Source organism: Musa acuminata, chromosome BXJ3-1 (genome assembly GCF_036884655.1).
Source record: "Musa acuminata AAA Group cultivar baxijiao chromosome BXJ3-1, Cavendish_Baxijiao_AAA, whole genome shotgun sequence".
NCBI classification, from domain to species: domain Eukaryota; kingdom Viridiplantae; phylum Streptophyta; class Magnoliopsida; order Zingiberales; family Musaceae; genus Musa; species Musa acuminata.
In genome coordinates, this window is record NC_088349.1 from 21,969,091 (window position 1) to 22,113,269 (window position 144,179).

General features: G+C 39.3%; 9 protein-coding genes and 1 long non-coding RNA gene across 20 annotated transcripts; 7 read left to right on the forward strand and 3 right to left on the reverse strand.

Annotated features, from left to right (window-relative positions):
- Positions 1-16,267: 16,267 nt before the first annotated feature.
- Positions 16,268-17,736, reverse strand: LOC103999770 (serine carboxypeptidase-like 50). The gene has a single exon (XM_009421616.3). The coding sequence runs from the start codon at positions 17,730-17,732 to the stop codon at positions 16,344-16,346; it is 1,389 nt and encodes a 462-aa protein (XP_009419891.2). The 5' UTR covers positions 17,733-17,736; the 3' UTR covers positions 16,268-16,343.
- A 12,236-nt stretch (positions 17,737-29,972) lies between these two features.
- Positions 29,973-38,450, forward strand: LOC135628483 (aspartic proteinase oryzasin-1-like). The gene is made up of 14 exons (XM_065135160.1): positions 29,973-30,101; positions 30,224-30,619; positions 30,700-30,760; positions 32,502-32,596; positions 32,695-32,807; positions 34,947-35,115; positions 35,233-35,272; positions 35,347-35,411; positions 36,969-37,082; positions 37,193-37,257; positions 37,378-37,534; positions 37,622-37,741; positions 37,996-38,084; positions 38,211-38,450. Exons 2-14 carry the CDS (start codon positions 30,245-30,247, stop codon positions 38,293-38,295), a joined length of 1,548 nt encoding a protein of 515 aa, XP_064991232.1. The 5' UTR covers positions 29,973-30,101; positions 30,224-30,244; the 3' UTR covers positions 38,296-38,450.
- Positions 38,451-49,863: 11,413 nt separating this feature from the next.
- Positions 49,864-60,514, reverse strand: LOC135628549 (DNA-3-methyladenine glycosylase 1-like). Its single transcript, XM_065135286.1, has 2 exons — positions 59,394-60,514; positions 49,864-49,988 (listed from the first exon to the last, which is right to left on the reverse strand). Exon 1 carries the CDS (start codon positions 60,373-60,375, stop codon positions 59,413-59,415), a length of 963 nt encoding a protein of 320 aa, XP_064991358.1. The 5' UTR covers positions 60,376-60,514; the 3' UTR covers positions 49,864-49,988; positions 59,394-59,412.
- A 5,167-nt stretch (positions 60,515-65,681) lies between these two features.
- Positions 65,682-73,593, reverse strand: LOC135628183 (uncharacterized). 8 transcript variants are annotated; one of them, XR_010492794.1, is made up of 8 exons: positions 73,172-73,593; positions 70,842-72,001; positions 68,494-70,283; positions 67,976-68,204; positions 67,274-67,542; positions 67,013-67,104; positions 66,699-66,897; positions 65,682-66,109 (listed from the first exon to the last, which is right to left on the reverse strand). It is a non-coding gene; the product is annotated as an uncharacterized LOC135628183 (long non-coding RNA). The 8 variants fall into 8 exon arrangements; XR_010492796.1 differs by having other exon boundaries at positions 70,842-70,959; positions 73,172-73,591; XR_010492795.1 differs by lacking the exon at positions 70,842-72,001 and having other exon boundaries at positions 68,494-69,020; positions 69,114-70,283; positions 73,172-73,590.
- On the forward strand, positions 67,602-71,307 carry LOC103999736 (polygalacturonase At1g48100-like). Of its 2 annotated transcripts, XM_009421574.3 has the most exons (7): positions 67,603-68,086; positions 68,516-68,647; positions 69,195-69,359; positions 69,632-69,676; positions 69,777-69,984; positions 70,429-70,619; positions 70,859-71,307. In XM_009421574.3, the coding sequence occupies exons 1-7, from the start codon at positions 67,781-67,783 to the stop codon at positions 71,249-71,251; spliced, it is 1,440 nt and encodes a 479-aa protein (XP_009419849.3). In that variant the 5' UTR covers positions 67,603-67,780; the 3' UTR covers positions 71,252-71,307. The 2 variants fall into 2 exon arrangements, with proteins under 2 accessions (XP_064990794.1, XP_009419849.3); XM_065134722.1 differs by lacking the exon at positions 69,195-69,359 and having other exon boundaries at positions 67,602-68,086.
- Positions 73,594-76,008: 2,415 nt separating the features above from the next.
- Positions 76,009-77,311, forward strand: LOC135628738 (MYB-like transcription factor EOBII). Its single transcript, XM_065135591.1, has 3 exons — positions 76,009-76,200; positions 76,298-76,427; positions 76,884-77,311. The coding sequence occupies exons 1-3, from the start codon at positions 76,065-76,067 to the stop codon at positions 77,206-77,208; spliced, it is 591 nt and encodes a 196-aa protein (XP_064991663.1). The 5' UTR covers positions 76,009-76,064; the 3' UTR covers positions 77,209-77,311.
- A 22,815-nt stretch (positions 77,312-100,126) lies between these two features.
- On the forward strand, positions 100,127-102,559 carry LOC103999713 (histone H2A variant 1). Of its 2 annotated transcripts, none has more exons than XM_009421542.3 (3): positions 100,127-100,194; positions 100,423-100,534; positions 102,025-102,558. In XM_009421542.3, the coding sequence occupies exons 2-3, from the start codon at positions 100,427-100,429 to the stop codon at positions 102,319-102,321; spliced, it is 405 nt and encodes a 134-aa protein (XP_009419817.1). In that variant the 5' UTR covers positions 100,127-100,194; positions 100,423-100,426; the 3' UTR covers positions 102,322-102,558. The 2 variants fall into 2 exon arrangements, with proteins under 2 accessions (XP_009419817.1, XP_009419825.1); XM_009421550.3 differs by having other exon boundaries at positions 100,165-100,305; positions 102,025-102,559.
- A 578-nt stretch (positions 102,560-103,137) lies between these two features.
- On the forward strand, positions 103,138-106,598 carry LOC103999696 (uncharacterized). 2 transcript variants are annotated; one of them, XR_010493110.1, is made up of 4 exons: positions 103,138-103,609; positions 103,694-104,638; positions 104,731-106,103; positions 106,258-106,596. XR_010493110.1 is itself a non-coding variant. In XM_009421518.3 (3 exons), the coding sequence occupies exons 1-3, from the start codon at positions 103,478-103,480 to the stop codon at positions 105,520-105,522; spliced, it is 1,869 nt and encodes a 622-aa protein (XP_009419793.2). In that variant the 5' UTR covers positions 103,138-103,477; the 3' UTR covers positions 105,523-106,598. The 2 variants fall into 2 exon arrangements, 1 of the variants encoding a protein (XP_009419793.2); XM_009421518.3 differs by having other exon boundaries at positions 104,731-106,598.
- On the forward strand, positions 106,291-111,356 carry LOC135629224 (uncharacterized). Its single transcript, XM_065136420.1, has 3 exons — positions 106,291-106,481; positions 107,572-107,623; positions 111,150-111,356. Exons 1-3 carry the CDS (start codon positions 106,291-106,293, stop codon positions 111,354-111,356), a joined length of 450 nt encoding a protein of 149 aa, XP_064992492.1.
- Positions 111,357-121,650: 10,294 nt separating this feature from the next.
- On the forward strand, positions 121,651-123,484 carry LOC135628479 (calmodulin-like protein 11). Its single transcript, XM_065135155.1, has 4 exons — positions 121,651-121,987; positions 122,639-122,796; positions 122,928-123,008; positions 123,132-123,484. Exons 1-4 carry the CDS (start codon positions 121,915-121,917, stop codon positions 123,264-123,266), a joined length of 447 nt encoding a protein of 148 aa, XP_064991227.1. The 5' UTR covers positions 121,651-121,914; the 3' UTR covers positions 123,267-123,484.
- The last annotated feature ends 20,695 nt before the right edge of the window (positions 123,485-144,179 follow it).

Here is a 144,179-nt window from a genome sequence, read left to right on the forward strand (position 1 = left end):
TTCACCGGCACAATTCATACGCCGCAAGGAAGAGATTCTTCATAAACAAGCTTGACAACAAAAGTTATCCTAGAAATGAGTGAAAGCAGTGATCGAAAGACATCGAATAACTTTGTTTGGCTTCGTATTGTGATAAGCCAATCAAATTTTGATGTCAAGAGTGAATCCTTTTGATTATAGTTAACCTTTTCACTACATCATGGAAAAGAAATGGCTATTTCAACTACGAAAAGATTAGTTATTTCTTGGTTTCATTCATCTTGAGTTGCTTGCATATCGATCTTAGTTTTATAGAATAGACTTTTCAAGAAATCGTAAGCATAAAAATTATAATTTTATTATTATATAAAAAGTTTAATATCAAAAGCTAAGATCAAATAATCATAAATCAAATATTATGATTGTATACCTTTTAATGTCGTTCAGAATAACTTTCTTTTGTTTTGCAAACGTATCGTCATCCAATTCGAATGAAGCAACAATTTTTATCTATGAGGAATAACCATAACTATAGGCGATGGAATATGAACTGAAAATAGATAAAAGAATATTTGTAATCTTGTAACTTAACATATAAAGTCCCTAAAATATTTTGTTTACTTATATGCTCTGAATGTCTAAAATAAATAATCATAATGGTTCATCTCATCATTGTTTTTCTCGGGTTTTAGTAAAATTGGAATGAAAATCAGGTGATCTATTAGCTAAAATGGCTTTGCTATCAAAAATACACATAATCTTATCCTAGTTGGACTTTCTTTATATTGACCAATAGTCATAATTAGAATCTAATAAAATCTATAATATATTTTACCTAATTAAATAGAATTACATAATCTAACATTCTCTAATTTGGTCTATTAATTGATAAAAATATAAAAATAATTTAAAATTAAAATAAATAAAATAAAATTTTATTTAAAAATAATCTTACCTAATTAGATTTTAAAATTTTTGAAAAGTACCACTAATTTTATAAAATAGATTAATAAGTCTAATAAATATAATAATATTATATTAAGTCTAACTATCAATATGAGTCATCTCAATTATATATCATTAATATAATACTTTTTTCTATTTATCATAACACTTTTAGTATTTTCCACAATAACCATTGTAATTTATCTTGTCAAGATAATCATATTATCATATTCAATTATAATATATACATGTATAGATGTTAACATGATAGTAAAAAATAAATAATTTTAATTATGTAAGTAAAATATTAATTATAATATCCACTCAAATATACATCATCATATTTTTTATGGGTTGTTCATGAGTCCAATCATAATCACATATTCTTTTAAGTACTTTAGGTTGTAAGGCCTTAGTAAACATATCCGTAATCAATATAACAGAACTTAAGTTATCAATTGATATTTATTATTTCTGGACTCTTTATCAAATTATCAAGTACCTTATACTATAATATCTAGAACTGCTAAAATATTTATCATAGAGAAGAAAATTACTGTAATATATTATAAAGTATCTTCAACAACTTAGCAATTGAGTTTGATCACACTAAGTTCTGAGATAAAATTTCATAATCATAAAACTTGATTAGTAACCTCAAAGCATATCATAAAATTAACTTTTATTTTTAATAATATAAATTATATTATATTATTTTTTAAAAATTATTACTTCAACTAATATAAATATAAATAATAAAGTGGGAAGTAAATTTATAAAATTAGCATATGAAAATTTTATCATCTTAAGCTGATCTCATTTCTTATATATGAGTATATAATCCTTTATCCATTATAGATTCCTTACTACTTTATTTATTTTATTTATAGCCTTTCAATATTCCATTTATGGGTAACTCTAATATCTATCCAACTTTCTTTTCAATATTCCTTTCAACTTTCATTTATACTAGACATCCATAAGAAATATATTTTTTATCTTTTTTCAAGTCCTTCTGAGAACATTAGGTTTGACTAAAATTTTCATATATATAGTAATGGGTGTATCATAAGCTGAATAAAGTTGTATACTAAATCTCTTTAAAACGTAATCAATATATCCTTTCTGAGATAATCTTAATATTCTTTGAGATATATCCCTAAATATCTTAATGTCAATATCATACGCTATCTTATTCTGATCAATCATCTTAAAATTTTTAGTGAGTGACATGTTAGTCTCATTCAATAAACTAAGATCATTATTAGTAAATAAAGATATCATCCACAAACTAATATAATAAACTTGTTCTAACTTATCTTCATATATAAATATTGAATAATAATTTTTTTTTAAATATGAAGAAAGTAATAGTATTATAAAACTTTATATGTCATTGTCTATAAGCTAGTTTAAAATTATAAATAGATTTTCTAAGCTTGCAAGTTAAACTTTCCTTTTCCTCTTTTATAAATCTTTTAAGTTATTCCATATAAAATTTCTCATCTAAATCCCTATTGATAAATGTTATTTTCATATTCATTTGATATAGCTCAAGATCATAATGGGCTATTAATGTCATGATAATCCTCAATGAGTCATTTTAGAAATTAGAGAAAATATCTCATTATAATTGATACTTTTTTTTGAGAAAAAAAATATTTGACCACAAGTCTAGTTTTATATCGTTCAATACTAACCTTCAAATAATATTTTATCTTAAAAATCCACTTGCAATTGACTCTTTTATAGTTATTGGGTAATTCAATTAGTTTTCAAACATAATTCTGGTCTATCAATTTCCAAAGTTTCTTTTATTGAATCATACCATCTTTCAAAATCATTGTTTTCGATGAGTTATAAAATTGATAAGAGATTCCTTTTGATTCTTATGGCATAATCTAATTCTTGTAGATATATTAAATAATTATAAAAAATGATAGATCTCCTTTTCGTTTGAAATATTTTCAAAACTCACAATTGTGATTGTTATATAAGATCATCAATAGTGATATCAACATCATATGGGATCTTATTAATATTATTTTATTATTTATCTTCATCAAATTATATAGTAATTTGAGAAGCAACAATCTCTTAAATAAAAAATGATAAAGATGTATTAATCAGTATCTCTTCTAAATTAAATTTCATGATTATCACTCCCACTAATTCATTATTCTATAGGAATCTAATAAGAAGAGTATAATTATGATCCTCATCCATAAAAGTTATTATTCCTATCAAATCTGATAATTTTAATATTTTATCTAATTATTTCTTAATTTTATTTCTATACTTTTAAGAGTGTCAATAGTTTGAGACAGTACATAAATTAGATATATATAGTCATACTTCGATATATCATCTATAAAGATGATATGATTTTTTTTCTTTATATAAAAGGAAACATGGAATGATTAACATATATAAATATTATTAATCTCAATAATTCATAAAACTATATTTTATGTTAAATACTTGATTATAGAGTCATTATTGTTGGGAAATCTTGGGGGCGACATCATATGCGCAACGGAAGAATAAGAAAACAAAATCCCCGATTCCCAAAGAGATGTTCATCGTCATGCGAAGATTGGTGCGCAAAATCCGCGAAACTCAAAACTACGTATAGAGTAGATTGTGTTACCTAGAGAGATCGTATATCCCTATTTCCTTGCAGATCCTTAGGAGAGGGTGAAGGAGGTCAAGCGTCCTCCTCTCTAGCGGTGATCCACACAGCAGGGTTGCAACGACGCTCCTCAAAACTCCAGGCCTGCTCTGAGGTGGAGAGGGAGAGGAGAATAGGAAAGGCAAGCAAAGGCTCTAGCCTATGAGGCTCTGAATCCCTCCTATTTATAGAGGTCCCCTGTCAAATCCTAATGGGTCCTCCCCTAGTGGGTATTGGATCTGCATCCAATAAGACAAGGGCTCCGTCGGATATCTCATATCCGAACCTCTACTCATCGCAATGCCTACCATATGTGTGTGACCCTCTAGGCCCAATATCGAGCTGGCCGTGAGTCATACCTGTTAGAACTCCTTCTAACTCAGTGAATTATTATCTCTGTAATAATTTACTCGACTCATCGACTACGGACGTACTAGGCCACTACGTCGTAGTCCCCAGACGATACAGGGGAATCCAATCCATTGGACCTGTCTGTCCTCAGTTACCGTGTACCTATAGTCCCTCATCCATCTAATATCCTAGAGACCGTATATCGAGCATGGTGCTGTCAGACCCATACGGTTTCTACTCGAGTCTCGCTCTAATCGGATTCTCTCGGAGAACTCTTTCTCTCTCAACCCGAATGACCCTGGCTAGGGATTTGTTTGAGCAAGAACACATTGGATATTCCTCTCATGACGCCGAGAGTGGATGATCCTTTATCGACACTCAATAGCCCTCGTAAGGTCGACTACCACTCCCAATGACCAGCTGTACTAGATCTGGGACAGCCAAACCTATAAGTCTGGTATCAAAAAGTGGAGCACTCATACAGGAGATCCTTGGTGTCTCAAGTCTAAGGACCAAATACACCACTAGGACTACGGAATCGCTGTCTGACAATAAGGCATCATCAACCATCCAGCATTCCATAAGCGGATTAATCAGTGAACTCATTCTCCAATGAGCACCTGTACTGTATCCCTAGTGTCCCTACACGAGCAGCTATGAGACCAGTTGCATCCATCATATGGATGGGTATATAGCACACCAGTCTGTCCGGTTATCACGATGTCCCTTTCGAGTAACCTACGATCGGGATTATTTAGGATATGTGTTTAAAGGTGAATCGATCTCATTATCGTGATCTCATCACGATCCGATTCTCATTGCACAAATCTAAGGACATCACAATATATGTATGCATTTATGCAATAGTTATAAAGTGATATACGCCAAAATATAATAAGCAAAAAGATTCTGTATCAAGTCACACGTGCCATCACTCACGTGATTGGCTTGCTGGGCACCTATGACTAGCAATCTCTCACTTGACCTAAAGCCAATCACCTATGTGTCTGATTCCCATCAGACCCTTGTGACGCTCAAAGATAATCTGAGACAACGGCTTTGTCAGTGGATATGCAATGTTATCTTCGGATGGAACTCTTTCCATTTGCTACATCTCCTCGGGTTACGATCTCTCTGATAAGCTGGAACCTCCTCAGAACACTTCTGATGAGACCCGGGTTCCCTTATTTGAGCAATCGCCCCATAGTTGTCGCAATATAAGGAAGTCGACTTCTCGCTATCCGGAACGACTCCCAAATCTGTAATGAACTTCTTCAACCAGACTCCCTCCTTTGCTGCATCTGATGTAGCAATATACTCCGCCTTTGTGGTCGAGTCAGCAGTAGTATCTTGCTTGGAACTCTTCCAGCACACTGCTCCTCCATTCAAGGTGTACACATATCCTGAATTCGACTTGCTATCATCGACATCAGACTGAAAACTTGAGTCTGTGTAGCCTTCAACCTTAAGGCTACTACCTCCATATACTAGTAAAAGATCCTTAGTCCTTCTCAAGTACTTAAGGATACACTTTACTGCTTTCCAGTGCTCCAAGCCTGGATCCGCCTGATACCTGCACGTGACACTCAGAGCATGCGCTATATCAGGCCTAGTACATAGCATGACATACATGATAGACCCTATTGCTGAGGCATAAGGTATCATATCCATGTTCGCCCTTTCTTAGAATTTTCCATGCCAAACCTTTTGACAATGGTTTCTATGTACCTGGACTGGGACAAGGCAAGCATCCTCTTGGATCTATCTCTATAGATTCGAATCCCCAAGATATAGGATGCTTCCCCTAAGTCCTTCATGGAGAAGTGTCTAGATAACCAAGCCTTTACTGTGGATAGCATTCCTACATCGTTCCCAATGATGAGGATGTCATCCACATATAACACCAAAAAAGGTAATAGCACTCCTACTTACCTTCCTGTACACACAAGACTCATCTTCGTTCTTAACGAAGTCATAAGATCTGATTGCCTCATCAAATCTTATGTTCCAACTTCGGAAAGCTTGCTTTAGTCCATAAATGGATCTAAGCAACCTACACACCTTATCTGGGCAGTTCTTGGACACGAATCCCTCGGGTTGCATCATATACACCTCCTCCTCGAGGTTCCCATTGAGGAATGCGGTTTTCACATCCATCTGCCAGATCTCATAATCATAGTGTGCTGCAATAGCCAATAGAATTCTGATGGATTTTAGCATTGCTACGGGTGAGAAGGTTTCGTCGTAGTCAATACCTTGCCTTTGACGATACCCCTTGGCCACTAGCCTTGCTTTATAGGTCTCTACCTTTCCATCTACTTCGATCTTTTTCTTAAAGATCCACTTGCAACCGATGGGTATAATACCTTCGGGCGCATCAACTAGGTTCCAAACCTTATTGGAGTACATAGAATCCATCTCAGAATTCATGGCTTCTTGCCACTTCCCGGAGTCTATACTCATAATAGCCTCCTCGTAGGTCTAAGGATCAATATCCTCAACATCCTCTCCTCTAATATGTCCCACATATCTCTCAGGAGGATGGGATACTCTATCAGACTTGCGTAAAGTTGAAACTTGTGTATTAGGTACCTGAACAGACTCGGGCTATAGAGTGGTGCTTGAGCTTGGTTCTCCAACCTCGCTCAACTCTATCATTCTCCCACTATCTCCGCCAAGAATGTGTTCCTTCTCAAGGAACACTGCTCTCTTAGCTACAAAGACCTTTTGGTTCTCGAGATGATAGAAATAATACCCACAAGTTTCCTTGGGGTATCCCACAAATTTGCATCGCTCTGTCCTTTATCCTAACTTATCGGGGTTATGTCTTTTAACATGGGCAGGGCAGCCCCAAATCTTAACAACCTTAAGATCAGGCTTCTTCCCTTTCCATATCTCATATGGTGTAGACACTACTGACTTAGTTGGAACTTTGTTCAGAAGGTAAGCTGTGGTTTCTAGGGCATATCCCTAGAATAAGATGGGTAGGTCAGCGAAACTCATCATGGACCGTATCATATCTAATAACGTACGATTTCTCCTTTCAGAGACACCATTGAGCTGAGGTGTATAAGGAGGTATCCATTGGGATAATATCCCATGGTCCTTGAGGAACTGAGTAAACTCTGTACTTAAGTACTCACCTCCTCGATCTGATCGAAGAGTTTTGATACTCTTTCCAGTCTGGTTCTCCACCTCATTCTTATACTCTCTGAATTTCTCAAAGGCCTCGGACTTGTACTTCATTAAGTACACATATCCATACCTTGAGAAATCATTAGTAAATGTAATGAAGTAGGAGTAACCTCCAATGGCATGAGTTGACATGGGTCCACATACATCACTATGTATGAGTTCCAACAACTCAGTGGCTCTCTCTCCAATTCCACTAAATGGAGAGTTGGTCAGTTTTCCACAAATGCAATGCTCACAAATTGCATATGACACATAGTCGAATGGATCTAGATATCCATCATTTAGTAACTTTTGAATCCTTCTTTCATGGATGTGACTTAGCCTACAATGCCACAGGTATGCACTGTTCAACTCATCTCATTTCCTTTTGGACACATTTATATTCATGATATGTGGAGTAGTGTCTAACATAAATAAACCATTATGCAATGTTCCTTTCGTGATGATCTTATCATCTAATAATATCGAACAACCATTGTTCTCAAAAACAAATTTATATTCATTAAATGTTAAACATGAAATGGAGATAATGTTTTTGATAATAGAAGGAACAAAATAACATGCATCTAATGCAATAAAAGCTCCACTAGGCAGATGTAGGGCGACCTCGCCAACAGCTACTACAGCAACTTTTGCTCCATTACCCATCTTGAGGTCCATCTCGCCTCTCTCTAGTCTCCTAGGTCTTGCTAGAACCTGCAACGAATTGCATATATGATAAGCACTACCGGTATCCAATACCCATGTGTTATTATAAGAGTTTGACAAATGGAGACTGATCATGAATGTACCTGAAGCTTCATCAAGCTTTTATTTCGCCCTTTCTGCTAGGTACTCTTTGCTGTTTCTCTTCTAGTGCCCATTTTTACCACAGTGGAAGCACTAGCCTTTGTCCTTTGTTGGGTCTTTCTTAGCAATATTTGCTTTACCTGGTTTGCTCTTGCCCTTTCCCTTCTTAAGGGACCTTTCTGTTTTCCTTTTCTTTATGGTCTCATCAGTGTAGAGAACTGACTTCTCTTTCTTAATAGTACTCTTTGCCTCCCTCAACATATTGAGGAGCTCTAGGAGAGTCACCTCAAGCTTATTCATATTAAAATCCATTATGAACTGTGAAAAGGAATCTGGTAGGGACTGAAACATAATGTCCACACATAAGTTATCCTCTAGGACCATTCCTAGACCTGTGAGTTTCTCTATCCACTCAATCATCTTTAGGACATGGTTCTGAACCGGTGTCCCCTCAGTCATCCTAGCACGGAAAAGGCTCTTGGATATCTCATATCGTTAAGTCCTTCCATGTTCCTCCAACAATTTGTGGACATGTAGGAGAATGGATTTGGCATCCATCTTTTCATATTGTCTCTATAACTTAGGAGTCATAGAGCCCAACATATAACACTGAGCAAGAGTGGAGTCATCAATGTACTTCACGTAGCGAGCGATCTCATCCTCGTTTGCCCCTTTTTCGGGTGTAGGCATCACTGTATCAAGGACGTATACGATTTTCTCTGTTGTGAGAACAATTCTCAAGTTACGGAGCCAATCCGTATAATTTGGACTAGTAAGGCGGTTGACATCAAGTATGCCACGTAAGGGATTTAAAAGCGACATTTTCTAAAAATAAAGATGCAGTAGAAATGAATAACATGCAGATTTTGCAAGAAATAAACTATCAAGATATGGACTTCTATCTTAATATGCTCCCACTATTTTACTAACGAGTCACGCAACACCCTCAGCACGTGAAACGGAAGTCTCCGGCAGACTTCTAGTGGGGATCAGGATCCAATCAGCGTCTTAGTATAACCTCGAGGGATTCGACCAATCACACTAAGCCTAAAAGGTAGGCAACTCTTGCCGATCACAACTCCTTGTGATTCCCGTCCTGTTCGGCCTCCGAATCACCATGGCCTCGAGGGACTCGACCAACCATGATGCTCGGTTAAGTCAACACCTTCGTTACAAGATGAGTCTGATTTGATGATATACCCTCGAGGGACTCGACCAAGCATACCATGCCCTCAGGTCACCGGTGACATCTCTATGTCGTAAGCAAGATAGCGAATCGCGATATAGGTGAGTCTCGAGGGACTCGACCAACTCAACCTACACCGGGAATCGGTTCCTACTTATAACGATGGAAGGCCACGTGGGTCAATCTAATTGCCTCACGTTTACCGACTTAATATTATCGAGAGATGTTTCTATGATTTGGTCTCCTAATATGACATGTCACACATATACATATTTAATATATATCTACATCGCATGCAAATATATATACATATCTAGTATGTGTATAAGCAATCACACCAGATGATCATGGACCACAACCTCATATGATTAGGCCCGAGCCAGTAGGCCTAATCACTCACATCAAGATCTATGTGTGCAACGGTGCATCTCCATGCCCTGTGATCGTCCATCTCGTCCTCGTCGGTTCCGTCGACATTTTGATGCATCTTGATGCATCGCGATCGTCCGTCTCGTGGGTCCCGCTATCACATCCACGCTCCCGCTGTGCCTCCTCATGTGATTACAACTTAATCATAAGCACGCAGGCCCGATAATAAACGAGAAATATAATTGAGGCTCGCATACCTCAATAATAATAATCACAAGTACACACATCACACGATCCATGATCATCCGTCCACATATCATACATCACATGTATAAATAATCATCATCATGTAGGACTACTAGATAATAATAAAAATAATAATCAACTAAACCTTTTAATTAATTAATATTTTCTGAAATCAAGGACATGTAGGGAATTTCTCAATTCATAAGGGTATTTTCGTAATTTAGATAAAAAAAAAAGACAGAAACTGGAATTTCTCAAATTCACAGGGGTAAAACTATCTTTTTTTAAAAACCTAATGCCATACTCCTCTTTGCTGCTGCCGCTGCCGTCGCCACCCTGTTGGCGGCGGCCTGTGCGGCGGGGGGCGAGGCGGTGCCTTCGCCTGCGGGCGGCACGCCCGCTGGCGACGCTGCCGCTGCAGGTGGGCGCCCCCGCGGGCGGTTCTGCACGCGGGGCAACGCCCGTAGGCGGTGTTGTCCCGCCGGGCGGCCGCCCCTGGGGGGGGGGGGTTTCGCCCGCGGGAGCAGCGGCGGCAGGCCACCGGCCGGATGCAAGCCTGCTGCAAGCAGGCCGCCGGCCGGTTGCTGCAGACGCAGCCCTTGTGCTGTCCGCCTTCGGCTGCGCTGCACGCACATAGATCGAGGGTAGTAACTGTTACTGCCCATCCTTGTTTTTGCGTCAACGATTTTGACGTCAAAATTCTTCCTAAACACAACACACGCAGTTCAAAACCAATCATTCGCACGAACAACCTGACTCTGATACCACTGTTGGGAAATCTTGGGGGCGACATCATATGCGTAGCGAAAGAACAAGAAAACAAAATCCCCAATTCCCAAAGAAATGTTCATTGTCGTGCGAAGATTGGTGCGCAAAATCCATGAAACTCAAAACTGCGTATAGAGTAGATTGTGTTATCTAGGGAGATCGTATATCCCTATTTCCTTGCAGACCCATAGGAGAGGGTGAAGGAGGTCAAGCGTCCTCCTCTCTAGCGGTGATCCACACAGCAGGGTTGCGACGACGCTCCTCAAAACTCCAGGCCTGCTCTGAGGTGGAGAGGAGAATAGGAAAGGCAAGCAAAGGCTCTGAATCCCTCCTATTTATAGAGGTCCCCTGTCAAACCCTAATGGGTCCTCCCCTAGTGGGTATTGGATCTGCATCCAATAAGACAAGGGCTCCGTCGGATATCTCATATCCGAACCTCTACTCGTCGCAATGCCTACCATATGTGTGTGACCCTCTAGGCCCAATATCGAGCTGGCCGTGAGTCATACCAGTTAGAACTCATTCTAACTCAGTGAATTATTATCTATGTAATAATTTACTCGACTCATCGATTACGGACGTACTAGGCCACTACGCCGTAGTCCCCAGACGATACAGGGGAATCCAATCCATTGAACCTGTCTATCCTCAGTTACCATGTACCTATAGTCCCTCATCCATCTAATATCCCAGAGATCGTATATCGAGCATGGTGCTGTCAGACCCATACGGTTTCTACTCGAGTCTCGCTCTAATCGGATTCTCTCGGAGAACTCTTTCTCTCTCAACCCGAATGACCCTGGCTAGGGATTTGTCTGAGCAAGAACACATGGGATATTCCTCTCATGACGTCGAGAGTGGATGATCCTCTATCGACACTCGATAGCCCTCGTAAGGTCGACTACCACTCCCAATGACCAGCTGTACTAGATCTGGGACAGCCAAACCTATAAGTCTGGTATCAAAGAGTGAAGCACTCATATAGGACATCCTTGGTGTCTCAAGTCTAAGGACCAAATACACCACTAGGACTACGGAATCGCTGTCTGACAATAAGGCATCATCAACCATCCAGCATTCCGTAAGCGGATCAATCAGTGAACTCATTCTCCAATGAGCACCTGTATTGTATCCCTAGTGTCCCTACACGAGCAGCTATGAGACCAGCTGCATCCATCATATGGACGGATATACAGCACACTAGTCTGTCCGGTTATCACGATGTCCCTTTCGAGTAACCTATGACCGGGATTATTTAGGATATGTGTTTAAAGGTGAATCGATCTCATTATCGTGATCTCATTACGATCCGATTCTCATTGCACAAATCCAAGGACATCACGATATATGTATGCATTTATGCAATAGTTATAAAGTGATATACGCCAAAATATAATAAGCAAAAAGATTCTTTATCAAGTCACACGTGTCATCACTCACGTGATTGGTTTGTTGGGCACCTATGACTAGCAATTATAAACTCAAGATTCTTATTAATTTTATATAAGTTCTTATACAAATTTCATAATCAACTTTTATTAAATCATAAATATATTAAGTTTGTCATCACAAAAAAAAAGATAATATCCTATTAATTTTAGATAAAAAATAAATGTTTAGAATTATAAGAATATAGTATGCATTATCAAGATCTATGAGATGAATTATTTTTAAACGTAGGACAAAACTATCACTTAAAATGATTCCTCGTGATGATGATCTTTCATGGTCCTTTATTTTTTTTGAGTTAAAACAAAATCCTATCTATCATTAATAACATCAGTTGAGGCACAAAATATAATTCACCTCATTTTAAAAGAGATTTTTATAATATTTAATTTGAAACATATAAAGTTTAGCTTGTACCTTTGCCTTTAACTTTTCTTGTTACATAAACATACAAAGCAAATATTATAATAATTATTCACCTGACTTTTCTTGTTACAGAAATAACATTCGTTTTTCTTTTATGAGTTTGTATGTTATTTATAAACTCAACTAATTTTTTTATGAATTACGCTTTATTTTTTATTATTATCTACTCCTTGAGTCATAATCAAAATCTCATGAGATCTTTTCTAGTTTAATCTTAATTTTTTCATAAATAATTTAGCTTATTTAAAATTTATTTATTCTTTATTTGTGTTGTAATGAATTTTAAATATAGAAGAAAGAAAACTAAGAATGAATTGAATGATAATATATTTAATTTTTTTGACAAAATAAGTCGTAGAATTTATCAAATTATGTAACATTGAGCTTTAGTTAACTCTTTTGTTAAGGTGTTAGCAAATGACTTGTTAATAAATTTTAATGAGCAAATTGATTTCTAAAATAAAATCTAAATATTATTACTAATTATAGCCTAAATAAATATTTTACAATTATTTATGTCATAAAATTTTTAGTAGTCAAGGTTATGCTTGTTCAACAAGTTTGAATAACATTTAAAAGACTTAATATAAATGGTATATATTCAAGTCATTTATAATAATAAAAATTATCATTATAATAATAAAAAAATATATATAATATTAAACCTTTCAGTTTTGTAATAAATATTGAATTATTGATATCATGTTTATTTCATCTTTGAGTGAAATATTAATATATTTAGTATTCACACAAGATTTTACATCTATGAAGGACTTATATCATGTGGAATAGAATTTATTACCTTTGAGTATACAACCCAAAACTATAATAATATCCAAAATAATATCATCCTACTTTATCACATAACTATTCAAAGTAGATATTATTTTGAGATTATCTAAATATCTTAATTATGTATATTATGAATTTTATTTTTTTAATATTATTTAAGACTAATTCTATAATATAATTTATAAATCTATTAGTCCAAACTACTTTTACGGCTAAAAGACTAATACAATAATATTAAATATTATGTAAACAATAAAATATTTATTATAATTCAGAAGCCAATTTGATGATTATAAAGTAGATAAGACTCAATAATATAAATTATAAATAATATTTACAAAGTTTCCTTTAATGTAATTCATATAGAAGCCATTCAATAATAATTATAATAATTATTAAATATTAATCAAATTAAAAAATCATATGATGACTATAACAATGATAAAATATAATTATACCTTCATGTGAAAAATAAATATTTGTTTATAATTTTTTAATATACATGTGAATAACCACATAAATATTTAAAAATAATAATTAAAATTTAAGTACCATAAGCAAATAAAAAAAATTTATAAATATATTATATGAGAAAATTATAAAAACAATAATTTATATATTTTTTAAATTTTCGTAAAAGACCTTAAATTGGTCCAATCAATCAATTTAATTGGATAAACCCATAATTGGGTAATCCAAATTGGATTCATCACACAAATCCAAAATTAAACAATCTAAATTGGGTTCAATCGATTTTGGGCTAACCACCAATCCAGTTAGACTATTCAGAATTGATTAAAATTATCAACATTTAATTTATCTAAAATGAAAATTAGGTTAAAATCTAGTTGTGATCAAAATCCAATCAAATTACAAGGTCATTAAAACCAAAGTCAAAATCATAATTTGATTAAAATTAAGGTTAGGCCAAAGTCATGATTAGGCAAAATTTTGATTTCTAAACAAATTAAGTCAAAATCTTAAAGGTGTAGCTCAAACTTAGACTTTGACCAATTAGGTTAAATTTAGATTCAATCAAAAGTAGGACTCCAAATGGCAGGCAAAATCTATATTTGATCACATTGACTGACATTAAAATTCAACCAAAATAGAATTTTGTTAAAATCAATTTATGGTAAGATTTGTTTAAAAGTGTGTCACCTATCATTGCAACTCGTTTTACCCTAATCGAAAGTAAATCCTTTGAGATACGCAACTCTTGCGTAATATATTTATATTATAATCTAATATACTATTACTACGGAGCAAGTCTATCTTGATATTTCATAAACTTGCTGGTATAATTCATGTTATATATATATATATATATATATATATATATATATATATATATATATATATATATATATATATATATATATATAAGTCTGACATAATACAACAGAGGTCAATGGCTGAAGAAATGATTAAACAAATTGTTTCATTTAGCTGGGGAAGATAATTGACGGAGAAGTACGCATGGGTGGTGGATTCTTGCAGCTTACAAGAACTCCTTGGAAGTCACAAGCAAAGTGGGAATGACAACACCTGCAACACATACATCAAGCACAACTTTAAAGTTCTTTGACATGGATCATCATGCAAGGTTGTCTGACCACTTAATGTACTACCAATTCATACACATACTCTTGCAAAGTTTGAAGCAATACAGAAGGAAAATAAAATGATGGACCAAATTGAATGAAGGAGGGGGGAAAAATGATCAAATTAACCACGGCAAAAGATGTCCTATGTGCTATCTTTTGAACTCAAAAATATGGAAACACCTTTGCCTTGTCCAAGACTTGCATTTTAAGTCAAATATTAGCAGATAAAACTTCCAAGATAAGTTGAGCACATCAAGAAGAGTTCGTCTTGTCTTTTTCTGCCAAATATTAAAAGCTTCATTAAAATCATGACTCTCTCTCTCTCTCTCTCTCTCTCTCTCTCTTTCTCTCTCTCTCTTTTTCTGTATACACACATCTTTGTTATAGTGTATGTGAGGTTCTTTTGTTGAATGATGCACAGTAGGAAAACAACTGTGTTCAATCGCAATTGAACAACTATTCAAGTCTGGCCTTCTTGAAGAAACCATGTCCATATTTGTAGATCACTGCAGGTTGAAACAGACAGTAGAGAAGCGACGACTTACGACTTCTCAAAACACAAGCACACTTCTCATCTCTTCCACCTGTGATTTATGTATGACACGAAGAAGTTTTTGTGGGATCATCATGCAAAAGTAGCATGGCTGTAAGCATCACATGAATCTTAAATGACACAACAGGTTTGAAATAGTCTCCCGGTATGGCTTCAGCAAGTGTGAGCACGACGACTCCTGCGCTCGAGAAGACCAACGGTGCCACTGGGACGCGAATTTGGTCCGTCTGATCATGATCGAACGGGTGCGGACGTCGTCTCCGTAGTCAATTGTCGGTGGCCGTCAACGGACGCGTGTCGGGAGAACCGAACGAGAGAAGCTTAAGGAGCTGCACCATTTTGACCGTCGGCTGTGCTCGCCCACGTGACCAGGCGGGTGTGGTCGCTGACTCATCTACAGTCTCACAGGTTGACTGTTGACGACTTTCATCCGTCTCAGTGTTATGGAACTCCAAATGGTCGAAGGCCAAAGTCCAAAGATATGATTTGATCGTTGACCATTTTCATCCTTCTCCTTCAGGCCACGCTCTTTTCAAAAGTGCCCGGTGAAGAAGAGGGTGGAGAGATCATGTTAGGATCCGACAATCGTGATCACAAACTACGAAGGGAAGCACACTCATCAAAGCCCCACAAGCACTGCTGAAGCGCCACTGGCAGCGCCCTCAACCAGCTTCCACCACCTCCACCTACTGATGAGATTTCTTCGGGAGTTCCTAGGGAAATTGATCCAAGATTGATATTGTTTGTTCCTCAACTATATAGAAATCTTTTTATTTCATTGAAGAAAATCTTTCATTCCGTTGAAGGAAATTATTCTATTAAAAGAAATTCTTCCAGACATGTTAATATATTTAATTTTTTTATTTTTTAATAATTATTTTTATCTTCTATTATTTTATCAATGATAATTATTTTACTATATAGCGGTTGAAATGATACAGTAGCAACAACAATTAATGAAGCCCTTGGAAGACTGTGGCAGAGAGAGCCAAAACACCATAAATGATCGCTGATGCTTCAAGCACCGGCACCCCCAAACAAGCCCTTCTCCATGACCCAGTCCTCGATCATCGCCTGGGCTGACTTCCCTTGGTCCGCAGGCACAAGATGGCCGGCACCGTAGACGACGACATGGCTCAAGCTCCCCCAGCGCTGGACGTACCCGACGAGCTCGCCGTCCAGTTTCCACACCTCCCTCTTAGCCTTCATGAAGCTTCCCAGCCCTTCCCATTTCATCTCCTTGATCCAGGCCTCCGTTGACACCACGCCATCCCTGAGGTCGTACACCCCCTGGTACAGCAGCACCCTGCTCCGCCTCACCAGCTCCTCCACCATGAACTTAGTGCTCTTCATCACGTCAGCGTGAAGGGCCTCTCCGACCACCTCGCTGCACTCCTCCCACACCACCTCCTTGGCCACGCCCAGCGCCGCCTTCACCTCCTCCTTGTTCAGGAACACGTCCAACATGCCCGAGTCGTACGGCCTCTTCTTGGTCAGGTCGTACAGCGTCGCGAGGCCCGTGGCGTTCTCCAGCCACTCCAAGGCCTTGCCCCTCGCGTCCGAAGCCGCCGACCAATTGGCCGCCAGCGTCAGCCTTATGGCCTCGTCCTGCAGCTCCACGAGCCGCGCCCTCTGCCGCTCGTTGATCAGGACGGTGAAGTACGCGGAGACGGCGTGGGTGCCGACCTGGGTGACGGGGTGCGTGAGCCCGTTGCCGATCGCGACGCCGCGGAGGTTGATCCGGCGGTGCGGCGGCAGCCGCGCGTTCTGCCGCAGGATGTAATACCCAGCGGAGGGGACGTACTTTCCGGCATAGCTCTCGCCGGTGATGTAGAGGGGCCGGCGGTGGAAGGAGCGATCGAAGGCGAGGAAGTGGCGGAGGGCGGAGATGAGGTGGGCAGCGACGGCGGTCTGGTTGCGGGGGACATCGACGGGGGAGGGGGCGACGCTGAAGCCGGTGCCAAGGGGGTTATCGATGAAGAGGAGGCCGAAGCGATGGTTCCAGGTGTCGGGGTTCCGGCGGAGGTTGGGGGAGTCGGGAGAGACGAGATAGGGGCCGAGCTCAAAGAGGTTGCCGAGCATGGAGGAGCAGCCGGGGCCGCCCTGGAGCCAGATGAGGAGCGGGGTCTGCGGTAGAGGGGAGATCGGCTGCTGGGCCTCGTAGAAGGCGAAGAAGAGACTCGCCGCCGACGAAGTGTTGGCGGCCGCCGCGGGGCCGATTGGGAGGTAGCCGGATCTGGTTGGGCGGGCTTCTTTGGGGAAGAGATGAGAAGAGGTGGTGGGAGCCGCGAAGAAGGAGAACGGCGAGAGGTAGAGGAGGAGGACAAAGGTCTCCATGAGGATGAGAGCTGAGAGACCTCCGGTGTGGCGGGCAAAGAAATAATGGGAGTAGGAGAAAGAGAGCATTCATAGGTGTTGTCGATAGCATTGACTTTGTGCCTATCAAATAGAGAATCTACTACTTGCAGCAGATCAGTCAAGTAGTTTACAAACAGGTTCGATTTGCCATCAATTTGTGATTAAGTCACTGACTGATTGGATTGCCTGAAAAAGGTCGTAATAATTTGACGTACATGTGGTCGCATCTGTGACATCCACGTAGACGGCCGAATCTGACCATTCCTCGGCCGTCGGCATTTATATCGCACTATTTGGCGATAAATAAATGATAGGATGACAAAAAAAGAAAAAGACTGATGGAATCATTCCAGAAAACATTAATTTTGTTCAAGATTGTACAATAGAATTCAAAATTCATTTTGATTTATGATGTTAAGGTCAAAAATGAAAAAAAGAAAAAAAACCTAATACACAGAGGACCTTCTGTACCTTCTGTAGCACATAGAACAGTTTGGAAGAGTGAGAGGAAGAAGAAAACGTGATGAAACAAGAGTGTCTGTACAATAAATGACGGATGCTTGTATACTTGCACAAACAGAGGAAAACTATGTCTCGAAAGTAGAATGTCATGTTAATTTTGAATGTAATGGTAGGTATGGACAAGTTTGAAGATACATCGCTGTGCTCTATGCGTTGTCAGACGAGGTGAATACATGCACCTTTGGTTGAAGTGTCTCAAGGGGTCCTTTGGCCTCTGAGCATGTCTTCCCTGCTGCAGTTGTAGAAGGGAAAAACAAAAAGGAAGATTTAGAGCAAAAGATGAATATCCACTGGCATCGTGACTAAAGCAAAAGCAAAAGCAAAGGACAAAGCAAAAGCTGTTTTCGAGAGTATTTCACTGACTGAGGGCAAAACGAAACTTGACACTGAGAGGAGAGGTTTCTGTCTCGACCGAACCGACTGTAAGGATTATCTATTCCTCTAGCCAATCATACATTATAACTCTCCTTTCTTTAGCTGACGATGGGATTGATTCTATACCTTCGAGAATCTTATGCCTATTGAATGATTCCAACTGAAGAATGTTCGGCTAACTTGAACAATCAATGCAGGTTCAAGATGATAATAGTGTTAGGATCAAGAGCACTAAGAGCGGGGGGTGGGGGGGGGGGGGGGGGGGGGGGGGAAGTGAATTAGTACAGCGAAAAACTTTCGACGATTAAAATTGCGTTCGTACGATAAGAACGATTTCAGTAGAAAAGCCGATTCGTAAATCACTTTAACTTATGATCAAGCAAGATGCAGTTAAAGCAAGTCTATGAAGGCAGTTTGCAGTTATGATGGAAATTAGAACGTAAGCGTAAACTGAAATATGATATTCGTACGATAAAACTGATTTACGTCTAAACGTCGATTCGAAAAATACTGAACTTTGAAACACGATCGTAAATGCGCAGAAGACAGTAAGCTATTGAGGAGGTTTGCAGTAAAGATAATATGCTCAAAGTAAATGCAAACCAGAGAAGACGAGAGTTTATAGTGGTTCGGTCAATCGTGACCTACATCCACTCCTCCGATTCCTCTTCCGTCGAGGCCACCGGCATTCACTAATAATCTTCCTTTACTAGGCGAAGATCAATCTCCTTCTTACACCCTACTTCTTCTTTTACCGGGTTTAGGAGACAACCCTTACAAGCACTCACTCTCCTCTCTTAAACAGAATTCTAACACTTAAGCTAGAGGAGGGATTTCTCAATTGATTTCTATAGCTTTTCTTTCCTTTTTTGCTCTCTGTGCTGGTGTGTTTTACCTAGGGATTAGAGGGGTATTTATAGGCTCCAAACCAGTTTGAATTTGGAGCTAAAAACTATCATCTCCCGGAATTCCGGGGTCTGGCGGTTGCATCGCCTGGCAGAGCTCGGAGACTGAGCCTTTGGGCGGTGCCACCGCTTGTCAAGGGCGATTGCACCTCCTGCCAGAGCTCGGAGACTGAGCTCAGGCGGTGCCACCGCCTGACTGGGGTGGTTGCACCGCCCAGCTAGAGCTCGGAGATTGAGCCTTGGGCGGTGCCACCGCCGACCCAGGCGGTGCCATCTCTGACCAAGTAATCTAGGTCAGAATGGGCTGATCCATTCGGCCCAATTTAGGTCTGTCAAGGGCCCAATTGCCCCAAGATTAAGTTAATGAGATCACCTCTCATTTCTAACTTAATCATCGTGCTAACTACGAATTTCTTAAGACATTTACTGCAACTTGCTCCGGTGCGTCAATCGCTTCTTCCGGCGAGCTTCCGTCAATCATCCGATGAACTCTCGGTGATACTCCTACGAACTTCCGGCAAACTCCTGGACTTGCGACGATCCACTTGGCGAGTTCCGACGAGCTTCTTTTAGCAAGCTCCTGGACTTCTCGGATTTGTTCCCGCAGAATCTCCGACGACCGTCCGGACTTCCGTCGAGCTCTCGAACTCCCAACGTGATCATAGTCTTGACTCCGGCGCAACTCCTGCTGCATGTCTTTCTTTCATCGTAGTTAATCCTGCACACTTAAAACAAAACTTCGATTGAGACAATTATTCCTAAGCAATTAACCAAGTTGTCCGGCATGTCATTGGTCCCTCGACGTTTCGTCCGATTCTTCGGCGTATCGTCCTCTCTTGCGACCTATTGCCCAATCGGCCAGTTGACTCCGCAACTCCGATATCCTTAGCACAATACCCGCTCTTCTTGGCCCGATGCCCGAGTCCACAACCCGAAGCCTTCTATCGATACGTCGACCGATCCACCGGCCCGACGTCCAATCTTCTGACATGTTCCTCCAACACAACATGATTTTTCCTGCTTTAATTGTCTCATCCAGATCGAAGCATCCTGCATCACTCAAAACGCAGATTAAAACATAAACACAATTATCAATTGGTTTCATCATCAAAATACGAGATTCGACAATCTCCCCCTTTTTGATGATGACAACCAATTGACGACGGAGTTAAACTTAACTCCCGGAGTTTAAACAAACTCCCCCTATCAATATGTCATATTGATAGAACCTTGAATTCAACCTGAATTCAAGTCATTACAATATTCATCATGAATACTTGCAACACGTCATCATGAACTTATGCATAAACTTATGCATAACATCATACTTCTCATCAACATACTTCTCCCCCTTTGTCATCAACAAAAAAGAGAAGTACAACTATTCTTTGTGTTTATAATATAAGTTTAACTTATTGCATGAAAAACATAGTATCATCATGCAATTTTGCTATCATCATAGATATGCAAGGTAGTAAGATAGCAAGTTCCATAACATCAAGCTAGCAAATTTTATAATATTTTAGATGCAAGCTAGCAGTTTTGAGATGTTCAAGAAAGCAATTCTTACTTCTTAAAATATGCAAATTTGTCAAGTTTTGCTAGATGTGCAAATTAGCATTTTTACCTCTTGAGATAGGCAAGATAGCACATTTGCTTCTTTTAAGATAACAACTTTTTGCTTCTCTTTAGACTACAAGCTAGCAATTTTTACGATATGCAAGTTTCACAATATACAAGCTTTCGAAAGCAAATGCAAGATAACTTTCTTGTGTAAGCTCATGATTCTTGCTTCCTATTGCAATGTGCAAGTTGCAAGTTTTGCTTCTTGAGATAGGCAAAATAGCATTTTTGCAATTTTTGTTTCTTAAGATAGGCAAGCTTGTGATGTTCAAGATAACAAGCTCTTTCTTCTCTTTTGAGAAGTGTCATTTTTGCTTTCTTTGCAAAGTGCAAGCTAGCAAAATGCCAAACTAGCAAGAGATAATGTTTTACATGAGGCAAGCAAACAATTTGGCAAATGTTACATTTGCATCTTCTCTTTTGAGAAGTGCAATTTTTGCTTTCATCTTGAATTATGCAAGCTAGCTAGTTTGCCTCTTTTCATGATGTTCACGCTAGAAATTCTTGCTCCTCTTTTGTCATTGTCAAAAACAAGGGAAGACCCTTATATCAATTTTCATATTATGACAAAGGTAAGTATCAATCTTATTTGTGCATCATTATATATTCAAATTAAAACATACACAATTTCAAAAACCTTATTTTTCATGCACGATACCGAATCAATCATCATTAATAGGCATATCATACATGATACTCAAACATTAAAATTTTTAAACATTTATCAACATGTTGATCATGATACCAAACATTCATTATTTAAAGTATTCATGATACACATCATATGCAATACATCATGTACATCATTATCATAAGTATTGCATACATCATTTTAACTTCATGAATATTTCATCATTGCGTGCATCATACCAAAACATTTCAAGCCATGCAAGCTATAAATACAAAGAAATCATGTCATGAAGGATAAAATCATTTGAATACCAAAAGATATGATTCATATAGTAAATATCTTCTTTAAATAAAATATCAAGAAAAATCATAGGAGTACAAAGAAGATATCTTGTTTTAAAAGAAAATCAAGTAATAACTCTAAGAACTCACAAGGAAAAATCATGATTCATTTAGAAAATCTCCTCTTAAGAGAATATTAAGTAAAATTGTAGAAGATCGATTAATAAGAAATTTTGATTTATAATAAAATCTCATGTATCGAATGTCGAGAAATCAAAATGATGATTTATATAAAAAATATCACAAGTTATATTCAAGAGAAAAATCATCATTCATTTTCAACTCATTCAATTTGTCACATCAATATTTCTTAGATATGCATGATACCAAAACATGGTTTCAAATCTTCAACATATAACATGCATAAATTCAAAAATTGAAAGGAGAATGGAAGACTTCAATAGTACGAAGATTTCAACCATCTCATAAACAAATGTAAGACCAAGTCATGAATCCAAAATTTCATGAATCAAAATGATAATCAAAGGTAATCTCACGTTATTTCAAGAAATCAATATCATGATTTTGATAAAACTCATTTCAAATTTAAATCATAAAAATCACTTTTATGGTTCACAAAATTCATAACATAGGTAGATTCATGATTTCATAATATATTTTCCCTTTTTTAGGTATTTGATTTCATATTAGCATGCTTTTTCATTTATGTTAAATAAAAACATGCATCAATGTTTAGGATCGAAAAATGAATTTCGTCATAAAACCATTAAGATCAATAGATTCTAAAAAATTAATTGTTATGGTCAAGAAAATCCGAAAATGAAATTTATCACTTCATGCATTCTGACATGGTTTTGCCATATGTTTTTCAAATACACTCATGAAAATAACACATGCTTATCATCATGTATAACTTAAAATCTCATGCATAAAATTGTCGATCATTGTATCAAAAAACATTTAATATTTTCATTACATCATTATGCATTACTTCAAATCAAACATGATTTCATTCAACAATGTTAATCAAACATGATACACATTATTACTTCTTAACTATGATTTCATATTTTCAATCAAAATCATTTTGTTTATTTATCATAAAATATGTAATATTATCATTTTCGAAATTACTAGCATGATCATAATTTTTGTATTTTTATTTTTAAATATGTAATTTTTAAGAAAATTAATTCTAGACTAAAAAAAAAAATATATCATGAAAGCATCAAGTAATTTCAAAATAAATTAGGGGGATTTCGATTACCTTATCATTGAAAGCGGTTAAGGTGTAGTTTGCCACATCGTCTTTCTTGATTTTCTCCTCGTCTTCGGAGGAGCTCGATTCATCCCACTTTGTGTTCTTCTTCTTTGGTTTCTTCCTCCGTTCAAGTTCATTGTTTATTTTAGATTTTTGTTTAATAAACTTATTAAGATTTAGTGTTCGAAGTTCAAGTTCATCATTGTCCTCATCACTTGAGTCATCGCTCAAGTGGTATTCATTTGTCCAGGGTTCCAAATCCTTCCTGTTCTTTGGAAGATTGTTTTGTTCATCATGTTCATCATGTGCATTGTGATTTCATATGTCATCAACGAACCAATTAGTTCTTCAAGTGGTAAGTTGTTTAGGTTTTTAGCTTCTTGTATTACAGTTACTTTTGAATCTCACTTCTTAGAAAGAGAATGCAAAATCTTGTTCACGAGTTCAAAATCCGAAAAACATTTGCCAAGAGCTCTTAAACCATTGACGACATCCGTAAAACGGGTGTACATGTCACCAATGGTTTCGCTTGGCTTCATTTGAAAAAGCTCGAAATCATGCATCAAAAAGTTGATTTTCAAATCTTTAACTCTAGAAGTGCCTTCGTGTGTGATTTCAAGAGTGTGTCATATGTCAAAAGTCGTTTCGCACAAAGAAACTCGATTGAACTCATTTTTGTCCAAAGCGCAAAATAAGACATTCATAGCCTTTGTGTTTAAAGAAAAATACTTCTTCTCCAAATCCGACTATTCGTTCATCGGTTTAGATGGAAGTTGAAAACCGTTTTCAACAATATTCCATAAATCAAAATTCATAGAAATCAAGAAAACTCTCATTCAAGTTTTTCAATAAGTGTAGCCCAATCCGATAAACAACGGTGGACGAACAACCGAAAAATCCTCTTTAAAGCCATGAAGAGTCATTTCTCTCGGGTGTAAATCCGAAATGAGAAATACCGGGCTCTGATACCAATTGTTAGGATCAAGATCACTAAGAGGGGGGGGGTGAATTAGTGCAGCGGAAAACTTTTGACGATTAAAACTACATTCGTACGATAAGAGTGATTTCGGTAGAAAAGTCGATTCGTAAATCACTTTAACTTATGATCAAGCAAGATGCAGTTAAAGCAAGTCTATGAAGGCAGTTTGCAGTTATGATAGAAATTAGAATGTAAGCGTAAACTGAAATATGATGTTCGCACGATAAAATTGATTTACGTCTAAACGCCGATCCGGAAAATACTGAACTTTGAAACATGATCGTAAATGCGTAAAAGGCAGTAAGCTATTGAGGAGGTTTGCAGTAAAGATAATATGCTCAAAGTAAATGCAAACCAGAGAAGATGAGAGTTTATAGTGGTTCGGTCAATCATAACCTACATCCACTCCTCCGATTCCTTCCGTCGAGGCCACCGGCATCCACTAACGATCTTCCTTTACTAGGCGAAGATCAATCTCCTTCTTACACCCCTCTTTTCCTTTTACCGGGTTTAGGAGACAACCCTTACAAGCACTCACTCTCCTCTCTTAAACAGAATTCTAACACTTAAGCTAGAGGAGGGATTTCTCAACTGATTTCTATAGCTTTTCTTTCCTTTTTTGCTCTCTGTGCTTGTGTGTTTTACCCAAGGATTGGAGGGGTATTTATATGCTCCAAACCAGTTTGAATTTGGAGCTCAAAATTGTTATCTCCCGGAATTCCGGGGTCTGGCGGTTGCACCGCCTGACTGGGGCGGTTGCACCGCCTAGTAGAGCTCGGAGACTGAGCCTCTGGGCGGTGCCACTGCTTGTCAAGGGCGGTTGCACCTCCTACCAGGGCTCGGAGACCGAGTTGAGGTGGTGCCACCGCCTGACTGGGGTGGTTGCACCGCCCAACCAGAGCTCGGAGACTGAGCCCTGGGCGGTGCCACCGCCGACCCAGGCGGTGCCACCTCTGGACAAGTAATCTGGGTCTGAATGGGCTGATCCATTCGGCCCAATTTGGGTCTGTCAAGGGCCCAATTGCCCCAAGATTAAGTTAATGGGATCACCTCTCATTTCTAACTTAATCATCGTGCTAACTACGAATTTCTTAAGACATTTACTGCAACTTGCTCCGGTGCGTCAATCGCTTCTTCCGGCGAGCTTCCGTCGATCATCCGATGAACCCTCGGTGATGCTCCTGCGGACTTCCGGCAAACTCCTGGACTTGCAACGATCCATTTGGCGAGTTCCGACGAGCTTCTTTGGGCAAGCTCCTGGACTTCTCGGATTTGTTCCCGCAGAACCTCCGACGACCGTCCGGACTTCCGTCGAGCTCTCGAACTCCCAACGTTATCATAGTATTGACTCCAGCGTAACTCCTACTGCATGTCTTTCTTTCATCGTAGTTAATCCTGCACACTTAAAACAAAACTTCGATCGAGACAATTATTCCTAGCAATTAACTAAGTTGTCCAGCATGTCATTGGTCCCTCGACGCTTCGTCCGATTCTTTGGCGCATCATCCTCTCTTGCGGCCTATTGCCCAATCGGCTAGTTGACTCCGTAACTCCGACATCATTGGCGCAATACCCGCTCTTTTTGGCCCGATGTCCGAGTCCATGACCCGATGCCCGAGTCCATGACCCGAAGCCTTCTGTCGATACGTCGACCGATCTACCGGCCCGACGTCCAATCTTCTGGCATGTTCCTCCGGCACAACATGATTTTTCCTGCTTTAATTGTCTTATCCAGATCGAAGCATACTGCGTCACTCAAAATGCAGATTAAAACATAAACATAATTATCAATTGGTTTCATCATCAAATAGTGCCTTCCCTAAATCCCAAATTGGCAGAATCAAAGTAAGCATGTTCGTATGGTCCTACGAGAAGAATTGTTTAATATGTTATTCCACAATAACATTCAAAGTAGACTGAAATGCATTATTGATTGTTTTAATTCAATTTTTTGTTCAGCTGAACCAGTGCCTTATTTGTGCTGTTAAACTGACACTTTTCCAAATGACAAGTTTCGCCATCTCCGACATCTGGGATCTAATTGCAAAAGCTCAAGTAACCCCTGGCAACTAGCACACAAACCAAATATAGAGAGATTGTTTTCATAACTCAAACTCTGATCACCTAAATTCGCATCCTTCTCATCGTACTGTCCTAGCAAACCAAATATAGTTTTAATTCCTAGACCAATACTAGTTTTGACACCTCGAACCAAAACCGATACACTGAACAGTATATCAACCTGTACCACCTGGTATCACTGAAAAATAAAATAAAATAAAATCGTAGACACCTCGAGCCATATGGTATACTACTGCTCAGTACATATTGACCGCACGTATCTAAAACCATGGTCTTGATAATTCAAACAACATAGAAAAATAATAAAATTTCAGATTTTGCTTCTTTCAAGCACTCTTTCATGAGAATCGTTTGCTTGTAACATTTGTATAAGTTATCCTCTTTTTTGTCTCCGTGAAACCAATTAATGGTGAGTTTCATTTTCCATGATTATACCTGAAAGTCAATATACAAAGGCATTATTCATTTACCATCTTCGCTTGTGTTATAGGTCCACATAAACAAAGCTCCAAAACTGGACCTCCATAATCCAGAAAATCTACCTAAGTTTCAATCCATATTTACAGTGGATTGGCATAAGTATTGCATCGAACATGCACTTCTCTGATTCAAGATAGAGAAAAGTATTTCAAATCCCCAATAAAAGATGACTACTAATCCAAGAGTCAATCACTTTGTACCATGAGGTTATAAGATTGACTCGCCATATACCACCTATGCTCTTCAAATTGGCCAAGCCTACATGAAATAAGGCCCAAATACAAACGAAGTTGAGGTATTGCTTACAGCAACTACATACAGAGTTTACATACAGAAGACAGATTCAAAGCAGAATGACATATCCTTAGTGGTGAGAAAATGCGAATCTTGGATACAGAAATTAGTCATATATAAGCAGAAAACATGTAATGCATATAAAGAGCCGATACAAATTACCCCCACCAGTCAAAGATGGTCTACAAACATGTATTCGATCTGCAATTGTAGTACAACAAACAAATATCAAAGAACTGACAACAATTAGAACAGAACGGAACATATTATGACCAACCGGAACAAGTTATCAGACGGATCCTGGGAAAGCAGATAGAAATCCAAAGAAAAAATGACGCGAAATCAAAAGGATCCGACGAAGAAGAATACTTACCGTGTGTCGTCACCTTCCGCCATCGCCGATCCCGTCGCCGCCCGCGGAGGACTCGACCGGGTTGGGGCTCGAAACCGGGCTAGATATGGTCCGTGGAGGCATCTTTCGCGGGCTAAGAACATTCTGGAAACCATCTCGAGACTTTGGGATGTGTCAACGAATGATCTTAGTTTAACCTAATAGTTGTTACCTATCACCTTTTAAGTGAAACACGTACAAAGAATGTAAATAATTTCTTATTTAATGATTTGAGGCATTGATGTAAGGACATTAACAGAAAATTCAATACGGCATCAGAGTAGAATGTCGTATATTCAGATCCTATCCAAAAATTCAATTACAAATCTACCCTTTTGTTGCACCGATTTTACTTTATTTTATTTTTCCGAATGGAAAACTAAGCTTCAAATTAGGTTATTGGAACGGAATATATCCCAAAAAAAACACAGAATTCCTTTCAAGACCGGAGGAGAACAAAATATCTTATCTGAACGGTAAGATTTTGACTCTCATGTTGCCCTCCCTGTATTCGTGTTCAAGACATAAAAATTTAGTATGTGTCTTGAAATATATTTGAAATTTATATTAAGGGTCTCATACATATTTTAAATATGAATCAAATATGAATTGGTGTTTGACCTTCAAATTATATTTTAAATATGAATGGTAAGATTTTCATATTATATTTGACCTTAATGTTATATTGAAAATGCATACTATTTAAGGGTATTGTCAATATTTTAATATTTACAATAGAATATTAATTTTTTTAAAAAAAAATCTAAAGTATTCTATGACTTTATCTAAAATTATAAAATTATCAAGATGATTTAATTAGAAAACTTAAGATGAAATTTTATTTATATGTTTTTAAATATTTTTTTTAATAATTTTATTTATTCATTTATTTATTACATATTTGAGTCCTACGAATTTTTTTATAAGATTACATGTATTCGGTTTTTTATTTTATTTATTTATACTTATTAATTTAAATAAAAAATATGTATAGAATGAACTTTTTAAATATAATTTTATCAAACAATATTTACCTCAATGTATATTTAAAACATAATTTTTATCTATTATTTATCAAACATAAAATATTTCTTAACTATATATTCACTCAAATCCTTATTTTGTTAATTGCATATTTACTCAAATCTTTTTCTCCAGCTGTATATTAAAAAATATAAATATGATTTCAAAAGTATTATTAATCTCACAACCATATAAAGTATTTCTCAAATATCAATTAGAAGGCATAGATTTACTATAAATCAACACAGTTTCAGAGCAATCAAAGCTACAAAGCCTTCTTTGAGTACATCCCATTGAGTGTAGGATTCTGCAAGCAAACGACCTGAAGCATGATGCATGTCGCTACCCTCTAAAATGATAGAGGCTTGTGAATCGGCAATACAGAATTAGATTGGATTCATTTCAATTCAATTGGATATGTTTCATTTCAAATCCATGATCAGCATTAATGTGAGAATGAGAATTTTAATAGCATATTGGGAGGGGACCCAGATAAGTATTTTTGGATATTTTATTTAGGACAGTAAAAAAAATGTGAATCATGGGTGATATAAAGACTACTAATTTGGATAAGATATTGATGGAAATAAAGACTAGTGATTGGGTGACAAGACCGGACATCCGAACCGCAATCCGTTGCCCATTCAAAACCTTCGGTTTGCGTGAAAGCAATCGTTGTGACGCTTGAGCTTGGTTCGCTTCCCGGTTCACACGACGTGGCAGGGCGCTTAACAGCGATCGCATCGCCACTTTGCTTGCACGTCACCGAGTTCTCCGACTCCGTAACAAACTTCCCCGAAAATGGTACCCGATCAACGACCACGTCTCTCACTCTTTTCCTTAATTTGCTGGTTGGATCCACATCGAGCAACCGCATGTCATGTACACGCTGGCCTTAGTGCCGTGTTTGGTATATTTGACGAGTCCGTCAGTTTTAAGTCTTGCGTTGTGATTGGTTCCGTGACTTGTGCGTTCCCGCACGGAAAACGCAACACCGCCGTTGGGTCGACGCCAATAACGTCTGGGCTTTACGTCCGACGAATAAGGAATCTGAACCGTCAAATCTGAATTGATAAGTACGTGGCACCATCGAGCGGACTTGTGATGCGCTTGCGGTCGCAGATTATGCGGGAAAATCGAACCACGCCGGAACGCGATCCTTGTGACCCTACACTGAGGTCGCCTGGATCCCCTCCAATCATACTTCTAAATAGTATCTGTCAATTCACACATCTGCAGGTTTCAACCACCAACTTTAAATTTGAGACGGTCCGATCAGAACTCCACGCGTATCGACAATAGAGAGGATCCCGTACCCGAGGAAGAAAGCCATCTCATCGAACGGCTTTGTCGCTTCAAGGGAAGGATCGGACGGTGTACAACGAGAAATCCGTCGCCTTTCGACTCTATATATCCGTGAGACCAGTGCGTTTTACGTGCTTCGTTGCATTGCAAAGGTTGTCGAGCTCCTCTCTCTGAGAGCCGCTCCCTTCTCCTCACATTGCCTTCGTTCCGCTCACCCCTCTTCGATCTCAATCCCGCCGCATTGGTGAGTATATCCTTGTTCGATCTGAGCTTCTCTTTTAATGTTTTGTGGAACATTTTCGATTTAGATTCAGCGGTTTAATCTCATTGGTCCTGTTTCCTGTTGATTGTCCGATCATGTCCTAGATTGAGGAACCTTGGGTGATCATGGAGACTGGCCGTGGATGTCTCGCGATTCCTCTCCTCCTTTCGATCCTCTTGCTTCCTTTGGGATTCCCGACCACTGGTGCCGCCGATGCTTTGATTCGGATAGGTCTGAGGAAGAAACCGTTGGGTGAGAATGGCCGGATCGCAGCCCGGCTTTTGGATAAGGAGGGGAAGGATTTGATGGCCCGGAGGCACGGATTGAGAGGTGGTGTTGGGAGTAATGAGGAAGATGAAGATATTGTTTCCCTCAAGAACTATTTGAACGCTCAGTACTTTGGGGAGATTGGCATCGGTTCCCCTGCGCAGAAGTTCACCGTGATTTTTGATACGGGTAGCTCGAATCTGTGGATTCCTTCTTCTAAGTGCATCCTCTCGGTGAGCTTTGTCTCTCTTTGGTTGGAAAATCGAATATCTTGCAGTTCTTCAAATCACCAGTTCGTAGTGCGTCAATGCAGGTCGCTTGCTATTTCCATTCGAAGTACAAGTCAACCGCATCCAGCACATACCAGAAGAATGGTCTGTCTTTGGCATAAAATGAACGACTTTATTTTGTCATTGTTCTCTTGTAGTTGCCTCCCCCTTTTCCTTATTTACACGCATGTTGCCAGGAATTTATTTTAATAGCATTTATATTCTATAACATTGTTAAAACTTTAATTTATATGGTTCAGGGATGGAAAAGATGTGGAAGTAGGCTTCTACAAATGATGAATTATGAACAGGGTTTTGATCGGTCATTATAGAAGCAATCCATTTATGTTATACTTCTCATATGAATGATTGTAAAGGACACATATATCTAAAAGAATAACAGTATCAACTTGGCTCAGGGGCCAACCAAGTGGAAGTCATCTTTACCATTTGACTGGGCTTTCTTCTTTTAAGTTCTTTTCCCTTTTGAATAAGTGTACAATGGCTCTAGCGACTGTGATACTTTCCTCGTTGTACCTAAGTTCATCTGAGATCAATAATAAGACTTGATTTAGCTTCATAATTTCTTCCCATCAGTTACCTTTGTGTCGGGGTTCACCTCCTCAAATATATCATGGACAAGTGCATCTTTTTTATTTATTCATTTATTTATTGGGCCCTTTCTTTTGTGTGTTCTCAGATGAGATAATACTTTTTCATAGTATTGTATTATAAGGTTCTGATATAGTTGAATTAGTATAGATGATTTTCCATCATCTCGGTATCTATTGGTATTACGTCTAACTTATTCTGAGTGTAGTTTCCTCACTCCATCTTCTATTATAACATCATCGATTCATCTGTACATACTCATATTCACTGCACTATCTACGTAGGTACTTCACTTATTCCAAGTTTTTTATCCTCTAAAACCTGTCATCATCTTAACATGTTCTTTTCTATTAGAGATGTGTAGAAAAACAGACACCAAATGTATCTCTGCAGTTTACACGTCCTTCTTTTAGTCTATGAATGTTATTTTCGTTACTGTTTTAGAGTAACCTTAGCATGTTCTAGGAACTGGCTTGGCTTTCCCCTAGCGTCTTACATAGGCAATGCTCTCGATCATATTTATGTAATGGAAAAAATTCATTTTGTTTTCAAAGCATGCTCCACTGTATCTCTTAGCTTCGAGTTAATAATTAAATGTATGTCTCTTCTTCTTTTCAATTATTTGTTACTTAATTCGCCAAGTAAATATCTTTCCTTTTCTTTATAGAGATTTTCAAAACTCATATTATACTTTAATTTTTATGACCAATCTGTAACCTTGGTGCCTTGAGGGCTTCTTCTGACAAACTTGCTCTTAGCTATAAAATCTTTGACTAGCTATGCTATTTAGCATTTTCTTACAGGTGACTAAATGTTACTATTCTTATTTCTTAGAACTATTAATGTTGATAAGATCATTAGAGATGAAAATTTCAAACTCTTCATCTATTTTCTTTTCTTGCCAATATTTCCTTCTATACCCCTTCTCTTCCTTTTTAACATGGTCTTTTGTGTCTTCCTCAAGTTCTTCAAATCTGGCATTAGGTATTATTTGAATTAATATATGTTCTTTTCAGTATCAACATTTGCTTATTAAATCAGGTTATTTTTTTACCTCGTCAAAGTTTATTGTTCTTGTAAAAGAGTTACTTATTAAAGGCATCTATGTTCGTACCTGATTGCCCTTTGCTGCATTTGAATATCTTTGCAGGCAAGTGTACCTTGATATGTTCTAGTTACTGTTTTGCTATAGCTAAGTAGAGATTCTAATTGCATGTGGCTTTGTCTTGAGCAGGAAAGTCTGCAGAAATCCACTATGGATCTGGATCAATTTCTGGTTTCTTTAGTGAAGATCATGTCACCATCGGTAACCTAATTGTTAAAAATCAGGTTTCAAACTTTTTTATTATTTTACATGTTATTCTTTCACTGGTCCTTAAGATGTCAATTTTCTAATTTTATGGTCTCCTAAACTATAATTCATTCAGGATTTTATTGAAGCCACTAGTGAACCAAGTGTCACATTCCTGGTTGCCAAGTTTGATGGGATTCTAGGACTTGGATTTCAGGAAATATCAGTTGGGGATGCTGTACCTGTGTGGTATTTTAATATGACTTCCTTTCTCCTCGGATGCAAAACTATTACATGATAGTTGATCGTTAAAATTTACTAGACCTGTTTTGAACATGTAACCATTTACATTGCTGTTGTTTGTTTGACAAAGTTCAAAGAATGTTATTCTAATATTTAGTTATCTACAAACAGAAAATTTATTAATATGCTTGTTAGTGTCTTGAAGAATCTTCAAATCCAATTAAAATTCGAAATGCAGAAACATAAGAATGACAAATGTAGCCATGACAAAGAATAGAGATGCAAATTATTTTTTTTATTTACACTATTTGTATTGGACAACTATCATTCTACATATCCTGCACTTTATTTTTTATGCTTCTTCACTGAAACTTGGTTTGTCATAAACAAGTATAATTATGAGAAAGCAGACCTATATCCTTTACTTGAGAAATTACCTTGTTAGGGTGATTTATACTTGGATAGGGCTTAGAGATCATTCCTTGTCCACAATGGTTCTATAATTTCCTTGTTAAAAACTTGTGACAAGCATATATTTGCTTGTTTAAATGCTAGTTGTGTATATTACTTTTATTTAAGGTCCTTATGTATGGTTTTTAACACAAATAATGTTTAAGTAACATGAAGGGAAATTTTGGAAGGGCCCAAAATTACCTTGTTAGGGTGATTCATACTTGGATAGAGCTTAGAGATTATTTCTTGTCCAAATGGTTCTATAATTTCCTTGTTAAAAACTTGTAACAAGCATAGATTTGCTTGTTTAAATGCTAGTTGTGTATATTACTTTTATTTAAGGTCATTATGTATACCTTCTTGGTTTTTAACACAAATAATATTTAAGTAATGTGAAGGAAAATTTTGGAAGGACCCATTGAACTTTTATAATAGGTGCTCACCAGATAGGCAACTCAAATTTTTGTTAGAAATTATCTCTTTTTATTCTGAGTTCTTTCCATCGGGGAGAGAAGTGTAGCTTTAGGTCAGGTCAGAACAACCCTAGATTTATCAGGCCATTTTCACCTAATTTACTGGAATAATAAAAAAATAATAATGATCAACCTAAGGATTGAAATATCATATCCTACCGGAGTTTCGATGTTCGCTCGGTATGGTACGATACTATATACCGAGTAGTATACCGTTCGGTATATCGCTCAGTATATATTTATATATATAAATATTCTTATAAAAGGTGATATTGCCTTATATATATATATATATATATATATATATATATATATATATATATATATATATATATATATATATATATATATATATATATATTCTGTTCCATCTGGTAATGGGCGATTCGTGTACCGATCAACTGACGGACCAGTACATACCGTCCATACCGAACGATATTATACAAAATTGCATGCCTTGGATCAATTATGCCTCTGGGTCCACAAGCTCACTTTTTTGTAGTTATTAGAAAAGGAAACTAATCCCATCACCTCCCAAAATCCTACTAAATGAGATCTTTGGAACTATCAAAATTAAAAGATTTAATAGAAAATAATTTCCCTGATTTATGATTTTATTATTTCGAGATTTATAAACACCAACTATACCAAAAATTGTAATCTAGATATAAAAAAAGTGATGGAAATGCAGAGTAATACTAGTAAATTTCCTATCACTGCAGTGAATAAAATTTCATTGTGGATACAGCACTTGAACATGTGGCAAATTGCATAGTTGATTTACAAAGCGACTTCGTAATTGGTTAATTTATTGTTAAGATTTTGAAATGCAGAAGCCATTCATCATTCTCAACAACTGTAAAATGAAAATTTTCAGCTAATGTTTTCCAAGGAATATGTGCAGTTATTAGTCTAGCTTTCTTTATAGTGATCTTGAAAGACTCCATAAGCTTATTTTTTATAAATGTTCTAGTGAAATTTCCTGGTGCTTAGATGTTTTTGTAGATGAAGCATTATCGTTTTAAAGTGTCCTTTATGGCATCAATTATAAAGTTGATGTTTTGTGTTGTGTTCATTGCATCTTGCATCATTCTATCAGGTGATTAGGTGGTTCTCGTATGCTTTAGATATTTTGGAAATTATCTTATTTGAAAATTTTCATTTACACGTGACTAGAAGTGTTTAGTTTGATTAACTCAGCTAACCTTTCTAATGGTAGGTATAATATGGTCAACCAAGGACTTATCAAAGATCCTGTTTTTTCATTCTGGTTTAACCGAAATGCTGAGGAAGGGGAGGGAGGTGAAATTGTTTTTGGAGGAGCTGATCCAAACCACTATAAGGGTGAACATGTATATGTCCCTGTTTCTCAGAAAGGTTACTGGCAGGTGGGTGTTCTTAGCATGTGTGCTCAATTAATTGAATACTGAGTTGTGCAGATTGGCTACTGAATTTACTTGTTTTCACAACTGCTGTTACATGTTTCCCTAAATTTGTCTTGGCAGTTCAACATGGGAGATTTGTTTATTGGTGATGAAGCTACTGGTATTGCTTAGTGGTTTATATTATCATAACTGGATGTTCTTACATCTACTAATACTATATTTTGTGTTTATCAGGCTTATGTTCTGGTGGGTGTGCGGTAATTGCAGATTCTGGAACTTCTTTGATTGCCGGGCCAACGGTTTGTATATACTTGATCATCCTTTGATGCCATCAATGTTTCTGTTATTTGTCTCAGAAAAAAATAATTTATCTATGTCTTAGAAAGCTGGACATGGATGTGAATATCATATGAATGTACAATAAAATGAAATAAATGTTAATAATTCTTTATTAGAAAAGAAAATTTTGTAGTAAATGTGAAAACGAAAGCATCAAAATAATATTGTAGATAGAAAAATCAATCAAAGAAAATTTTTTAATTAGATTAATGCAGCTTAATTTAACACTATATGGTTGGAAGTTTGGGACTCAAACCATGTGTGTACCATTATCCAGAAGATTTTGGATAGCGGGATTTAAATACATATAAAGATATGTGATAGATACATATTTATGTAAACATACCCAGCTTGACTTAGATATGAAAACATATTTAGATGGATATTACTCAATCCACTTTCAATGTCACTGTAGCTTCATACTTTGTGGAGAACAATTTACCTGCATCTTCAGTTCCATGTCAAGGTTACTGATTGGACATCATTAGTCTAGTGTAGTAGTATCTAGGAGATCACGTGCATGGTCTAATTGTTGAGTCATATACTCATAGATTCCCTTTGGAGACTATTTTCTCACAAGGCTACTTATCAACTTATCAAATACCTTAGATCTACATGTCTGCCAATGATTTTTAGTCTTGATAGGTTGAGTAGATGGATGAGGTTATCGATTGTGCTCATGGGACTCTTTCATGCTGACTTTGTCAGAAAAAGAAAGCAATTTGCTTGAAATGGTGTTGCAGTTAAACACCTTCCTCATAATTTTATTTTCTGTCTACATACCTCATCTTAAAATAAAGAGTATTCTTCAGTTACGGAGCTCTTTCGCCTATAGTTTTGTAAAGTGCCAATCTTCTCACTCTTTCTTGATGTTAAGTTGTCTATCCTAAGTATTACAATTTTGTGCGATATCAAGCTCCTTGTTCTTGCTTGATGTGAAGTTGTCTCTCCAATCACTATTCACTATGCTCTTTCCAAAATTCAAACTGTCTGGTAATCTGTTAATTGATAGCTTTGGGTATTTCATCTGAAAAATGTGTAGATCTATATATTGGTTTGTCGGTATCAATGTATTCGATGAAGATCTAAGTGCCAAATAGTTTAGAACACGTTTTTACTGCATCTGAATTTATTTATGTGGCCTTCTGAAATCATTACAGTAGTTAATTATTGTGTGCAATAGCTTTAAGTCAATTTTAAAAAAAAAATACAAGTGTATATTTTGTTCTTTTAAATAAAATGATATACAAATGTATATTTTATTTTTTTAAAATAAAAAAAATACACTAGTATATATTGGAAGAAATTTCTATTACATTAAATGGTATATTTGGACTCGAACCTGAGACAACCATTGATTTTTTATGTAATAATGCATTAATCAATTGGATGTCTCAAGACAACTTTTAAGTCAGTTATTGCAGCAATGACTATTAAAATTGAAGTTACAACCATTGATTTTTTATCAACATAACACCAGACTTTGTCAATGAAAGATCACCTTCATATCTTTGCAGGCTGCTATTGCAGAAATTAATAACAGAATCGGAGTTTCTGGTGTTGTTTCTCAAGAATGCAAAGCAGTAGTTGCTCAATATGGGCAACGAATTTTTGAAATGTTGATATCACAGGTCTGAAACAATGTATTAATGCATAGATAATTTAGACATTCATTTTGACTACCTTAATCAAGTTAATTTATGCATCAGAAAAGGCATGCTAATCCTGGTTTATTTGTCAGACACAACCTACCAAAATGTGCTCTCAGATTGGTCTATGTGCTTCTGATGGAACTGGCGCCGTTAGGTGAGCAATCGAATTGTTCCTAGTTATTTTTGTATTCTCTTAGAAATTCAATAATATATCTGTATGTTGACTATTGTTATTCACATACATCATGCACTTGAATCTATATTATATATCCAGTATTGCCATTGAGAGCGTAGTCAGTGAAAACAAGGATGTTTCATCTAGTCTGCACAATGATGCTATGTGCAATGCTTGTGAAATGGCACTTGTGTGGATGCAGAATCAGCTAAGCCAGAACCAGACACAGGAGGAAATGTTGAATCACATCAACGAGGTTAGATTATTTTCGAGTTTCAAGTATAACGCCATTTTCGCTTCTGCAGTAGTTTGTTTATTTAACTTTTTCATCTAATGCATCCAGCTATGCGAACGGCTGCCCAGCCCCATGGGAGAATCATCTGTGGACTGTGCTGCCATACCTTCCATGCCTAGTGTCTCTTTCACCATTGGTGATAGGATATTCGAGCTTCAACCAGAGCAGGTATGATCCTGTTCTACATTTCGCACAAGTCTCCTGACAGTTCTTTGGTTCTTGAATACATGATTAAATTCCAAACAAGTGGACCAAATGTTTTGCACAACCCATGTGCAGAAAGAATGAGGTCACTATTTTATTCTTGACTAAGGAAGATAAATGTGTAGCCGTGGATCTATTTCTCCACCTACGTTCCTTTTGTTGATGTTGTTCATCGTTAATACTCATGATCATCTTGCTCCTCTGATTGGTGCCCGCAGTACATTCTCAAGGTTGGTGAGGGAGCTGAAGAACAGTGCATCAGTGGGTTCACAGCTTTGGATGTTCCACCACCACGAGGCCCTCTCTGGTGTGTATTTTCCAGTCTTCCTGCCTGCATTCTTAAGTCATCGTTTTGTGTCTCTCCGTCTGCTGCATTTGTGATGTGTAGCAATGTAATGTGCAACATCTTGCGTAACGTCTGAAATTGCTGCAGGATATTGGGAGATGTATTCATGGGAGTCTATCATACTGTGTTTGACTATGGCAACTCGAGAGTTGGCTTCGCACAAGCAGCTTAGACAAGTATGCGATGACTTGATCATATCCTGAAATACTTGTTTTAAGTGTTTTATTATTAACGCAAAGACAGTATATGTGTATACAAAATTGTGTTTGCTATGTTCACTCTCCTTGAATTACTAAAATGCGTTTGGTAATCGACTTGTGGTTTTCATATTGTGTTGTTTTCTAATTAGTTGACCATCCACTTGTTGGCTACATGATTCAGGCCAATTTAGGCTTTAATTGGGTTTTATTTGCAGACTTATTTTTTTGTCTATTTGGTTCGTGAATGTGTTAAGAGTCTCGTTTTAGAGACGAAGATCCAAAGGAAATGTGGATTTGCTTTCCGTTCATAAATCAGTTCAATTTTGATATATTCAGATCAATTTGGAGTTTTGCATGAAGTTAAATCACACGAGTATAAGGGGACTGTAATTGGCAGTTTGATTTTTGCTGAATAGCTTTTCATTGTGTTAGGTAGACTCTTTTAGGTATACTATATCTGGATGTAGAATTCCAGTTTAAATCTTCTAGATAAAGAAAGATATGGATTTGTTTATAAGGGAGTGTACTTACTACTTTTGACTTAAGTTTACTAGTCCTGTGTATGGTCAGATATGATGAAAGATTCGATAAGTATTTTGGAAGTATGCACAAGAAAAGAAAATTAATGGATCAGTTGTCATTAAACCATGTTATAATTATCAAAAGAATTCAGAATGGTAGAAGGAGAGCCAACCTATGCAACCGATACAGTAGTAAATCACTTTATATTATGATGTCCCAAAGATTTGCAGAACCTGTCATAAAGCTTTGCACACATCAACATATCCTCATCCTCCAAGGAGGAGCTTCAGAGAGGACTATGAGAAATGTCATAGGGTTGTATGGTACCTTTATTTACACAGTTCTCGACAAGAAAGTGGATGCTGATACTATGGCTACTTTTTGTGGGGGCCTGGCAGCTTAAATATACTGAATGCATTAATCACAACTAATAATTACTTTGAGTTAGGTGCTTCATTACATCTGAAAAAGCAGAGCATCTTATCTTGACCAAATTCTTTGCCTGTGAATCTGTCATTTCTTCATCTAAAAATATTCGAGTTAAAAAGACTTTTAAAAGAGGAGGACACAAATGAAGATGCTACCAGCTGATGAGAATAGTATCTAGTGATTTGTCTATGGTGGAGGAAATGAGATAGGTGATAAGGATTCTTACTGTTACCTGGAATCTGTATTGCAGTACAGATTCTTAAGAACTTGGGTCAGTCCTGTTCTCTCAGCATCTCAGCAGAGAAGCGATTCTTAGCTGGTGCCAAATTCTTGAGGATCTTAACATTCAACATCTCTTAGACGAATTTTTCTTTTGGCCACAGTTCTGCTAAGATTCTGATTTCTGATGGAGCAAAGTTCTGTTTGTCACCAAATGGCAGTAGTGATAACAGTGCATCCACAAGCTTGGCCACTGCATTCCAAGGTCAGAGGAAAAGAAGCACCAGTTTCAACTTTAGAATGTTGATAGAGAGCCCCATTTCTTTAATTCAAATCCAGAAAAAAGTATTCTTCCCGTATGAACAATAGACTGTTTAATATGCTACATAATGCAAATGTGATTGTGTGTGTGTGTGTGCGTGGAGAGGAATGGAACAAACAATTCTTTCTGATCTGTTGTTTGCTATATCAAGTACTTGAGCTGATGATACATGAATAAGAAAATGTTTCAAATTGTTATGTAAGCTGATATCACAGTGATTAGAAGCTGGTTTTGTCAATGAAAAATATGCTTACCTAGGGAATATTTGATAATACCATGATCACAAAAAGCAGAATTATTTTCATTTTGATCACTGCAAAATATCATTCCAGATATATCTGGGAATCTGAAGCAGTTCCTACGCTCCTGTGCTTTTAACCTTTCAAACTGAGGAATAGATACTCTTTTGGATCTTAAGCCATGCCAAGCAAAGCGAAGGAACATCATCAACTTGCCCAACTCCGACTCCAGATCATCCACATCAACTTGATGGAAAGAGGAGCCTGAGGTTGTGGCAATATATCCAATGATTTAATTTTTTTTATTCCAGAAAAGCTTTCCATGGATTATCTCAGACTCGTATGCTTGCTGCATGATCAATTTAAGATCATTCTGTCATCGGTGCATCTCCTTGTCTATGTAAACCATTTTTGGAGAGACAACAAACTAACTTGGACATTTTGTGATCTCAACATTAATGTGTTATCCCTTCACAAGCAAACAACAATCTAAAGCTTGTGGCAGCTAGCTACATCTTAAGCTAATGCATCAATTTTTCTGATATTATTATATGATTCTTTTTATGTAGTTGATATAATTCCTTGAAATTTTCTCTCTAAAGCTTTGATGTCTTTCTCTGCTTGGACTTCTCTCCAAAGCCGGATTTTGGCAGCATTAAGATGATTCCATGCAAAGCAGTGAAAGGAAATCTTATTCTGAACATCCTTTTTAGGAGGGACATTTTGATCTGTCACTCCACCACACAATCCTCATCTGATTCTTTCCTACTCACTACAACGGTTCCAGTGATCACATCTCTCTCTCCCTCTCTCTCTCTCTCTAAGAGTATTATTCGCCAACTGGAACCGCCACCACAGAACCCCTCCACTCTTGCTCCCTTCTCCCTTATATAAGTAGCACCTGGTGTAGCTGTTCTCTCCATATCAGCTTACACTTAGTTGTAGCAGTGAGCTGAGCTCTGAGAGAGAGAGAGAGAGTGTGTGTGTGTGTGTGTACAATTCCCTCATTCCTGTCACCCTTTGAAGCATTTTATCAAACACCTAGCCCCTCTCTCCCTCGTCTCCGTTCGGTGCCCTTCACAGAGCATGGCATCCGGTTCGGTGACCACCTGCTGGACCGCGAAGCAGAACAAGATGTTCGAGAAGGCGCTGGCGGTGTACGACCAAGACACGCCGGACCGCTGGCACCACGTCGCCCGCGCCGTCGGAGGGAAGACCGTGGACGAAGTGAAGCGCCACTACGAGCTGCTCGTCGCAGACGTCCGCCGGATCGAGAAGGGCCATATGCCTTACGCCACCTACCTCTCATCTGGGATCAGGGGTACTCCCTCTCTCTCTCTCTCTCTCTCTGTCTGCAGGAGTTGGTGGCGCATCATGTTCTTAGGCTACTTGTCTTCCTCTGTCACGAAACTTGGGATGTCGCTTTTGGTCGTTCAAATGACCAACAGACCCAAGCAAGGTCTAAATCCATACGACCGGACACCAATCCGGCTGTGATGGATCAGTGATTTATCGATTGGATCAATGGGTCACGTGATCAGATTTTAGATTTTATATAACAAAAAATTAAGAAAGAAAGAATTATTATTTACACATTATATATAAAGAGATAGAATTTTATTTGAAGGTTAAAAAATATATTGAAGATTAATTATTTGGCTAAAGAAATTGGATGGTGAAAGAAAAATAGAAAAGAACAAATAAAATTATTTGGTTAGTGAAGAAAGAAGTAGAAAGATAGTAGAAAATATGCGCCTTATAAAATTATTTATTTTTTCTTTTTTCAAAAATATAATTTCGATCTGATTTTAATAATAACTAACTGTAGCATAAAAAAGCAAACATATATTCCAACTAAGACTTACTTAGTCTTCATAGATGAGATAGATAGATGCCTTTGCCTTTGAGGTCACTTCACCACTCCTAAGCCCAAAGATGTGCACGAATGACTAAAGCTAATAAGGCTAAAGGGCAGGGATTTTTTGGTGAAGGATTTGACATAACTTTATATGGATTGTTCAGTCTTCTGATTTCTCTCTCTCTCTCATACACACACTCTCTCTCTCTCTCTCTCTCTCTCTCTCTCTTTCTGCAGGTTGAAATGGTTGAAACATGAAGGAAAGAATTGACTCTCTTCTCTGCACATCCACTTGGAAGAAACAGATACTGCAAATACTGTAAAAGGATCAGGAAGTCTTTGATCTTTAGTAGCCTACTCTTCTTTCTTATATCCTAAACTGTATATATATATTTAGTAATGTTCGTAACAAATTTCTATATAATTTCCGAAAAACAAAAAATCATAATCAGTGTGTTTCTATATAGTTTGAAGAGAAATTTTAATTCAATCACTCAGCTTCCAGCTGGCCATAGATTTGTGTCTTCTTCTTCTCCTCCTCCTCTGAATGTGTGAAGAGCACTCGAGAGACGATCATGTCTCGGTCGGTCATTTTACTGCATTTATAGCTGAAGTAGTACTCACATGAGAGGCAGGAAAATGGCAGCAGTGTTTGTTGATCCCTCCCCTTTAAAGCAACCATCTTACAAAACTTGTTTTTTTGCTTCTGTAATCCCCATTCCCGATGCCATCATCATCAGAATCCGAAAACCAGAACAAGAAAAGAAGATTGTCCCCAAAAACCGTGAAACTTCCGTTTGGGTTCCATCTCCGATGCAACACACTAACAAGGAGTACAGATGAACAATGAGATTGTTAGTGTTAGATGTTCTTCTTTTCTAATTAAAAAATACACATATGATTAGATGGAAGAATAAATATATTAGTATTAATTTTTCAAATATAGTATTGAAGTAAAAACTGCAAAGAACTACTGTTAAATAAAATTGCCATAATATGAATAATAGCCTGCACTACATTACAAGCGTATATTAGCTTCTTCTTCTTCTTCTTCTTCTTCTTCTCCTTCTTTAAATAATAATAATAATATTATTATTATTATTATTATGATACGATAGAGGTAGTCTTCCATGGATTATTATTTGACTTGGCTTCTTTTGTGTGGTCAATGTTGAAAACAAGGGAAAAAGTCATAAATACAGGAACATATGAGTTTGGAAGAAGAGAGATATCTTTACCATTAGACTCAGAAAATGTGTTTTATTCTAACTTCTACTGCTAATCTAAACGGTCATACGTGATAGATACTTCTTCACTACAGATCTCAAGAAGAATTAGCGCAAGTCAAACTTTGGTTTGAACTATGATAGAAAATTAGTCGGATTTTTGTAAAATAACTAACGAATTGATTTTTCAAAAATAAAAGAAAATTTTTGGAAAATATAATCCACAAGAACCAAAAGTATCTCAAAATATAATCGAAATTTCTCCCACTCATGCAAATGAAATTCAGGAGAACACAACACTTCTTAATAATATTAAGAGAAGAAAGCCCCAAAGATAGTGTTCCTCTTCTCTGCCTGCTAGCGTGATGATTTTCACTTTAAGCAAGCAAACAAATATTTTTAAAAAAAATTTGATTGATTTTTAATTTGAGCATAAGAAAAGATCGTACAAGAGAGAATAATCAAATAAACCCAGCATAATAATTTATATAAACTTAGAGTTTAGTCGAACTCTCTCCAGTTTATTGACTCTATCAATTCTCTCAACGGTACCCTTTGGAAGCTTCGTATAATTATGTTGGACATTCAACTCATTGTATTCCAACTCAACATCGTCCTTACACGTATCGATAGATTTCTTAGTCATACATCAATCTTTGTGGGATCCTCGGTCTTCCTCGTTTTTTTCTCTCCTAAAGGATCTCTATATATGTTTTTTGTAACTTGATAATTAATTATTAAAATTAAAGATTTTTTTGAATTGATATTATAATCGAATGTAACTTGGGTTATGCAAGGATAGGGTTTTTAAGTTAGAAATAAATATATTAATAGCATAAGTTTAACAAAATCAATATAAATTAGGTAAGAATAGTATCACGTATCTTTTTCGGGCTTTGAGGAATAGACTTGCGTAAGGTTCATATTTCAATCCGTTACGAATTGTCCTTCTATAAATATTAAAATATCTACAGAAAAAATTATTTAAACTATTAGATTATTTTGTTACAATATAAACTTTAAAATTTAAATAAATTAAATAATCACATATGTAGATATACCTGATTGTTGATTCTACCACCAAAACGAACAACGGGCCTCCATAGGTGATGGATCGAGGTCCTCGATCCTATGCATCTGCATATCAATATGATATGTTTGTTAAACCTAATCCTAAAATTGATCCCACGATAGTATATTGATACACCACATGCCATTGGTGCATTAATGTGATGACGATTATAGGTTGATCGTCATGAATCACATTTATCCGAGGTAGCTCCTGAGGCATGTATTAGTGAATGTTAGAGCTTCTACTTTCGCTACTGATCTGTTACTCCGTATTGTACTATTGCTTGGGGAAGTATGACCAACTATCACTGTACTACTATTGGTCATATGATTCTCCATAATACGATGACTATAAATATGATAAGCTTCACGTGTCTACATCATGTAAGCGCTATCGCATCTGCTCAAATTCATCCACTGCCTTCCCCTTTCCCCTTCCCCTTCCACGCAAAAACTTGACTAGTACCTTGTCGAGTTCTATAATTTGAATCTTGGGTGGTATGCGTTAAATATTTCTCCTTGGTCTATGCACCACCCTCAAGTTATGCAGACGAGACTAACAACTGCCCAGCATCGTCGCCATCATCCGTCGAAGCACTATTGTTTATGTTGTTGTCATGTCTCTAAACCGAGTGAGTTGCTGAATGTGATTGTGAAGGCGTCTCATTGCCCGACTCGATTCTTTCCAATGATGCGACTGATGCTACTGCTTTCCCCTTTCCCTTTGTACGTTGGGCGAACGACTATGACCGTTGGGTGTTTGTAGTTCCTCGAGCAGTTTGACTTGATGTTGTTTGACTCTTGCCACATTGTGATCGAGGGAGATTTTTCACCTATTGGGGTTATGCTTCCTCTTCTTCTATTGCTTTAGTGATAAAACACGAAGGACGTTGAGGATCTTCCATCTCATCAAGTAGAGGATCCTCTCAATTCTCTACTATTTCAACCCACTCCAACATCGGCTCTAAATCTTCGTTATAGAATTGGAGGTTGATGGGATCAATATCTGGTTCCTCTGGCTCCTTATCCAACTTAGCACATCGCAACCTTAGCTGCATGTTATAATGGACATATACTAGTTTCTCTAATCGTCTACACAAGAGTTTGTTGTGAACCTTCATATGAATCAATGCAAACGTTGACCAATTACGTTCACAACCATTAGATGTCGTCATCTGTGAAAGTACACGAACGACAACCTTCCTTAAACGTGGTGCATCTCCTCCAAATTGTAGCTACCACTCGACTGCAAGAAGATATAAATAGATTTTATTAGCATAATAAATAAATAATTACTCAATATCAAATATAATTAATAATCAATATGTGTAACTTTTCCTTACTAGGATTCATAGTGTAATGACACGAGACAACTACAACATCAGAGAATGAACTAACTGTTTTTCGAAATAATCGATCATTCATAAGAGCATCGACTGCATTAGTAGTGTTTGGCAAAAGTCAACATATAACATTTTGTAGTGTTATTAGTAAATCATTTTGCGTTCCAAGAGCATACCGATATTGAATTGCCGAGTTTAGATAATACCTTATAAAACATAATTTTATTAGTATAATTTTTTATTATATAAAAAATAATACATTAAATTATTCTGAATATAAATTTACTTGTATTATGGATATCTTGATCCATATGAACATCGATGATCAATGATCCGTACGTATTGATCGGCCTTGAAATCATCTTTGAATGCTTTCCTAACATCTACTCTTGTTGAAATCAACATATATTTAAGATATAGCATTTGTAGACGCTTGTCCATATCGACCTTATAGAGAACAATATAAAATTGTTCCACACCTTTTATTATTTCAACTATGGTCTCTCAAACTTTAGATGAAAGAATGGACTTTTCTATATTCTTTCCATCGCTCAATCTCGAATATCTGGAATCAAATGACTCTTGTGAGGTGATCATTACCTTCAAGTCATGCCTTTTTTGTCGTAATGATTTTAATGAAATAAAATTAGTAGCAAACCGAGTGACCTTAGGTCAGAGTATCTCACCGTTTACATATTTTTGCATTAAAGAGTGGGCCCAATAATGATTATATATAAACTTTGTAATTGATTATGCTCGAGCTACACAATTTTTGACTATGCCCAGCTCACCAATATCCTTTAGCATTAGATCTATTGATGGAAAAATAATATTTTTTTTTTTTCATCAATTACAAATTAGCCTTTTTAAAATTCACTCCATTGTCGGTTATTTATTTTGGACAATATACTATGGTCTAATCTCTTCTACTACAATGTCTATTATGCTCTCAATGTAGTCTGCATCTTGGATCTTTTCATAAGCATTAACTGACTTATGAAACACCACCCTTCTATTGCAATAAACAAGAAAGTTAATGATACTCATTTTTGTTTATCTTGTCCAACTGTTATACATCAGTGTCACCCCCATATTCATCTTAGTGCCTTTTGAAGGATTTGATCCAATCCTTCAGTTTTGCTGCCTCCTCATCTAAGTACACGTCATAAATCTCTCTTGGTGTTGGAGGTTAGATCCTCATGCCAGACTTTTGAATAGATGAGACCATGCTTTGATAATATGGACCTTGGGCTGTATTGACTGGAATCTTGTGGAAGTTGAACCATTTTGAAATTATCTTCCTAGCTTCTTTTTTTTTTGTATATGCATCGTCAATCCGTGTTTGTTTCGTTGTTTGTGGGGGATAGGCTTGCAGATCAATATCAACAATATCTGGTATGGACCTCCTACCAATACCTCTCATAAAACCATGGAGTCCACCATGCCTCATGCTATTAGTTCGACCTAACTAAGGAGCAATTGGCTGCCTCATGCTGGCCGACCTCTGGATTCCACCAGCATTACTATGCTCTAATTGTGAGTCAGGTCATCGATGCCTCATTGCTTCATCGACCATATAATAATGCTCCAATGATGCACGAATCTCAATTGTGAGATCCCGACTTCATCGCTGCGATCCTCATACTGATCATTAATTGGTTCCTACGTAGCCTTGCAATATTCTTCTTCAACTCTTGCCTTCTTTTTTTAATGTATCTTGCTTTGCTCGTTATAGCTTACTTTGAAATAATTTACGGATCTCCGTCAGAACCTTCTTGCATCTTGCAACATCGGGATACCCACCCGGTCAAATACATTTTCACCTAAGTTATTCCTCCACCCTTGCCAATGTAGTCATAATAAATACATTGTCAATTATGATGATTCTCATCTATATTTCGAGCATGAATCTATGCTCATCATATGATTGTTCTTTTGATATCATGATTCTACCAAATTTAAATCAAATAAGCTATAAAGTATAAACATGTTGAATTGACCTAATATCGATAAAAAATTATTAATCATAATATTAAATAATTTTATTAAAATATAACTAATTCTATTTTTCCATCGTAAATATGTGAAACACATAAAAAAATATTAAGTACATTATTTTGATCCAATATACATCAAATTATGATAAAATCATCATTAAATATACTAATTACATGATTAACATAGTTAATTATTCATTAATTACTTCTCTTTCAATACTATAAACATGTCAAACACCCTAATAAGTATTAAAGATATTAAATTAATCTAAAATCAATCAAATTTTGATTAAATCATCATTAAAATGACTAATCACAACATTAAATAACTTTAATAAAACCTAATTAAACCTATTTTATCATCATAAATATGTGAAACATATAAAAGAAACACTAAATACATCATTTTAATCCAATATAATTTGATGAAATCATCATTAAATATACTAATTACATGATTAACATAATTAATTACCCATTAATTACTTCTTTTACAATACTATAAACATGTCAAACACGTATTAAAAATATTAAATTGATCCAAAATCGATCATAATTTAATTAAATCATCATTAAAATCACTAATTATAGTATTAAATAATTTTAATAAAACCTAATTAAACCAATTTTACCATCATAAATATCTTTCAATATTTAATAAGCATGAAATATAAACATTTGACTTGTTTAATTTCAAATTAATCAATAGTTAAACACACTAAATATAATATTAAATATCTTAATTACTCTCTAATTAAAGATAAAGAATACATACCTCTTTGATTAAAAGGTTCTTCCTCTTAATCCTTCCAAATTAGCCTCGATTCAATTCATGAGAAAAGACTCCAAATACTGTTACAGGTCGGTAACGATCAATTTTGATTATTACCGACCTGTGTCGAGTGATAACGATTAAAATTTCGATCGTTATCCCCCAATATAGCATGTATCGTCCAATACGAGACGATATTCAGCGTTTCGCTCGGTAACGAATGATTCACGTATCGATCTGTTGGCAGACCAATACTTACTGCCCATGCCAGATCGTATTATTCAAAATTAAAAACATAGACTCCAACCAGGCTTAATAAACCTTTCACCTCCTCCCACTGCATCACTCTTCGGGAGAAGGGAAACGAAGGCAATCATCAAAGCCTTAGAGAGAAGCGCCCCTCCTCCATGCTCTCTTTGTTGCAGCGAAAAGATGAGGCTGAGATGGACCCAACAAGAGAATGCAACACTAACAGCAGCAGCAGGTATGTATGATGACAGAAAGGGAGAGAGACATACAAAAGCTTCCTGTAAATCGAACAGAAATTGGGGCAGAGAGATGCATGCAAGCACAGGCACGACCAGCAAAATAATGTTTCACCATCCCATCAACAAGAACTCTCTCTCTCTCTCTCTCTCTCTCTCACTCATACACACAATGTCACCCAAGCCTTCAAAACTCTTTTTCACTCTGCTTTTTCTTTTGTGTCCTTCTAAATTACCACATTGAATTAAGGACGATGTAACAGACCATTTAAATCAATTCTTGGTTGAGCATCACATGATGAGATCATAAGATCTTAGGAGATTGAAATGGATACTCAATTAACATAAACAACTGTGTCAGTGACTTTGCAACAAATAAATCTTACAACCTTATTTGCACTAAATGACTGTTTAAGATATCAGAGGCAGTAAAAGTTTTTAATTTTAACTGAAATTATCTCAGATTTAGTTTTAAAAAAAAAAAAGCCAAGATATATGAATTTAAACACTCAACAAACAAGAATAAGATTAAGCTGATTAATGTTTGAAAACTATACATGCAGGCAGGGATGAAGAGAGGGAACGAATCATGACACCGAGAATTATGATGCAAAAAAAAAAAAGACAGAAACTTCAGAAACATGTAAAACAATAGAAGATAAGAGAAATAAATTCTTATCTTGATGCATTAATCATCGCATGATACAGCTAATAGTCAAAGGTTCACAAGCAGCTCAATTAAACTCTGTATACATGTTAGATCCTTAGTGGAGCTTCACAGAGATCACTAATACTGACAAGTTGAGATTCTGCACAAGCACACAGTCACATATGCAACTTGTAACAAAAAAATGGTTTCATAATCTATTAAAGAACAGCAATTATAAAACTTATGATGACCTCAAAATTCAGCAGTCCTAACTTTCCACCACACAGAATAAAAATCTACTTGGATATTAATTATGCAAAAACCTACAGATCAAGCTATTACCTCTCTAGCAACAGCTTCATCAGGTTGTAAGTTCAACTTCAAATAAATGTTGCCACGCTAGTCAAATTCCAGAAAAAGAAAACTTGTTCTATTTTCTTATCATAGAGAGGAGAAAGCAACAGTCACTTGGCGACAACATTTACCGAGCAAGAATTGTTTATAACCCTCCAACAATCTGCAGGTACTTGATTCTGGAACAAATCAATACATGCATGAGTGATATACAATTGTTGCTTTAGCATATCATGATTTCGGAAGTGATAACACAAATAATCTGTATAATTGATCAGCCCATCCAAATGAAGATTTTACTAGTCACATAATATAACAAGATAAAGGGACAGTTAGAATAGTACATAAAGATGAACCAAACAAAATACAAACTTATCATACAAAAGGAACAAGACCATGTTGGCATAATCATCTGCCATTCTATCTATATCAGAGGCAAACAAAACTATCAACAGGTATAAGGCGTAGGTGGTTTATACTTGGGCCACAGTTGAGCAAACCACAATTGGCATTGTTCTGCACCTCAGCTATTTTTTCAACTGTATTTCAGATAATCTTTAATAGAACAAAAACATTAAAAGACCCAATATCACAAGACCACTAAATCATTAAATTGCAGATCACTCAAAAAAAATAAACAATCATATTGATGTAGAGACGATAAATTTGCTGGAAGTAAAACATCACCCATAGTAACAACAACCAGGTCCATGTTTTGGAAGTAAATACTCAAAACCTCAAGTAAATGGATGGAAGACAAGGAATAAAGAAAAGGGAGGGGGAAAAAAATTAAACATGGAACAGAACTCAAATAAATTTTGGATTAACTCACTTCAAGTCTCTCACAGAAGATCCATCTCATAATGCAATACATAGCCTAATATAGACTCAATAACTAGTGTCGACTCTTAAGTAGCCTAAACACGGATTTAATAAGAATTACATTCTAAACTTTGACCATTATTTGTACGGTCAAAATGACTTTTTTGATGTATTAATATCCAGGGACCACAAGATCATACATAAACAAGGTGAGAAGGATCCACGATATAAAATTAAACACAAATTTTATGCCCATCAATCTAAAAAATTTATAAAAAAACACACAAACCTGAACTATTATACTCATAATCCAAAAACAAGTAGAACTCCTAACTAATTCTTATTCATTTATAATTCATATCATCACCATCAAAGTTTTGACTCAATGCGAACAGTTCCCAAGACTTTCAATACGAGATACATCACTTAGGTTAACTCAACTGAAATATAAGTTCAAATTTTGGTTGTTGGGCAAACTGTGGATGGTTAACCAATCTAACAAAATCTACATGTATATACAAACAGCATTTAACAATTATGCAGGTTAAATAGCAATGTCAGGATTCATCCATTTAATCTAGAGACTAACAAATGTGGAAGCCAAGCGATTCATGATCATGAAAGTTCATGTCCATGTGCATGATTTGGCCACCGAATAAAACAGAGGACTTATTGGACATCCTAGCTTTTTGTCCAGCTATTGGTAGAGTAGAATCTAATAGACAAGGGGACCACTCGAGCTTTTGAGCCAATCAAGATCATGCTGGACCTAAGCCGGCCAAGAATCCTACATTTTCTTTTTTAGGTTGACAGATCTTACCCGATTCAGTTGATATCAATGGATTCAATGAACCTCCCTATCCAAACAAATTCAAGCCATTTCTGACCAATCTCAGACAACTCCAATTAATTATAATGGATTCCAACTGATTTACTTGACACAACAAATTCAGATAGATCCCAACTAATCCAAATGAATCCTAAGCTGATCAAGTAGGACTTAGCTGTTAGGATCGGAGCGGCACTAAGAGGGGGGGGTGAATTAGTGCAGCGGATTAAAACGTTGATTTTGACAAATCTTTCGTACGATAAAAATCAAACTCGGAAGTGCTTAACTTGAAAGCGTATTCGTAAAGTTGTGCAGCAAAGGTAACGAGGAAATAAAGCTCGTAAGAAGGTTTGCAGTAATGTAAATAGCAATAATGAAATACAAACCAGAGATCATGCCGATTTTAAAGTGGTTCGGTCAAATGACCTACATCCACTTGCGATGCCCTCTTCGATGAGGCTCCCACCTTCCACTAGCAAATCTCTTGAAGGGGAAGGGCAAATACCCCTCTTACAACTTTTTACAAGCGGTTCACACTCTTACAAATTTTCAACAAGAAAGAAGGAGGTGAACACTCTAGCAAATTGAAAACAAGACTTGCTAAGACTTTTCTAAGACCTTTCTCTCAATCAATTACTTCTCAAAGAGTTGTTTTCTCAGCTGAGAATTGAGGGGTATTTATAGGCCTTAAGAGGATTCAAATTTGGGCTCCAAAATTTGAATTCTCTTTGGCTCCCGATGCTGGCGGTGCCACCCCCTGTCAGTGGCGGTGCCACCGCCCGTCAGTGTCTGACACTGACAGTGGACTGGCGGTGCCACCGCCTGGCTCTCGGGCGCTGGGCGATGCCACCGCCTGGCTCTCGGGTGCTGGGCGGTGCCACCGCCAGTTCACTGGTTGGGCTTTAAATTTAGCCTAAACCAAGTCTAATTTTGGGCCTAGTTGGCCCCTAACCAGGATATAGGATTATCTCTTAATCCTAATCCTAATTACAAGTGAACTACATAATCAAAAACATCCTAAGCAATTTTTCAACCGCGAACGTCGAGTCTTGTTCCGGCGAGCTTTCCGACGAACTTCTTCCGATGGACTCCTAGCAAGCTCCCGATCTTGTGATGACTTTAACGAGTAGCCGAGCCTTCTTGGTGATCTCCGCGAACCTCCGACGATTTCTTCGGCGAACTTCCGAAAATTCCGACAAGTTCCTGAATTCTTCTCGGTTGGTTCCGGCAGCATCTCCGACGATTCTTCGGACTCTTAAACGTTCATCAAATTTGACTCCGGTATCCTTGCTTTGTGTTTTCTGGTTATCGTAGTTAATCCTGCACACTTAACTCAATAATATGGATTAGATCAATTAACCCATCAATTGATTTTATCATCAAAATCCGAGATTCAACAATCTCCCCCTTTTTTATGATGACAATTAATTGATGACGGAGTTAAACATAACTCCCCCTATCTATATGCCATATTATGAGAAGATAAAAACACTTGAATTATATCCCATTGAATTCAAGCATAAACCGATAAGTTCTAACTGTAGAACTTATCGTTATTCTCATTAAGCAATAGTAAATACGAAACTTCGATGAAAATCATTTTCAAGTCGAATGATAAGGGACGATTTTTACTACGACAAGAGATAAAGATTTTCAACATGAATTTCATGATATAGGTGTAAGGCATGCTTCAATATGATCAATCAATCTTGCGATATTCTCAAAGATTTTGCAAGGCATATAAGACATTCATATCACACAAGCTTTTGTAATTCATATAAGTCATGCTATCAAAATGGTACAAGTCATCACTTTTCTCCCCCTTTGTCATCAACAAAAAGGAGATGAGACTTTGAAACACACAATATGTGATCATCAAATCAATAGAGAAAAAATCTAGCATTAAGATTAATCATTCAAGTTTGCCAAAAATATTTATCCAGAATTCATCTAAAAATCAGCATATATCCAAAATTTTAAAATTACATCTAAGAAGAAGGTTTAGTTTTCGTTCAAAAGATGACAAGCTTCGACCTTGATATTAAGAGTAAACAGAGCAGAATAAAAAGATACATCAATTAATCCTTAGGAGGTAATCCATAATGCTGATACATAACATCTATTTTTTTATTCATTTGTTGTAGTTCCTTCAAAATTTCAATTTGCTGAAGTTGAATTTGTTCTTGTTGCGATTTGAGTTGGTCTTGTTGGAATTTAATCTGAGACAGTTCTGCCATAATGAGTCATTCAGAGGATAAAACAGGAGCTGAAGGTGCTGCGCCAAAGGGACTAGGAGGAGAAGATTCATTTCCCCTAAAAATTGGTGTTTCTGGTTGTTCTACTGGTGGAGGAATAGGATCAGTCCTTCTAGGTTACCTTAATCATATTCCATTGTTAAATGTGCACCTAAGTCTCTTAGTAGATTTTTATTGATGATGTTATATCTATCACTTTGAATTGTTTCTTCATCGGGTGCGATGCAAATGTCATAGGCACGAAGAAATCTAGTGATTAACCCCCCATATGGCAACATAGTATCTTTAACTGTAATATCCTGCATGTGTTACCGTATTGAGTATCCAAAACAGTTATGTTGATCGATCATAATCCAATACATGGTGCTTATCTCTATTAGATTAATTTCATCTAATTTGATTAAGGAATCAGATTGGTAAAGAGTTTTATCATGAAAAACATTACAAAATGGAAGCACTAATTGATAAATATATAAAACAATACATCTTAAAAAAAAATTATTTAAAACACAATTCTATGCGTACGTTAGCATCGTTCACGTTAGCAACTTGATTAGGAGTAATCCTAATCAAGCCCATTCTACATTATGTCTTGTTCAGTTAAACAAAACAACTAATTATGGTGGAAAACATATGTAACATATAAATTCAATCAGGATTTTATTTGGTCAATTCTGAGTAAAAAACAAGAGCAGCTAATTTCTTCTTGAGTTAAACCAAACAATTCATGGTGGAAAACATATACAAGATAATTCAATCAAGCATGGCAAACCAAGATTGCGTTTGATCAAACTAAGAAAAACGAGGGCGAATAACTTTGATTATTTAAGCATGACATACCTTTTTTTTATTCAAGGTGACAAAAGTGTCACCAAGTAACTTTTCCCCCTCTTTTTAAAATATATTCATTTCAATCAATACATTCACTTAATATAATGACATATCCAAAATAAATAATAAGTAAATAAATTAAATAATAGGGTGAATTCTTGAGAAAAAGATATTATTTTCATTAGGTACCTCTTTTCATATTTGTAGGGTGCCATTACATTTTCATAATTCTTGAAATAATCGTGATATGACATAAGAATATTTTTTTTGTTTTGATTGATCGGTCTATACATCGAACTGAATCACTGATTTTGGACTGATCTACGTTCTCGATTATAGTATTTTTAAAAGAGTCTAACTAACCTGGGATAAATTGGTTCATCTATTTGTAGGAGAGGTAGGGCCTCTAGATGAGCAAACCACATAATGGGTTCTAAGTCTCCTAGTTCATCGAGATCAACGTGTTTACCCTTATGGATACATCTTGTTTCAAATTTTGGAAACCTAAGGGCCTCTTCTTTGGATCTAAAAAGATCGTGGTCATATGAATCTCCTTCAATCCTTTTCCCTTTCGATCTCTTAGGGGCCATTGTCTAGACAAGATGAAAAAAAATATGAAATTGTAATGAGTAGGTAAAACAAGAAGAAGGGGAAGGAAAGATTTTACCTTATGGAGTGTTTCTTGGAGGATGGAGAGCTTGGACCAATAAAAATCTCTCTCCAAGACTTCTAGAAGTTAGAATGAGAGTTAGGAAGTTTTTGGGAGAGTTTAAGGGAGGTCTGCACGGGTTGGGGGCGGTGTCATCGCCGGCCCTAACCATTTGGAATTTATAGGGTGTCTCGGGCGGTGCCACCGCCTGGCGTGCTGCGGAAGGAAAAAAAAAAAAAAAATTCTTCCCCCTTTTGTTTTTCAGAGGTGTTTGACTCAAGATAGGTTAAGATAATGAGTTGTACTTCAATATGTCATTTTGAATCGAAGGAGAATAATGAAGTCAAATCCATAGAAGAACAAAAAAGGATGAGACATTTTTTGGAAAATATATTCAAACAAGCTTATTTTCAGGGACAATTTAACATGCCTAGTTCCCTTCTAATAAATTCAAATTGATCTTCATTTAAGGCTTTTGTAAAAATATCTGACAATTGATGCTTTGTGTCAATAAATTCTAAAACAACATTATTGTTAAGGACATGATCGCGTATGAAATGATGCCTAATATCGATATGCTTAGTTCTAGAGTGCTGAATTGGATTTTTGGTAAGGCATATGGCACTAGTATTATCACATTTTATGGGAACGTTTTTGAAGTGAATTTCATAGTCTTCTAATGTATTTTTCATCCAAACAACTTGTGCACAGCATGCACTTGCAGCAATGTATTCGGCTTCCGCCATAGATAGTGCAACTGAATTTTATTTCTTGGAAGTCCAAGAAACAAGTGCATGTCCTAAAAATTGGCATGTTCCGGATGTACTTTTTCTATCTATCCTGCATCTGCCAAAATCAGCATCTGCATAAGCTATTAAATCGAATTTTTCATATTTTGGATACCACAATCCTAAATTTGGAATTCCTTTAAGATACCTAAATATTCTTTTAACACTCTTAAGATGAGATAATTTAGGATTAGATTGAAACCTAGCGCAAAGTCCTACACTAAACATAATATCCGGTCTAGTCGCAGTGAGGTAGAGTAGACTACCTATCATTCCCCTATATGTTTTTTGATCGAAATTTTCATTATTTTCATCCATATCTAACTTAGTCGAAGTACTCATAAGGGTGTTTATTGCTTTTGAATTATCCATGTTAAATCGTTTTAACAATTCTAATGTATATTTAGATTGGTTAAGAAATATACCATCACTAAGTTGTTTGATTTGTAATCCCAAAAAGAAAGTTAATTCACCCATTAAACTCATTTCAAATTCATGACTCATACATTTGGCAAATGATTCACATAGTGATTCGTCCGAAGAGCCAAAAATAATATCGTCAAAATAAATTTACACAATAAGAAAATTATTTTCAAAATGTTTGATAAACAATGTAGTATCAATCTTGCCTTTGGTAAAATTATTTAAAATAAGAAAGGAACTAAGCCTTTCATACCAAGCTCTAGGAGCTTGTTTCATCAGAGCGGCACTAAGAGGGGGGGGGGGGTGAATTAGTGCAGCGGATTAAAAGGTCGGTTTTGACAAATCTTTCGTACAATAAAAATCGAACTCGGAAGTGCTTAACTTGAAAGCGTATTCATAAAGTTGTGCAGCAAAGGTAATGAGGAAATAAAGCTCGTAAGAAGGTTTGCAGTAATGTAAATAGCAATAATGAAATGCAAACCAGACCGATTTTAAAGTTGTTCGATCAAATGACCTACATCCACTTGCGAGGCCCTCTTCGATGAGGCTCCCACCTTCCACTAGCAAATCTCTTGAAGGGGAAGGGCAAATACCCCTCTTCCTACTTTTTACAAGCGGTTCACATTCTTACAAATTTTCAGCAAGAAAGAAGGAGGTGAACACTCTAGCAAATTGAAAACAAGACTTGCTAAGACTTTTCTAAGACTTTTCTCTCAATCAATTGCTTCTCAAAGAGTTGTTTTCTCAGCTGAGAATTGAGGGGTATTTATAGGCCTCAAGAGGATTCAAATTTTGGCTCCAAAATTTGAATTCTCTTTGGTTCCCGATGCTGGCGGTGCCACCGCCTGTCAGTGTCTGACACTGACAGTGGACTGGCGGTGCCACCGCCTGGCTCTCGGGCGTTGGGCGGTGCAACCGCCAGTTCACTGGTTGGGCTTTAAATTTAGCCCAAACCAAGTCTAATTTTAGGCCCAGTTGGCCCCTAACCAGGATATAGGATTATCTCTTAATCCTAATTCTAATTACAAGTGAACTACATAACCAAAAACATCCTAAGCAATTTTTCAACCGCGAACGTCGAGTCTTGTTCCGGCGAGCTTTTCGACGAACTTCTTCCGATGGACTCCCAACAAGCTCTCGATCTTGTGATGACTTTAACGAGTAGCCGAGCCTTCTTGGTGATCTCCGCGAACCTCCGACGATTTTTTCGGCGAACTTCCGAAAATTCCGACAAGTTCCTGAATTCTTCTCGGTTGGTTCCGGCAGCATCTCCGACGATTCTTCGGACTCTTAAACGTCCATCGAACTTAACTCCGGTATCCTTGCTTTGTGTTTTCTGGTTATCGTAGTTAATCCTGCACACTTAACTCAATAATATGGATTAGATCAATTAACCCATCAATTGATTTTATCATCAAAATCCGAGATTCAACATTAGCAAAGTCCAAATTAACTGATTTCAATTTTCAACTAATACAACCCAGTCATGAACCTAAATTCAGTGACAAATCTGAACTCGATCTTGATTTTTGGAGGCTGTCTTGGATAAATGTAATAGAGAAGACAAAGAAAAAAATCAATGGAACAAATTTAATGGATTTTTGAAACTAAGATCTTAATGATAAAAAGGTCTTTTCAGATTTTACAACTATGCCTATCATTGGATACTATCATAAGATGGATAGGAGAAGAAGAAGAAGGTCTTTTCATATTTTGCAAATATTCCTATCAATGGATACTATCAAAAGAAGATGGAACTAGATGAAAGACTGTAAAAGCGCTGACAACAATTGTAAAACAGTGGAGGAGATGTCGACACTGGTACACTCGTCTTTAGACACAACCAATGCTTTTGCCATCTGCCAACTTTTTCCATCCACCATAGCTCAAAACAATGGAGACAGGAGATATATATATATATATATATATATATATATATAGAGAGAGAGAGAGAGAGAGAGAGAGAAGAGGAGGATGACAGAGACCAGCATTTAACTTAAAGGAAGAGGAATGATATCACAAGGTATTACAAATGCTTTCTTCAGTCGCTAGTACTCTTGTTTGCCTCTTGTACAGGCTCTATGAAGCATGCCTTGTCTCCACCTCTACTGTGTCTTCACGATGTACACAACCAAGGTTTTGATCATGGTTCACTTTACTGATCTATACCGATATACCAACCAACTATCAGTATGGTACGTATCGAGCTATTCCGAGCCGTACCGATCATATTGACACATGGTACATGAGAGTGTACCAATATACCGCCCATATTGATTCCTTGTCGGACCAGTATGTACTACCCAAACCGAGCGGTACAATGCGGTATGATGAATTTTTTATAAAACATGCAAAAAGCACCAAGGGATTTAGTTGTTCTTAGTTTGACAAGTGATTGCACATTGAGTTATGGAGATACTGAATAGCAATTATCAGAAAATAATTTCTTAAACAACTACAATGCCAAAAGATAATTGTGTTCATTTTGTATTAACATTCAATTATGTTAAGAAGTGGCATTTTGATTTGGCTGCACAAATTAGCAGAAATTGAAACTTACAAATCGGTTTCTCTCTGATTTACCAATAAATTATTACCATCAGGGTAATTGGATAATAAAATTTAGTTAGATATATAGTAAGAAATGATTTTGCAATAGACGAGCAAATATCCTAGCTTTTAGTGACTGATATTGATGTAGAATACGATTTGCAGTCTACTAGATGACCAATAACATTATGACAATATGTTGCTTCCACCAATTGCCACGGAGAAATTATGAAGTCTAGGGTGAAGTATCATACAGAGGAAAGGCCAACCTGTCATTCATAAGAAGTCCAATAGCATGGCATTGGAAATGCTCCAGCTAATGAGCACATACAACAATGGGCATGAAACAAAGCAGAGAACTTCAGCAAAGACAGCAGCTCAGCTCGCTGAATAGGAGAAAAGGAAGAAGGACAAATAGCCATTTCAAGTAGCAGTACCAGTAGGAATCTTGCAGTTTCATCCAAGACTGGGAAGCATCTGAATTGGATCGATAAGCTGTGCCTGCTGCACTGTTCCTCCTCCCATGGCAAAAATATCGATTCCTTCGGTGCTGGATGTAGCCATAGTTGGTGCGCCCCTCGCTTCACCGAGGCGCCACATGTACCAGGACCCGACGGAGCGATAGGGTCTCCACCGCTCGCAGAGCTGCTCCATCTGCGAAGGCCGTGGGACATCCTCGAGGCTATATAGCATCTGCACCCCCTTACGAACACCCAGGTCGCCGACGGGGAGCACATCCGGGCGGTGGAGCGAAAAGATCATGAACATGTGTACGGACCAGGCGCCGATGCCCTTGACCATAGTGAGCATGGTAAACAGCGACTTGTCATCCATGGCCACGATGGCGGCGTCGGAGAGGATGCCATTGTGGTACTTGCGGGCGAGGTCATGGAGGTAGGAAGCCTTGCGGCCAGAGACACCGATCTGGCGGAGCTGGTGCGGGTTGAGAGCGAGGACAGCCTCGGGAACGACGCCGGCCTCGCCGCCGCAGAGGGACAGGAAGCGGGTGTAGACGGAGGTGGCGGCCTTGAAGGCGAGCTGCTGGTAAAGGATGCTGCGGGCAAGGGCATGGAATGGGGGGTGGAGGCACTGGAAGAGGGGCGGCTCGTGGGCGTCGATGACGCGGGCAAGGTGGGGGTCGGCGGCGCGGAGGTGACGTAGGGCGGCAGCGATCTCCCCGTCGGCGGACAGCGGCCGGGGAACCACGCGGACGGCGAGGCGGCCGGCGGAGGAGGGGGTTTTCTTGGAGGCATCTTCGGCCGCGGAAGAAGAGGACGAGGTGGAAACCTTTCGGGTCTTTCGGGGGCGGAGAGAGATGGTGGTGGTGGTGGTAACGGGAGAGGGATTGGGGGTGGGGAGTTCCTTGGGGGAGGAGGAGGAAGAGGAGGCGGCGGCGGAGGGGGGGGTTTGCTCTCCCATGGAAGCGGAGATGGGGAGGAAACGTGGGCGGTGGTGGCGGCGGTTGCGGGAGGAGGCAATGGGGCATCGATCTTGGAAGGGTCAATAAAAGGAGCAATAACAAGAAAGTAAGCTACAGAATTGTAGGCGACGACGTAATCGCCCGAGTGATGTCGAGCACAGATTTAGTCTTTTAAGTCTTCCCCTCCGTATCAACTCCCGACGTACTACTGTTCTCAACCACGCTTTAAGATGCGTGCACACGGCTTGATCATCGCCACTTTTAACACTAAAAATAATGTGTAATAAGGAACAAACAGAGAGATTTCATTGGTATGTGCATGGCATGTATATTGATTATCTTTGACTCGATTTATTTTGAGGTGAATTAGTTGGAGCAAATTTTAGCTACCCGATTCGATTCAATTGATTTATCTCAAACTAACCTCGCGCTATCCGATTGATCAACGAATGAAACAGGGAAGTCTTGCGAAGCCTCCTCAGTGAGAAGTGGTGCGTCGCTATAACCTCATTTAGCGTAACAAAGCCCTATTAAATTGTTGCGACCTCCCTCCCTTTTCATGGTACATCTTCTACATCATCAAATGGGAAGGCTTAGCTACGATCGAAGGCTTCATTTGCGATATGCAAGACTGTGAGTGAGGTAGAACGTGGAATGGGTGCAACGGTTGCAGGATGAACCATTGCATCGATAAAGCCTTCATAGTAATTGCATATCAATATGAGCTTTAATAATATAATATAATATAATATTATATATATATATATATATATATATATATATATATGAGAATAACAAAATACTCGACAGCATATCTAAAGCATGGCAACGTCTTTGAAGCGTCTGCTGCATCAGCAAATCATCGTTACAACAACAAAAGTTGATATCTCAATGTGACGTTCGTCGAAGTAAGCAAAATATATATAATATTCGATAAATACATCTTTGTTTCATTCCTAATAACTTAGAATTATCAATTTCTAATGTCATTTAAATACTAAAATATTTAACACTTTAGATAAGATGGACAGTTTCAAAGAAATATAACCATTGTCGATACTTGGAAATTTGAAATACTTTTGAAAAGTAGTCATCTAATACTAGAGTAGGTCAAGTTGAAAAATCTACTTCTACACCACTTTAAACATCAAACTTTTTGGAAACAATCATGAGTTACAAGAGCAAATTGCACAATCTCAAACTTATAATTTTGATTGGAATGAGACATTTATAATCGATGACAATGAAGATAGTTATAAGATATTTGAACAAGAATGGATTGATTAAAGAACAACAAAAAAAGTCGAGGAAGATATATGTCATAATATACATGATGTCTATGATATTGTCGATGAGCTTATCGATTTTAATCTAGATATGTATAAAAATCTCTATGAGGAAAGAGTTATAGAAGCCTTAATCTTTTAACTCCATATCCAAATGAAGATGAACTTATCATCGATGAGCTATATATTGTTGGATAAGTAAAAATTTATCAAATCTATAATTTGTTGATATGATACTGTTTAATATAATAATTTATTTATGATATTTGACACATAATTTATTCATGTTTTATAGGTATTTAAAGATATTTTAGAGTTTAAAAAAGTTTTGCAAGAATATTATAAAGAAGAATTTTGAAATAAAAATTATCTATGTATGACCAAGTCTATTATCTCGAAGGATGTAATCTTTTGATTTCAAGCTTTTGACACTTGGCGTATTTTTGTTGTACCTATATATGTATCCATAAATAAAATAATATAATAAATAAAGTATCATATTTTAAAGATATAAAATATTAAAATATTATACCTCAATGATATTATCAATTGGCATTAGAAGCCTTTTCAGTAGGAATCGAAGTATGCATTTGATATACTTAACATAATAAGCATAGACAAAATTATAAAACATATGTACATATCTTTAAATGAACTCTAAACTAAAATATAAATAAAAATACACAAACTATACAATTGATAAAAGTCGACGATGATGATACTATCATCACCTAAAACCAACTTACACGTGAGATCTTCTATATTTTATCTATTTGACAACTCTTTTATAAAGTATTTTTTTATTTATATAATAAAAAAACTATTGCTTTAACATCGACCACTTCTTCATGATTTGGAAAAATGCAACTTTAGGTTTTCAAACCAAAAAATGCAACCCTTACTTTAGGTTTTCAAAATACTAAAATGGATATATCGTTATATCATAATATTAGGAATATATGTTATATAATTAATTAGAGTCTTCGTAAATACATCTATATGATACTACTTAGGAGAAATAGGTATCATATAGCCTCCACTTGGTTTAGAAGGAAACCGTCTAAAATAATCCATGTAACTATGACTATTAACTATTGTCCATATATGACGTGGTGAGGAAGGTATCATTAATTTCATATCTACCAAAAAATATAATTAATTAGTTATGTATAACATAATAATATTTATTATAAATTATTAAATAATCATATATATATATATACCTATTATAATTCCTTCGTTTATGTTTTCAGAGTCGAAGGGATCTACACAATGAGATATTAATTTATATATAAAAGTAAATATTATAAATAAGACAAAGGTAATCAGAATCATCTAAAAACAATTTGTCACTATAATAATAGAAAAAAAGATTTCATGTTAGGTCATAATGTTGACATTTGTATATTCATTTATGAAGTATAATATTGAATGTTGACATTTGTATATTATCAAGTAGCACAACGATGATAAAAGTCATTTTTAGATCAACACAATTAGAAAATTCAACTTGACATGCTAATTTTTGAAGTCAACCAAATTGCAAAAGATTTTGACTTAATATAAGGCCAAACTATCTCTAAACTGCATAGTCCAACTCTATCAACAAATTTAAGTATATATCTCATTTTTAATTTAGGAGGATCAACGATATATTGTGAACCACCATGATGATCAACTACATTTAAATCCAAAGTAAGTTTGGAGCAGAAAACTAGTTTCTCCAACCAATCATAGTAGGCTGATTCCTGATTCTATACTATTTTAGAGATATTATATCATCATCGACCAATCAAAGCACATCAAAGTTTATATTAAAACATGATGGAAACTCTAGAAGAACATGTTACTATCGAGGGTTCTCGTAGACTACAAACCGTAGAGGGAGGGAAGCAGTATCCGATCCGATCCGATCCGAAGTGACCCAATCAGAAGTGACTTGACCCAAATCTAGACTCCCTGATCGAACCAAACCAGCCCGTGAATTGTGCCTCGAAACAATCCAATTCAAGGGCATTATCGAAAGTTTTAATAAAAAGGTATCCCATGGTAAAATTTAATTGTAAAAACATCATCCGATAAAAATCTAATAAGTTTTTCAATAAAATATCATATTCTCTTTATGGATTATGGTATCACTATGATATAAATGCTTAATCTAGTTTGTGGCATGTATTATTCATTCGGTATCATTTTGGTCTAGTTATTTTCGCCAAATAAACATTTGACTGACGCTTGTAAAATAATTAAAAATATTTTTATCTAATTATATCATTATTATTATTATTATTATTATTATTATTATTATTATTTATTTTAATTTTTAGAAGAATTTAAGTTGGAAACTCTCGAGTAATATACACATGAGTTCCATATTACAACATTTGATAACAATTATCCTACCACATCAAAAATGTTTTCCAACCCTATAAACTCGATCAATTCAACCTTAGGTGGTGGTAATAAATCATGTGTGTTTGGTACAGTAAATTTGGTAACATATTTTTTTTCCTTATAGAAACAAATAAGTAGCATATCATACAAGCTTAAACCTATTACCATGTACTGATTTCCAAATTGTTAAGTGTGTCAGATATGCAAAGATAGGGCTTTTAATTATGTCACCATTGAAACGGAAACCATAATAATATAATAAAGGACAGAGAGAGAGAGAGAGAGAGAGAATAGGTATCTGACAAACAAATAGTTTAAGTCATGGGCTTTCGAAAACCAGTTGTAAACGGGCCAAATCTAATCGATGCCAAATCGACTCGAACCGGCTTGAGGATTGCAAGATCAATGCAACGCTCAACCCGGTCCAGCTTTGAGTACTTTCCACATCAAGTGGTGTTTCTAATCACATAGTTAAAACACATCATTTATTCAAGTCAATTTGCAGTCCATTCCTATCTTATGCTAAGCTCATGCATCAGATAAATAGAATAAGAAGCTAGTCAAATGTGTTAGCAAGAGGTGCACAGTCTATTTAATACTCGATTGCATGCTCACACTCACAGCTTTTCACTTGTATGTGTATTCCGTTGCCACATTCTGGCACAAGACTTGCTGATGACACTTCGTCTCTCTTTCCAACTCGGTTCTTAGGTTGAGAACCATGGATGCACTGAACATTCTGAAACCAACTCAAATGTTCTACTGCCTGATTCTGGTTTCAGTAAGCAAATACAGATGACATCAACCAATGTAAACCCATCAGGAACATGCACAACCCTTTTCACTACACATCTTGAGTCGAACCAGATAGTAAGGTAAGAATGGTATTTGGCCTCAGAAAACATTCTGTGTCAAAATAATCCCTTTTCACGACACATCATGCTCTACAGAGGTGAATGAGATACATATAGACTCCCGATATGGAAGAATTATCATGGTTTTCAAAAAAATAACCTATAGTTGCTCAATCAATTTGTGAAGCAAGATATATAACAATATCTTCTTGTGTTTGCCATGTAGTTTAGGTAAGAAGACTAATACAAGAATCTCATGTGTCACAGAAGAAATCAACCAAAATTTATGTTAATAATATGTCAATTATTTCTTTGGCTAAAAATCTAATCTATCATGAGAGATCCAAGCATATTGACATAATGTTTTATTTTATAAGAAAGCAGCATATGAAGCTACTTCATACAAGAACAAATGAACAAGTGCCGAATATCTTTACAAAACCCCTAAAAGTTGAAATTTTCAAATATCTCACATAAAAGACAAGTTAAATTAAAATTCAGTACCCACGAAGAATCCAATTTAAATTTTACCTCATAAGAGATTAAATATGATATATTGTTTTCAAAGTCTATCCTTAGACTGTATATAGTTATGTTTTGTATTCTTTTTTCTCAGTAACATGATAAAAGATTCATATAGTCGACTTTAAATAATTAAAACTTATAATAATAATATTATTATTATTAAAATAAGTAAATTGTGTCAAGTTTTTAGTGAATATATTTGAGATATCTTTTCTTTTGTCTAATTATTTTATTTTACTCTCGCTCTGATGGGTCAAGGCCATTGTTTCTTTCAATCTGTTCTGATCATCTTTTGAACAGGGTGAGATGAAGAACTGCAATGCATGTATGTACTGTGGGTCACAAGAGTGCAGACCACACTAAAAGCATGGCTTAGTTATTCACTTGCCTTGGACAGCAGACTTGGATTGTTTTCAGCCACGAAGCTTCAATCAGAAAAGGTGCTCTCAGCTTATCGCCCACAGATATAGCAGAATGGAGCCCATGGCTTAGTTGTTCACTTACTTGCCCAGGGCAGCAGACTTTGATTGTTTTCTATCGTGAAGCTTCAATCAGAAAAGAAGGTGATCTCAGTGTATCGCCCACATAAATATCAGAATGGAACCATTTTGCTGCAGGTGATGAAGTACAACTGACAGTCCTTGGCACAGTCCTCACTTGAGCTGCAGATTAACCTAACAAGAGCATGTAACATCAAGTCAGTACCATGGCACTCGTCTCAAGGATGGATCGTTGTGGCACACAGGATTGAATCTTTGCGTCGGAGTGGATCCATACCCAGGATGGATAAATCAGTATCCATCCATGTTTAGGCTCATCTCGTCTGAATACAAACATGATTTATGCTTTTGTTACCGATGATAATGTCATCAGTGGGACCCATCAAGGATAAGAAAGAAACGTGGCTTCCCCCCCACTTGCATTCACTGATCTCACTGCTATTGATGTGGTAGATCCAATCCACACAAGAATCCATGAAGCTGGGGCAGGGAAGATTTAGGTTGGTAGCATGAAATGAAGCCCCAAGTTCACGTGCATGCAGTACACCGAATAAAAACCCTAACATGCATTGTATGTGTGGCAGCAGGGTCACCACGAAGCAACATATTTTTCTTTGTTTTAGCTTTGTTATGACGGCAGCCTGTGATTGCAAGCAAATGAAGGCCACGAGTTCCATGACACCGCCGAGAAGAGAACAATGCAAATGATGCAGTGGGAGCCCCAGATCAAGGGTCACATGCTCCAGAGAAGACAAGGACTCACCATTTCTTGTTCTTTTCCTGGTTAGAACTGTTGTGGTTGCTATTTCTTGAAGCTGTTCCAGAATGATCTGTGTGACTCCTGGCTCTTCTTCAATGTTTAGGGTTTCTTCTGGGGAAAGTGAACTATTGTTGGATGCCTTCTGATCCAAGTAGCATGTGCATTAGAACTCTGGGAGCCATGAATCTTTCTACAGGGCACACTGGGAAATGGTGTATGACATTAAGAAATTAAGGTTGACTCTCTAATGGAGATTTAAACTCACCTAAAGTAGTTCAAGGCAATAAATTAAGTTCACATAAGACAACAAGCCGCACCTGTTCTGATGTTTGAGTATGTATTCTGTCATCCTCCATGATTGCACAGATTGCTAGCGTAGGTACAGATTGCTACTAATGGATCAACCTGACTATAGTTTCACATCAGCACAACTTTCATTAGCATATAAATCTTTCCTTATCACCAACAGCAACTTCTGAGTATTATTTTCCAAGGTTTAATCTATCTGGTATTCGAGTTCGGATTATAACTAATATAATATACAAATAATTGCTTAAATAAAATGACAAGATAGTTACCTCCCAGAGTGGACAGAGCAGTATCCTCCCGCCCGTGATCAGCTGCATGTGATCAGGAGCAGCTGCTGTTGTCATTGCCCCACTCATGTGCCCTACTTCGGCCTTTGCATGCATCAGGAAGAAACACACTTACAGAAACCCTCTCCTCTGTGATGGAGTTTTCGTGGAATTGTAATCTTTCATGTCACTGTTACGAGTTGATGTGCATGTAGCAGAGGGTGCAGAACTCCTGGACTAGCTTGCAGCAAGCTGTTAGGGTAGTGTTGTCCCTGCTGATTGTCACAAGATATATGAGCGCGTGATTCCCCCAGAAACAAAATATTATGTTTGCAAAAGGTTTGAGTGACAAGAATGAGACTGTTTGCGTAGGACATTTTGAATTCCTTGCCTTTCAGACTTCTCTATTGTTATGTAGCAGTAGGTGGAGAGGAAAGAGTCACGAGAGAGGGAAAGGGCTTGTGGCTATTTAAACCCAGCCTTCCCTCCTCTCTCACACAAAACGTAAAGATGAGGGACTTTAGACTGAAATGCTTTGGGCTGATTCTCCTTGTCATTCTTGTGATGTGCTCAAATTTTGATGGCTGTGAGGGGAGGAAAGGAAGGCGTTGGAGGAAACAAAAGCCTCTCTCTTCCTCCTTGGCTAGAAAGAAGGTAAAAAATGGTGGTTGCGACAACCATGGCGGCAGAGGAAGAGGAGATTACCTGAGTGCAACTCTGAGCCCAAACCCGATAACAGAGTATCCGATGAAGACAGCCATGTTCAATGTGCTCGATTTCGGAGCAAAGGGAGATGGCATCACAGATGACACCGAGGTAGCCATTGTTACCTTCTCCTCGTATCCTTGTTGGTATTAGCTGAAACCAATCCACATTGCTGACCATTACAAACCAGCATGGCTCTCCTTGATTGGCATTTTATCACATTTAACACCTACAAACACAATACAACACATCTACATGTTAAGTTAATAAGGATATGTTTCTCTTTGCAAGGTATTGACAATATGCCAACTAGTTTTCCCTCGGTGGGGAAAAGCAATAAAGCCATAACTAAACCAGCAAAAGTTCCAAAGCAAGAGTTAGAAACATCCTCTTTTTTTGTCTCATTCACCTAAAAGAAAATTTCAAGTGCATATATCGTACGTCTAAATTGCAGAAGCTGGTGAATATATACAGCATGTAAACAGAAGAAATGGTGGAAAAAGTTGATGCTCATATACCTGACTTCATGAACAAATGCAGGCCTTCCAGGCTGCATGGGCTGCTGCTTGCAAGGTGGAAGGGTCAACTGTGGTTGTTCCAGCAGAATTTGAATTCCTTGTAGGCCCTATCTCCTTCTCTGGACCTTATTGTCAGCCCAACATTGCTCTCCAGGTATATCTCGCAGCTCAATCCTGAAAACAAAATCCTCAAAACAAATAAGTAACTGACAAGAAAAAACAACTAAATAGGATACTTGTGTACTACAGTTTGCTAGAAACAATTGGTCATTATATTGGCAAGTAGGTTTCGTCATGATCCACTGTGTAGGTCCAGGTTGTGCCTGACCACAACTTAAAAGATTTAATACATGGGTTCAAGGAACCAAGACAGGTATCCAGAATCAGATAGTTATCACATTAGATCCTAGTGTTAACCAGTTTAGATACATTTGTATAATTTGACAAGAATTTGTTATTGATAGATTGGATGGGTATGAGCCATGAAACCCCCACAGCAACAGCAGCTACCTCTTACATAAGCAAACCTGCGATAAGAACCATCGGAACTATTGGTAATGAATAAACAGGTTTAATTTAAGTTATTCCTTCCTCCAAAGAAAAGGTTTAACTAAGTTCACCAGCAGGGTCCAAACAAAAGGAGAAAACTGATATGCTCTGTAGAAAATGAAACACACATGAAGAACTGAACTCTCTTGCAGCTGGATGGAATGATCATTGCTCCAACTGATGCCAAAAGGTGGGGTACTGGGCTACTGTGGTGGATTGAGTTCTCAAAGCTGCAAGGAATATCAATTCAAGGCAGTGGAACAATAGAAGGGCAAGGCAGTGTATGGTGGACAACTATGGAGTCTGATGTTGATCCAGTAAGCCACATAAACATCTATCTCCATCATAAATATATGAATAGATCTGCCCACTGTTCCCAATTTCTAGAATTCTTATCTGCTTACCAGAGAAGAAAAACCAATCCAGGTTCATTTTTTGTTGAAGTAATTCTTGTCACCTTGAGGAATAAGTACCATCTCACAATATATATTCAACAAAAACTCCTGACTTTCATCCTTCAGACTCATATCCCATTCTAATAATAATCATAATATTCATCAGATATTCCTAATGGTGAAACCTTTGACAGATAAATGCTGAGCTCAGTATGAAACTGCCGCAGATCAAGCCAACTGTAAGATTTCTTGCCTTGCAGCTACTCTAACAATAAAGCAAAATCAAGACATGATTAACAATACTTTGCATATTTTTTCTTCTCTAATTCTGTTCTGCAGGCTCTGAGATTCTATGGGAGTTACAATGTCACAGTAACTGGCATCACAATCCAGAACAGTCCACAGTGCCACCTCAAGTTTGACAATTGTGAAGCTGTCCAGGTCTTCAACATGACAATCAATTCACCAGGAAGCAGCCTTAACACAGATGGCATACATCTTCAAAATTCAAGAGATGTTATGATTCATCATACCAACATGAGCTGCGGTATAGCCTATACGCCGTTCAGGAATTTCCTGTTTGATAACATACAAAATGATTATTCTGGTGACTGTTGACCCTCATACGAAGAGTCAAAATGATCATGGGGACCAACTTGACTTCATTTTTTTAATACATTTTTAGGCCTTCCCTGTTCTTAAAACAGCTTAGAATGCAAGTTCCTGTGTTCTTAGTCTTAGGCATCATCTCACTAGATGTTTATCCAATATACAATAGTGACCAAAAAAATTAAGTTTTATCCCCTGGTGGGAGACCAGATTCCTCCCAATATTTTTTATCTTCACCTGAAAGAATAGAAATGAAATAATGAGAAAGAAAGTGCTTAGAATTCGAGTAAAGCAAAATTAACTTGCACTTATATCATACTTCACTTATAAGTTAATTCCAATCATTTCATCGATAACAGCTATTGACTTTCTTAATATACAGGTGATGACTGCGTCTCCATCCAAACCGGATGCTCAAAAATCAATATACACAGTGTAGAATGTGGCCCAGGCCACGGGATCAGCATTGGAGGCCTCGGAAGAGACAACACCAAAGCATGTGTTTCTAACATAACAATAAGGGATGTCAATATGCACAACACCATGACCGGTGTCAGAATCAAGACCTGGCAGGTACATGCTTGAGCAGCGTCATAAAAATTATGATAAATTCGACCCTTCTGATTTTTCTCAGTTAGGCATTCATAAAAATCAAGGTTGATGTCTTCTGTAAAGAATTAACAGTTGACTAGCAACATCAAATCACAATTTTCTTATCCTACCAATACAATTCCTTGTTAGCTACATTCTTCGAGTCCTTGTGCTACCTGGATGTGCTAATGGTTATCTGCATACCTATTAAATTATCACAGGGTGGATCGGGCTCCGTCCAGAGTATAAAATTCTCAAACATAAGAGTATCAGAGGTCCAAACTCCAGTTGTCATAGACCAATTTTACTGTGACAGAAGCTCCTGCAAGAACCAGACATCAGCAGTGGCACTGTCCAGCATCGCATATGAGAACATAAAAGGGACCTATACAGTAAAACCAGTGCACTTTGCTTGCAGCGACAGCTCTCCATGTTCAGACATTAGCCTAACCGAGGTTGAGCTTGAACCACTACAGGAACATTATCATATTTATGAACCCTTCTGCTGGCAGGCTTTCGGGGAACTGTACACCCCAACCGTTCCTCCAATTGTCTGCCTGCAGAATGGAAAACCAACAAGCAAACCTATCTTGTCCGATGATGACTTGTGCTGATACTACCATGGTCAATAATCATTGATGCAAATACATGTGTGGTCATTTAATTATCACGACCCCTTTGCACCATTGGGAGTAAAAATCTAGATTCTCCAGTTAACATCATTACAATTACTACAAGAGTTTATATAATTTTCATATATAAGCAAATATATGCACATTGTTGTTCCCCGTAGTGGCACTCCACATATATTGATATATGGAAATAGGTTATGCTAAGTTCACTTCATTGTTAATGGTATATATACAGATCATTAGTTATATATGTTGATTCAAATTTTGAGAAACATGCAGCAGCTGTGCTAGCTATTCAATTTTATCGAAATAAGCTGAATGACAATCATTAGAAATATTTACTTAATGCACTAAGCCTTTGTTTCTAAGCATTTCTGGAGCTGCTTAAATTAAAGTTTCTGATGCCAAAGACTGATGAAAACCTCCCAAGGCAAGCAGAATCTTATCCAAGCAACTAACGGAACAAAAATCTATGCACAGGTGAATTAGTTCATCAGAAGAAACATAACAGTTTTTGATGCATCAGTTCTGCCAGAAGTAGTATAGATATTTCTCAAACAAGAATTCACTAGAAGCGCTCATGACAAGCAATGCAATGAGAACACTTGAAAGTCCATACTTGTTTATAAGTTCCAAAATAAGATAGCCTTGTCTGGGAAATATGATAGTACCAAAGGGCAGAGGCTGCTTGATCAAATTATCTGACATTTTGTATAAACTCCACAGATCGTTCTATAAAACAGATGTACAGTTACATGCATATGTTCATACAGCTACCCTAGCAAGTAAATGGAAATTAAAAGTTAAAAAAGAAAGGAAATAATATTTTAGTCTTCCACTACATACAGGTGATAGGACAATCAACACTAATTGGACAAGTAACAATACACCTATGAAATGCCAGCTAGGTTCAATAATTCATTACAAAACAAAAATGTGTATGTTTTTGGCTGTTCGTAGTTTCAACCTACTCAGAAGTAACTTCAATTTACCACCATAGAAATAAGTTTTCATTGTTCTTTACCCACTATCCATCTGCTCAACTTGACTTGAAAATAAATATGCATCTTTAAGGGAATTTCATTTATCAAGTATACATGGTTAAGACCTGAAGTTTGATGACCAGAATGTATATATCTTTTAAGTGCAAACTCTGAAAGATTGGTCACATGTTAACACATCTCCCTCCCCCTTTCATACCAGTAAATGTTAAGTTATCATGCAATGTCCAGATATCCTTAAGAATTTGGCATCTAATAGTACCATAGATAAATATTTGAAGATTTTGAGCATGTTAGTAGTATTGTTCATTTTTTACAACACTTATAAGTGGAAAAAAAATTATATCAGAACCGCTAGGCATTGCAACTGGCAAGAAGAGTATACACGGTCATGATGCACCTAAGTTATTTGTACTCATAAATAAGTGGTATCAAGTGTTACTATTCTCCACATGGTCAGAATTGAATTTGATCATATGGAGACTAATCAAATTTTGGTACTACATATTGCTCATCAGCTGTGCAACGTCTCCAATTTGTAGCCATGTTTATTAACAAACGCCATGTCCATTCTTTGTTACACACCCCTCAGAGCTTTACACATCCCATCCATCATCAGGGCAACAACATGAATCTCATGTCATAATAATTCTTATTTCAATCAGTTCTAAACCACCTTATCCAACATTAAACGAGTAGGCACCAGTGATTTAGAAAAGCTAAAAAATTATCATTCTTCCACATGTTCTCCAAAAATTACAACCAAAGATACAAAATAGTTCACCATCAAGATAACCTAAAACCACGAAGAAATCAACTTTACTGGATTATGTTGATCATAGGTGATGCAAATAAACTAGGTTTTTTCAAACATGACAAAATCATGAGAAGAATGACGTACTGGTGGATATTTCAAACATCTTCTCAACCAATGTCTTCAAATTATCATCTAAGATACGCTTGTTCTTCGCCCTCAAATCAAGCCTGGGTCAGGAAACTCCACGATCTTTAACGGCGGAGCAGAAATCACCAGCTAAGAAACCGACCCTATTTCTCGTCAATTAATAGGTAGGTTGGAATGACCTACGGCGAGCGAAGTCGTCCAATGGACATGGGGAAATCACGCTGGGCTTGGGTGGAGAACCCCGTGGCAGAGGGCGGCGAGCTAAGATTGGGGTTTCCATGGAGAAGCAAAGAAGGAATCTCCCAGGGTAGGGGAAGAGGAAGCGAGGGGGCGGCGTGGTGCGGGCAGGGTTGAGGATGGCGTCGGGGAGGGCGGGTGAGGCGGTGAGCCTGGCGGCCGTTGCCTTCCTTCGCGGTTGGTTTGTATTGTAATCATCGTGAGGCCGAACCCGAGTCCAACCGGTCCCGTCTCTGACACGACGGTTCGTCGAATCGATTTTTATTTTTTGTTTTTTCCTAATTCTTCTTTTGTGTTTTGTCATATATATATATATATATATATATATATAACAAGGAGTTTGAGCATTATAGTATTAGATTTGAAGGCATAAATACTGCTGGTAGGAGAGCCATAAATAGTGTTCATTTGAAGGTATCCTGTGAATCCTACTTACTGTAAAAGCTTCGATGCAGTTGATCACAGGCATCCACGCAACACACTGCCTTTTGCAGAGCAAGACATCGGATTAATTGGTGTTAGGCGTTCTTCACTGTCATGCAAAGAACCATATGTCCCTGTGGCTCAACTAAATTGGCTACAAAAGAAGACATCAAGTACGATCCAAAGAAAGAGGTCCATATCCCCTCGATGGAGTAATAGCTTCACATGTGTGCATGTGCAAACATTTTTTTGATGGTTACCTCTTAATCTGTGAAGCTTTTTGTGTAATCTATGATTTATGTCCACAGATTGTCTATCACAAACATAGGTTATCGACTAACAAATTTCTCATTTCCGAGTTATTGTTCTATATTTCTACAAGCTTTACTAACCCTTCTTAAGTACATATACATGTGGATTTCTAATTATTGACAGAGCTTCAATCAATGTTAGGGTTAATTATAGATTATCCCTTGGATCCTATTAGTATTATAGACTCTATACATAAAAAATTTATATTGAGATCCCTATAATTTTAAAAATAAAATAAATAATATCATTTGTCCTAACGTCGTCATCCGTATTGACGAAAAATATAATACGTGACACCACATATTGGATCGATGTAAAAGTGATAGACAAAAATAATAATTTTTATATTTTTTATTATATTTCAATGACTATATCGATAAAAAAAGTTAATTTTAACATCTCACATATTAAAAATAAAAGGGATATTGAAATTATATTTTTGTCATGTGTTGTATTTTCCATTAATACAACTGATGATTTTACGACAAATTAGATTATTTATTTAACTTTTAAAATTATAGAGATCTCAATATAAATTTTTAGGCATAGAGACCACGATATTAATAGGATCTAAATATAGAGGGTAATATGTAATTAGCCCTCAATATTAGGATGATAAGTAGATTAGGCTATGAGTAGTTTTCTACCCAACCTAATTGCTGTGCCAAATGAGGAATTTCTTGAAGGGTTTTGTAACTCATTGAATCAGAAAAGATAAGGAGTTGAATCAGAAACTAAAGTATTGTTTGCAATTTCTCAAAAAATTTCAGTTTATTTGTCGATATGGAGTTAATCTCTTGGCTATTTATTAGGTACTGCATCAATTCTTCCAAACCTACAAATGAAACTGATGAGTCTAGTCATGATGATTTTATAGTTGAGATTTGAGTTTGATCAAGCCAAATAAGTAAGGTAGAAGGTGTAGGTGACAGCCTCCCTCCTATATATATATATATGCTGATCCAACTTGGAATTCACCTACTCACATTCCAATCCTTGCAAGTTGCTGAAGAAAAGTCCTGTTGATGATGAACATTAATGCATTTTTATCACCAAATTAAACCTTCATGACTCACTAAAAAATCTTTACGAATCCAAGTCCTGTTATCACTTCGGAAAATTCTAATTGATAGAATTTTCTTCGACATTTTCTTGTGCTGTTTAATTAGTTTGTGAGTGAATATGCATAAAATATAAGACATGAATTGATGTTTTAGTACAAATGTACAGTCCTTCAGATAGGAAAATCCACTCGACAGTGCTCCAGATCTTAAGTCTGCATGCTGTTCTAGAGAGTAGCATGCATCATGTATGCAAATATTTCTGTCCTTGTTTGATGACATGGAGCAGTAAGAAGAAAAGAAAGCCATTGCATCAATCCAATCATGCATGCAGCGGCTGTTCTTTTGTCATCCACCTGATGAAAGCTTATGAGCACCAAAAGGTGTTTGCAGGCTCACGCAGCGACCCTCACACGTGAACAGCAATACTTGGTCTACGTAGAGAACTGATCCTACGTCCTCTGCGACGTCTCACAGTCGACACAAAGTAATCGACTCCAAGGAATCTGCTCAGCAATTGCGACAGCCTCCAAACTGAGAGATATTTCTCAGAAACTGGACGACCGAATTCAATGTACTATTAATTCCACTTTTATTACGTGAGAAATCTTCTTCCTATATGGAGATAGAGAGAGAGGTGTTTGCGTTGTTGACGTCTAGTGGATTACAGGGAACGATAAGCTTAATTCTTGGTTATGAGTTAGGCATCACAGACGATAATAAACCTCTCAGGGAGTAGAAGCTGTTCATAGCCTCTATAAAACCCACAACAACTTCCTCCCTCCTCATTGCCGTGTCTCGTCCCCTCTCTGTCTCTCTTTCTCTTTGTTCCCACCTTCCTGGTGGAGGAAGGGAACATGGACAAGAGGATAAGCAGCAGCCAGGGGGCTGAAGTGAGGAAAGGCCCATGGACGATGGAGGAAGACCTCATCCTCATCAACTACATCACCAACCATGGCGAGGGTGTGTGGAACAACATCGCTCGTTCTGCAGGTATATCTATACGTATATCTATAATATATATACATATCATGCGTCCATCTTCTCCTCCCTGCATGGCTTTTTGCTCCGCTAATGGCTTCCTGTCAAGGTCTGAACCGCACCGGGAAGAGCTGCCGGCTGCGCTGGCTGAACTACCTCCGCCCCGACGTACGGCGGGGCAACATCACCCCCGAGGAGCAGCACCTGATCATGGAGCTCCATGCGAGGTGGGGAAACAGGTGAGGTCAACCTTTTGACATGGAGAACGAAGGTTAACCCATGAATGGCTCTGACGTAAATAAACACTAAGCTAGAGAAGACCGTTGAAACATACGAGTGGTCAGCGTGCTCTCTCCTTCCCACTGGATCTCCAGTCCCTTGCAGGAGAGCCACAAGTAGGGTTTCCATGAGCACGAGGCCATTGATGTGTGGTCCTAATCCCAAGTCATCATCGACTCCGATCTCTGAAATGAAACACGTGCATGGAATACCTCTCTCTCTCTCTCTCTCTCTCTCTCTCTCTACGTTTCACTTGATCTGATAGATGATGTGGAAGCTGATAGGTCTCCTTTTTTATAGTAAATCATTCATGCGATGAAGTAATATGCAACCTTAAGGTTTTGAACAGAAGTAAAAGAGAGATCCAATTATCCGAGATCTGCAACTTGTTATATTTTGATGGTTTTGGACATGAGGTGGTCGAAAATTGCGAGGCAGCTACCGGGGAGGACGGACAACGAGATAAAGAACTTTTGGAGGACCAGAATACAGAAGAAGCTGAAGCACGGCGAGCCATTCGGCGTCCAGAACGTGATGCTCACTGATGAAGCCAGCACCAGCACAACACAGGTCAACACCACCACCGATGAAGGTGCTCAACCCGGTGCTTACACCCACATGCATGACGAGCAGCAGACTGCAAACCCTGACGGCATGATCTCTGAGTTCTCCACCGAGTCCAGTGATAACTTCTGGACCGTGGACGACTTCTGGTCCATGCCATCTCTCAATGGCGATTAGTCCATCCAAATCCTCCATCTGTACCGATAAGAAACGGATGAGCTTAAACTCATTCTCTCTCGCATATCGTACTAGTTGATGAACAAAGTATATATGATGATTGCAGCACAATAAACATGTTGAAGCTTAGTTAATCCTCTTGTTGAGCTACTGTGGTTTGATCTTAACAGTCACCATGGATCCATGCACGTGAACAAGTCGACGACTGCTCTCTATGCACAACCTTTTACCACCACTGACCCTAGACAACTCGAGCATATCTGAAGACACCTTCAAGGGCCTGCCATTTCTGGGCATGGCCAAGTGAATGAACAAGATGGACATGAGCCTAACAGTTAGGTAATCCATGGAAGATGCGCCGACCGACCGGCCTAATGGATCACGTGCGAGGAGGAGATGGATGGATGGATGAAGATGTATAACGGGAGCCAGAAATGAGGGATTTGATTCGTTGGGTGAGGTCGAGATGGAGGTGTCACGGCCACATGAAGTGGTGGGGGATGGGGGTGGCACATGCCCTATTTGTGCAATTAGGGTAGGGTTTGGCATCCCTTTCCTTTGAGATGGAGAGGAAGGTGGCCATGAAGTGTCATTGTCCTGTGTTATTGAGAAGTGTCGCGTGAGCATGCAGTGGTAGTACCACATCGGCCTCATGTTGTATTCTCACGTTTTCTTAACCTAAAGGGATAAAGTATCTCCGCCATTTCGGTGGATGAAAGGGATGGTTTTGGGAAGAGAGAGAGAGAGAGAGAGAGAGAGAGAGAGAGAGAGAGGATAAGAACAGGACACGAGAAGAAAAGGGACTGGTTTGGTATTGGAGCGAGTTTGCCTTTGAGTTCATGCATCTTTTTAACAGCTGAACACGTTGAACCGGATATAGGTTCCAGCCCAATAAACATCTTATTCAAATATCAGATATATCATACACCGATGTAATTAAAATTGCTTATTTCATAAGACACCCAAAAAATATCAGCTCGTAAGAGTCAACTTAATTGTACCCTTGAAACCGAGACTAGTAAAATTGATTTAATCACTTCGTCGTTACTACACACTTAAAGTTGATTAGGACATACTTAAATCAATGAGTACTAATAATTTTTTGCCCTCAACTCAATATGATAAAGTCGACCTCACATCCATTTCTAAATTTTGTGGTATTTGAAATTAGAAAAAAAGACTTGGTTTTGATGTAAAGTTAGATACGGAAGACTAAGCATGCAGCCCAACTATGGATGATGCTTGAGTAAGGTAGACGTCTGCCACCGAGATCACTTAGTTGAAGGTAATCTCTCGAGCGAGAAGAATTCAATCATTTAATCTTTATCCAAGTATTTTCTGAAATATTTATATCGTAGGTGTACTCGATAATACCTTTTTGAAACTCAAATAAATATATTTGCTTTTATGTCAGACGAAAAAGATTTGAGGAAGTCTTATGAGTTCGAGTACTAAGAGTTAAAGAGAACATAGTTGATAAGTTTTCTTTTATAACATTTATCTTATAATGGTATTATGGAATATTAAGTGCCTTAACGAAGGAACAGTGACTACAGATGTCATCATAATGTGCACTTTAGGATAATGTTTGTCTATGTTGGAATATAATATTCACCTTACAAACTTGACGATTTTTGCTCATATAAAAAAAGATTAGAATGCTGTGGATTCGTATAAGAGATGTTCTTTTGCCTTTGAATCATTGGGAACTTTAATGCGATGAGGAAATGATGTTTCATCGGTTATAGCACATCGAAAACTTCGATGCTTATGTCTCGAGAGAAAGTATTTTATGTTGGGCTGAAAGTCCATATTCAGCCCACAGTTCACACTCTTTCTTAACCTAATCTTTGATCAATATAAGGGGGGTGTGGTGGCAAGGTGACTACATTTTTTAGCAGAAAAGGATAGCAACATGGTGATCTTTGCAGTAAAGAGGAGAAGAAAAAGATAGAAAAACAAGAGAAAGAAATGAAAGAAAACAAGGACAACATAGAAAGATTGTTCTCAATTATCTAGCAGTGTTCTCATCTCAGGTTAGATCAAATCTACAGTAGACTCTTGCTGTGATTACTTGGGGAGGTTTTAGATATCGTAGACAATGACGTGATCCTTATATCCCAATTATTCTCTTGTGGTTGTTGTTATGGTTTAGGGCAAGAGATTGAGATTTGTATATTCATTATTCTCATAGTGGATTATCTCTAGTTTGTCCCGTGGTTTTTACCCTTCATATTGGAGGGGTTTTCCACATATATTTTGATGTTCTATTTGATTGTGATTTTATTTAATTCCACTACATATCATGGCCTGCTAGTATTTGTTCATATACAAAGGTTATTCCCCTTTATACCCCATCAACTGGTATCAGAGAAAGGGTTTTGATGATTTAATTTTTGTATTCGAATATGGAGGCCAGTAATGTTTCTCGCATGATTAGTTTAAATGGAAACAATTGGATGATATGGAAACCAAGAATGGAAGATCTCTTGTATTGTAAAGATTTGTATGGACCTTTGCAGGGGGATAGTGCAAAACCCACAACTATGACAAATGATGAGTGGAAGAGGTTAGATCGAAAAACAATTGGATTTATTCGACAATAGTTTGATGATAATGTCTTTCACCATGTTTCTACTAAAATTTCTACATATTCTCTTTGGAAAATATTGGAAAGTCTCTATAAAAGAAAAATAGTTGACAACAAAGCTTTTTTGATAAAAAACTTGTGAATCTAAAATATAGAAAGGGTGTTTCTATTGCTAAGCATTTGAATGAAATGCAAAGTATTACTAACCAGTTATCCTCTATGAAAATGTCTCTTGATAATGAGCTGCAAGCATTATTATTTCTCAGTTCATTACCAGAAAGTTGGGAGACACTGGTGGTTTCCCTCAGTAATTCTACGCCAGATGGTGTTGTCACTATGAGTCAAGTAACAAGCAATTTGTTGAATGAGGAGTTAAGAAGAAATATTTCAGCAACATCTCAGAATGATTCACAAGCACTTATCTCAGAGAATATAGGAAGGTCAAAGTCTAGAAGCAGTTCACACATGAGTAGGAGCATGTCAAGATCAAGAAATGATATTGTTTGCTATAACTGTGATGAGAAAGGATATTACAAGAACCAATGCAAGCAACCTAAGAAGAACAAAAAAAAGAGAAAAGAAGCAGAGTCTATAGAGTCAAAAGATAATATCACAACTATAGTACAGGGTGGTGATTATTTGATTTTGTCTCCTTTTGATGATATTTTTTCTTGTGTGTGTTAGGATCTTGAGTGGGTGATTAACACATGTGCTTCTTATTATGCTATACCACGGATGGAGTTTTTTGCTACATACAGGTTTGAAAATTTTGGTATTGTTAAGATGGGCAACTATGACATAGCAGACATCATAGGCATGGGTGTTATCCATTTAAAGACCAATCTTGGTTGCAAGTTGGTGCTTAAGGATGTGAGGCATGTGGTTGACTTGAGGCTGAATTTAATTTTAGTTGGAAGGCTAGATGATGAAGACTATGATAGCAGATTTCACAGAGGGCAATGGAAGCTCAGTAAGGGTTCTCTTGTTATAGCTAATGGAAAGAAATTTCATACTTTGTATAGGTTGCAGGCTAAAGCTTATGGTGAGTAGTTAAATGCTACAGAAAAAGACTTCAGTATAGAGTTGTGGCATAGGCGATTGTGACACATGAGCGATAAAGGGCTGCAAGCTCTTTCCAAGAGAGGTATTACCAGACCTCAGAGGTATACATCTGAACCATTGTATTGATTGTTTAGCAGGTAAACAACATAGAGTTTCATTTGCTAGTCCTGCTTTGTCTAGAAAAATGCATGCCTTAGATCGTGATTATACAGATGTATATGGTCCTTTGAGGACAAAAACTCCTGGTGGATCTGTTGATGTTCTTGGTATAAGTGGTGCACTTTATTTTATCACTTTTATAGATGATTTTTTCAGGAAAGTTTGGGCCTATGCTTTGAAGACCAAAGATCAGGTTATTAATTGTTGGGAAATCATGGGGGGCGACATCATATGCGCAGCGGAAGAACAAGAAAACAAAAATCCCCGATTCCCAAAAAGATGTTCGTCGTCGTGCGAAGATTGGTGCGCAAAATCCGCAAAACACAAAACTGCGTATAGAGATTGTGTTACCTAGGGAGATCGTATATCCCTGTTTCCTTGCAGATCCTCAGGAGAGGGTGAAGGAGGTCAAGCGTCCTCCTCTCTAGCGGTGATCCACACAGCAGGGTTGCGACGACGCTCCTCAAAACTCCAGGCCTACTCTGAGGTGGAGAGGGAGAGGAGAATAGGAAGGGCAAGCAAAGACTCTAGCCTATGAGGCTGTGAATCCCTCCTATTTATAGAGATCCCGTGTCAAAACCCTAATGGGTCCTTTTCCCTAGTGGGTATTGGATCTGCATCCAATAAGACAAGGGCTTCGTCGGATATCTCATATCCGAACCTCTACTCATCGCAATGCCTACCATATGTGTGTGACCCTCTAGGCCCAATATCGAGCTGGCCGTGAGTCATACCTGTCAGAACTCCTTCTAACTAAGTGAATTATTATCTCTGTAATAATTCACTCGACTCATCGACTACGGAAGTACTAGGCCACTACGCCGTAGTCCCCAGACGATACAGGGGAATCCAATCCATTGGACCTGTCTGTCCTCAGTTACCATGTACCTATAGTCCCTCATCCATCTAATATCCCAGAGACCGTATATCGAGCATGGTGCTGTCAGACTCATACGGTTTCTACTTGAGTCTCGCTCTAATCGGATTCTCCCGGAGAACTCTTTCTCTCTCAACCCGAATGACCCTGGCCAGGGATTTGTCTGAGCAAGAACACATGGGATATTCCTCTCATGATACCGAGAGTGGATGATCCTCTATCGACACTCAATAGCCCTCGTAAGGTCGACTACCACTCCCAATGACCAGCTGTACTAGATCTGGGAACAGCCAAACCTATAAGTCTGGTATCAAAGAGTGGAGTACTCATACAGGACATCCTTGGTGTCTCAAGTCTAAGGACCAGATACACCACTAGGACTACGGAATCGCTGTCTGACAATAAGGCATCATCAACCATCCAGCATTCCGTAAGCGGATCAATCAGTGAACTCATTCTCCAATGAGCACCTGTACTGTATCCCTAGTGTCCCTACACGAGCAGCTATGAGACCAGCTGCATCCATCATATGGATGGGTATACAGCACACCAGTCTATCCGGTTATCACGATGTCCCTCTCGAGTAACCTATGACCGGGATTATTTAGGATATGTGTTTAAAGGTGAATCGATCTCATTATCGTGATCTCATCACGATCCGATTCCCATTGCACAAATCCAAGGACATCACAATATATATATGCATTTATGCAATAGTTATAAAGTGATATACGCCAAAATATAATAAGCAAAAAGATTCTGTATCAAGTCACACGTGCCATCACTCACGTGATTGGCTTGCTGGGCACCTATGACTAGCAATCTCCCACTTGACCTAAAGCCAATCACCTATGTGTTTGATCCCCATCAGACTCCTGTGACGCTCAAAGACAATCTGAGACAACGGCTTTGTCAGTGGATCTGCAATGTTATCTTCGGATGGAACTCTTTCCACTGCTACATATCATCGGGTTACGATCTCTCTGATAAGCTGGAACCTCCTCAGAACACTTCTGATGAGACCCGGGTTCCCTTATTTGAGTAATCACCCCATAGTTGTCGCAATATAAGGAAGTCGACTTGTCGCTATCTGTATCGACTCCCAAATCTGTGATGAACTTCTTCACCCAGACTCCCTCCTTTGCTGCATCCGATGCAGCAATGTACTCCGCCTCTGTGGTCGAGTTAGCAGTGGTATCTTGCTTGGAACTCTTCCAGCAGACTGCTCCTCCATTCAAGGTGTACACATACCCTGAATTCGACTTGCTATCATCGACATCAGACTGAAAACTTGAGTCAGTGTAGCCTTCAACCTTAAGGCTATTACCTCCATATACTAGTAAAAGATCCTTAGTCCTTCTCAAGTACTTAAGGATACACTTTACTGCTTTCCAGTGCTCCAAGCCTGGATCCGCCTGATACCTGCTCGTGACACTCAGAGCATGCGCTATATCAGGCCTAGTACATAGCATGGCATACATGATATACCATATTGCTAAGGCATAAGGTATCATATCCATGTTCGCCCTTTCTTAGAATTTTCAATGCCAAACATTTTGACAATGATTTCTATGTACCTGGACTGGGACAAGCCAAGCATCCTCTTGGATCTATCTCTATAGATTCTAATCCCCAAGATATAGGATGCTTCCCCTAAGTCCTTTATGGAGAAGTGTCTAGATAACCAAGTCTTTACTGTGGATAGCATTCCTACATCATTCCCAATGATGAGGATGTCATCCACATATAACACCAAAAAGGTGATAGCGCTCCCACTTACCTTCCTGTACACACAAGGCTCATCTTCGTTCTTAACGAAGTCATAAGATCTGATTGCCTCATCAAATCTTATGTTCCAACTTCGGGAAGCTTGCTTTAGTCCATAAATGGATCTAAGCAACCTACACACCTTATCTGGGCAGTTCTTGGACACGAATCCCTCAGGTTGCATCATATACACCTCCTCCTCCAGGTTTCCGTTGAGGAATGCGGTTTTCACATCCATCTGCCAGATCTCATAATCATAGTGTGCTGCAATAGCCAATAGAATTCTGATGGATTTTAGCATTGCTACGGGTGAGAAAGTTTCATCGTAGTCAACATCTTGCCTTTGACGATACCCCTTAGCCACTAGCCTTGCTTTATAGGTCTCTACCTTTCCATCTACTCCGATCTTTTTCTTAAAGATCCACTTGCAACCGATGGGTACAATACCTTCGGGTGCATCAACTAGGTTCCAAACCTTATTGGAGTACATAGAATCCATCTCAGAATTCATGGCTTCTTTCCACTTCCCGGAGTCTATACTCATAATAGCCTCCTCGTAGGTCTGAGGATCAATATCCTCTACATCCTCTGCTCTAATATGTCCCACATATCTCTCAGGAGGATGGGATACTCTATCAGACCTGCGTAAAGTTGAAACTTGTGTATTAGATACCTGAACAGACTCGGGCTGTAGAGTGGTGCTTGAACTTGGTTCTCCAACCTCGCTCAATTCTATCATTCTCCCACTGTCTCCGTCAAGAATGTGTTCCTTCTCAAGGAACACTGCTCTCTTAGCTACAAAGACCTTTTGGTCCTCGAGATGATAGAAGTAATGCCCACAAGTTTCCTTGGGGTATCCCACAAATTTACATCGCCCTGTCCTTGATTCTAACTTATCGGGGTTGTATCTTTTAACATGGGCAGAGCAGCCCCAAATCTTAACTACTTTAAGATCAGGCTTCTTCCCTTTCCATATCTCATATGGTGTAGACACCACCGACTTAGTTGGAACTCTGTTCAGAAGGTAAGCTGCGGTTTCTAGGGCATATCCCCAGAATGAGATGGGTAGGTCAGCGAAACTCATCATGGACCGTACCATATCTAATAATGTACGATTTCTCCTTTCAGAGACACCATTGAGCTGAGGTGTATAAGGAGGTGTCCATTGGGATAATATCCCATGGTCCTTGAGGAAGTGAGTAAACTCTGTACTTAAGTACTCACCTCCTCGATCTGATCGAAGAGTTTTGATACTCTTTCCAGTCTGGTTCTCCACCTCATTCTTATACTCTCTGAATTTCTCAAAGGCCTCGGACTTGTACTTCATTAAGTACACATATCCATACCTTGAGAAATCATCAGTAAATGTAATGAAGTAGGAGTAACCTCCAATGGCATGAGTTGACATGGGTCCACATACATCACTATGTATGAGTTCCAACAACTCAGTGGCTCTCTCTCCAGTTCCACTAAATGGAGAGTTGGTCAGTTTTCCACGAATGCAAGGCTCACAAGTTGCATATGACACATAGTCGAATGGATCTAGATATCCATCATTTAGCAACTTTTGAATCCTTCTTTCATGGATGTGACCTAGCCTACAATGCCACAGGTATGCACTGTTCAACTCATCTCGTTTCCTTTTGGACATATTTATATTCATGATATGTGGAGTGGTGTCTAACATAAATAAACCATTATGCAATGTTCCTTTCGTGATGATCTTATCATCTAATAATATCGAACAACCATTGTTCTCAAAAACAAATTTATATCCACTAACTGTTAAACATGAAATGGAGATAATGTTTTTGATAATAGAAGGAACAAAATAACATGCATCTAATGCAATAAAAGCTCCACTAGGCAGATGTAGGGCGACCTCGCCAACAGCTAAAACAGCAACTTTTGCTCCATTACCCATCTTGAGGTCCATCTCGCCTCTCTCTAGTCTCCTAGGCCTTGCCAGAACCTGCAACGAATTACATATATGATAAGCACTACCGGTATCTAATACCCATGTGTTATCATAAGAGTCTGACAAATGGAGACCGATCATGAATGTACCTGAAGCTTCATCAAGCTTTTGTTTCGCCCTTTCTGCAAGGTACTCTTTGCAGTTTCTCTTCCAGTGCCCATCTTTACCACAGTGGAAGCACTGGCCTTTGTCCTTTGTTGGGTCTTTCTTAGCAACCTTTGCTTTACCTTGTTTGCCCTTGCCCTTTCCCTTCTTAAGGGACCTTTCTGCTTTCCTTTTCTTTCTGGTCTCACCAGTGTAGAGAACTGGCTTCTCTTTCTTAATAGTACTCTCTGCCTCCCTCAACATATTGAGGAGCTCTGGGAGAGTCACCTCAAGCTTGTTCATATTAAAGTTCATTATGAACTATGAAAAGGAATCTGGTAGGGACTGAAGCACAATGTCCACACACAAGTTATCCTCTAGGACCATTCCTAGACCTGTGAGTTTCTCTATCCACTCAATCATCTTTAGGACATGGTTCTGAACCGGTGTCCCCTCAGTCATCCTAGCGCGGAAAAGGCTCTTGGATATCTCATATCGTTGAGTCCTTCCCTGTTCCTCAAACAATTTACGGACATGTAGGAGAATGGATCTGGCATCCATCTTTTCATGTTGTCTCTGTAACTCTGGAGTCATAGAGCCCAACATATAGCACTGAGCAAGAGTGGAGTCATCAATGTACTTCACGTAGCGAGCGATCTCATCCTCGCTTGCCCCTTCTTCGGGCGTAGGCATCACTGTATCAAGGACGTACACGATTTTCTCCGCTGTGAGAACAATTCTCAAGTTACGGAGCCAGTCCGTATAATTTGGACCAGTGAGGCGGTTGACATCAAGTATGCCACGTAAGGGATTTGAAAGCGATATTTTCTGAAAATAAAGATGTAGCAAAAATGAATAACATGCAGATTTTGCAAGAAATAAACAATCAAGATATGGACTTCTATCTTAATATGCTCCCACTATTTTACTAACGAGTCACGCGACACCCTCAGCACGTGAAACGGAAGTCTCCGGCAGACTTCTAGTGGGGATCAGGATCCAATCAGCGTCTTAGTGTAACCTCGAGGGACTCGACCAATCACACTAAGCCTAAAAGGTAGACAACTCTTGCCGATCACAACTCCTTGTGATTCCCGTCCTGTTCGGCCTCCGAATCACCATGGCCTCGAGGGACTCGACCAACCATGATGCTCGGTTAAGTCAACACCTTCGTTACAAGATGAGTCTGATTTGATGATATACCCTCGAGGGACTCGACCAAGCATATCATGCCCTCAGGTCACCGGTGACATCTCTATGTCGTAAGCAAGATAGCGAATCGCGATATAGGTGAGTCTCGAGGGACTCGACCAACTCAACCTACACCGGGATTCGGTTCCTACTCATAACGATGGAAGGCCACGTGGGTCAATCTAATTGCCTCACGTTTACCGACTTAATATTATCGAGAGATGTTTCTATGATTTGGTCTCCTATTATGACATGTCACACATGTACATATTTAATATATATCTACATCGCATGCAAATATATATACATATCTAGTATGTGTATAAGCAATCACACCAGATGATCATGGACCATAACCTAATATGATTAGGCCCGAGCCAGTAGGCCTAATCACTCACATCAAGATCTATGTGTGCAACGGTGCATCTCCATGCCTTGTGATCGTCCATCTCGTCCTCGTTGGTTCCGTCGACATCTTGATGCATCTTCATGTATCACGATCGTCCGTCTCGTGGGTCCCGCTATGGCTTCCACGCTCCCGCTACGCCTCCTCATGTGATTACAACTTAATCATAGGCACGCAGGCCCGACAATAAACGAGAAATATAATGGAGGTTCGCAGACCTCAATAATAATAATCACAAGTACACACATCACACGGTCCATGATCATCCGTCCACTTATCATACATCACATGTATAAATAATCGTCATTATGTAGGACTACTAGATAATAAAAATAATAATCAACTAAACCTTTTAATTAATTAATATTTTCTGAAATCAGGGATATATAGGGAATTTCTCAATTCCTAAGGGTATTTTCGTAATTTGGACAAAAGACAGAAACTGGAATTTCTCAAATTCCGAGGGGCAAAACTGTCTTTTGCGCAGAAAACCCTAATACCCTTTCCCCTTTTCGCTGCTGCGCCGCCGCCGCCGCCACCCTGCTGGCGGCGGCCTGTGCGGCGAGGGCGAGGGCACTGCCCTCGCCTGCATGTCACGAACGGTCGTCGCGCACCCGCAACAACTCCGTTCAATGAACCGTTCGTCGCTCGCACCCGCATGTACAGCTGCTTGACAGCATGTTTTCTTATGGTTTTGGGTCATTTTGCTTGTAAATATGTAAGTTCGAACAAGCTGCAGCGTTGCAAAGCGACCGTTCACCAAACCGAGCAAAACAGCCCCAAAACAGCCCAAAACGGAGCCGTTTTCGCGTGCCGCGGGAGGTGAGCGGAGTGCTGCCTCCGCTCACCAAAATGTCAGCTAGCTCAGACCCCAGGAACCCCCCGGGTGGCACATGGCTGGATGGGGCTTCGGTTATATACCGGGCGTTGAACACTCTTTCGCAAGTTCGCACGTGACCTTTACGGGAACTTGGTGTTGCGTCCGGGACCAGGTGAGCGGCTGTTTGTGGGCTTGCAGCTGTTCGTTCATCCTTGAAAGCCTTGTTTTCCTCCCTCTCCCTCTTTTCTCTTGTGCACACAAGGTGTTCGACGATTTGCTTGTAAAGCTTCCCTTTTCGCGAGACTTCGGGACTTGTCCGTTGCTCGTTCTTTCGATCTAACTTTCTTTCTCTTTTACAGGTCCTTCGGGACCTGCGAGAGGTTACAAAGTGGCTGATCCTTGCGGAGCAAGATCGCAAGGGCAAAGCGCGACTTAGGCAACGCAAGCTAAGTTCGCGTCTTTGCAACGAGGGTGACCCGCGACTTAGGCAACGCAAGCTAAGTTCGCGTCTTCGGCCGCAAGGGTGCCTCACGCCTTAGGCAATTCCAGCTAAGGTCGTGACATTGTGGTATCAGAGCGGGCAAGCTCTTCGATCGAACAGCGAACGAACTTCGCAACTTCGCCATGGCAAAGCATCGTGGCGAATCAAGCAAGACGGGGCAAGCCGGAACCTTGCCCCAAGCAGCCGCAGGTGGGCTGCATGTGCACACTCGCTCTCATGCTGTTGGAGCCGCTCACGAGGATCGCGGCAGCGAACAGGATGAGCGAGAAGTTGGCAACTCTCCGCGAGCGGAGGAAGCGCAATCTGGTGCGCTAACAGGAAAAAAGAGTCATAAGGAGAGACTCACGACGGCGGAAACCCGCCTAGATGTTCTGGAAGCGAGCATGGAGGAACTCTACCATGGCCAACAAAGACTTGTTGGGGTAGAGAGCTCGCAAGAGGAAGCGGAGTCCAGGATCGACAAGGTCGAGGCCCTAGTCGACCGACTGTCCGATGACACCAAGGACTCCGTGCAGCACTTGCAAGACGTTGTGGCGGAACTCACGGCGAAGGTGGCTATGCTCACAAGAATGCTAAATGCGGGAGGAGGCAACACCCGCGTTGCACCGCCACAAAACTTGAGGGCACCTGAGCCCCATGGATACGGAGGGGCCAGAGATGCCAAGGAGCTCGAGAACTTTCTGTTCGACATGGAGCAATACTTCCGAGCTACGAGGCCCGATTCTGAAGATACCAAAGTTTCAATAGCAACAATGTATCTGAATGGAGATGCGAAACTTTGGTGGCGAACTCGTTGGGAGGAGATCCAACAAGGTCGGTGTCGAGTCGACACATGGGAAGACTTGAAGCGGGAGTTGAGAACTCAGTTCCTACCGGAGAACACAGAGTTCGTCGCAAGAAGGAAGCTGAGACAACTCCGCCAAAGTACCACCATCCGAGACTATGTAAAGCAGTTTTCTGCACTGATGCTGGACATACAGGACATGTCCGAGAAGGACAAGTTGTTCAGCTTCCTTGATGGTCTGAAACCATGGGCTCAGCAAGAGCTGAATCGAAGGAATGTTACCGACGTGGTCGGGGCAATTGCAGCTGCAGAAAGGCTCACCGACTTCGTTTCCTCTGAAGACCCAGCGAGAAGGAAACAATCTTCAAGCAATCGCCCTCCAAAACATTCTCGAGGGAAAGATCTCGGGGGCGAACAGAAGAAGAAGAGCTCCCACAAAGGGCCGAACCCAAAAGGCAAGGCCTCAAAACCTGGAGGATGCTTCTTGTGCGGAGGACCGCACATGGTAAGGGAGTGCCCACAGAAGCAGGCACTCAACGCTTTGACAGCTTCCATCCACCCTCCCCGATCGGACAAGGGCAAAGCTGTTGCTCTTAGTTCGAGCAGCTCAGAATCCAGCAGCGACGAGGAGGAGTCGCAAGGACCCCGAATGGGAGCAATGCGTCTGTTGAACGCTATGCGGGGTCAAGTGGGGGAGAACACGAAGACGAAGGCACAAAAAGCAGGAAGCAGCGAACTAATGTATGTGGACATTAAGCTAAATGGCCAAACGACCCGTGCAATGGTGGACACGGGCGCTACCCACAACTTCATAGCCGATCGCGAAGCACAGCGACTTGGGTTGACATTGGAGAAGAGCCCAAGCCGAATGAAGGCGGTGAACTCGGAGGCCAGGCGAATCTCCGGGTTGGCGAAGGGTGTTCCTATCAAAATCGGGACTTGGAGCGGTAACACCAACATGATGGCCGTGCCACTGGACGACTTCCAAGTGATTCTTGGAATGGAGTTTATGCATGCGGCGAAGTTGGTGCCGATGCCGTTCTTAAACTCCCTATGTATGATGGGAGGCGATGACCCCTGCGTGGTTCCCGTCTCTCGGAGAGGAACCAAGGAGCCCCAACACATTTCGGCCTTACAATTGAAGAAAGGGGTGCGAAAGGGCGAACTGACATTCGTGGCTGCTATGAAGCTAGAGCCACTCAACGAAGAGGCCATTCAAGAACCTGCTGTAGTGGCGAACGTCTTGAAGGAGTTCGAAGACGTTATGCCACCCGAGTTGCCGAAGACTCTCCCACCACGCAGAGGCGTGGATCACAGTATCGAGCTGGAGCCAGGAGTGAAGCCTCCAGCGAGACCACCCTACCGCATGCCCCCGCCAGAGTTGGCCGAACTCAGGAAGCAGTTAGGTGAACTGCTAAGCGGTGGTCTCATCCGCAGCTCAAAAGCACCTTTCGGAGCTCCAGTTCTCTTCCAGAAGAAACAAGATGGGAGCCTCCGATTATGCGTCGACTATCGAGCCCTCAACAAAGTAACGGTGAAGAACAAGTATCCCATCCCGCTCATCGCGGACTTGTTCGACCAACTGGGCAAGGCCAAGTATTTCTCAAAACTCGACCTTCGGTCGGGGTATTGGCAGGTGCGCATTGCTGAAGGCGACGAAGCGAAGACTACCTGTGTGACCAGGTATGGAGCGTTTGAGTTCTTGGTGATGCCTTTCGGCTTAACCAACGCTCCGGCCACATTCTGTACTCTCATGAACCAACTATTCAAGGAGTATTTGGATAAGTTCGTGGTCGTCTACTTGGACGATATCGTCGTCTACAGCCAAACGCTCGAGGAGCACGTCAAGCACCTTCGGACGATTTTCAAGGTTCTCAGGGAGAACACTTTGTTCGTAAAAAGGGAGAAATGCTACTTTGCTCAAACTGAGATCCTATTCTTAGGGCATCGAATCGGTGGTGGCTCCATTCGGATGGACAAGTCGAAGGTGCAAGCAGTTGCGGAATGGCGAACACCAAAGAAGGTGCCAGAGTTGAGATCCTTCCTTGGATTCGTCAACTACTATCGACGCTTCATTTCAGGATATTCGAAGCGGGCAACCCCACTGACGGAGTTGCTGAAGAAGGAGCAGCCTTGGAAGTGGTCTGACAAATGTGAGATAGCATTCCAAGATCTGAAGGCTGCTGTTCTGGAAGAACCAGTACTCAAATTGCCAAACTATGGAGAGCCCTTTGAAGTCCATACCGATGCTTCGGACTTTGCTATCGGTGGAGTACTCATGCAAGAAGGTCATCCGGTGGCCTACGAGAGCCGCAAACTCAACGAGACCGAGAGGCGGTATCCAGTGCATGAGAAGGAGATGACAGCGGTGATCCACTGCCTACGAGTTTGGCGACACTACCTCCTCGGGTCGCGATTTGTGCTGAGGACAGACAACATCGCCCTGAGTTATTTCCAAACTCAGAAGAAGCTCTCCCCAAAGCAAGCACGGTGGCAGGACTTCCTGGCTGAATTTGATATGGCAATGGAATACAAGCCCGGGAAGGCGAATGTCGTGGCCGATGCGCTGAGTCGGAAGGTGGAGTGCGTGAATGCTGCACAACTGGAGGGCAGAGGCCAAACAAGTCAGTTACATTCCAACTTCCTTTCTCGAATCAGAGATGGACTGTATAGTGATCCCCAGGCAGTTATCCTGATGCAGCTCATCAAAGAAGGCAAGGCACGACGATTTTGGGTCCAGGAGGGACTTGTTTACACAAAAGGGAATAGAGTTTATGTTCCCCGAGTGGACAATTTAAGGCGTGAACTCTTGAAAGAGTGTCACGATTCCCTTTGGGCTGGACATCCCGGCATTCACAGAACATTGGCTCTCGTGGAGAGGGCCTTTTACTGGCCAAAGATGGGGATTGATGTGGAGGAGTATGTTCGAACATGCCTTACTTGCCAACAAGACAAGGTGGAGCAACGGAAGCCGGTGGGACTTTTGGAGCCGTTGCCTGTACCAGAAAGGCCATGGGAGAGCATTTCCTTAGACTTCATATCTAGCTTGCCGCCTGTAGGGGGACTTGGATCGATACTTGTGGTGGTCGATCGGTTTTCAAAGTATGCAACTTTCATTGCTGCTCCCCTACACTGTTCAGCTGAAGAGGCGGCCAGACTGATGATGAAGGGTGTAGTGAAGTATTGGGGAGTCCCACACAATATTGTTAGTGATCGAGACGCTCGGTTCCTGGGACGATTCTGGACCGAGCTATTCAAATTGTTGGGGTCAAAGTTATACTTCTCTACAAGCCTCCACCCCCAGACGGATGGTCAAACTGAAAGAATAAATTCGCTCTTAGAGCAGTATCTCCGGCACTACGTGAGTGCCAATCAACGAGATTGGGTGAAGCTGTTGGACATCGCCCAATTCTCCTACAACTTGCAGCGGAGCTCTGCATCTAACAAGAGCCCCTTCGAAATTATCACAGGACAACAACCGTCGACTCCGCACACTATGGCAATTGGTTATACTGGGAGTAGTCCATCAGCCTACCATTTCGCAAAGGAGTGGCATCGAAATGCCGATATTGCGCGGGCTTACTTGGAGAAGGCGGCAAAACGGATGAAGAAGTGGGCAGACTTGGGAAGGCGACCACAAGAGTTCAAAGTTGGCGATTTGGTGTTGGTAAAGCTCCAACCAGCATCACTCCAATTCTTCAGGAAAAGAGTCCACAAAGGATTGGTGCGTAAGTATGAAGGGCCCTTCCCAATTATCAGCAGAGTAGGCAATGTTTCTTACAAGTTGCAGCTGCCGGCGTGGTTCAAAATTCACAACGTTCTTCACGCCAGCAACCTGAAGGCCTACCATTCGGATCCGCAAGATGCTTCTCGAAGTATTCCAACTCGGCTACCTCCCATCACAGCCTCCTACGAGAAGCGAGTGGAAACCATTCTGGCGGATCGCAAGATAAAGCTACCCAACGGAGCGGAGCAGACAGAGTACTTGGTGAAGTGGCGAAAGCTTCCCCGAACTGAAGCCAGTTGGGAGCCTGAAGACGCCCTGCGACATGAAGAAGAAGTCATCAACAACTACCAACAAGCGTCGACGAGGGCGTCGACAGTTTAAGTGGGGGAGAATGTCACGAACGGTCGTCGCGCACCCGCAACAACTCCGTTCAACGAACCGTTCGTCGCTCGCACCCGCATGTACAGCTGCTTGACAGCATGTTTTCTTATGGTTTTGGGTCATTTTGCTTGTAAATATGTAAGTTCGAACAAGCTGCAGCGTTGCAAAGCGACCGTTCACCAAACCGAGCAAAACAGCCCCAAAACAGCCCAAAACGGAGCCGTTTTCGCGTGCCGCGGGAGGTGAGCGGAGTGCTGCCTCCGCTCACCAAAATGTCAGCCAGCTCAGACCCCAGGAACCCCCCCGGGTGGCACATGGCTGGATGGGGCTTCGGTTATATACCGGGCGTTGAACACTCTTTCGCAAGTTCGCACGTGACCTTTACGGGAACTTGGTGTTGCGTCCGGGACCAGGTGAGCGGCTGTTTGTGGGCTTGCAGCTGTTCGTTCATCCTTGAAAGCCTTGTTTTCCTCCCTCTCCCTCTTTTCTCTTGTGCACACAAGGTGTTCGACGATTTGCTTGTAAAGCTTCCCTTTTCGCGAGACTTCGGGACTTGTCCGTTGCTCGTTCTTTCGATCTAACTTTCTTTCTCTTTTACAGGTCCTTCGGGACCTGCGAGAGGTTACAAAGTGGCTGATCCTTGCGGAGCAAGATCGCAAGGGCAAAGCGCGACTTAGGCAACGCAAGCTAAGTTCGCGTCTTTGCAACGAGGGTGACCCGCGACTTAGGCAACGCAAGCTAAGTTCGCGTCTTCGGCCGCAAGGGTGCCTCACGCCTTAGGCAATTTCAGCTAAGGTCGTGACATGCAGGTGGCACGCCCGCTGGGGTCGCTGCCGCTGCAGGTGGGCGCCCCCGCGGGCGCCGCCACCTTCGCGGGCGGTTCTGCCCGCGAGTCAACGCCCGCAGGTGGTGCTGTCTCGCTGGCGGCCGCCCCTGCGGGGTTTTTGCCCGTGGGAGCAGCGGCCACAGGCGCCGCTGCCCTGCGGTGCCTCAGCCCGCGCTGCTGCCCCGCGGCGCCTCTGCCCGCGGGCTCAGTGGCCGCAGGCGCTTCTACCGAGCGGGCTCCCAGCCCCGCCGGCCGCAAGCCTGCTGCAAGCAGATCGCCGGCCGGCTACTGCAGGCACAGCGCTTGCGCATGCGCCGGCGCTGTGCTGCCTGGCTGCGGCTGCGGCTGGCTGCAGGCATGCAGATCGAGGGCAGCAACTGTTGCTGCCCTCCCTTGCTTTTGCGTCAACGATTTTGACGTCAATATTCTTCCTAAACACAACACACGCAGTTCAAAAACCAATCATTCGCACGAACAACCTGGCTCTGATACCACTGTTGGGAAATCATGGGGGGCGACATCATATGCGCAGCGGAAGAACAAGAAAACAAAAATCCCCGATTCCCAAAAAGATGTTCGTCGTCGTGCGAAGATTGGTGCGCAAAATCCGCAAAACACAAAACTGCGTATAGAGATTGTGTTACCTAGGGAGATCGTATATCCCTGTTTCCTTGCAGATCCTCAGGAGAGGGTGAAGGAGGTCAAGCGTCCTCCTCTCTAGCGGTGATCCACACAGCAGGGTTGCGACGACGCTCCTCAAAACTCCAGGCCTACTCTGAGGTGGAGAGGGAGAGGAGAATAGGAAGGGCAAGCAAAGACTCTAGCCTATGAGGCTGTGAATCCCTCCTATTTATAGAGATCCCGTGTCAAAACCCTAATGGGTCCTTTTCCCTAGTGGGTATTGGATCTGCATCCAATAAGACAAGGGCTCCGTCGGATATCTCATATCCGAACCTCTACTCATCGCAATGCCTACCATATGTGTGTGACCCTCTAGGCCCAATATCGAGCTGGCCGTGAGTCATACCTGTCAGAACTCCTTCTAACTAAGTGAATTATTATCTCTGTAATAATTCACTCGACTCATCGACTACGGAAGTACTAGGCCACTACGCCGTAGTCCCCAGACGATACAGGGGAATCCAATCCATTGGACCTGTCTATCCTCAGTTACCATGTACCTATAGTCCCTCATCCATCTAATATCCCAGAGACCGTATATCGAGCATGGTGCTGTCAGACCCATACGGTTTCTACTTGAGTCTCGCTCTAATCGGATTCTCCCGGAGAACTCTTTCTCTCTCAACCCGAATGACCCTGGCCAGGGATTTGTCTGAGCAAGAACATATGGGATATTCCTCTCATGATACCGAGAGTGGATGATCCTCTATCGACACTCAATAGCCCTCGTAAGGTCGACTACCACTCCCAATGACCAGCTGTACTAGATCTGGGAACAGCCAAACCTATAAGTCTGGTATCAAAGAGTGGAGTACTCATACAGGACATCCTTGGTGTCTCAAGTCTAAGGACCAGATACACCACTAGGACTACGGAATCGCTGTCTGACAATAAGGCATCATCAACCATCCAGCATTCCGTAAGCGGATCAATCAGTGAACTTATTCTCCAATGAGCACCTGTACTGTATCCCTAGTGTCCCTACACGAGCAGCTATGAGACCAGCTGCATCCATCATATGGACGGGTATACAGCACACCAGTCTATCCGGTTATCACGATGTCCCTCTCGAGTAACCTATGACCGAGATTATTTAGGATATGTGTTTAAAGGTGAATCGATCTCATTATCGTGATCTCATCACGATCCGATTCCCATTGCACAAATCCAAGGACATCACAATATATATATATGCATTTATGCAATAGTTATAAAGTGATATACGCCAAAATATAATAAGCAAAAAGATTCTGTATCAAGTCACACGTGCCATCACTCACGTGATTGGCTTGCTGGGCACCTATGACTAGCATTAATGTCTTCAAAGAGTTTCATGCCTGGGTTGAAAGGGAGACGAAAAGGCAACTGAAATGCATAAAATCGGATAATGGTGGTGAGTATACATGATTATTTAATGATTATTGTAGGTCACATGGAATCCAACATGAGATGACAGTTTCTGATACACCTCAACATAATGCAATTGCAGAAAGGATGAACCGCACCATCATGGAAAAGACCAGATGTATGCTTTCACAGGCTAAGCTACCCAAAAGATTTTGGGATGAGGCTTTGAGGACTGTAGTTGATGTGATCAACTTATCACCATGTACAGCCCTAGATGGTGATGTTGCAGAGCATATATGGTCAGGGAAAAATGTTTCCTACAAGCATTTGAGAGTATTTGGTTGTCATGCATTTGCACATATTCTAGACAATGAGAGGTCCAAGCTAGATGGTAAGTCTAAAGAATATATTTTTCTTGGCTACTCATATGATTATTTTGGCTACAGGCTTTGGGATCCAGAAAAGCAGAAGGTGTTTAGAAGCAGAGACATAGTCTTTTTTTAGATCAAACTTTTGAAGATTTGAAGAAGAAGGCACCAGCCAATATTTCTGCAGAAGCATTAGCAGATTGTGATCCAATTACTCCTCCAGTATATCAGGGTGATGGGGGAGATGTGCAGGAAGATAGTGTAGAGCCTGATGTTGATCTACCTGTAGGACATGTTGAGCAAGAAGAAGTTGGAGAGCAACTTCCCGCAGAACCTCAGTTGAGAAAATCTTATAGACAACGTCAACCTTCCAGAAGGTACTCTACAGATGAGTATGTGATGCTTACTGATGCAGGTGAACCAGAGAATTACTAGGAAGTAGTTAAAAGTGAGTAGAAAGAGAAGTGGTTAGTTGCCATGTAGGAAGAGATGAATGCTCTTCAGAAGAATCACACTTATGATTTAGTGCTACTATCAAATGAAATGAAGGTCTTGAAGAACAAGTGGATTTTCAGGTTGAAGACTCAAGAATATTGTTCTCAACCAAAGTACAAAGCTAGATTGGTTGTGAAAGGCTTTGGTCAAAAGAAATGTATTGACTTTGAAGAGATTTTTTCTCCTGTTGTTAAAATGTCTTCTATTCGTGTTGCTCTTGGTATTGTTGCTAGCCAGGACTTGGAGGTTGAGCAGTTAGATGTGAAGTCAGCTTTCCTTCATGGGGATTTGAAGGAGGAAATTTATATGGAGCAACCAGAAGGTTTCAAAGTCAAAGGTAAAGAGAACTTTGTCTGCAAATTGAAGAAGAGCTTGTATGGGCTAAAGCAAGCTCCAAGACAGTGGTATAGAAAGTTTGATTTATTTATAACAGAAAATGGATACAAAAGAATAGCTTCAGATCATTATGTGTATATTAAATGGTTTAGTGAGGATTTTATTATTCTCTTACTTTTTGTTGATGACATGCTTATTCTTGGGAAAAATATGTCTAAAATTGACAGATTGAAGAAGAAGCTGAGTGAGTCTTTTGCAATGAAGAACATGGGGCTAGCAAAGCAAATACTTGGTATGCAGATTTCCTGTGATAGGAAAAATAAGAAGATTTGGTTGTCATAGGAGAAATACATCGAGAAGGTATTAGAAAGATTCAGTATGAGCAATGCAAAACCAGTTGGTTCTCCTCTTGCAGGTCACTTCAAGTTGTGCTCCGAACAGAATTCATCAAGTGATGAGGAGAAGGAGAAAATGCAAAAGGTTTCTTATGCTTCAGCAGTTGGAAGTTTAATGTATGCAATGGTATGTACGAGGCCAGACATTGCATATGCAGTTAGTGTTACTAGCAGATTTTTTGCAAATCCAGGCAAAGAGCACTATACAGTAGTGAAGTGAATTTTTAGATATATCAAAGAGAGCTCTAAGGTTTATTTAAGCTTTGGAGGTGGACCACATGTGTTGACAGGTAACATAGATGCAGATATGGCAAGAGATATAGATACGAGGAAGTCTACTTCAGGTTATGTACTTACTTTTGCAGGGGGAGCTGTGTTATAGCAATCCAGGTTGCAAAGGTGTATTGCTCTCTCCACCACAGAATATATTGCTACTATAGAGATATACAAAGAAATGTTATGGATGAAAGAATTTTTATAAGAATTGGAGCCGAAATAGAAAAATTAGGTGATGCATTGTGACAGCTAGAATACCATCCATTTGTATAAGAACCCAATGTTTCATTCCAAGTTAAAACATATAGATGTCAGATACCACTGGATTCGAAATGTATTTGAAGAGAAGTAGTTGCAGCTTTAGAAAATTCACACAGATGACAACGAAGCAGACATGTTGATAAAGACTTTACCAAAAGAAAGACATGAGATATGCCGACAGCTGGTCGGCATGGCTTCACATTGAGGAGTCATAGGATAGCCTCCCTTATGGGCTAAAGGGGGAGGTTATTGGGATGACAACCCATATTCAGCCCATGTGGGCTTTATCAGCCCACAGCCCATACCCCCTCTTAACCTAACCCTAGATCAATATAAAGGGGGTGTGGTGGTTGCATTTTTATATGAAGGTGGCTGCGTTTTTGGGCAGAAAAGGGCAGCAACTTGGTGATCTTCGCAGTAACAAAGAGGAGAAGAAAAAGGCAGAAAAACAAGAGAAAGAAAGAGAAGAAAACAAGGACAACGCAGAGAGACTGTTCTCAATCATCTAGTAGTGTTCTCATCTCAAGTTAGATCAAATCTACAGTAGACTCTTACTGTGATTACTTGGAGAGGTTTTAGATATCATGGACAGTGACGTGATCCTTATATCCCAATTGTTCTCTTGTGATTGTTGCTAGGGTTTAGGACAATAGATTGAGATTTGTCTATTTATTATTCTTATAGTGGATTATCTCTAGTTTGCCCGTTGTTTTTACTCTTCACATTGAAAGGGTTTTCCAAGTATATCTTGGTGTTATATTTGATTGTGATTTTATTTAATTCCATTGCATGGCCTGTTAGTATTTGTTCATATACAAAAGTTATTCCCCTTTATACCCCATCATTTTATATAGGAAAATATTTTGGTTGCTTATGATGTATAATATGCTTTTTGATGTTGTATCTTTTGGGTAGATGCATTGTATGTGAAAGTCATTTTCCTTTGGTTAGGACATATTAAATGCTCAAGTGTTTGTTTTCTTTTTGTCCAAGATGAACATGTCAAAGTGTAAGAAAATGAATGCCTTACTATGTTATAATACATAACATGTTTTAAATACATATATGCCTTTGACAAATGAATCATACCAGGGAAGGGAAGAACATCATGCCCTATATTTATTTATGTGCTCTTTAATGAGCATTTGCATATTTTTATTTTTGAAGTATGAACATAAACAAGGATGAACATCTATCTAAGTGCTAAGTATTGATTGATGATAGTATATCAAATTTATTTATTAAAAGGTCAATGATATAACATATAAAATGTTGCTATGACGATGATATACTAGATTGATTCACTTACCAAAGATTATTAATTTGAAGCCTTGTTCGATAAATTTATAAGCACTAGACTGCCTTATCAAGAATAAAAAATTAAAATTCTATTTGATGACGTCATGGGATTTGATTATTACTAGTAATAATGAGATTCAACCTTGTCTTTACCACCTATAATTTGAAATTGAAATTTAATGTTATCCACTGCAGTAAGGGGTAGTTTCGGAAATATCCAAAAAATTGAAATTTCCGTTTGCCTCCCAAACTAACCGCCATCGTAGCCACAAAAACCCCCTCTCCCGCTCGCTTTAAATCTAATCCCCCCCAACTCAGTCTTTCTCTTCTCTGTCCGAGCCCGATCTCGAGCCACAGATCAGACCGAAGAGGAGGTGCCCTGCTTTATTCCTAGTTTCCTCGCCTCCCACCTCTTAGGGTTTCCTAATCTCGGTTCCGTCGTGCCCATTTCGCTCTTTCTCGTGTTCTTCTGCTTCCGATTCAGGGTTTATTTCGAGAATTCTCGCCTCGTTTAGTTGGTCTCTTTTGAAGGATTTAGGGTTCTTCAGCTCCTTCTTGCTCTGATCTACGGCTGACTCTTGTTTCTTTTTGTTGATGAGCAGGGATATGGCAGGGAAAGGAGGGAAGGGGCTTTTGGCGGCGAAGACAACGGCGGCGAACAAGGATAAGGACAAGAAGAAGCCGGTTTCTCGGTCTTCGAGAGCTGGTTTGCAGGTACGCCCTCTTCATTCTGGCGTTATATCAGGAAGAAGCCGGCTTGTGCCTTCGATTGTAATACTGGAAGATAACACTATCTCAATGATTTTGGCGTTCTTTTTGAGTTCTTAGGCACCGTCGTATGGCTATTCTAATACCAGTGCTCTAGGGTAGTGTGAATTCAACAGCGGGAACCCAGATCTTGTCTGTCGACGTTGGCAGCAGCATTTTGATAAGTAACACACCATAGTATCTTATCCAGAGTGTCTTTTACCGTATGAACTACTGCTGCTGGTTCATTTTTGTGGGAATATGTCGTATACTGAGGGTACTAATTAGGGGTTGTACAACATTGGCATATGTTCTTTTACTTGACGATTAGGGCCTGTGGATGGAGACAAGTGGGAGTGAAAATATGAGTATTCGTGATAAGTGAACGTAATTCTTTCATTTTGGAAACAATTACTTGAGAATGGAAGTGGAGATGGTAATATTTCTCATTTTATCACAATTTTCTGAGGAAACCTCATTTTGTTTCTCTGGTAAAGGGTTTCTGACAGAGAAATTTAAGTGATTCATTCTCTTCTATTGATCCAAACAAGGAAAGGGAAAGCGGTCTTCTCTCTTGTTTATTCTTCCATTCTCTCACTAAGTAACTGGGAAAGTAGATTCTTAGCTGATTTGCTACTGATGCTGTTAAAACAAGACCAGTGTTGGTTTGATATGTGATGTGTTGCTTGAACAATCAATTAGCTGGTGGACTTTTAATTGGTTTATATTTGATTGTTCTGTCACATCATTTATAGTTCTTTGTTGTTACAATGGTTTTTAATTTAATTATCCAAACCAGGAAAATAGTAATTCTTATATTTTATTTTTATTGCATAATGTTGTGTATGGCCTATGTAGATTTTGGTTGGTTGGATACATTGTCATCAAGATCGCAACACTTGGATACTTGAGCAGTCCTCCATTAGTGTGAATTTTGGCTTTTACTTGTGGACGAGGCTCCCCTTGAAGTGGACACTACGAGTCCTAATTCATTGTGATATTAAGATTGTTGGGGCACACATGATCTATCTTTCTTATTGAATCTTGAGTATGCTAGAATTAGACATCATGGTTGATGGTGGTGATGTAGTGATCGTTATGCCTTCATACCTTGTAGTATTTGCAGGAATCCTAAAGATCATACTAAAATGGAGGTTATAATATCCATGCAGTGAGTGAGAGATTGTGTTATCTTGATTAGCCTCATGGGGTTATGATGCATCAATCAGTCTATTATTGTTAATAGGGCTCTAATATTATTATTATTATTATTATTATTATGAGTATCTTTCTTGGTAACCAGGATCTGTCCTATATTATATTTGAGCTTGAATCATAACAAAAGATCATGTAGAATCATAACCAGGAACTTGTTCCATGTGGCACTTAGGCTTGAATCGTGACGTCGTTCATGCATGTCTTCATTTCTCATGTCAATTCGTTTGTGGATATTGTAGTTTCCTGTTGGGCGAATCCATCGGCACCTGAAATCCAGAATCTCTGCGAATGGACGAGTTGGGGCCACAGCAGCAGTGTATTCTGCTGCCATACTAGAGTATTTAACAGCGGAGGTGTTGGAGCTTGCTGGAAACGCAAGCAAGGATTTAAAGGTGAAGCGTATCACCCCGCGTCACCTTCAGCTGGCTATCCGTGGAGATGAGGAGCTTGACACCCTTATCAAGGGTACCATTGCTGGTGGTGGTGTCATCCCCCACATCCACAAATCCCTCATTAACAAATCCACCAAGGAATGAAAGTAGGGTTTTGTTGTGGTTCGTGATACTAGCTTATGTGTGGCTTTATTAATCAGTGAACCTGTTGATTATTAGCATCGAACGATCGAATGTTTGCGCTAGCTTTTCTGGTCCTAGTATAATAGGACTGGGATTTGACTGTTGTTATATAGCCTAACATCAATTCTTATGCCTCTTTAAATCAGAAACTAAACCATGTTATTGTTGTTTTAACCTAACATCTCAGTATCTTTTTCAGTACAAATGTTATGAGCTGTTTGATTGTGTGGTTTCATACTTATTTGGGTGAAATAAATATCAGGTTGTCTCTAGCGGTATAATTTCGTTAGCATTTATAGAGCCTATTTTATTCATGTTACGCACTACCGAAGATTGGATGTGTCTGTAGCTACTGCAGCAAAAGGATAGCTTTCGAGTTTAGTTGTGTATGTGGGGGGGACTGCATGTGGGGAGGGGACATGATGCAACTTATTTGAAGTCCTTGGGGTCTTTTGGTCCACAAATATTTTGTTTTATATATCTTGCCTTGAGGTAGATCAAATATATAACAAGGAAAGTTCGTGTTATTGGTAATAAAAATCCTAGCTATGGCATTGTCACATCACACTAATTGAGATGGTGAGGCCAATGGATCTTGTTGATGCCGTCTTGTTTTCAAGTAGAAACTAATTAATTTTTGCGGTGAGCCTGATGAAAATTATGGGCCCCATTTTGTAGACTAGTTGGACTCAAGTTTATGCAATGGATCAATTAAGAACTAACCGGTTGTTTCTTCCTGTTGTCGGACAGCTCTAAATTAGAGAAGCTCTTGTTAGACAAGTGCCATCTCTCTCTCTCTCTCTTTCACGTGCACTCAAACACACACCCACGTTGGCCTTTGCCAAGCCATCAGTGAAGAGCGCTTTATCATTGGAACACGTTGTCGGGGCCCGCTTGTCCACCAACGGGGAAGTCGTGCCTCAGCCGCCGACACTTTGACCGAGGGGGTCGAAAGTTGACCTGCCACGTGCATGGCGCAGTCGCCCACACCACTGCACCGGTCGGTGATGCTCTGACTCACCGCACGATCGGGTCGCTAAGAGAGAGAGAGAGAGAGAGAAGAAGGCTTCCCTCCTTACCTTCGATCGGCCAAGCATCGTTGGACGAAGAGGAGGTGATGGCGCCGAGCGGCGGCGGGGGATTCATTGACCAGAAGCAATTCGAGCGGCAGATGGGTTGCATGGCCGGCTTCCTCCACCTCTTGGACCGCCACCAGATCCACCCGTGGAAGCGCTTCCCTCCATCCCGGGTTCGAATCTCCCCAAAAGACGTGTTTTTTGTGTGCCTTTTGGCGTTCTTCGTGGTTGTTGTAATGGTGAGTTTGTGAATTCAGGCCGCCGGATCCACCTTGCCGTTGGAGAGATCGGATGCTTCCAAGGAGAAGGAGAGGCAGCGCCGGTCCCCGAGCGTCGTCGCACGGCTAATGGGGCTCGACGCACTTCCGGACGTCGCTGCTGCCGGCCGCGCGGAGCTACTCCGGTCCGTCTCTGAGTCTCGTGTTGTTAGTGATCCAGCGGACTGCCCGTTCCTCGACGGGGGCTCGTTCCCGAAATCCAAATCGCAGGCGAGGAGGCCCCTCCTTCCTGCGGTCCAGAGGAAGAGCTTCTTCGACACGGCGGGCGTCTTCACGGAGCCGAAGAGGTGGGAATTGTTCCCTGTTGAATCCGGGAAGCGGCGCCTGATGCGAGGGATGGACGAGGCGGCGAGGAATTTGAAGACGCTGAAGCAGATCTTGGAGGCGCTCCAGCTGCAGGGGCTCCTGCACTCCAAATCGTCGGATCACCAGATCAACGACCGCAGCGACCACCTACACGACGACCGCTACAGGTGCTCCCACAACTCGAGGAACGTCGTCATCGAACCCGCTTCCACTCCGCCCCAGAGGCCGCCGAGCGGACCCCGCCCGCCGCTGCCACCCGGGCCCGGTGTCACTCGCCGGAACCCCAAAGTGGAGTCGGCAACTCGTCCCGTCCGGTGCTATCGGAGGGCCGATCGGACTCCTACAGGAAGCCATGAACCGGAGACCTGGGCTACGAGCTCGACGGCGAAGCAGAGGTCCTCAATTGCGGTGGCGTCCGGTAAGAGTTCGTCACCTCGAAGGCGGATCTCGGCCGTGAATCCACCGAAAATCCCTCCGAATCAAATTGGGCAAAGTCCAGTTACCGGGCGACTGCTGCCAAATCAGCGGCCAAAGCAAGAGGTCATCTTCAAGCGGAAAACACGCTCACTGGCGGAGGACGATACCTCCGGCACCACCCACTCTCCGTTGCCCGTCGATGTATTACTTCACTGACATTTCTATCTTTATCATGCTTCGATGTCGTCAAATTTCGTGCTTCTCACGTGGAATGGACGATTATGATGATGCAGAGATCGCCGGAGGACTGCAGGGCGGGGCGGCAGCTGTTGGAGCGGTGCGACCGGTTGCTGCAAAGCATCACAGCTTTCACGGTGACGGAGCAGGTTGCGGCCACGGCAGAGCAGCAGCCGTGTCCTGTCTCGGTCATCAATTCTCCCCTCCTTGGCGAGGAGAGCTCCCCGTGCTCCCCGTGCTCTCCGGTCTCCAAGCGCTCCGACGACTCCAAAGGAGATCAATTGACCGAGCGCGAAGACGACGCCATTGCATCGTACAGCGGACGCGGTCGGGAGGCGCCGGAGGAGGAGGTCGACGATGCCGACTACGTGCACGTGGCGGAGATTCTCCACGCCACGGGAAGCCACGCCGACACGACCGATGCGTACGACTTGCTCGAGAAGCGCAGCAGCGGATCGTCCGAATGCTCGAAGGACACGCGGCTCCGCCGCCTCCTCGTGTTCGACGCCGTGGCAGAAATCCTCGACCGGAAACGCCGCCTGTCGCCCCCTCCCTGGGAGTCATTCGCGCTTCCAGGATCCCATCTACTGCCGGAGGTGTGGGCTGAGCTACAACGGGCGGGGCGGCAGGCAATGGCCGGCGACCTCAGCAGCGTCACGTGCTGGGCCGTGCGCAGGGACCTATTCGTGGAAACCCTAGACGCCTGGGCCCGGCCCGCCGCCGAGGTGGCCGACGCCGTCATCCAAATCGAACGCCAGATCTTTAAGGACCTCGTCTCCGCCACAATTAGCGACCTCGCCGACGCCATGCCCCGCGCCATTCGTTCCCGCAGCAAGCGGCTCTTCTAAATCAGCGTGCTTGCATCGCAATCGAACGGATCATACGCCGATCATGATCCTCGTCCCATTTTGACGGCCGTGATTTCTCCGTAAACGGTTCAGAAACTGCAGTTGTCCTAGCTTGGTCTTCTGTTTCCCTGACAAAGTATTAACATACATACACCGAACCGTTTTTACCCAAAACAAAGCCCATGGGCCTCAGACATTGAGGAATTGGCGGGGCCCACACGATCGTGCCACGCCGGCGCCGACATGAAGGCGCTTAGCTTTCTACGTCGAGGCCATGCATACTAACGTAACAAGAACACCTCCATCTACTAACGCTGATCGGTTCGGACCCAAAATGATACCCCCTTGATGAAGTTTCTGGGCCCATGCCGTTGTGCCGCTCTGGCACCGACGTGGATTTGCTTCTGTCTACGTCTCCTCTGTATTAACGAATCTGGATGATGAAGAAGGAAAGCTTTGGAAAAGCCGAGATTTCCCAGGTTGTTTCGCGTCTCTCGCGCCCTCTCGGTTCTTGATCGCGGGAGGATCAGAGTACCCTCGGGTCTCGTCTCTCGATTCCTCCTCCGATTCGCCATCGCCAGGTTGGATCCTGTTGCCGTCTTCGTTCGGACAAGCCTCGTATTTTCTTTCCTTTGTTTGATCTGTTAGTTCATCCCCTGATCTCGATCCCATGGATTAGGGTTTCAATTTTTTTTTTATTGGACTTAACTATTTGATTTGGGTGCGTAAATTTAGGTAGGGTTTGCTCCTGGATAGGCAGGGGGGAGGATGGGGGCGCTGCCATCGAGGTTCTGGTTTTTGCTGTTCCCCGCCAACGAGTACAAGATCGTGGTGGCCGGGTTGGAGAATGCCAGCCAAGCGACGACGCTCTACAAGCTGCACCTGGGAGAGGTCGTCGACACGAGCCCTTCCATCGGGAGTAACGTGGAGGAGGTCGTCTACAGAACATTCGGTTTGAGGTCAGTGACAAGTCTGTGATTGCTAGCCTACTATTATTGCTATTTAAAGGTTAATTAACTTGTAATTGCTCTAAACTTGAGTGCAATGCGTTTATGAGCACATCTCAGTGGTAGAAATTTGATATTTTATTATTAATATTGTTAAGAATAACGATGAAACGAAGAAAATGGTACTCTCTATTTATACGCATAAGGAGAGATGATTTTCTTCAACAGAGCAATAAGATTTCCTCGTGTAATTAGGAAAATCTCGACAACTATCATGGGAAACTTAGCTGCTATCATGCCCCCGCAAGATGATGTTGTTGTCAAGGATGTTGATCTTGGATCGATGTGATGAAGTTTGTGGGCAAGAGGCTTCGTGAGTGAGTCTGCGAGTTGATCAGCATATGTACGGGAGAAATACGTAGTTGATGTTTGACAACTTGTTCTCGCATGAAGTGAAAGTCGATGGTTATGTGTTTCATGCGTGAGTGGAATACTGGATTGACGCATAGATAAGTGACTCCAATATTATCACAATATATTGTAGGAGTAGAGGTGGAGGTGATGTTAAGTTCTTTGAGTAGATTCATGACCCAATTGAGTTATGCAGTAGTGGTTGCAATAGCATGGTATTCAGCTTCAGTTGTAGATCGTACAATTGTCTTTTGCTTTTTAGAACTCTAACTGATTGGATTAGCTCCAAGAAAGATAATATACCATGATGTGGATGTTCTGTCATCAAAGTTCCCTGCCCAATCAGCATCAACAAAGGCATAGAGATGAAGGGGAGAGTGTTTGCAGAAAAAAAGACCATGATTGAAGGTCCCGTGAAGATATCGTAAGATTCTTTTAACTGCAGATCAATGCATAGTAGATGATCGATGCATGAATTGTGATAATTTATTGACTGTAAATGAGATATCAAGGCGGGTGAGAGATAAGTATTGTAAGGATCCAAGTACTTATCGATATTGAGTTGGATCCATAGTAGGGCTTTCATTATATAATTTGAGTGACTCGCCAGTAGATAGAGGAGTTGTAACTGCTTTTACATCTTCATGTTCGTCTTTGATAATAGATCTTGAATATACTTTCTTTGTGATAGGAAGAGTCCTGAAGACGTGTATATTGCTTCCACTTCAAAAAATAACTCAAGGGTCCTAAATCTTTAAGGGAGAATCAATATGCTAAATGCTTGAGGAATGCCTTGATTTCCATAGAATTATTGCCTGTGACAATAATATTATCAATATACACTAGAAGTTATATTATATTACCACTTTGGAGACGAAAAAATAGCGAGGTATCAGACTTGCAGTTGATGTAAAAAATGAGCTAAGTTCGGTGTACCAAGCTCTTGGAGCTTGACAAAGTCCATAAATAGCTTTTTGTAGTTTACAAGCATGCCTTAGATACTGAGGGTGGATGAAGCTAGTAGGTTGCTATATAAAGATATCATTAGTTAGGGTTCCTTGTAAAAAGGTATTGTTAACATTGAGTTGTCTTAAATACCAGCCTTTTGAGATGGCCAAACTCAGTATAAGTTAGATTATTGTGGGTTTAATAACGAGACTAAATGACTCTATAAAGTCAATACCAGGTTGTTGGTAAAACCCTTTAGCCACTATACATGCTTTATATCTGACAATGGATTTATCTGGGTTCTGCTTAATTCGAAAGACCCACTTACACCCGATGATATTTTGTATGGGATGAGAGGGTACAAGTGTTCATGTAGAATTATAGATGAGGGCATCATATTCTTCACACATGGCTTTACGTCAGTATGAAGATTTTTGGGCTTGAGTAATTGTGGTAGGTTCAGTGGTCTCTGACGAGAATTTTGTGATAGCATGTAGATCAAGGACTTGTCATGGTTTAAAAATATCACTTTTGGAGCGGGTTGTCATTGGATGTCTAAAGGCTATTGGGTGTGTTGTTGGTATGGGCGGTGGAGAGGCACTAACATTGGTTGGGGCATGCTAAGGGACATCAGTGTCATTGGTCCCAAGAGAGGATAAAGGTAATGGTTGGGTTTTTGAGGGCAGTATGTCAATAGAAGGGGAACCTTGTGAAGAAGGGAGAGGAGCAATGGAGGGGGTGAGGAGCTGTTGAATCGAGAGAAGAAGAGTGTGTGGATCCGGAGGAGAAGAACTGGATGGTGTTGTGAGAGACTCGATTGCCGAGATCGATAGCATACTCCAGTGATGTATATTCGTTGGAGTAGGTTGCATGACATGAGTCTCAGGACTTTGAAACGGAAAGATAGTCTCTATAAAAATAACATGTCGGGATGTAAAGACTTTTTGAGATTGGGGTTCATAGCACCGAAAGACATTATGTTTAATTGAGTATCAAATGAAAATGCAAGACTTAGATTTTGGTATTATCTTATGTGAGGTATAGGGACGGAGCCATGAATAATATAAACAACCGAATACTTTGAATTTATGAAAGGTTTGGGGATTTGTGATATAGTTTTTCAGTTTATGAAAGGATTGGTGACTCATACTGGAGGACTGGAGTATGCATACGATTAATGACGTAGACAACATCTTGAAATGCTATAGTCCAAAAAGTTGATAGCATTGAAGCTTGATGTAGGAGTATGAGACCGGTTTCAACTATATGATGATGTTTGCGTTCAATAGAGTCAACAAGTTGAGGAGTATATAAGGGTGACTTAAGGTATTGTATACTATAAGCAGAGAGGCAGGATATGAGGGCTTGATATTCATCGTCACTATCGGAGTAAATTGTTTTAATTATAGACTGAAAGAAGTTCTCGACCAATCTTCTAAAGTTGGTAAAGATTGTTGAAATGTCAGATTTATGGTGGAGAGGGTATAACCATGTATACTTGGTGAAATAGTCTATGAAAATTACATAAAATCTGAACTTGTCAAAAGAAGTGATTGGCACAAGGCCCCAAACATCAATATAAATTACTTCAAAAGGTTCGGAGCAGGATATAGAGGATATTCCAAAGGAGAGTTTATGACTTTTATTACTTAAACAAGTATCACAATGAGTTATAATGCTATTGGTTTTAAACGTAGAAAGAGAATAATAAGAAAGTAGTTTTTGCTGAATAGAAGATGAGGGATGACCAAGACGATGATGCCACAAATTAGTTGGAGCTATGACATACGAGAAAGCAGTGGGCTAGGTGATATGTGGAACTGATGGTAACTCATAAATATTGTTCTTATTCTAGTCATGGATCAAAGATGTCCCCGTGCTCAAATCTTTGACAAAAAAGGAGTTAGGGAAGAATTCAATTGAGGTATTATTTTGTTTGTAGAATTGAGAAACAGAAATGAGATTCCATTTGATGTGGGGTGCACATAAAACATCATCGAGCGCAAAAGTTACGTCATGTGAATTAAGCATTGTGGAACTAGTATGAGTAATGAGAAGTTCATTATCGTCACCGATGATGATGTCTTTATTTCCGTCATAATTGTTGTGGATGGATAAGTTCTGGAGATCAGAGATGATATGATGAGATACGCCAATGTGATTGAGGAGGAGGGGGGGAGGTTTGTTTAGAGCCCACAAATTCAGGAGGCATGCTGGCCAAACCTTTGTTGATGGGTTTGTTGTATCGATTACTCTTCTTCTTTAATTTTTGACTGACTTGAGCTGTAATGAATGGTTATGACAATTTATCCTCATGCTTGAGATATATCTTATAATCAGTCAACTTGTCATAGAGTTCTTCAAAGGACATCGGTGAGTCATGTGCCCGTATTGCTGTTGTCGGTTCTTTATACTCATCCCTGAGGCCGTTAAGTGTGTGGATAATGAATTCTTTATCACTAAGATTATGATATATCAGGGCTAAGTTATTGATGATAAATTTTATATGTTATAGATAGTCAGCAATAGTACTTCTCTTATTTTGCTTGCATGAGACTTGATAAGAGACTAAGAAGGCGAGTACGCGATCGATTTGCCAATGTGGTTTGCAGCTTGTTCTAGACGTTGACAATAGTGTCACATGAAGATATGAGTGGGGCAAGGGATCCAGTGACTGGAACTTGAATTGCTTAAAGGATGAGATGATCTTAGCGTAACCATAGTTTGTGATCTAGTTTGGTACTAAACTGGGTGCTCTTGGATATTGAGCATCGCTGGAGGATAATGAAAAGAGTTTCGACGTAGTCTAATAGATGATAGCCAAATAGAAGATTAAAAAATTGAACATATCATGAGGATGCGTAATTACCATATTTGAATAACTCGAAGGGAATGAGAGTTGTAGTATTTATTGAAATAAGGTTTGTAGAGAGAAAAGTACTGTCATTTTTTACGAAACAGTAATTAGAACGTTAGATATGGATGAAGAGGATAATTTGAGAAAGTAAGATGAGAGTCTACAATGATTAGATGGCTGCGACTAGGTGCGGAAAGCTATACTTCCTTGAAACCATCGATGTAACGACGACAGTGATCAAGAAGAAATGTCCATCTAAGGGAGCTCAGTACCGCATGCTGGTCACATTCACATCAATTCACTTCTCTCTCAGTGGAGGCCCCTCATCTTTGCTGCTGTTGCTCCACTGTTTGGTGTTGGGAAGAGTTCGCTACCCCAAGCAGTCGATGAGCAGGATGCGGTAGTGAAGACTACAAGCAGATCTATGGGAGATCTACAGTTCTGTGAGAAGTTGTGGATTGCAGTTCTGTGAAGGTTGGGCTTCAAGCGACGGTGACAAGGTAGGCGGCGATCACCTCCTGCAGCGCTCCACCGTCGATCTTTGGAGCAGCGATTGGTGGGACACGGAAATCTGCAGTGTGGTAGAGGCCAGAGATCTGCAGCAATTCGCTACCGAATGGGAGATGGCTGGGCTGTGTCCGCTTGATGGCCGCCTCCTCTTACAGGGGTGATGAATTGAGAAGAGGCACTACGGAACTAAAGGAGAAGGAGCTAATGTTTCTACAACGATAGCAGTGGATCAGTGATGTCCCAGTGGTCGCTTATGAAAGGGACAGCTGCCGACGGAGAGAGGCAGCCGGATGATGCTATTCAATCAGGCGAGTTGGCCAACACTACGCTAGGTGCAGAGTTCTGGATGCAGAGCAGAGCGCCGAAGTTATAGAGGGGTTCTACGTAGGTGATGGGAAGTCGACTCCGGTAAGGGAAGTGGACTGTGATGGTGATCCTTGATGAGTGTAGGGACGGGATGGTCGAGCGGCTGTGGCAGCGACCCAAGGAGAGGCGGTGGAAAGTGCCGACCGGCAACGGAAGAAGTCGCCGAGGAAGTGCCGCAGTTGTCGAAGGGAAGAAAGCGACCGCAGCAACGAGATTGATGTTGCCGGAGTTCGTTGCTTCAGATTGATGTTGCCGGAGGGGCGTCGAAGGGATCGTTTGGCTTGCCCAATTGCGAGCGGAGGCTTTTTGATGAGATCGTGTTTCGTCAATGATGCTGAGGTTGCAACAGTGGACGATGAAGAGGAAGGGCATGTTGGAAAAAATATATTAAAGCGGAATAATATTTTTTTCCTTTTGTGTATCAATGGGTTTGTCATCAATGTATCAATTTAATATCAAAATATAAATATCAACCATACCAGTATAAATAGTAGAGTAATAAATTAATCATATACTGAGACCAAATTTTTAACGTAGAAAACCTAATATGGAAAAAATCACGGGATTATAGTCCATCTCAAACTTCCACTATCATAATGATAACAGATTTACAATAAATCTTCTTTAGAATAATCAGAGGATCATAATAACTTCAAGAATATAGATCTTGGCTCAAGAATAGCATATTATCATCACAGATGGATCTCATCAAAAGAAGAATTCTAAGTCTCACAAAGTGGGTATAGCAGGAAAGTACTTTAGAGAGGATAAACTGTATATCAACACCGTTAGGATTATAGAGCTTGCTGCAAGGATTCTCTGTATAAAATTTAGGCTAAAACTAACAACATTTAGCCACTGATCATCAAGTAGAAAACTCAAAGTCCTATTCTTTCTCTCTCCTTGCACCTCCACCACTTGCTGTGCGTGCACGCTGCACCCTTTCGTTCGCTGCCCTTTTCTTTTGCCTTTTAATTAATGATTTGGGCTCAAAAGGCCCAATTGTCCAAGCCCACATATGGGTTGGACCCAATAATTCTCCCCCTCCAGCTCATATGGTGGGCTATATTAAATCCGCTCTTCGCCTACATACTTCAAGCTTTTCCTTAGGTAAAGACTTTGTCAACATATCTGATCCATTCTCATTGGTATGCACCTTTTTCAAGTGCAATTCTTTTATCTCAAGCACATCACCAATCTAGTATCTCACATCAATATGATTGGATATGGAATGATATATTGAATTCTTAGAGAGGTGAATGACACTCTGATTGTCACAGTAAACAGTATATCCTTCCTATTTCAAGTCCAATTCCTATAGAAACCTTTTCATTCATAAAGTTTCCTTGGAGGCTTCAGTAATTGCTATGTATTCTACTTCTGTGGTTGATAGAGCAACACAATTTTGTAACTTAGACTGCCAAAAGACTGTTTCCCCTATAAATGCCATCAAGAATCCCAAAGTGGACTTCCTGGAATCAGTATCACCTGTCATGTTTACATATGTGTACCCTTCTAACATAGGTTCATCATTGTCAAAACATAAACACAACTTAGAAGTACCGTTTAGATATCTTAATATCCATTTCACTGCTGCCTAATATTCCTTTCTAGGATTAGAGAGAAATCAGTTGATAACTCTAATTGCATGAGCTATATCTAGTCTAATTTAAACCATAGCATACATTAAACTATCTATTGCAGATAAGTAAGACACTTTAGATATTTCTTCTTTTTCTTTCTCACTTGTAGGATATTGTTTCGAACTAAGCTTGAATTGATCTACAAGTGGAGAACCAACTGCTTTGGCTTTACCCATGTTGAATCTTTCAAGAACATTTTCAATATAAGTCTCCTGAGATATCCAAATCTTTCTTTTTTTCCTATCACGAAGAATCTTTATACCAAGTATTTGTTTCACCGATCCCAAGTCTTTCATGACAAAAGACTTACTTAGCTCTCTTTTAAGCTTTTCAATTTTACCAGCATCATAGTCAACAATCAGCATATCATCAACATATAGAAGGAGAATAATGAAATCATCATCTAAAAATTTCTTCATAAATACACAATAATCAGATGTGGCTCTATTATACCCTTGGCTCATCATAAAGGAATCAAACTTTTTGTACCATGGTCTAGGTGCCTGTTTGAGTCCATATAAACTTTTCCTAAGCTTACACACCAGATTTTATTTTCCCTTAACTTTGAAACCTTTTGGTTGTTCCATGTAAATTTCTTTTTCGAAGTCACTATAAAGAAATGCTATTTTTACATCAAGTTGCTCAACTTATAAATTCAAACGGGTAGCCAAACCAAGTATAACTCGGATGGAGGATATTTTCATCATAGGAGAAAATATTTCTTTAAAGTCAATACCTTTCTTCCGACTAAATCCTTTTACAACTAGTCGTGCCTTGTATCTTTGTTGTGAGCTATTATTTTTAGTCTTCAATTTATAAACCCATTTATTTTTGAGAGTTTTTTTCTTTTTATATAACTTTACTAAGTCATATGTATGGTTCTCAAGCAAGGATCTCATCTCTTCTTACATGGCTTTAACCTACTCATTCTTATGCTCATGTAGAATAGCTCCTTGGTGAGTTTTTGGTTCTCCCCCGTCAGTAAGCATAACATACTCATGTGGAGGATATTTGGTAGATGATTATCACTCTCTAGTGGATCTTCTCAATGAAATCTTAACTGGTGGTGGAGGTGCTTATTCGGTTGGTTCAACATCATCAACTATAGGAGTCTCATCACTGACATTCTCACCATAATTTTCTTGTTCATCTCTTCCATAATCATTATGAACTACAGGTGAAGGAACTGGACCTAAACTCTAAGGAATATAAACAAAGGTTTTTAGCTTATCAACATTATCACCATCATCAAATAATTGGTCTTCAAGAAATACAACATCTTTGCTTCTAATAATCTTCTTGTTCACTGGATCCCATAATCAGTACCCAAACTCTTCATGACCATATCCCAAGAAGATATATGCTTTTGCTTTATTATCAAGCTTGGACCTTTCGTCTTTGGGAATATCTTTTCCTTTCCATACTCTCTTTGGAACATCACATTTCAGAGCAACTGATGGAGAAAGATTTATCAGATCAACTATAGTTCTCATAGCCTCCCCTCAAAATGACTTCGGTAACTTGGCATGGGAAAGTATACACATAATCCTTTCTTCAATGGTTCTGTTCATTCTTTCTACCACACCGTTCTGCTGAGGAGTTTTAGAAATTGTTTTCTCAAGCCAGATACCATGGAACCTGCAATAATTCTCAAAAGGACCTATGTACTTGCCACCATTATCCGATTGAACACACTTTAGCTTTCTGCCAGTTTCTCTTTCAACATTGACATGAAACTCTTTGAAAACATCAAGTACCTAGTCTTTGAATTTCAAAACAAAAGCCCAAGCTTTTCTAGATTGATCATCAATAAATGTAACAAAATAAAGAGCACCTCTAAGAGTTCTAGTTTACATAGTATAAATATCAGTATGAATTAAATCAATAACATCTGATCTTCTGAATGATGGATATGTATGAAATACAACTCTATGCGTTTTTCCAACTAAGTAATGATCACAAGATTTAAGAGATGTACCTTGCAATTCTCGTAAGAACTGATTTCTAGTAAAAGTTTAAAATCCCTTCTTACTGATATGACCAAGTCTCTTGTGCCAAAGATCTATACTTTTATCCTTCTGAATTGCATTAATCTCTCCTTTGTGTAGCTTAGCTTCCATGACATAGAAAGAGTTAAGCTTCTTTCCTCTTGCCACAATTCAAGAACCTTTAGTGAGTTTCCATTTGCTTTCATCAAAATAATGTGCAAAGCCCTCATCATCAAGTCTGCTTGTGGATATCAAGTTAAGACGAATATCTAGAACATGTTTGACATCTTTGAGTATCAATTTGCTCCCAATACTGGTCTCCAAGCAAATATCTCCAATACTCATAATCTTAGATATACCACTATTTCCCATTCTGACATTACCAAAATCACCAGTAGTGTAAGATCTGAAAAAATCCCCATGAGAAGTAACATAAAATAAAGCACCAGAGTCAATTACCCAGTTACTGTCCTGAGCTGCAAGACTGACACAACCGTCATCACAAACAATAATGATATTACCTTCAGCAGCAACTGTATTGGTCTCTTTCTTATTTTTCTTCCTTTCATTCCGTTCTCGCTTCCAAAACCTACACTCTTTCTTCATGTAACTTGGCTTATTATAGTGAAAACATTTGATACCTCTTATAGACTTGGATCTTACTCTATAACTATGCGGATTTCTACTATAACTTCTTCCACGTCTTTTTTGTTTTTCAGTAACAAATGCACCAGAAGAAGATTCACACTGTTATTTCCTTCTGGCATCTTCATTTAGCAAACTGTTTTTAACCATATCTATAGTTAGAGTCCCCTCTGGTGTGGAGTTATAAATTGTCACCATATACGTTTCCCAACTTTTGGTAAAGGGCTGAGAAGTAATAATCCTTGCATCTCATCATCTATATTTATTTTCATAGCAACCAGCTTGTTTGCAAAACTCTAAAATAGGCTTATGTGCTCAACAATATTACCAGAATCTTTATACTTCAAATTTATAAGTCTTCTAAGGAGAGAAATTCTATTTCCCATTGTCTTTTTCGCAAAGAGATTTTCTAACATTTGCCAAACAACATCAGCTCTGGTTTCATCAGAAATATGCTCATGCAAGTTTATATCCATCCATCTTCTAATATAGGCAATAGCTTTTCTATGTTGAACTTCTCATTCTTCATCTGTAGAAGGTTTATCTTTAACCTTGATAGGCTTATATAAATCTTTGCAATAGAGCAAATCTTCCATCATACGTCTCCAAATTGAATAATTTGATGAGTTCAATTTAATCATACCATCTGACTATTCCATTTCAATCACACAAGAAAAAACTAGTACCAAATAACCTTGCTCTGATACCACTTGTTGGGAAAAACCTATTAAAGCAGAATAATTCTTTTCTCTCTTTGTGTATCAAAACGGGTTCCTCATCAAAATACAAACTTTATATCAAAATGCTAATATCAACCAAAACAACATAAATAATATAGCAATAAATTAATCACATAGTGAGACTAAATTTTTAACGTGAAAAACCCAATACGAAAAAAACCACGGGACCTAATCCATCTTAAACTTCCATTACCAATAGTAATGATAACAAATTTACAATAAGTCTTCTCTAAAATAGCAGGAGGATCACAATAACATCAAGATCATATATCCTAGTTCAAGCGCGTGTAGCAGCGACGGCGCACAATGAGAGGAAAGAACAAAGAAAGAAAAAAGAGAGAGAAAGAATAGGACTTTGAGTTTTCTACTTGATGATCAGTAGCCAAACATTATTAGTTTTGGCCCAAATTTTATGCAGAGAATCCTTGCAGCAAGCTCTACAGTCCTAACGGTGTTGATCTATAGTTTACCCTCTCTGAGGTACTTTCCTGCTATACCCACTTTGTAAGACCTAAAATTCTCTTATTATGAGATCCATAAATATGATGAAGATATGCTATTCTTAAGCCAAGATATATGATCTTGATGTTATTATGATCCTCTTGCTATTTTAGAGAAGACTTATTGTAAACCTGTTATCATTACTATTGATAGTGAAAATTTAAGGTGGACTATAGTCTCGTGGTTTTTCTCGCATTGGGTTTTCCACGTTAAAAATTTGGTCTCATTATGTGATTGGTTTATTGCTCTATTATTTATACTATTCTGGTTGATATTAGCATTTTGATATCAAGTTGGTATTTTGATAAGGAACCCATTTTGATATACAAAGAGGGAAAAGAATTATTCGCTTTAATAGGTTTTTTCCCAACAGGGCCCCAGTACCACCAGCTAGGAGGATGCCCTTCAAAAAGTGGAGGAAGACATCGCTGATCTCGACATAGCCCTCAATGACGATAACACACCATAGGGAGAACCACCAATGAGCCCAAGGCATCGTTAAAGAGGTCGAGAATGAGTGGAGAAGGAGAAGGGTTCTCGGCATGAGGTCGGGAATAGGTGGAGAAGGAGAAGGGTTCTCGGCGTTAGCTCAGGACAAAATTGCTCTGATACCATGTTAAGAATAATAATGAAATGAAGAAAGATATCTGATATGGTACTCTCTATTTATATATATAAGGAGAGAGGATTTTCCTCAATAGAATAGCGAGATTTTCTCATGTAGTTGGAAAAATCTCGATAGCTATCATAGGAAATCTTAGCCGCTATCAAATATATGGATGGATTTATATTTGTGTGCATCTTATATTCTTTGCCATTTAACTAAAATTGTTAATTGGCAAAGTTGAAGACCTATTTTCTTTAGTTTTTAGGTGAGTGTTTTATGGTTGGTTTTACTACCTTTATTTTAGATTGGTCGAGGGACCTACAAATTGAGGGTTGAAAAACTCGTGAACCAAATTATGTAAAAATGATCAACACAAAGGGAGCAAGTAATTAGGACTTTCTGGAATGTGGATGAGGCATTGAACTTAAGATAGATAGCTACGGAAATGGCCAGTTTATCTGCAAGGATAAAGTAACAATGATGATTTGGGAGTGAGGTAAAAAGAAGATGGAACAGTTAACTTTGATACCCAAGAGACGACCCATGGAAGTGGACACACATGGGAGAGTTAATTTATGGAAGTGATCTCTTTTCCTTGTAAGTGTTTTTTTTTCCTTTTTACTCGCGAGTTGTTTTTATTTTTGTCTTTTCTTTTATTTTTGTTTTTTAAGGACAATGAAATTTCAATTTGTGAATTTATGATCCCTAATGATTGTCTATAGTTGGAAAAGGAACTCTTTTTGGAGACTCATAAAATAACGTAGTTTAAAGTACTTGGTTATGGACACGTTTAATGGAAAGCTAAAGATGTCCTAAACGAGGTGAGTCGAAGAACTAAATAGTACTTTTACGAAGAAGATGGATTAGCATATCTTGCGGATGTTGATAAGCTAGAGTGATATAAGTTATGTTTTCAGGGGATTTCACTGAACTCCTTGGATGATTTATCGACCATTGTGCTAAGCTCTTATGCTCTGCTACTCCTCTTTCTGTTTATTTTTTCTTAAATTCTCGTTACCAAAGGTGTAATGTGGGCTGGGTAGCATGTGGATCAAATGAGTTCCTCAAACGTATGCCACAGCCTGTAAAGTTGACGTGATGCCCATGCAGATGGATGGAGATCTTCAAAGAGAAAAAGACCACAGTTAATTGTAGGAGGCAATCCACTCCTGACAGTTATATTACTTTGGCATAGTATGGTTATAAGAAATTTATGTTGCAAAATGTAGTTGTGCGAATACAAATTTGCTCTGCACTTTTTGGAATTGAAAAACATATTTTTAGGTTTCAGATTTCTTTAACATTATTCCACAAGTGTCATCAAGTTACGAGTTCTTGTGCGGTTTAAAAATGACATAGCACTTGTGCCAGTTGAGGGAAGTAATAAACTGCAAAGAAGATTATGATTAAGACTATTCATTTACACGAAGCATTATATGCACATAACTTCAACTTCGAGAGTCAGATGTTCTTTAGGGTGGTTCTTCAGACTATAGCTCTAGATGTCTATCCTCTCCATGTTATCTTGAATTCAATGGGAGATAGCATCAGTGACATCACATTGTGTACCCAAAATATGCTTTTATGTATAGTCAACATTCAACCATACATTATGTGTCTCAACAAAACTGAACTGTTTTTAGTTTCTTGAACTTGTGGTGGGTAACAAAGAAGTTTTTATTTGACTTTGCTTCTCGATGGTCTGTATATGATTGGATTTTCTTTACTTAATGCCGCAATCGGTGATCTCAGATCCTTGGCTTATAGGTGGAGCCATTAAATCATAGTGTCTAATTATACCGTTCTGTGATAGCACAGGTCTGGGATTCTGGGGGGACAAGAAAGGCTGAGAACGTCATGGGCAATGAATGTATGTATAATTGAGGGACTGATGCCATTATTGCTGTGATAGACAGTACTGACCGAGCCAGGATCAACATAATGAATGCTGAGCTTTTCCGGCCGCTGCAGCACTGGGACCTTGAGCATACTGTGGTCCTTGTGTTTGCCAACAAGCAGGATCTCAAGGATGCCGTGTCGCCTGCCTGCCGAGGTAACTGATGCTCTTTCCCTCCATAGTATTAAGAATCATGATTGGCACATTCAGGCCTCCTGCTGTGCCCTCACAGGTGAGGATTCGTATGATGGCTTGGGATGGATCGGTAAGCCAACAACGTGATATTAGGTCTCGGACTTTCAAACGCACATCATCTTTACGTACCATTCAACAGTGAACTTGGTTTCGAGGTTGTAGATATCCTTCCTGTATACTCTAGTAAAATCTATTGGCGAGCAAAAGAGTGATGTGCCATTTATATGCTGATCAATTCAGAACACAATTCTTTCCTCAACTCGGTCTGTGAATTGGGGGGGAAAAACTTCCAATGCAGCAGCTGAATAATGATTCATTAGGGAATAAGAGTAAGAATTGTGTTTAATTAATAGGTTTTACATGGATGCAAGGAGCATTATCATAGCTTTGGTATTGCTAACTCGATGGAGTTAGATCATGACAAAATTCTTTGTTAATTAGGCATGCAATCTTGCGAATTGATGTGGTCGACGATTGATAGTGCATTGCATGAGTTTTAGAACTTGGATAGCTTTGTTGTAGTTAACAATCGGTGCAGTAATTGTGGAAAAATAAGAGTCTTGCAGTGACAAAATACACAAGTTCGGGAACATCAGAAGAGAAATCCACCGGTTCATACTTGGGTTTTTCTTCTCTCACGAGGAGGACAAAACAAGCACCGGAGAAGAAGATGGGAAATGGAGTGCATCACGAGGAGGACAAAACAAGTACCGGAGAAGAAGATGGGAAATGGAGTGCATGATAAGGAAGAATCGTGTGTCATGAACTCTCAGGTCGGATGATCTCCTTCTCTAGTTTCAATGCATCACGTCTCTCTCTCTCTCTCTCTTTTCTCTTGTTGAGTTTGATCCCATCGTAGAGAGGAAAAGTTCGGGGATGACAAGTTGTTACGTATAGGAAACGTGTTATTTCTCTTACACGAGATGCACACATTCTCATGGGCAAAGCGACGGTGCATTTGTGCAACAAAAAAAAGTCTCAAAGCAACAACAAAGTCGGAAAGTAAGATAAGAAAAGGATACAGAGGAACAATATTGACTGATCCTAACGTTTTCTCTATCGAAGCATAGAGGGATGGATTATAAAGAAAAGTTATTATTATTATTATTATTATTATTTATCAATGTTTATGTGATAATGTTGAACTGAAGAGAACATTTCCTTACAGTTTATTATTCTGACACAATAAATAATTTGAGATTTACGGTGTTAGCTTTTGGGTTTGTATTTTCTTGATTGGTACCAATATTTTGACGCGATTATAGACATGAATCAATCCCCAAATGATGGGAAAAACTTGTAAATTACCCCAAAACTAAACTATAGGTGGCCACTTAATTTTTGGTAGATCATAGTTTTGGCTACTTGAATCCTAATCATTGGGACCGCGAAGAAATAAATACAATCATTTTCTCTGAGGGAAACCCAAAAGATTTTAGAGTCAGATTCTTTTCCACCTAAAAAGAAAAAAGCATCAGCATCTCAAACATTAAAAACGCGATAGGATTGACGAACTCATGGGGCGGCAATTCCTCTTCCTCAAGTAAAAGAGAATATAACACTTTCCCTTAAAAAAAATTGATTTTTCGTTCTGATATCATATTAAATTTTTTTTTTTAAATCAATACTATTATATCTTAAAAAGAAAAAAAAATTAAAGTCAGCAGATGAAGGCGCATGATTTGGTCAATTTGCACAGCTCAGACTAATGATGCACTTGTTTTGGTCCAATGTAAGGAGAGTGTAGCTGTCAACCCCCAGAAAAGCAAAAGTGCAAAGGAGAAAGAGGACGACTAGGAGGATGAACCAAAGAGAAATAAGAGGATGAACAACAGAGACAGTGAGAGAGAGAGGATGGCACCAAGCAAGGAATAACTCTGACCAATTATAATTGAAGCCATCAACCTATTTGCCTTTGGTTTTCTGCTACAATAGGGCATCGTAAAAGGTTCACATTTGACCACGCTTTCGAACGACGTCGAAGGCTCAATAAATCTTCTCCCTGCCTCGCCTCCCCTCTCCTCCAAACCTAAGCCTACAAGAGGCTTTGGCCATTGCCTCCACCTTCGTTACACCACACAACATCTTTCTTCCTCGCTTCTTCTTCTCCTCTCCTGTTTGCTTTTGAGGCAGTAGAATGAATTTCCTATCGGTTGATCAGATATCTGAGTTCCAAGAGGCCTTCTGCCTCTTTGACAAGGATGGAGACGGTCTGTTCTTCTTCTGCCATCCTTTTTCTTGCTTTCTTTTTTCTTAGTTCTCTTGTGTGTATGTTTCTTTATATTTTTGTCTGGTTTCGTTTTTGGCATTTGAACTTCTCTTCCTTCTTTTTGCTCTGCTGAGGAGGAAAGAAAAGGGATGCTATCTTTTTTTTTTTTTTTGGTTGATTAGATATATGATCTATAGTTCAGTTTGGAGTCCCTTTGGGCTAATGATCTGTTTGAATCTCTTGTTAATGGTTTATTGTTTTGTTCATGATGTATGTATGATCTATTGTTTCGTTAATGGTTTATAGTTAATCGATCTTCTCTTTGATCAAAAGATAAACGCTGCTTCATATTCATGCAAATGGCTTTTGTCCGTGTTTGGAAACTTCAGAACTATCATGTCACAAGCATCTGTGAATCTTCTCTTTCACTCGAGTTGGTCATGTTAATGTGGAGAATTCTCTCTCTTACAGAAGATAGATAGAACAACGGAGACTTTTGAGGCTAGAGTTCAACTTCACATCATCGATCACAGTCATTCTGCACCTTCTCATGCTCTCACATTAGTGCTCACCGACAGGATAAATCTTTGAAGCTGCTTCTTTTCGTACTTAATTGGGATCTTTGTTTCCTCTCTAAACGTTGCTTTGATAGGCTGCATTACCATCGACGAATTAGCCACTGCAATCGGATCATTGGGTCAGAACCCGACTGAAGAAGAGCTGAAAGATATGATCATGGAGGTTGACATCAACGGCAATGGCACCATAGAATTCACAGAGTTTCTGAACTTGATGGCTCGAAAGATGAAGGTAGGAAGGAACACAAGCATCAGCGAGTTGAGCTCCAAAAATGCTAATCATTTGGGGCGTAGAAACATGCGAGACTCGCTACGGTCTAAATCACTTCAGGAATGACATCTTGTCCTCCCCTGGCATTGTAGGAGACTGATGCTGAAGAGGAATTAAGAGAAGCTTTTAAGGTGTTTGACAAAGACCAGAATGGATACATCTCAGCCAGTGAGGTAAATGTGATCTCGTACTACTGTATTATGATGGTTTTTTTCTTTTTGTGTTTGGAATATAAGATAAACTTCAGAATAGTATTAACCAATGGTTTATTGGCCATGTTCTTCCTGCACATATAGTTGAGGAATGTGATGATCAACCTTGGGGAGAAGATAACAGATGAGGAGGTCCTCCAAATGATCAAGGAAGCTGACACCGATGGTGATGGACAAGTGAACTTCGAGGAGTTCTCCAGGATGATGATGGCTGTCTGAGCTTGTGATGTGCAGAGCATCTAATCCATAAACTCAAAATGAGAAGTTTGACTTTGTTTTTTTGTTCTTTCTGGTGTCAGCGTAAAATACTTGTTGTTTTTTCTTCTATTTCAATACATTCTTGATGATCTTCTTGTTGGTTAACATGGAATTGCAGAAGATACAAAACTCAGTGTGTTACCTCAGAGACAAGAAGATTAAATGTAAAAGAAACAAGAAAGAAGAGACCATAAATTGCAAAAGGAGCCCATAATTTTCCAAACCAAAGAATTATAAACTCATGCATGGACTTGATCACTCCAGACAAAAGAAAAATGGAAGTCCTACAGACAAAATGCATCTTTCAAGTCAAATGATGCTAAGCGAGAGAGAGAGAGAGAGAGAGAGAGAGAGAGAGAGAGATAGAGCCATTGATATCAATGACTGTGTATCTGCAGGATAACAGAATGAAAGTGTACAGTGCATGGGCAGAAACAACAAAGACAGCAGTAAACAACCCAACCAGATTGCCATGCAGAAAGAACACTGCAAAGGAGAAAGAAAGGTAAGAGCTGAAAACAAAGGTTATGCAGCAACTTACCATAGACAAAAGCTTCATGGGAGCATTGCATGAAGCCCACTTAGGCTTTGTGGTATATAGAGACAGGAGAAGATGGAAAAACAACAATTCGGAAGATGGGTTTGAATCCAAAGTTGGATAGAATTGGTACGCCATGCTGCTATATATGAATCTGTAGCAGCATTTTGGATGATGGTACGACTAAAAAAGATAACAAGTAATACAGATACACATATGGCGACCAGAATTATCACTTCTGATCGAAATCAACGCAGATTCACAATGCTAAATCTCAACAAATAGGTTTTCCCGGCAATGATGGCATCAATTTGTCTTTGGCTAGAGAATGAATCACAGAAATTTTTAGGACATTTACTGTCACATTGTTGGAAAATTATTTCACTTATAAACGAAGATCAAACATATATATTAAAAGATTTAGGGCTAATTACAGATTATCTCCTCTAATTAGTTATATTTAGTATTTTAATTTTTATATTTTTAAAAATTATATTGAGATCCTTATATTTATGAAAATAAAATATTTAATCTCGTTTCTCCTCACTTCTGTTAACAAAAATATCATACACGCTTAGCGGTAAATCGAAGTAAAGCAAAGTTAACATGTACTTAATGATAAAGTCTACAATATTTTGTAAAGGAGAAACGAAACTAAATGTTTCTTTTTTATAAAGATCAGAATGCTAAAGATAACTAAAAATAGATCTCAATGTAATTTTTAAAAATATAAAGATCAAAATGTTAAAGATAACTAATTATAATTAGTTCAAAGATTTATGACTCTTTTTGAACAAATGCCCTGCCTCCTATCTCAAACAAAATGTGTGTAACAAATAAGCTACTGGACAACACTAATAAGATCAAACAGGAACAAATCAGTTAAATACCTGTTACATAATTACCTAGTTAGAAGTAAAAGATGAGCAAGTTAATGTGGATAACAAATATAAAGTCATCTTGTATGACTACCTCTCCGGATGTCTAATCAAATGTCTGATTGACCGAAGAATCTCTGTAGGGTTCACTTCTCTGCATATGATAATTTTACTTCTTTCATGAAAAGTTTGTATATTTTTTGGAAGTGCCAATCAAATTTATTACAGAACTCGGCTACAGAATAAAAGCCCACTTATTAATCATTACACCTAAGTACATGTTGTGCCAATGATTGCACTTAGGTCACTGACTACTACTGGTTGATATCTATGCAAGAACAAGACCTGGTGGAACATTACTATCCTATTTATTCTTTCAGAGTTGCAAATATCAAGCTTGGCCATTCAAATACTATGAAATTGTTCTATATTTTCAAGGTTTTATTCCGTTATTGATCTAATAAAATATGACAACTACAAACAACTTGACTTTTTTTTTATATCAACACTTAATAAGATGCAAACAATTTAAAACATTATTATTAGCGACGCCACGAGATAATTCACTATCACTAATGTGAAATTAGTCTGAGATCAACATAACATTTGAATTGCAAACATCCAAGGGCCATGTGGATGCTACACCAATTACTATAAGATTATGTATCATTGTTACATATGATAAAATATCATGATATAAGTAAATATGAAATGATAATTCTATATCTCTTATATCTTCAATCAATCTATCATTTGAAGATCAATCATATATTAAGTACATGAATGTATGATTTGAGCATATGATTGAAGAAAATCTCTCCCTTATAACTTGTATAAATACGCATTGTTTCAATTAATGAGATTATCCATTTCACAAGAAATTTTTTATGATATTAGAGCCTTCTTACTTTAAGCAAAGCTCTCAATTCCTTTACCCCATTAGTGATGGCTATTCCTCTTCTTTGCCTATCCTATTACTACTTTATAACTATTCTTGTTTTCGGATTCTGGCATTACACCAAAGATGAAAACACGCAACTCCTTATTAATCTCTTAGTGTGATATGCTTTGCAACATATTTCTGCTTGGTGGGTGTTCTCTCTACTCCTACCTACTACTCAACATCTTCATCGGCATCTTGGTCCCCTTCTTATCAATCGTCGAACTCACTAGCACCTTGGATCCACAATCGACATCTTGACGATAGTCAATTGCTTACCACCATCCTTTTGATTGTGTCATCAAAACTCGTGATCGAGAGGAGGACTCCAGAGAAAATGGAAGAGATCACCCTCTTCTTTACATCTCAGATTAGATCTTCCATTGTGCAATTCTCAGATCTGATCTTCTTTGTTATATCATATTCTCCCCTATGTCCTTCTTAGATTTGATCTCCTCTAATAGATTAAATGTTCATTATATGTACATCCAAACTAGTCCATCAGTTGGTTCTGGATTTCTCTTATTGGATCACAATATTTTCTCAACATATCTTCATTCTCTACATCTAATGCTTTAATTATTATTTCCTTAAGAAATAATAGCTCGTCTCAACTTACAAGGCTTTAATCCCTTTCAAGCTCTTTAAAGGAGGCAACTATACATCTTAATGAGCATAATTTACCAATCTTCTCTTTGGATATGATCTATTAGGATACATCGATGGTTCTCTTAGTTATTCATTAGAAAAAAATTAAATATCAGGAGAACCCATCATAGTGGCAAATCCTAATCACAAGTTATAGCTATGACATGATCATTTTATTCTATAAGTCATTTAAGTCTCAATTGCTAGCTCCATAGTACCACTAATCTCTTCATGCAGCTATGTAGAAAAAGCATAGTCCAAGTTACAAGCCACCCTCGCTAATCCCTCTCGCACTCGCACGTTAAGTATTTTATCTATTCTAATAAAAATAATACAAGAGGGAAGTACTACTGCTAATTATATATAAAATTTAAAAGTTATTATAAATGATATAGCTTTAATAAGTCATCCCTAAGCAATGAAGAAATCATCATTCATACTCCCAATAGCCTAGGAGATGAATATAAAGAATTGGCGACAGTAATTAAGGCATGTGACTCATCAATGTCATTTGAAGAACTATATGATAAGTTGATTGATCATAAAACATATCTAAAATGAGAAGAGAGGAAAATGAGATCAACTATCACAACTCAATTCAATTAAAAATCCAAAGAAAAAGTTAATCAAAGTAATAAGAACTTCAATAAAGAATTGAACGATGCCTCTTATTCACATGGGAAATAATTTCAACTATAACTATTAGCAGTTTTGGTGTTTCAACAATAATAATAAATAAAAACTCATCTACTAACTCTGTGATAAAATCAGACTTATAGTAAAGGTCTGTCGATCTCGACCTAAGCCTATTAGTACACTTAGTTAGCCTCAAGTAAACATCATGATTGCTCTGATTGCTTATCTAAGCAATTAGATTGTTGACTCCGGTGCTTCTTATCATATCATTTCTGATTGATATAATTTATCTATCTACACCAATTATGGAAGCAATGAAAACATCATTATTGATGATGGTAATAGAATCCCTATCACTCGCACTTGTTCTAGAACACTAAATTCATACACAAACACTTTTATATTTGATATTTTGTGTGTATCTTACATCAAAAGAAACTTTATTTATGTCTCTAAGTCTACAAACAAAATAACATATCTATTGAGTTTTTTTATAACTCATTTATTTTAAAGGAAATGTGTATGAATGCATACTTAATTCGAGGCCAAAATAAAGATAGTAATTATAAGTGGCCAGCAGCTTCATAAAACACCTAGCTAATTACTCATGCTTTAGCTATTATAGTAATCGATTTGTGGCATTATCGTCTTGGTCATCCATCATCCTTAATTCAATAATAGTTAATTTTTTATTACTTCATTTTAATTTTTAAATCAAGTATTATAACTCATTATGATGCTTGTCTTAGTAATAAAAGTTATAGACTATTTTTTGGAATATCTTCCATATCCTACTCTAAACCACTTGAAATAATTTATACTGATGTCTAACGCTCTGCCCCAACAACTTCCTTTGATAATTTCAGATTTTATATTATTTTCATAATTTACTTTACTAAATATATATAGTTATAATCTCTCAAACATAAATATGAAGTCACTATAGTCTTTACTCATTTAAAAAGTTAGTTAAGAACTTCATCTAATCTACTATTAAAATAATTTACTCTGATGGATGAGGTGAATACCAAACTTTAATAACTCATCTTTCATCATGTGGTATACAATATCTCAGGTCACTACCACACACACCTTAACTAGTTGGCTTTATTGAATGAAAGCACTAACATATAATTAAGACTAGTCTCATTCTTCTACACTAAGCCTCTATGCTACTAACCTTTTGGTCAACAATATTTGAAACTATAGCCTACCTTATTAATCACATGCTCTCCCCAATCCCATAACATCAATTACCATTTGAAAAACTATTTCATAAATCTCAAAATCTTCAAAAACTCAAAATATTTAGTTATTTATGTTATCTTTAGCTGCACCGCTACACTTCATACAAATTACCATTAAAATCCAAGCTTTGTATCTTCATTTGGTATTCCCTTTAGCATAATGCTTTTTGGTGCTATGATCCTCAAACTCGAAGGGTCTTTATATCATGTCATATTATTTTTGTTAAGTCTATCTTTTCCTTCTAAAATCTTGCTCCTTTGGTAAGGCGAGCCACTACAATAACCCTCCATCATTGGGTTCATATAAGTACACCTCAAACCCCCTCAAGCACACCTATCACCGTATCAACCTGTAATTCTCCTCTAGACCTATACTCCATTATTACTCCAGTTTGTCAATACCTCACCACCTCTGCAACTTCTCTATCTACCTCTATTAACACAGAGATTGTCGACTAATGAGTCAGTCCGATTGATCCTCTACCAAACGTGTAGGTTCCTTTTGTTGGGTCCTCTCGACTAACGTGGAGAGCGGGTATTGTAGATAGGACGAAGGAAGTTGTGGGAGAGGTGGTTCACTAAGAGTGACTTAGACTTCAAGCGGTGAAGCTTGGTTTGGGAGTTGGGCGACCTCTTTTATTGGATAGCCTTTTGGCCACACCTTTAGGCTACCTTGATAACTCTACATAATAGGCCTACACTAGGGGTGTCCTAGCTCGACCTCTCCGATGCTTAAGTCTGAAAAGTAGAGGTGGAGGAAAACAATAGTATCAACCATGTGTTAATTATAGGTGCTCTACAAGCCAATCACGTAAGTGATGACACTTGTGATACACTACAATGGTCTCTTTGCTTATTATTACTAGCATTTTATCACATATTACCTAGACGTATATTGTGATATCCTTGGATCTATGCAATGAGAATCAGATTGTAATGAGCCCATGATAATAAGATCGATTTATCTTTAAACACATATCCTAAATCATCCCGGTCATAGGTTACTCGAGAAGGACATCGAGATAATCAGATAGATCGGTACTCTATATATTTGTCCATATGATAGAAGTAGTTGGTCTCATAGTTGTTTGTATGGAGACACTAGAGGTATAGTGTAAGTGATCATTGGAGAATGAGTTTATTGATTAATCCGCTTATGGAACGCTAGATGGTTAATGATACTTGACGTTAGACAGTAATTCCATGGTCCCAGTTGTGTGTTTGGTCCTTAGACTTGAGACGACAAAGATGTCTTGTATGAGTCATGAGTACTCCATTCTTTGACATTAGACTTACAAGTTTGGAAGCTCCAAATATGGTACAACCGATTATCGGGAGTGGCAACCAACCTTACGAAGGCAATTGAATGTTAATAGAGGATCATCTACTCATGATATCATGAGAGGAATATCCTGTGTATGCTCACTCAGACAAAATCTATAGTTAGGGTCATTCGGATTGAGAGAAAAATAGTTCTCTAAGAGAATCCAATTAGAGCGAGACTCCCGATAAGATTCTATATGGGCTTGATGTTACCATACCTAATATACGGTCTTTGGGATATTAAATAGATGATGGATTATAGATACATGGTAATTGAGGACAAACAAGTCTGATAGATTAGATCCCATATACTATTTGGGGATTATGATATAGTGGCATAGTACATTCATAGCCGATATGTCGAATGAATTATTATGGAGAAAATAATTTACTATATCAGAAGGAGTCCTGAGTTAGGAGTTCTGACAGGATCGACTCATGAGCAGCTTAGTATCGGGCCTAGCGAGTCACACACATATTGTCACACCCCCCAAATTATCAAATTCAAGAGGTGTGACCCTGTCTTTAATTAATAATATTAAAATTTTATCAACAATCTAATCCGAAATCTAAATTAATATTTAAGGACACTAAGAAACATTTGAGACAAAATTCACATCCATAAAACCTATGCAGTTTATAATCATACATTACATCACTCAAACATTTATGAAAACCTAAGCCAACTTAACAAAACGTTAACCACAACTATAAACCTACAAGTGTAAGAATTTATATAATCAAAACTCCAACCATTTACCATAAACTTACATCATCGTAAACTAAACATAAGATTTCAAAATTTCAAAAGTGAGAGGTCTTTTAAAGCTTTTACATGATACATCAATTCAGATTCATCGATAACATTTCATTACATACAAAATGTACCTATACAATAACCATTATATATATATATATATATATATATATATATATATATATATATATATATATATATATATATATATATATATATATATATATATATATATATATATATATATATATATATATATATATATATATATATATATATATAAACCAATAAGACTTGCCTATAATCTGAATAGTTTTCTACTACCTTAGCCTAATTCTAACATTTCAGTGAGTGACAAGCTAACTTGAAAAATTTATATAACAACAGAATGAGCTACAAAGCTCAATAAGTAACAAGCATATCCAGGATAAGAGAAGTTTCAAGCAAGATTGCTATCAAAATGTACGGCAAGATACAAGACTTCATGGATATCATCTCATTATATATAGAATCGTAAATGCCATTTCATTCAAAACATATTTGGTTCATAACAAATGGAGTAAAGAGTAATTAGAGTATACCAATGGCATAAGGAGCATTTCGGAGCCTATCAACGACATATAGAATATTTTAAAATATATCAATGGTGTATGAACATTTCAAAGGTATAAAAAATATTTTAGAATATATAAATAACATATGAAACATTTCAGAGCATATCAAAAGAACCAATACAAAATAGAAGCTCAAATATCACATTTGACATTGCATTCATTTTATTCTTATCCAAAGCACATATAGAAACACATAACCAAAGCTCTGGATATCATATCAAACACATAAAAGGTGAAGTGGGATCCTAAACATAATCTCTCACGTCTGCGAGCGTTATCTATCCACGTTTAGATGAAGTCAAAAGGGGCCAATAGAGCATCGCAGGAACTAAGCATACACCATTTATCATTTCTGGCAAAGGTCCAAATAATCCCATTACCATTTCTAGCAAAGGTCCAAATTATCTCACAAATATCAAACTACAAAGGATATTATGAATAATAAAATTGGTACATATCGAAAGTGTTGGGAAATCTTGGGGGTGACATCACATGCGCAGCGGAAGAACAAGAAAACAAAATCCCTGATTCCCAAAAAGATGTTCGTCATCGTGCGAAGATTGGTGTGCAAAATCCGCGAAACTTAAAACTGCGTATAGAGTAGGTTGTGTTACCTAGGGAGATCGTATATCCCTGTTTCCTTGCAGATCCTTAGGAGAGGGTGAAGGAGGTCAAGCGTCCTCCTCTCTAGCGATGATCCACACAGCAGGGTTGCGACGACGCTCCTCAAGACTCCAGGCCTGCTCTAAGGTGGAGAGGAAGAGGAGAATAGGAAAGACAAGCAAAGGCTCTAGCCTATGAGGCTTTGAATCCCTCCTATTTATAGAGGTCCCCTGTCAAACCCTAATGGGTCCTCCCCTAGTGGGTATTGTATTTGCATCCAATAAGACAAGGGCTCCGTCGGATATCTCATATCCGAACCTCTACTCATCGCAATCCCTACCATATGTGTGTGACCCTCTAGGCCCAATATCGAGCTGGCCGTGAGTCATACCTATCAGAACTCCTTCTAACTCAGTGAATTATTATCTCTGTAATAATTCACTCAACTCATCGACTACGGACGTACTAGGCCACTACGCCGTAATCCCTAGACGATACAGGGGAATCCAATCCATTAGACCTGTCTGTCCTCAGTTATCGTGTACCTATAGTCCCTCATCCATCTAATATCCCAGAGACCGTATATCGAGCATGGTGTTGTCAGACCCATACGGTTTCTACTCGAGTCTCGCTCTAATCGGATTCTCCCAGAGAACTCTTTCTCTTTCAACCCGAATGACCCTGGCCAGGGATTTGTCTAAGCAAGAACACATAGGATATTCCTCTCATGACGCCGAGAGTGGATGATTCTCTATCGACACTCAATAGCCCTCGTAAGGTCGACTACCACTCCCAATGACCAGCTGTACTAGATCTGGGACAGCCAAACCTATAAGTCTGGTATCAAAGAGTGGAGCACTCATACAGGACATCCTTGGTGTCTCAAGTCTAAGGACCAGATACACCACTAGGACTACGGAATCGCTATCTGACAATAAGGCATCATCAACCATCCAGTATTCCGTAAGCGGATCAATCAGTGAACTCATTCTCCAATGAGCACCTGTACTGTATCCCTAGTGTCCCTACACGAGCAGCTATGAGACCAGCTGCATCCATCATATGGACGGGTATACAGCACACCAGTCTATCCGGTTATCACGATGTCCCTCTCGAGTAACCTATGACCGGGATTATTTAGGATATGTGTTTAAAGGTGAATCGATCTCATTCTCGTGATCTCATCACGATCCGATTCCCATTGCACAAATCCAAGGATATCACAATATATGTATGTATTTATGCAATAGTTATAAAGTGATATACGCCAAAATATAATAAGCAAAAAGATTCTGTATCAAGTCACACGTGCCATCACTCACGTGATTGGCTTGCTAGGCACCTATGACTAGCAATCTCCCACTTGACCTAAAGCCAATCACCTATGTGTCTGATCCCTATCAGACCCCTGTGACGCTCAAAGACAAAATGAGACAACGGCTTTGTCAGTGGATCTACAATGTTATCTTCGGATGAAACTCTTTCCACTGCTACATCTCCTCGGGTTACGATCTCTCTGATAAGCTGGAACCTCCTCAGAACACTTCTGATGAGACCCGGGTTCCCTTATTTGAGTAATCGCCCCATAGTTGTCACAATATAAGGAAGTTGACTTCTCGCTATCCGGAACGACTCCCAAATCTGTGATGAGCATCTTCAACCAGACTCCCTCCTTTGCTACATCTAATGCAGCAATGTACTCCGTCTCTGTGGTCGAGTCAGCAGTGGTATCTTGCTTGAAACTCTTCCAGCACACTGCTCCTCCATTCAAGGTGTACACATACCCTGAATTCGACTTGCTATCATCGATATCAAACTGAAAACTTGAGTCTGTGTAGCCTTCAATCTTAAGGCTATTACCTCCATATACTAGTAAAAGATCCTTAGTTCTTTTCAAGTACTTAAGGATACACTTTACTGCTTTCCAGTGCTCCAAGCCTGGATCCGCCTGATACCTGCTCGTGACACTCAGAGCATGCGCTATATCAAGCCTAGTATATAGCATGGCATACATGATAGACCCTATTGCTGAGGCATAAGGTTTCATATCCATGTTCGCCCTTTCTTGGAATTTTTCATGCCTAAACTTTTGACAATGGTTTCTATGTACCTGGACTGGGACAAGCCAAGCATCCTCTTGGATCTATCTCTATAGATTCTAATCCCCAAGATATAGGATGCTTCCCCTAAGTCCTTTATGGAGAAGTGTCTAGATAACCAAGTCTTTACTGTGGATAGCATTCCTACGTCATTCCCAATGATGAGGATGTCATCCACATATAACACCAAAAAGGTGATAGCGCTCCCACTTACCTTTCTGTATACACAAGGCTCATCTTCGTTCTTAACGAAGTCATAAGATCTGATTGCCTCATCAAATCTTATGTTCCAACTTCGGGAAGCTTGCTTTAGTCCATAAATGGATCTAAGCCTACACACCTTATTTGGGCAGTTCTTGGACACGAATCCCTCAGGTTGCATCATATACACCTCCTCCTCGAGGTTCCCGTTGAGGAATGTGGTTTTCACATCCATCTGCCAGATCTCATAATCATAGTGTGCTGCAATAGCCAATAGAATTCTGATGGATTTTAGTAGTACTACGGGTGAGAAGGTTTCGTCGTAGTCAACACCTTGCCTTTGACGATACCCCTTAGCCACTAGCCTTGCTTTATAGGTCTCTACCTTTCCATCTACTCCGATCTTTTTCTTAAAGATCCACTTGCAACCGATGGGTACAATACCTTTGGGCGCATCAACTAGGTTCCAAACCTTGTTGGAGTACATAGAATCCATCTCAGAATTCATGGCTTCTTGCCACTTCCCGGAGTCTATACTCATAATAGCCTCCTTGTAGGTTTGAGGATCAATATCCTCAACATCCTCTCCTCTAATATGTCCCACATATCTCTCAAGAGGATGGGATACTCTATTAGACCTACATAAAGTTGAAACTTGTGTATTAGGTACCTGAACAGACTCGGGCTATAGAGTGGTGCTTGAGCTTGGTTCTCCAACTTCGCTCAACTCTATCATTCTCCCACTGTCTCCGCCAAAATTGTGTTCCTTCTCAAGGAACACTACTCTCTTAGCTACAAAGACCTTTTGGTCCTCGAGATGATAGAAATAATACCCATAAGTTTCCTTGGGGTATCCCACAAATTTACATCGCTTTGTCCTTGATTCTAACTTATCGGGGTTGTGTCTTTTAACGTGGGTAGGGCAGCCCCAAATCTTAACAACCTTAAGATCAGGTTTCTTCCCTTTCCATATCTCATATGCTGTAGACACTACCGACTTAGTTGGAACTCTGTTTAGAAGGTAAGCTGCGGTTTCTAGGGCATATCCCCAGAATGAGATGGGTAGGTCAGCAAAACTCATCATGGACCGTACCATATCTAATAACGTACAATTTCTCCTTTCAAAGACACCATTGAGCTGAGGTGTATAAGGAGGTGTCCATTGGGATAATATCCCATGGTCCTTGAGGAACTGAGTAAACTCTGTACTTAAGTACTCACCTCCTCGATCTGATCGAAGAGTTTTGATACTCTTTCCAGTTTGGTTCTCCACCTCATTCCTATACTCTCTGAATTTCTCAAAGGCCTCGGACTTGTACTTCATTAAGTACACATATCCATACCTTGAGAAATCATCAGAAAATGTAATGAAGTAGGGGTAACCTCCAATGGCATGAGTTGACATGGGTCCACATACATCACTATGTATGAGTTCCAACAACTCAATGGTTCTCTCTCCAGTTCCACTAAATGGAGAGTTGGTCAATTTTCCATGAATGCAAGGTTCACAAGTTGCATATGACACGTAGTCGAATAGATCTAGATATCCATCATTTAGTAACTTTTGAATCATTCTTTCATGGATGTGACCTAGCCTACAATGCCACAGGTATGCACTATTCACCTCATCTCGTTTCCTCTTAGACACATTTACATTCATGATATGTGGAGTAGTGTCTAACATAAATAAACCATTATGCAATGTTCCTTTCGTGATGATCTTATCATCTAATAATATCGAACAACCATTGTTCTCAAAAACAAATTTATATCCACTAACTGTTAAACATGAAATGGAGATAATGTTTTTGATAATAGAAGGAACAAAATAACATACATCTAATGCAATAAAAGCTCCACTAGGCAGATGTAGGGAGACCTCGCCAACAGCTAATATAGCAACTTTTGCTCTATTACCCATCTTGAGGTCCATCTCGCCTCTCTCTAGTCTCCTAGGCCTTGCCAGAACTTGCAACGAATTACATATATGATAAGCACTACCGGTATCCAATACCCATGTGCTATCATAAGAGTCTGACAAATAGAGACTGATCATGAATGTACCTGAAGCTTCATCAAGCTTTTGTTTCGCCCTTTCTACAAGGTACTCTTTGCAGTTCCTCTTCCAGTGCCCATCTTTACCACAGTGGAAGCATTGGCCTTTGTCCTTTACTGGGTCTTTCTTAGCAACCTTTGCTTTACCTGGTCTGCCCTTGCCCTTTCCCTTCTTAAGGGACCTTTCTGCTTTCCTTTTCTTTCTGGTCTCACCAGTGTAGAGAACTGGCTTCTCTTTCTTAATAGTGCTCTCTGCCTCCCTCAACATATTGAGGAGCTTTGGGAGAGTCACCTCAAGCTTGTTCATATTAAAATTCATTATGAACTGTGAAAAGGAATCTGGTAGGGACTGAAGCACAATGTCCACACACAAGTTATCCTCTAGGACCATTCCTAGACCTGTGAGTTTCTCTATCCACTCAATCATCTTTAGGACATGGTTCTGAACCGGTGTCCCCTCAGTCATCCTAGCGCGGAAGAGGCTCTTGGATATCTCATATCGTTGAGTCCTTCCCTATTCCTCAAACAATTTGCGGACATGTAACTCAGGAGTCATAGAGCCCAACATATAGCACTGAGCAAGAGTGGAGTCATCAATGTGTTGAATCTCGTATTTTGATGATGAAACTACTTGATATATGTTTATGATTTAATCTACGTTTTGAGTGACGCAGGATGCTTTGATCAGGATGAGACAATTAGAGCAGGAAAATCATGTTGTGCCGGAGAAACATGTCAGAAGATTGGACGTCGGGCCGGTGGATCGGTCGACGTATCGACAGAAGGCTTCGGGTCGTGGACTCGGGCATCGGGCCAAGAAGAGCGAGTATTGTGCCAAGGATATCGGAGTTGCAGAGCCAACTGGCCGATTGGGCAATAGGCCGCAGGAAAGGACGATGCGTTGAAGAATCGGACGAAGCGTCGAGGGACCAATGACATGCCGGACAACTTGGTTAATTGCTTAGGATTAATTGTCTCGATCGAAGTTTTTGTTTACATGTGCAGGATTAACTACGATGAAAGTTAGACAAGCAGCAGGAGTTGCGCCGGAGTCAAGTTCATGATCACGTTGGGAGTTCGAGAGTTCGACGGAAGTTCGGACGGTCATCGGAGGTTCTGCGAGAACAGATCCGAGAAGTCCAGAAGCTTGCCAAGCAAAGCTCGTCGGAACTCACCAAGTGGATCGTCGTAAAGTCCAGGAGTTTGCCGGAAGTCCGCAGGAGCATCACCGAGGGTTCATCGGATGATCGACGGAAGTTCGCCGGAAACTCGCCGGAAGAAGCGATTGACGCACCGAAGCAAAGCTGCAGAAATTGCCTTAGATCTAATTGTAGTTAGCACATTGATTAAGTTAGAAAATGGGAGGTGATCCCATTAGCTTAATCTTGGGGCAATTGGGCCCCTGAAAGACTGAAATTGGGCCGAATGGAGCTAACCATTCGGACCCTGATTGCACCAGGAGTTGCAACCGCCTAGGCCAGGAGGTGGCACCGCCTGGGCTAAGCCTCCCAGCGAGACTGGGCGGTGCAACCTCCCCAGCCAGGAGGTGGCACCGCCTGAGCTCAGTCTTCGAGCTAGACTGGGCGGTGCAACTGTTAGAACCCTTGCAGATTCTAAACTTGGGGTTGATCTCTTTAGGGGATCGGCCTCCTTGGAACTCTATAGGGGTTCCTCCCTCCAAGTTGCTGCTCAAAGGCTGCAGAAAAGATTCATCTATTGCTTTTGAAAAGAGAAGGAATACATGGCTATTTATAGGGCTTCTAAACCCTAACTCATAATAGGACTCCTACTTAAGACTCTTACTTCTAACAAACTTCTAATAGGACTCCTAGTCAAGACTCCTATTCCCTTACAACTCCTAATTCTTCTCTAAGAAAACACCTCCTACATGAATGTCCCTCTCAATTAGGACTCTCCTAGCTAGAGTCCTAACAGTTTTACATGAATGTCCCTCTCAATTAGGACTCTCCAAGCTAGAGTCCTAACAGACCCGCCCTCTTCAAATCAGCCTTCTCCTCGAGGCTGATGATTCGTGAATTCTGGGAATTTGATCTTCAAGTCGTCATAGTTCTCCCAAGTGGCATCTTCTATTGGTAGGTTCGCCCACTGTATTAGCACTTCATTAGTGGGTCGTCGTCGTCGAGTCACGATCCGTCGATCAATAATGACACTTGACTGGGTCTGGAGTTCTCTTTGGGTAGTCATATTTGGTGGGTGGCTTTGGGCTGTCTCCAAGCACCTATTTAAAACTTTCGTCTGGCTGTTGGTTTGTGAGTGATATGTCGTACTCCTTTTCAATTTAGTACCCTGCATATGGAATAACTTTGTCCAAAATATGCTCTTGAAGATGCAAGTAGAATTTGTCACAAGCACAATGTGTCCCTTATAGCATAATTCTTTTGAGTCCCGATTGTAATGAGCCACGGAGCTTGGTGCTTCCTCTAATTTTTTTTGTATCTTACTAGTCTCCGAATCTTCCTGCCATTCCATCTTAATATCCTTAAGGAAGTCGCTGGTTGGAAGTAAAACGATCGAAAATTCAGCTTGCTCGGGTAGCTGCGGCGCATCTGCAAGAACATTCTCTTTCCCCTTTTTGTAAGTTATTTCAAAATCAAATCTAAGAAGTTTTGTTACCCATTTTTGCTGCTCAGGGGATGGTATCTTTCGCTCTAAAAAGTACTTGAGGCTTTTATGGTCGGTTTTATTTTGAAATCATCGACCAATCAAGTAGGGTCTCCACCTCGTTGCTGTGTGCACAATGGCGAGCATCTCCTTATCATATGTTGACTTATTTTGATGGGAGGGAGATAATGCCTTGCTAGTGTATGCGAGTGGTCGACCATCTTGCATGAGAATGGCTCCAATTCTGACTCCAGATGTGTCGGCCTCAATAATGAAGGGTCGGTTGAAATCTGGTAGTGTTAGCACCGACGTTGTCGTCATGGCTGCCTTAAGTTTGTCGAAGGCCGTGGAGGCTCTGTCCAACCATTGGAGGACATCTTTTTTCAGTAAGGAAGTAAGTGGTGCACTGATCTTTCCATAGTTTTTCACGAACTTGCGGTAGTAGCCTGTTAAACCCATAAAGCCATATAGCAATTTTATTTTTCTCGGGGTCAGCCAGTTTTGCATTGCTCCAATTTTGAAGGGGTCCACCGTTACACCTTCCTCTGATATGATATGCCCAAGATATCCCAACTTTTGTTGAAGAAAGTAAAAATTTCTAGTGGCCGTTGTGTGTTCGAAAGGCGATTTTCGGTATGACTTCTTCGTACACTCGTATTTGATAATACCCGGATCAAAGGTCCATCTTTGTGAAGATTTGTGCTCCCTTTCATATAGCAATTCATCTAGTACTGGAATAGGGTATTTATCCTTGATGGTTATGCCATTGAGAGCTCGGTAATCAACGCATATTCGCCATGTTCCGTCCTTCTTGTGTACAAGTAGCACCGGTGAAGAGTAGAGGTTGCAACTCGACCGAATAACTCCTGTTTCGAGCATCTCTTTTATAATCCTTTCTATTTCATCCTTCTGGAGATGTAGATACTGATATGGCCAAGTATTTACTAAAGATTTTCCTAGAAGAATCGTTATACAATGATCATGCCGACGGGTAAGAGGTAGGTTGCATGGTTCGTCAAATATATTTGAAAATTCAGCAAGCAAAGGAAGTAGATTTAGATCTTCAAATTCTATTGGCTCTCCCTTAGTTTGCTGCTCAAGTTGTACCAAAAAGCCACTACATGCTTTATGCAAAACATTCTCCATTTGTTGTGTGCAAATCGTTGTTATGTCGCCCCCACGTTTCCCGTGCAATGTCACCTGTTTCTCCTTACTGTAAAATTTCATAATTAGTTTCATAAAATTCCAAAAAATATTACCTAATGTCATCAACCATTTAATTCTGAGCATGGCCTCATGATTGTTAAGAGGGAGAAGGAAGAAATCTGCAATTATCTCTTGGTCCTTCAGCAATAGTTTCTCTTGCGGGCGCCTACGATCACAATTCAAAATCCGTCCGTTGATGACCTTAACATCAAACCTGCAGCGATTCTCGATAGGTAATGCTATCCGAACAACAAGCTTACTATATAGGAAGTTAGTAGTATTGCTCGTGTCGATGAGAACAGTGATCGGTTGTTGTTTGAGAAGGCCTCCAACTTTCATCGTTTGCGGGTTTGAGTAGTTGGCTAGTGCGTGTACTGTAACGTCAGTCGGTTGTGGCTCTTCTTCCGCATCTTCTTCTTCATGTTCAAGGCTCTCTTTTGGATGTTCAATGACCTCTTCTTCTATCGATTCAATCATAAGAATTCCTCCTTTACTACAGCGATGCTCACGGCTCCACGGCTCGTCACAATGCCAACATAACCCCTTCGCATATCGCTCCCGAAGCTCTTCTCCTGTTAACCTCTTTGGTGCAGGGACTTGGTCGACAGTAGGGGGGGCTGAGGGCTTCAATATTACTGGTTGAGGAGCGACCCTAGTCCTCTGAGCTTTATGGTTCAATTGCTCCTCTTGATATCGTGCGAAAGAGATGGCTGCCATAAGCGTATACGGTTATTGCGCTTTAACTTCTCCTCGGATCTCCGGCTTCAAGCCCTCAATGAAGGTCCTCAATAGCTGTTTTTGAGACCAATCACGAGTTTGATTAGATAACCTTTCAAACCTGGTTTGGTACTCCTGAATGGTGGAGGTTTGTTGGATCTTTGCTAGTTGTTCGTCAATATTCTCGTAATCGATTGGTCTGAAGCGAATCAGCAATCCTTCTTTGAATTGACGCCATGAAATGACTCCATAAGTATGTTCAAACCAGTCAAACCACTGTATAGCATCCCCTTCAAGATGTATAGCTGCAATTTTCACCGTAGATACATCTGCGGTTTTGTGGTACCGAAAATATCGCTCCGCGCGCGAGATCCAACCAATCGGGTCTCCTTCTTCCCATCTAGGGAAGTCCACTCTCATGCATGGATAGTTGGGGTTGGTCATAGAGCCTACCCTCCCTTGGAAGTCATCTCTTCGGGCTTGGTGTGATTGGGCAAAGCTCTCTCATTGATATGATTTCTTCGGGCTTAGTGGTCGGCCCAATCTGAGTTCGGTAAAGAGCGTCCGAATCTTATCCTCCATTCGCGCCTCCAAGGCTTCAAATTTAGCATTGATTGCCTCCTTAGATGCCATAGTATATGGCCCCAAATCAATGATGTTAAGATCTCTCTTTTGCTGTTGGGTTAAAGGCATGTATAGGTTGAGAGAAGTGATGGTCGAAAGTGTTGGTGGATTGGTGGATGTAGGCTGCGGTTTAGGCTTGTTTTGTGGCTGTTTTGAGTGCAGTTTGAGGGTGTGGTTTAGTAGAGTTTTAGGGCTGTGGATGAAAGTTTTGGATCTGTGGTAGATGGTAGCAAAGGTTTGACAGAAATCCGTGGAAGTTGCAGCAAGTATGTGCTGTCTTGTAAGAGTAGAATTGTCGTCGAAGAAACAACGGTTTCTCGACGTAATTTCCACCAAAAACTTGAGAGAATTGAGGAGGGAATTGATAGCAAAATCACAGTTTATATGACAGCAAGAATATCTAATTTAATCAAGAAAATTTTGGCAGTATAACAGCAAAGAAATTGGTGCAAGTTGCAATTGCAGAATTATCGTCGAAAAATTTCAGCGGGTTACAATGAAAATTTACAGCAACATAAAATCATTTTTAGAGATGAATTTCTTAATAGATCAATCTTAGATGGAAGCCAAGATGATATATGAAGTCTATAAGAAATTTCATTCAAAAAAAATTGCAAATAGATGGGTTAAGGCAATGATATGCAGCTGAAATTTTCTGCAGCATAGATTTTCAAGTATAGCAGATTGGACATAAAAGATCAGTAGTTTATATTGAGAATTTTTCGATGAAACCAAAGGGAAATCTACTGTTAGGAAGTGTCAAAGATGTCATAAAAATTTCGTAGAAATTTGGATAGAAAAAGCATAGTAGCAAGATCAAACAGATGGTGCTATGCGGCTTGAATTCTGCAATTCAAGTGTAGCAGATTGGACATAAAAGATCAGTAGTTTATATTGAGAATTTTTTGATGAAACCAAAGGAAATTCCACTGTTAGGAAGTGTCAAAGATGTCATAAAAATTTCGTAGAAATTTGGATAGAAAAAGCATAGTAGCAAGATCAAAAAGATGGTGCTATGCGGCTGGAATTCTGCAATGTATCTTTCGTCGTAGAGATGAAAACTTTGTGACGAAAAGTTTATGCAGCAATATAAGAACGATTTTTTTTTTTTTTGATTTTTGAATAAGGATAACTAAATTGCAGCAGCAGTAAGGTAGGAAACCAGAACCTATTGCAATTCACGGGGAGATCAAAGGATGATCCGCGGTGGTGGAGATGATAGCGGAATTCGGTGACGATCTTTTAAGCAATTGTGGGAATTGCTTTGGGCGGTTGTGGAGGGTTGATGGATGGCTATGGAAGGGCAGCGAGACGCCAAGAACGCTGCTCTGATACCAGGTGTTAGAACCCTTACAGATTCTAAACTTGGGGTTGATCTCTTTAGGGGATCGGCCTCCTTGGAACTCTATAGGGGTTCCTCCCTCCAAGTTGCTGCTAAAAGGCTGCAGAAAAGATTCATCTATTGCTTTTGAAAAGAGAAGGAATACATGGCTATTTATAGGGCTTCTAAACCCTAACTCCTAATAGGACTCCTACTTAAGACTCTTACTTCTAACAAACTCCTAATAGGACTCCTAGTCAAGACTCCTATTCCCTTCCAACTCCTAATTCTTCTCTAAGAAAACACCTCCTACATGAATGTCCCTCTCAATTAGGACTCTCCTAGCTAGAGTCCTAACAATTTTACATGAATGTCCCTCTCAATTAGGACTCTCCAAGCTAGAGTCCTAACAGCAACCTCCCTGACAGAGAGGTGGCACCGCCTGAGCTCAGTCTTCGAGCTAGACTGGGCGGTGCAACCTCCCTGATAGAGAGGTGGCACCGCCTGAGCTCGGTCTTCGAGCTCTAGCAGAGAGGTGCAACCGCCTCAGTCAAGAGGTGGCACCGCCTGGGCTCAGTCTTCGAGCTCTGCTAGGCGGTGCAACCTCTCCAGTCAGGAGGTGCAACCGCCTGATCCCGGAATTCCGGGATTTGATCGTTTTGAGCTCCAAATTTGAACTGGGTTGGGGCCTATAAATACCCCACCCATTCAGCACTGAAAGCACAGAACACACACTCGAAATCTTGCTATCTTTCTGTGTTTCTTAGAGCTCAAAACTGCTAGTTCTCCTCTTTCTATTCTTCAAGTTTGAGTTGTAAAGAGAGGAGAGAAAACTTCTGGAAGGGTTGTCTCCTAAGCCCGTCAAAAGGAGTGAATCTGTAAGAGGGTAGTTGGCCTTCGCCTATTGAAGGAAGGCTTCTAGTTGACGTCGGTGACCTCGTCGGTGGAGGAAGCCAAAAGTGGAGTAGGTCAAGACTGACCGAACCACTCTAAATCTCTGGTTTGCGTTTATTTTGATCACTTTATCATTACTGCAAACCTCCTACATAGCTACTGCTCTCTGCGCCTTTACGAACAAGTTTCTAAGTGCTGATCTTTCCGAATCTGCATTCAGACGTAAATCGGTGTTTTCATACATTACAGTTTACGTTTACGTTTTGATTCTGCAAAACTGTCTTCTGCGCTTTTACGAACGAAGTTTCTAAGTTCAGATCCCTTTAAAACTGTGTTTTTGACGTAAACTGCGCAAACTGTGTTTAGACGTAAAACTATGTTTTAGACGTAAACTACTTTTAAATGTAAAACTACGTTTAGACGTAAAACTGCGTTTAGACGCAAACTGTGTTTAGACGTAAAACTACGTTTAGACGTAAAACTGCGTTTAGACGCAAACTGCGTTTAGACGTAAAACTACGTTTAGACGTAAAATTGTGTTTAGATGTAAAACTGCGTTTAGACGCAAACTGCACTGCGCTTAGACGCAATCTGATCTTAGACGCAAATTGCGCTTAGACGTAAACTGCACTTAGACGCAATCTGCATTTAGACGCAAACTGCATTTAGACGCAAACTGCGTAAACTGCGCTTAGACGCAAACTGTGTTTAGACATAAACTGCACTTAATAATAAGTATTCTTAGAATCGGCTTTTGCATCAAAATAGTTTTTATCAAACGAATGCAGCTTTCGGTTTTAATCACTGAAAGATTTTCGCTGCACTAATTCACCCCCCCCCCCCCTCTTAGTGCTCTCGATCCTAACAATTGGTATCAGAGCGGGGTATTTCTCATTTCGGATTTACACTCGAGAGAAATGGCTCTTCAAGAGGGCTTTTCGGTCTTTCGTC

Bases quoted from the DNA above. Each gene is read 5' to 3' on its own strand.
- LOC103999770 (XM_009421616.3), bottom strand. From the start codon at position 17,732: ATGCTCTCTTTCTCCTACTCCCATTATTTCTTTGCCCGCCACACCGGA.
- LOC135628483 (XM_065135160.1), top strand. From the start codon at position 30,245: ATGGAGACTGGCCGTGGATGTCTCGCGATTCCTCTCCTCCTTTCGATC. The intron at 32,808-34,946 runs GTATTTTAATAT...TTCTAATGGTAG, and splicing joins GGGGATGCTGTACCTGTGTG to GTATAATATGGTCAACCAAG. The intron at 37,535-37,621 runs GTTAGATTATTT...TAATGCATCCAG, and splicing joins TGTTGAATCACATCAACGAG to CTATGCGAACGGCTGCCCAG.
- LOC135628549 (XM_065135286.1), bottom strand. From the start codon at position 60,375: ATGGGAGAGCAAACCCCCCCCTCCGCCGCCGCCTCCTCTTCCTCCTCC.
- LOC103999736 (XM_009421574.3), top strand. From the start codon at position 67,781: ATGAGGGACTTTAGACTGAAATGCTTTGGGCTGATTCTCCTTGTCATT. The intron at 69,360-69,631 runs GTAAGCCACATA...AACCTTTGACAG, and splicing joins TGGAGTCTGATGTTGATCCA to ATAAATGCTGAGCTCAGTAT. The intron at 70,620-70,858 runs GTACATGCTTGA...AAATTATCACAG, and splicing joins TCAGAATCAAGACCTGGCAG to GGTGGATCGGGCTCCGTCCA.
- LOC135628738 (XM_065135591.1), top strand. From the start codon at position 76,065: ATGGACAAGAGGATAAGCAGCAGCCAGGGGGCTGAAGTGAGGAAAGGC. The intron at 76,201-76,297 runs GTATATCTATAC...CTTCCTGTCAAG, and splicing joins CAACATCGCTCGTTCTGCAG to GTCTGAACCGCACCGGGAAG. The intron at 76,428-76,883 runs GTGAGGTCAACC...TTTGGACATGAG, and splicing joins CATGCGAGGTGGGGAAACAG to GTGGTCGAAAATTGCGAGGC.
- LOC103999713 (XM_009421542.3), top strand. From the start codon at position 100,427: ATGGCAGGGAAAGGAGGGAAGGGGCTTTTGGCGGCGAAGACAACGGCG. The intron at 100,535-102,024 runs GTACGCCCTCTT...TGGATATTGTAG, and splicing joins CTTCGAGAGCTGGTTTGCAG to TTTCCTGTTGGGCGAATCCA.
- LOC103999696 (XM_009421518.3), top strand. From the start codon at position 103,478: ATGGCGCCGAGCGGCGGCGGGGGATTCATTGACCAGAAGCAATTCGAG. The intron at 103,610-103,693 runs GTTCGAATCTCC...TTGTGAATTCAG, and splicing joins AGCGCTTCCCTCCATCCCGG to GCCGCCGGATCCACCTTGCC. The intron at 104,639-104,730 runs GTATTACTTCAC...ATGATGATGCAG, and splicing joins ACTCTCCGTTGCCCGTCGAT to AGATCGCCGGAGGACTGCAG.
- LOC135629224 (XM_065136420.1), top strand. From the start codon at position 106,291: ATGGGGGCGCTGCCATCGAGGTTCTGGTTTTTGCTGTTCCCCGCCAAC. The intron at 106,482-107,571 runs GTCAGTGACAAG...TCTTTGTGATAG, and splicing joins TACAGAACATTCGGTTTGAG to GAAGAGTCCTGAAGACGTGT. The intron at 107,624-111,149 runs GTCCTAAATCTT...TGTGGATTGCAG, and splicing joins CTTCAAAAAATAACTCAAGG to TTCTGTGAAGGTTGGGCTTC.
- LOC135628479 (XM_065135155.1), top strand. From the start codon at position 121,915: ATGAATTTCCTATCGGTTGATCAGATATCTGAGTTCCAAGAGGCCTTC. The intron at 121,988-122,638 runs GTCTGTTCTTCT...TTGCTTTGATAG, and splicing joins CTTTGACAAGGATGGAGACG to GCTGCATTACCATCGACGAA. The intron at 123,009-123,131 runs GTAAATGTGATC...CTGCACATATAG, and splicing joins GATACATCTCAGCCAGTGAG to TTGAGGAATGTGATGATCAA.